We start from the raw sequence: 137,749 nt of genomic DNA, 5'->3' as shown, positions 1-137,749 counted from the left end.
TACGTCGAACTCGATAGACTTTTAAATACCATCATGTTGCAAAGACATTGCAGTCACACGGCCCCACCAGAGGTCGAGCGGTTAAAAACACTGAATATTGGTTGTTCGTCCCGGGTTCGAACCCATACGAACGAGCTGGCTGCATGGTTAATTTTTGTGGTTTTACCTATGAGTAATGTGAATGCGAGCCAATTTTCCTTAGAGAATCTTCCACGAAAATATCCCTTCCTTTAGGCAGATAGCCCTTGTATACTTTACCGTATTCGAGTAACCTTACGTAACGTTACAATCACAAATATTCGAATCTCAAACGCGATTCATACCCTGAACAAGTAAGTGCTATGGAAAGCAGTCAGCCCACTAACTTTAAAACCATTTGTGGCGGCATTGATATTATACTGTGTTAAATGAATGGTTTGACGTATTGAGTATTTTTCATGTCGAATGTATGACTGAACAAATTTTAACTATTAAACTGGAAGATACTTTTATAAAATAGTTGTCTCGCTATGCTTGGAAAAAAGCTAATCTGAATGCAGAGGGAAAGGTATAAGTGGTATCCCTGCGTTAAGTATCATGTATGTGAAGTAATTTTATCATGAAAATTTAAATTACTAACTAAAAATCTTTTAAAGAACTATCAATCAATAATAATAAAGAATAAACTGTTCGTTAAAAATTTAATTTCAAAGAATTTGTTTATTCTTAATTCTGCATCAAAATTATTGACAGTCTACCAATGAATGCCTTATATTTTAATTGGTGAATTTAAATGGTAATTCATTTGTCACGTTTTACCTTGATGCTTCACAGGTTTAAATTCTGAAAGATAAAGTTCTGAAAGATATAGATGTAAATCATAATTTAGACGTAGGATTTGCAGGAGTGCCTTAATTCTATGTTTTCATTTAGTTATTTTCCCCTTCTGCTCTAAACATATTAGCTGCTCGTAATAAATCCCTCTAAACTTCGCGATTACAAAATTAATTGCTGACATATGATTTTTTTTCATGATACTAAAGATGCAGGCATTTACATAATGCTTCAGCCAACATTAATTTCAAAAACTTAAAATTATCCAATCAAAATAAAGCTAAATCAAATAATTTTGAATAATATTTTCATTTTAGACATGTTGCACTCTCCGGCTAACTAGTAGGATGATACCCCTTTTTTGAAAGCAACGTTTTAAAAAATGTATAATTCATTCACGAATGGGCGCGTTTGGATCCAGTTTATCAGTAATGAATAAAAATGTTTTTCAACGGAAATTAAAAATATTAAATCAGCCAACCATGACTGCAAATTCTTTACGCATCTGCATAATTTCACCAAATTCTGAAAGATAGATATCTTTTTTTTTTTTTTTTTTTTTTTTTTTTGAAATAAATACATTTCAATTTTTCAAAATCTCAGTCAAAATGAAGGATACCTGTAATCTTCCTATTATCCTTTTATTTAAAAATATTGCTTTGAAATATTTACAGTGCTATATTAGCTCGCAAGTTTTTATATAAGCATAATTTATTGTTATTATTATTCTTCAAATGAAATTTTTGGTGAATTGAAATGTGTTTAACCAGGTGGAGTTTCAGGGACGAATATTTAGGAACATAATTTTTGTTATGCAGGAATGATTATTTGAAAATCATCAGTTATCTGGATCATTGTTATTTGCTATGTTTTGGAATTACATTTTTCACAGCTCAATATGCTGTCACAAAGGCCTTGACCAGCAAGAAACCCTCTCCTCAAACATACGCCGCCATAGTCATATGAAGAATAGAGAGCATTAAAAAACGTAAATAACAAAAAATCACTATCGAAAGGATGTCCTTAGCCGAACCCCTGTGTAGTCTTCTATCTCCCTCCCCAATAAAAAATAAAGGAAGCAGAAGTGTCATTTTGGAAGTTAAACCCCTCTCTTCTATTGACTAGTTCAATTCGATTTCCTATATCCGGCAGACGACAGGATGTGACGTCACACGCCAGTAAGTGATGTCACTAGAGCAACATATGGGTAATAATTGCGCTGGTCATTTACAGCTCCACTCTACAGATGACTTTGTTATCATCATAATAGGGTTAAAATGAAAATGGCGCACCGTGTTTCCTTTTCAGTTTTGTATTCTATGAGTCAGATCTCTTATCTACGTAGAAGATAATTTATAAATAAATAGCATAAATCGAAAACTCGGTAAGTAGGTAAATAAATACTACAAATTTCCGCATTGAATGATGTTATGAAAATAAAATTGCCAAATTATTTTGACATAAATATAAGATTTTGCTAAATTGCGGCTTCTGTATTCTATTAAAGAATGCAGTTATCTCCCAAAAGCTGTTTACCACATTCTAAAACATAAAAATCCGTACTTTATACTACCAAAAATGATTAATTATCTTATTTTTCCGGTATTAACCATATAGCAAAAGTTTCCAGGTTTAAAACTGAGGGGAAAAAAAGAGAGATATTTAAACATTGCTTAACAATTTTTATCATAGGATATGACATCCATCTGCATATACTAAAACTAATCAATACTTTGAGAAATGCAGCTTTTTGCAAATTGAAAGTTTTTCTGCAGTTGCAAGTAATTTTAAATTTCGGTGGAAACGAGAACTAACTTCGAATCTGCACCCAAACACTTAAATCGGATTTCATCACTAATTTTATTTTTATTTTAAAATTGGAAGGACAACTTTTTTCAATATTTCCCCTTAAAAAAAATAATAAAAATCTGAAAGGTTTCAGATTTTAAACTTCATCCAAAGGGGCGTTTTTTAAACATTTTGTCTCTTACCTTTATTTACTAAATATCAGGTTCTTAAACCATAAAATTCAGTTCAAAAGCAATATCGCGAAATAGTTTTAAATTGAGCATATCCTTTAGAATTTCCGATACAGGGTATCGCGCGCTGGAGATAAAAATGTTTTTTCTGCACATTGCTCGCTTTGAAATCCTCGAGTTTGTTAATCAAAAATTTACAAAATATAAAATCGATAATATAATAAAACAAATTTCAAATTTGGGCTTCCACATGCCCATATTCGCAGTAGGATTACGTCATTCAAAATTCGATGGCTCTATGTACCGTTGTTTTATCACAATGCGGGAAATATACATACATTTATGCAGATTTTTCATTATTTAATTTCTTTAAATATAATGCAGGGCTACTCTAACATTTGGTGGCAACAGTTTGAAAAGTGTAACAGACGTTTATAGTGATTCAACGCAAAATCGCAAAACGAAAACAATAGTCTTTCAGGGACAAAGCCCCTCTGGACTAAAAATGCGTCAATCATTTTCTTCTATCCTAGATGCAGGTTTTTATTTCTCTTCGTCTGCTTTGCAGCATTTAAATAAATATATTTTTTTTAAATCTACATTTTTTTGATAAAAGTGATCTTAAATTAAAAACGCTTTAATGTGAATGTCAACATTAAAATCTGTAGCGATCATTTCTGGTTTCTAGTTTTGGAGGTAAAATAGTATAAATAGAAAATTATTTGAATATTAAAAAAAAAAAAAGGTTTACCGTCTAAATAAAATTTGAAAATGAAATATACTTAAACGATTGCTATATTTTACTACAAAAAATATCGTTATTATTAGATTTTATTTTTAATGCAGGTGATAGATAGTATAGGTAAGAAGGAAAATTATAAATTTTGCAGTCGACATATTAGGTGATGTTGTAGGGTTTCCCTTACTTCTTTCAACCTATTATTCAAGTTTTTGTTATCTTTCCTGAACTTCTCAACCTCCCCCTTGCATTTCCTTGCCAGGATATAAATTTATAGTTATATGAAGTGAGTATTTAAAAGGGTGAGTCTTGGAGTTTATTCAGAGCGTGTTTTCGCCACACAGAGCACGTTTCATTTCTGACCTTGCTTGCTAGGCTGATACGCCTTTTGGCCATTTGAATAATTATCACGCCTGTTAGGTTGTCTAGTTAGCCAGTTAGAAACCCAAAGAAACGGGTGGGTAGAATGATATTGTCCTCCTCACTTTCTTCTGATGACATTTCTTGCACCTCAATCACAACTGCTTGTATATCAGATTTCCCCGGAACACACGGCTACATCTTCATCTGGACTAGCATCGCAATGTCTTGTAGAATATTCCATTCGTCAGGTGAAGTGATTTCGTTGTTACCTTTAACTCGTTCACAGGATTTCACCAGGCTCTTCTAAAACAGTTCCCTATAGGATGTCACCAGGCTCTTCTAAAACAGTTCCCTATATGTTGTGATAATATGTATTTCCAGCATGAGATAGATTTTAATGCATCAAGCACACATCAAGTTGACGTTTCCCTCTCTAGTTCAGCAACACGAATTGCAGCTCTCACAAACCAGTTGCGATAAGAGCAATAGTACCTTGATCCAAAGGTTGAAGGCGATTTGCGGCATTTAGGGGGAAGGGAGTTAACTTTCACACTTGTTAAGTTCAGATCTTGTATGTTAAGCGGCTGTATACCTGTCCAGTGCCAAGAGAACACGGCTATTTTCAGCCATCATTCGACTGTTAAAACGAAGAAGCCACTTCGTTGATGATGATGTCATCCATGGACGATGTTATCACTGATGTCTGCATTACATACAAAGACAACAGTTAACGTTGTTTACTGCATACTTCACCATTGCACTTGTCACCTTTTATTCCGAGTATACGACTTAGAAAAAGATTGTAAAAAAGTCTAGTTTCTTCCATATCGTAGACATCAGACGAGGCATAATTTTCTTCCACTTATGTAATTCATGCAACCAATTATTTGCTCCTTCTTCATCAACTTTATTCGCTTCACACAAATCACTAATGATGAAATTCAGTCTCTCTTTTGGAATCGTTACGCCCAAATAGCAGAGCAGCTGATCTTGAATGTCTAAATTTTTTGCAATTTCATTTGCTTTGGACTGAATTATAGGTCCACTTAAAGGTAGACTGGAAGCTCACTTGTGGTTGAGCAATTCTAGAAGTGTCGACCTCTTCATATTAACATTGAGAAGTCACTTAGATTTGTTCCCAGAACCCAATGCAGCAGCATTAAGCATTTTTTTACGATCTTTTAAGTATGATAGATAAGGTAGATTTGACAACTGTATGCTTTTTTGGCAACTGTACTTTTCTTCAATACATCACGATCTACTTCCTCTAGTATTTTTAGTTTTGTTTTCAGATCTTATGCGTGTCTATTTTCTCTTGACCATTACTCATTGCTTGCGCAACTTGACATTAGATGTCGGGCCCTGAAAGTCACCAGAGTGCCATCTGCAGAACTGTCAAACAGTGTTGCTAGAATTTTCCGAAAATAAAAACTTGTTGCAGGGGGCTGAAAATTCATATGCAGCTAAACTACAGTTCAGTAAATCTATTTGAATACTTCACTGTAAATATATTTCATTTAAATTTTCTGAACTTATTCATTTAGTATACTGAGTTTTAGAAAAAATAAAAGATCCCAACTCGTCCTGGTGACTATTGGAAGAAGAAGACAGGGACGTTGTTAATTATACCTGATTAATTTAGAATTATTCAAGCTTTAATACTAGGCTTACGAGTTAACTTTTAAGAATAAAAAAACACATTTAAAGCAGAATTGTATTTGTTGCTCACTGAAGTTCATTTTTGACACGATGATCGCGAATGTTACTCGGTCTGGCTATGTTTTAAAGAATAGTTTGTTCTGTGAAGTTTTCACGTAACAAAACATTTCTGAACGCAGCCTTAGCAGAGAAACAACATGAAAAAAATATGAAAAGCTTTGAAAGTTTGGGTTAAAAAAAATCTAACGAAGTCATGGACTAAAAAACATCACTGCCGGGACTGAAATTGTGTTCATGCTAAGCGAGTGTTTGCCTAAAACTATTCATGTTAACGGGCCTTCACTGTACAAAAACTTTACCTATGCAAAGAGATTTAAATCTATGTTTAACCGCAAAACTTCAGATTACTTGAGATGCCCCACTGTAATTTACTTTTAATGTAGGTATATACACAAAAAGTAGAAATAGAAATTTTTCAATCGGTCTGATAGAAAGTTATTCTACTTTTGACGCATGTTAAAAATTCCAGGTAAAATGACTTTTTGAATTTTTAGCTTTAAAATAGTTTTTTAAATGAGTATTGAGTAATGGATTATAATAATACTGAAGAGAGATAAAATCTGTTTAACACATCGTTCGATTAGCAGTAGCGTCTATTTATGGCTGTTACATGTTTATTGAAAAATGAAGCACCATAAATATGGTTTGGGTTCAATCCCAGACAAACGGGCTGCATGCATCGTTGGGTTTCGGGACTTTCTTCATGTCTATAGCTTGAATGCTAGCCACTTTCCCTCAGAAAATCCTCCACGAAAGCATACCTTTTCTTCAGCACATAGCCTTCTTGGTTTTGCTATATTCAAATCACTTAACCTAATTTGACAAAAATAATGAATATATCGAAGAAAGAAAAGCAATCTGTATTCACTTTAATTTATAACATGGCAGCGCCATGCATTTCAAAGACTATTAGGTTATTTCTTCTTGAACTGAACAATTCATTATTATTTGGTACGGCTAAGCAGATGAGAGTATTTTCTAAGAGAATGGATGCTTCTCATGAGACTTTTTAAGGAAAACTAATTCATATCTGTGTTATATGTGAGGAAAATCTCAAAATACCCATGCAGTTATCATCAGTGGATGAACGGAGTGGTTCTCAATCTTGCATAAATGTCACAAAACATTTATTGCTATCTTTGTATTTTATTCAAAATGCAAATATGTTTAACTAAGCTTTATTGAAATTTAGGAATTATTAAACAGATAGGTAATTATGAAAAAGGATGATGCTAGGTAAAATTATGAAATAGACGGGTAATTTCAATTAACTCTCGATACTTATTGAAAATATAAGCTAAGAAAAAGCTCTGTATAAATATAAATTTGAAATAACTATGCAATTAATTATTTAATTGAAATTTTGTGAATTTTAAGAAATAATTTTAAGTCAAAACATCCCCCCTCAAAATATCATCAATTCATATGTATGACAACAATTCATACATGTAGACATTATTGTAGATTTAAAATGTATGTACTTTATCCTTTGTTCAAAACGACAGCTATTCATTATAGACCTTTTTATAATAAATGGAAAAAATTATAAATTATTTAAATAAATATGATTGTTAATTCAGAAGTCAAACAACAAAAATCAGCGTTATATTCACAAAATTTAACGCTGATTTTTGTTGTTTGACTTCTGAATTAGTATTTATTCGGCGTGTTATTGTGTCTTAAATATGATTGTTATTCGGCCCGGTCGCGCATCGGCACCACAGGTCCGGGGTTCGATCTCCGGGATGCATATTTCACAAAAGCACATCTGTGTAGCCACCGAGGGAGTGCCTTCTAGGATGGACCAATGAGCATCCAGTAATATTTCTGTCATGTCACATGACTTTTCGTGTGCTTTAATATTTAAGCAAGGCGGCTGAAAATATTCTGCCACCCAATTTTCTGTACAAAATACTAATTAAAGCATCGTCGATTGTTTCTGAAACTTTCCATTGCAAAGTTAGATCAAATATAGGAAATTATGAAGATTTCAGTACCTGGTTGAAATAAATACGAACACATCTTCGATACTTCACAAAAATATCAATGTGAAATATTACTTAGTAAGTGGTAAATAAGATGAAGAAAGAAATATGTGATAAACATCTGAACCCAAATGCAATCTTTACATAAAACTATGCGTATGAGAAAAATATTTACACCAATTACATATGTAAATGAAAGTCAGCACTTTTAATTGCAGTCTATATGAAAAAGATGTTCTATAATAATAACCAATGCAGAATTTTATTCAAAGTGAACTTTAATAATTTGCATTCGTATACATTTAGTGTGTTAAGTTTCACATTTAATAACTGCCCACTTTTAAATGAAAGAAATACAAGAAATTCTCATCAAACAGCGTGAATTTATCTTACTCACAAAGAGTATGTTCAATTTATTCACATATAAATTTTAGCGTCACAAGAGCAATAGCAGCTGATTGGTCCTTTTTCGAAACCCCTTCCTCAGTGACTACGCTGATGTGCACTTGTGAAATATGCCTCTGGGATTGGCAAGGTTGACTCAGCCCTTCATCCTGTGAGTGAGTCGATAAAATCAGTACCGAGTTCGCTTGGGGACTAAACACCCAGGTCCCGCGGCAAGCTGACCACTATGCTCAGGGTATATGCCACTATGCACCCCAGGGCCCACGGTCAAGAAAGTACATATCAGGGCGCTGCAGGATATGGCTGACTAAGGACTCTTGTGCCGCTGAGCTTAGTTTGTTTTAATAAAATTTATTACACAATCATTTTATTTTCGTAAATTTATTTATTAATTTTAAATTACAATTTTTTCCACCGGTAATGTCTCTTAGTTCTTCTTCCACAAGATCTGCAAAAATTGAATCAGCATCATTCTTCTTTTTGTTCTGTGATATGCAATTCCTAATTTTCTTGAGGGTTTTAGTCACCGATACAATTGCATCTTCTTTCGCATTGTTTCACTTACTTGAAACTCTTGTACGAGATTCAGAACAGCTTTGAATTACATCTGCTATTTTATTCATAGATGACTGGGTTTGCAACTGAGTAGCACTCTCCAATTCATCACTTCCAAAACCTGAGCATTTTCGAAACTAGTATAAAATACCTGAAAACAAAAACTCTATTACATATTAACATAAGTTTTTAAAAATAGCATAATGAGGTGTTTCTGTTAGTGGTGCGCTAAGCCAAATATACGGAAGTACCCCAATATTTTCAATCCAAATCGTGATAAAGATATAGTAGAACTCTAATTATCCGAATCAATTGGGACCGGACCCCATTCGGATAACCAAAAATTCGGATAATTGGATTTTTCCCGAAGAAAGTGTCTACGTACACTTTAATTAATTACTGTATGTACTAAATGTTGAAAATGGAATTAAAAAAAAAAACTATTTTGAAAGAAAAAGAGATTTTTAAATAATTAAAATGAAAAGGCATGTTATGTAGCCTACTGTACAGTACATACAAGTACTTACAAGTGCAGTAAAGTACTTACAGTGTACAGTACTTACAAGTGCAGTAAAGTACTTACAGTGTACAGTACTTACAAGTGCTTAAAATCACTGCTTGCTGAACATCTCAGGCAAAGTAAGTTGTTTTACTATCTTCATCCATTCTCGGGCAGCTAAGTCGCGAGTCCGCATGACAATGAGAAGTTGCATGTGGTCACACTCGGGCTGACGCTCCATCCACTTCAGTGCAGTTTCAAGGCCGTTAACGCTTCACTAGCTGATGGTCACGTGTCTGCTTCAATTTCGACATTAAGGTCATCTTCTTCCTCGACAGTTTCATCGCTCACACTTTCAATAAGTTCATCATTTAGAATTTGAAACCCAAGGTCTGACGAATCATACACCATCCATTTGGCTGTATCCTCATCACTAAATTCTGAACATCCAGGAATTTTCAAAAGAATGTTTCTTAATTCCTCAAGCGATACATCATCCTCATCTTCTCTTGTCTCTTCCCTTTCCTTTCTTGAGCTTCTTTTTCTTTTTTTTTCTTCTTTTCCTTCTCCAGTTGATTCTGAAAAATTCCTAAATTCTGAAAGCGATTCGGATAGTCGGACTTTGGATAATTATAGTTGTATTGTAGTAGCATTACAACAGGAAACCACGCGAAACATCCGCATCACGATTTTCATTTCTATTGCTCATCAGAGCGAACTTGCATACATTTGGCTTGGCGCCTCACTAACGGGAAAGTACTTTAATTTCCTTATTAATAGCAAAAGTTTAAGAATTTCGTTTTCTTTGTAGACTCCATGCAGCTTTAAAGAATGGAAAGCAGTATCCGATGCTTTCGACAAAAAATGGAATTTTTCACATTGTTTTGGAATCCTAGATGGCAAACACATTGTCATAAAAGTTTTATTTGCTTCAAGCAGTTTGTATTACAACTGTAAAAATGCAAATAGCAAATTGTATTACTAACTGTAGTAGATGCAGATTTTAAATTTCTTTACGTGGATGTAAGTTGTAATGGGAGGATATCCTGATGGTGGATTGCTGCCATTCTACATTTTATAAAGCTATGGAAGAAAAGTCGACAAATCTGTCACAGCCGAAATCCTACCTTTTGGGAATGAGCTCATTGCATATTATTTAGTTGATGGCAATGCGTTCCCAGCAAAAACATACTCTTCAAAGCCATATCCTGGCAGGGATATTTCAAAAGAAGAGAGGATTTTTAATTGTCGTCTTTCAAGAGCAAGACAAGTGGAAGACAAAAACCTACTGGAACCGATTTTAGACGATATATACTTACCTGTTGTCTACTTTTAAACTAAAGTTGTTCGTATTTCTTATAATTATGTTCTTCTTTTCAAAGTAAGTATTGTCCTTCCATAAAAGGTTTAATAGTATGCTAATTGAAATAACTAACCTAATGACATATTTCCTTCGTTCAGTTAAAAAATTAATTACCATGTTTTCCACTTAAAGGAAAAGATATTGATTCTTCTCAATGACAATAAATATCTTCTATTTGAACGATGTATTTCATGCAGCGGTTTAAGCACAAGAATTGCGATTATTTTATTACTTAAATGCCTTCGCATAAAAAATAAAAGAAAGAAACGAAATCGTAGTTCGGATGATAATAAAATCAGTGTGCTGCAAGAAAGATGGAGTCCGCTCATATTTATGAATAATTTTATAGGATTATATAATGTATCAAATCGGTAATTTTTATAAACACTTATTACAAGAGCGCAATTAAATAAAAACATGTCTAAAGCCAATATTATGTATTTTGATTCTGTTATAATCTTTTTTTATAGATATAGTTTACGTTTTGCTCAGGAAGATAAAATGATAGTCATTTCACATTTTGGAATTTTTCTCACGCACATGTGAAAAAGTTGACTGCAGAAAAGAATTTTATCGAATAACTGCTCTTCATTTAAGAAGAAAATGTTCAAAGCATTTTCAGATTTTTTTCTCTTTTCGCTTTTTATTCGAATGGAAGTAATAATAATAAAAGGAACTTCCCTAGCTCCCCTGCCTTTCTATTCTTGTTGCTTAGGGGTGTATTAAAATAACCAAATGTGGGGTCGATCGAGAATCTCAGAACTCTACTGACGACTTACTTGATATAATGCTTATTTTAATTTATTATTGAATAACATCTTTCACGTTGTTTCAAAATAACTTTCCATTAATTACTTTAATTATTTATATAAAAAATGAGTAGGATTTCATAAATTATATCCCTTTTACAAGTAATAAAGCAGTCACTGGTTCCGCCAGTTTGTACACAAAAATACAAGGAATTCATCATTTATTGCAAACAACAAATCGTTTAATATAATCTAAATGTTGCAGAATTTATTTTTTCAACTAAAATAAGTTGAAAAAACCGTAGTTCAAGAATACAGATGCTATCCACAATTTTTAACGAATGGGTTTTGTGATGGAATAATGACTAGAAGAACGATAACTTTTTTTCAATAACTTCTACATAGCGATAGATATAAGTTCATTCCTAAAGCACGTTGTAATTTTTCTGTAAACATGATACCCCTAATTCGATCTAGCCCACCAGCGGGCGAGCGGTAAAGACGCTGAACACTGGTAGTTCGGTCCGAGGTTCGAATCCCGCGAACGGGATAGCTGCATCGGCGTTTTTGTAGTTTTCCCCATGTGTAACGTGTATACGAGCCAGTTTCCCTTAGAAAGTCCTCCACGAAGATAGGTAGATAGCCCTCGTGTGCTTTGCCATAATTGAATAATCCAATCCAAATCCCTAGTTCGATCTCGTGATGAATGAATTGTTAAAGCTACGAAAAAATATTATCACCGTAAGATAAGATAAACAGAATCGTTTATGATATGGGAAATATGACCATAAGTATAAATAACTTAACTACGAAAATTAACTTTCCTAATGCCCTGCATTTGGTGAATTCATGTTCTGGAACCACGTCTAAAAGAAGTAAATAAAACAGTATTTTAAGTATGACAATTCTTAATAAATAATGAAACAGAGAAAATTATTAAAGAAAATGCAAAATCACCAACCGAAGTGAATTATGAAGCATTTGAAAATTGAGAATACAACGATGAAAACGTTCAGGCGGTGGCAGTGGTATGCAGATCAATCGTTTGCTAAAACTGACCACAGTACATAAAACTTTCTGGAGAAGATGATGAAGAAAATGTTAAAGATTCTCCTTCTTAGAATTGAAAGGAAAGATGTGGCCATTCTTTTAGCACTACTGCATCATCAAGCAGGTAATTTCAAGATACATTAGGGATCTAAACTTTAAAAACGATTGCTATGACAACTTCAAGTAACCTATATTTGATATCTCAGCATTATCTTGAGTTCTACTATTTTTTTAATTGAATAAAAATATATGTTTGTTTATTTTTCATGGATTTCCATTAAATCAGTTAAATTGTATTAATATTTTTGACAGATATTTCTTGCACTCTTTAATGTTATGACGTCTATGCTATCATAAACTGAGTTCGATGTTAGAAGACTGTTTAGAGAATAAGCCTTAAGTTTTAAAATACAACAAAGTCAGGAAAACAGTGCAAAGAAGCCTTTATTAACTAAAATAAAATTAACAGATGTCACCAATTCTTGCTTACAAAAGCCATTATTTTTTCTTAACTCAAAAGGTAATGAATAACATCAAGTTATAAAATTACGTTTGACCTAACGGCTTCACAGATTAATTATAGCGCAAGCTGGCTCTGACTCGAAAAGTCGGCGTAAACAAACCTAATGGCAAGAATAGCTCAACGCCAGCGAAATTGTATAGCTAGAAAATCAAAGATAGTCATTTGGCCTTCAGGCAGGCAGAACACGCTCTGAATACACCTTCCAAAACCTCCACTAAATACAAACTTTTTTTCTTCCTCATTTGGATTCACGCGCGCTAGACGATTTGTATTCTGGCAAGAAAGTGTGAGTTGAACGCAAGCGATAGAAAAGTCGCTTAAATATAAAATAACTGTTCAGTAAATTAAATAAATCCCCACAATTTTATTGAAATAGACGTAGACGTGGACGTTCCACCAAGTAAGGCTTAGTTTTCAAGATCTTGGAACTGACTATCGTAGTTTTATTTCTAAAAACTATTAGGAGACAAAAATCGTTTTTGCCACGAAATTATAGAGTAATTTAATTAATTTTTTATTGAATACAAGAAGGAAGGAATTTAAAAAACTCATTTTTTTATGAATATATATTGTAAAAATGAATATTTTTGATGATTCATAAGCAATATGCATTGGGAAAACTATGTCATGATTTCAAACCAAAAGTAAAATAGCAGATTACTTGTCCATGTTTGAATACCAGACAAAGTAGGAAATTAAAAGGAACTCCAAAAGTTTTTGTTCCCTTTAATGCTGCAGAACCAACGACCCCCAACCCCACCGAAAAAACAACGACCTCTATTTTAAAAACCAACGTGACTACTGTCGCTAATTCTCATAAATTCCTAAATGTAAGATAATGTATTAAAAGTCTACTGCTTTTAGTCTTACTCCAGACTTTTCAGACAGCCAAAACTAGCGTTATCATAATGGAATATATCGCTCAGGCATATTAACGATCTTATTAGATTATGTTTTCACCTGCGTGCTGCGTGAAGCTCGCTGTTCAGCCTTCTATCTCAAGCTCAAAGAAAGTCCGTGCTTAAAGAAACTAAAGACGTTCCAAGTTATAAGGTATTTTCTCTGTCCTTTCGGTATGCCTTCATGGTACAATTGGAAGCATAGTTAACGTATATGGGAAAGGTGCAGGGCTCGAGTCCTGGAGAGAGCATTGCATATTTTTCATATCTCCTGCTAGGGGGGAAAATCCTAATGACTCTACAAAGTTAAAAACTAAATCTTCAAAATATTAAAAAAATACTACAGTTTTTGAAAAAAAAATTGCAAATTCAGTAATTCCATTCAATCATGGAAATCCATTCAATTATGCAATTCCATTTAATCATGCAAATCCATTTAATCATGGAATTAATAAAGATAGAATAAAATTTTATTTTTTGAAAAGGTTCATATTTATTTAAAATAAATATTTATAAATGATGCCTTTGTTGAACGGATAATATACACGGATAATTGATGAACGGAAACTTTACAACTTTCCAATTGGATGAATAATAAATTATACAGAAACTGCGAACGCCGGCCTTGGGATCATAATGACGAACTACCAACAACTAAGATTTTTCTGTAAACTGAAGAAATAAGTATCCCATGTCATACTGCTTTATTTCATATATTAAAATATGTTCTATGCTTCTATTTTTCAGTCTGCTTTTCAAGAATATGTAAATGAGAGGATTTTCAAATAGCAGCAAGAATCTAAGGTAGAGGTTTGGCAAATTCAACTGCCCGTGGCGAAGCACTTTGGGATTACCTAAGCGTTAGCGCTGTTGTTACCAGCTGACGAGTGTCCCTCTGCTTGTTTGGTTTATTTAACTATGACAAAGCACTTGAGGGCAATCTGCCTAAGAGAAGGGATGCCTTTGAGGAGGACTTTCTAAGGGGAACTGGCTCGAATACACGTTACACATGAGGAAAACCAATAAAATGCCTATGCCGCCAGACCGTTAGCCGGGACCTGAATCCGGAATGAACTACCAGTGTTCAGCGATTTTACCGCTCGGCTATTGGTGAGCTTCCCTCTGTTTGTAAAATTCCTTTAATGGATTGATATAGCAATGCCAGGTAGCTAGACTCAAATTTAAGCTTTTCGCTTGTAAATAATTTAAACCATTGTTGTCTGTCTTTCCCGCAAGCAACAAAAAATGATGTTAATTACGTGTTTCGAGCTGAAATGAAAATAAATCTTTAGCTGTTTTGTATTTTTATAATTACTTACTTTATCGCTTTAACAAATAAATAGACAATAAAATAAAGACAGAAGGAAAATTAATCCAGTAATAAAGAATGTAGATTAATATTCAAATGAAGTCAAACTTCATGAATTTCACTCATTCATCCAAAAATAAACTTAAAACACTTTATTATTCGGCATTTAGTTACACATCAGTTTAATCAGTTACATAAGTTTCAGATTCATATATTTCTTAAACACAGATTATGGACCAAACTGTCGGCGGAAAAGTTTATCGTGAAATAAATAGTATTTATTCCCTTTATGTTATTCATATTTTAAAGTGGGGTGATTTTTTAAATGCCTTATTTTCATTATCAGATCACTGCAATCAGCTCATGAATTCCTTACACCTCAACTAGAATATTGCAAAATGCTCAGCTGCGGTGAAATAGCTTCCCCGCAAGTATATTTCGTTAATGCTCGTCTGTATCGCCACCTAGGGAGTGGCTTCTAGAATGGACCAATGGGGTTCCAGTAATATTTCTGTTATTTCACGTGACTTTTGCCGCACTTTAAGCAAGATGGCTGAAAATGCTTTGCCACGCAGTTTCCTATATAAAATAATTAAAGCATCGTGGATTTCTAGCGAAGATTTACAGTGCGAAGTTAGATCAAATATAAGTATAATTATATATGTAAATAGTAGAAGTCTTAGCACTTTTATTGCAGTTTGCAAGAAAAAGATTTTCTATAAAAATAGCCAATGCACAGTTTTATTCATTTAATTAGCATTCTTACACATTTAGTGCGTAAAAATTCACATTAATAACTGTTCACTCTTAAATATATTGCTTGCACAAGAAATATTCTTCAAACAGAATGAATTTCTCATTCAAAATAAATATATTTAATTTATTCATAAGTAACTCTAAATGTTAACAATAGGTATATTCAGATCATTCACAATATGTGTTTTGAATCTTACGCTTTCAACATCAAAGCAATGTAAGCACCGAGGTAAGAAAATTGCTACATTCAATGTAACACTTCCAGTTATTCTCAGCTCCATTAAATATAATAGACTTGGATTCTCTTAATCCACAGCTGTTGGTAAACGCATAATATTTTAGGCTAATTGTAGCTTGAGTCATTTTCTCGATATAGAGAGCGATAATATGTCACGAACATTGATCCGAATATAAGCAAATCATAAGTTTCGCGAATGTAAAATGCTGACGAATAAATAAACTTATAAAATGAAAGCACTACGAGATTTTCTACTGAATTGACAGTAGCATTTATAAGCCATACATTTAAAACTGCGAAACAAATGCAAAATAAAACGTAAACAACATGATCTCATGTGCACAATTTAAGATTCAGCGTCACAAGAGCATTAGAAGCTCATTGATCCATTTTTGAAACTCCGCCCTCAGTGGCGATACTGATGTGAACTTGTGAATTATGCTCCCCGCAGGCGCGAAATCGCCCATTTGGCGACAAAATTGGCGATATGCCATAGATGGAGTGAAAACATTCTAGAACGTATTCTTAGCGGATTCTCGAGAATATTCTCGAAGGTAGATTAAAGCTATACATATCTTGCCTGTCCTGGGAGAGAGCAGTAGTGTAGTAGAGTGTCTTGAGTTCAGAAGATTAGCATGAGAGTGATCGATCGAGTCAGGAGTTGTACTTAAGTGAAGCTGTCTTCACCGTTATAGGCTGAAGGCTGTACTGCTGATTGTTATAACGTGTTTGTCGCACTTATTCGACAAGTGTAAACGTGTCTTTGGAACCGTCCTGTGTAATACTGACGAATAAATTGTGTTTTGATTCTTCATTAAGTGTTGCATCAATTGCTCCAAATTCACGAACCAGTAGAATGCTACAAAAGTTTTTCCCATTTTAAAATTAACCTATTTTCTTGAAAAATTTAACGACTGATATGCATAAATAAGAGTAGTAACTCAATGATGGACTTTTCAAAATGTCTTCAGGGAGTTTGAGAACACAAATTATGAAATAAAATAAGATTTTCAATTCTTTCTAAATCAAAAGGCTTCTTTGTTACGCAAGATTTAAACCCTTATATTCCTACAACACTTTTTTGTACTCACTACACTGTTTTTAGAAGTTAGGAAACTAAAGAAATCAGAGGCGTTCTCAACGGGATTCGAACTCCGGATTTCCCAAGGTTCCATAGCCGGGCATGCTTCCAATTACACCCCGAAGGCAAGGAGTAAGGACGAAGAAAATATTGTTGCGTTTTTCCTTTCTGACGCCAGTTGTTACGTTATTTTCTTCCTTCACGTTCGTAAGGGGTTCGTATGGATACACTTTATTGGCCAGTATTGTCAGGACAGCTCCAAAATACTTTTACAGTCGTCGATGAACTACCATAAACACGCTGACACGATCAGCGACACAGACTCCAGGTTATTGGGCTATCACGGTGGAGACAGGTTATCAGGCTATCACGGAGTTCCCGAAGCTCAACACGCTCTCTCGACGATGCACTAACCGCGATACACTACAGAGACTCCTTCGGTGAACTGGACGACCCACTCGGCACTCGCTGCCCGGCTGTCAATTCAATCAACTCCGCAGGGATTAACTCGCTAGACGAGACACCAGCTCGATACTGACTAACTCGCACTCTAGACGAGGCATTCACGTTCTCGCCCTCTCGACGAGGCACACTCTCGATACTAACTCCCCGCGTACCAGCAGGGTTTATATAGCTTTTGACTGGTGTTCGAGAACATTCTGGGCTAAACCGGTAAGAATTCGTTCCAGAAGGTTCTCCATCCGTCCATGGCATATCGCCAAATTTGTCTCCAAATGAACGATTTCTCGTCAAATGTGAAAACTCTGCCTTACTTGCTATTTTATGGCAACCCTAAAACTGCTTTGCGGGGAAGCCATCTTACCGCGCCTGTACATTTCGTACTTACAACCAAAACGCAGAACTTATGAATCGCTATTATACTCATTTTTCTTTCCGATTAAGGTAAACCAAAATACAGAGCATATGAAAATGCTGAAAAACGTTAAATTAATCACTATAAATTTAAAAGAATTGTTCAACCAAAATACCTATATTGGTTAATTGAAACTTTACAATTTTAATCTTCAGTAATTGATTTCAGGGAGATAAAATATCTCTTTAGAAAATTAATTCATCCTATATTTGAATCGGAAGATAAAAGGAGATATGTGACAAAAGTCAAATTTTACATGAGCAACAACAAGAACAACAACAATAACAACAACAAAAAAAAAAAAAAAAAAAAAAAACCACCATTCCTGACAAGAATGTCAGAAAGTCAACAACAAAAAATTATGAGATCAATGTAACTAGAACCCATGTAATTCTGTGTTTATCAAACATCCTTTTTTGACATTCTTGTAAGAAATGGGATAGTTTTTTGTTGAATTGGATCAAAAAAGGGGCTAAGTGAAATTTGATATCTGGGATAGTTTTCTGCTGAATGGAGTTATTATGCATCTCCCACATCAACAAGTGGATAAAACGATTATATTAAAAAAAGTTATAGTTATCATATGACTTGGAAACGGGGGAAGTACACTTAACGCACTATAAATATTACAGAAGACATTTTCATACAACCCCTCTTATTCTGAAGAATACCAACGTGGGCGGTAGAAACTCCTAGAGAGATCTCAGTTGTTAAAAACTTTTTAAAGTAGGAAGCCACATTCTTGAGTGCTTATTATAGACTACTGCCCTTCAAAATTTTATTTCAGGGAACTGTTAACTTTTATTTGGGTAATTTTCCAATTTAAAAGTCTGGTGCAGCGAAATAATTTTATCTAAATGGGAAAATGAGAAAGCACAGCTCTTCTCAAAGAGCTTCTTCCATTCACTTTAAATGCTATGGAATTCTACATTGTTAGATAACGTTTCGGCAGGAACCTTCTATTCATTGAAGATGTCCTCATTTAACAACCAATAAGTGTTTGACAATCTGACTTTTGTAAATATCTGGTGTGCTCTACTGTCAGTGAAAATATCATTATCTGTTCAGCAAGCACCGGATTCAGAATGTGACTTTCAAACAGGTTTCTGTCTATAGAGTGATTTAATCAATAAGTAAATGAAAGATTTTATGGTAAAAAAGGATGAGCAAAGAATTAACTATCAAAAATAAATAGTATCCGAATTAAAACTCTTATTTTTTCTTCAAAATTAGTAGTTTTATATCTAAATTTGATTTGATAATAATGATATTTTCCTTATTTTTTTGCAGTTTTTTAATTTTTGTTTATCAAATACAGTAATGTACCAAAACTACATGATAATTCCTAAATCAATGAAAGAAGTCAACCCAACGTTGAGAGCAATTTTTTTTACAGTATCGTATTGGAAATTAAGGAAAATCAATCGCACTGGGAAATTAATTTTCATACACACAATCATACACGCATCGACACACAAAGGGGAAAAAAAAAAGGATAAAAAAAGAGAGGAGAAACCATATTAATTCGTACTTATCCGAACCTTTTAAGGCAAATAGAATTAAAAAGTGTAATAACTGCTTGCGATAATATTCACAAATACATGTAAATTATGCCACAGATATGAAATTAGGGAATCATGTTTCGATAAGGACTTTTGAACGCTGGTAAAGAAATCACATTCCAAAGAAAACTGCATTTTTGTCCAACCTTAGAAGCTTCGCACAGTAGGCAAAAATACATTTCATTCTTTTGTAATTGTTCTATTCTCTGCCGAATTAATGTTCTCAAGGATCTTTATCCCAGCTTTGATAAAACAGAGTTAATAATTCCGTAAACTAGTTTCATTAGGAATCCATAATTAATAAACCATTAATAACGGAAGCCATTAGAAATTCATAATAGATAAATTACGCAACGAAATTGATACAATATATAGAGTTTGACTTCCTTTATTATCATACGCTAGTATCAAACCCTAACAAATTTGGAGCAAATTTTCGCCTCGATTAAAAGGATTACACAGTCTTGAAAAGGTTTAAAACAAATCCATTTTGTTAAAACAGAACTTGAACAAAAGTGCACTTCTCGTACTTACAAATCAGTCGCCACTTGTGGAGATGTAACTTATTAAAAGTTAAGCTAACCCTAGTAGTCAAAGACTACACAAGCGAAGTTTCCTCAAACCTTCTCACCAGCGTAACAATTTAAAAGTCCACAGCAATAACGCAAAGCCGAAAAATTACGAGCTTATCAGCGCTGGCGAAACCTAGTAACGTGTGGCCAACAGAGACCGAAACATGCTTTGCCTTACAATCCAAAACTCTCTATTTAAATACTCTCAAACTAATTTTGTATTCTGTTGAGAAAATGAAAAGGAGCCGTGATATTATAAATCTGAAATTATAGAAAACTGATTAATTAAAATAATAATAAGCCTACAAACATTTTATTACACTGAAATAAAGGCAAATATATTACTTTACGTATTTTATAAACCCTCAATATACGCACTTTTATTGGTAAGGAAGATATCTATGCTTCACTGGAAAGATTTACTTGAAGTTACTGGAAGGCTTGTTGTTAGTACAATTTAATGAAAGCTAATGATTAAATCGTTCAACAAGACAGCTGTCGAGCTCCTTGTTCCAAACCATAATAAAAGCCAGTTGCAAGAATATCTCAATCCTGCAGCCAAAATGCATAGATTTGGTTTATTTGATGATGACAAAGCATGCAAGGGTTATCTGCCTAAGGCAGAGGTGGCCAAATCTTTTGAGAAGAGTGCCACTACTTGGGAAAAACAAGTTATGTGTGCCGCTTCCAGCTTTTACAACATATTAAAAAATATAAAACGTGAGAAAATGCGATTTATAGGCTGATTATGGGATCGCAAATAGCACAATTTTTATGCAAGTCTGAATTAATGGACATTTAAAAAGTAATATAATAAATAAAACTTACGAACTAGGGTTCTATTGTTAACATTTTTAAAGGTTCAGTCAGTTAAGTCATGTATAAAATAAAAATGAAAAATTTGCAGCATTTAATTCTAAATAACTATTAAACAGTCAGTACTTAATTAATATGGTTTTTGAATATGTAGTTTTTATTTCTTCCTTGTACGAAGTAAAGGAAGTATTGTAATCATGAAAAATTCTGGTTATCATACTTCAAAGAAAATATCTGTTTTGATTGCTGTCGAATGCAATTTAACGATGTTTTTGCGTGAGGTTTGTACATAAGGACAGAATAAAGGATTCTATTTCCCCAAATGGATTATAAAATTGATTTAAAATGGATTCAGAAGAGATTTTTTTTATGACGTCAGTACGTACATAGGTATGTATCTCGCGTAACTCAGAAACGACTAGTCTCAGAACGTTGAAAAGGACTGCTATAACATGTAGATGTGCACCTCGCTTTTTGGTTGCAATCGGCCGCACTAAAACTAAAGAATGTTACTCTAGGGTTTCGAGAAGAGGGGGGACATAATTTCAGGTAAGAATGCACTTCCGACCCGAAAACATTCGAGGAATTTGGAATCAGATGTTTTCTCTTTCGGTAGTCACTTGAAGCAGAGATTTTGAAGTGAAGATCGAAAGAAATTGCATTTGCTTTAGTTGAAATGCAGTAGATTTAGTGTTCCTTTTAGTAGTAAATATGACCCTTTCCAAAAGAAACAAACACAGTGCTGGTTTTAAATGCAAAATCATTCAATTTGCAAAGGAAAATGGAAATCGTGCTGCAGCAAGGATGTTTGGTGTTGGTAAAAGCTCCTCCGTACGTGAGTAGGGAAAAAAACCAGACTAATTAATATGTCAAAGAATAAATGTGCTTTGTGTAAAGAAGTTATGAACTAGCTTATCCTATAAGAAAGTATTAGGAACAGTGCCGTAGAAAATCGCTAAAATGGATTAATTATAACTAGAAAAAGCGTAAGTGTAACTTAAAGTGGGCAAAAGAGAATGCATATGAAAGCGAATATTTTAAATCAGTTTTGAGTTGTTATAGTCAATTTATGAAACGGAATAATTTAGCTCTACGAGAAAAAACAAAAGTTTCGCAAAGGTTTGCGAAAGATTTGGGCAACGAATTGACAAGTTTCCAGAAATATGTTATTGATCTACCAAGACAAAGAAAAATTTATTTGCTGTCGCATATTGGAAATATGGATGAAACTTCAGTACTGTTTCATATGATAGGAAATAACACAATTGATGTGAAAGAAACAAAAACGGTTCACATAAAAATAACAGGTCACGAAAAATCTCACTTCAACTATACTGCTTTCCCGCTTAGCTTTCTTGCTTTGGTACAAAATTAAAATCTATGGTTACTTGTAAAAGAAAGATAATGCCCAAATGTAATTTCCCAAATGGTTTTTTCATTCATATTCATGAGAAAGGATGGAGGGACGAAAGAGGTGTGTTAAATTGTGGATAAAAAATGTTTGCAAAAGGGTCCTGTTGCCTTAAAGGATCCAGAAAGTCTTCGGGACATGTTTAGATCCCATCTAACGGATAATACGAAGAAATTGTCGAAAGAGTGTAATAAGACATGGCTGTTAATCCAGGCGGATAAACGCCATTAGTTCATCCTTTAGATGTGTTTTTTAATAAACCATTAAAAAAATTAAAATGATAGTGTTTATGACGTGGATGTTAGAAAGATGAAAAAAATATTTACAAAAGGAGGCCAAATACGTCGTGCCAATCTAGAAAAAGAGAGTGGGAAATTAACCCCGATATAATTTAAAAGTCTTTTAAAAAATGTAGCATATCTAACAGTCTAGATGGAATGGAAGATTGTTATTTATGTATGGATCAGAGTAAGAGTAATGGAGAAGATAAAACAGAATTCGATGATGTGCCTGAAGATATAACGGAAGACGAATATGATGATCTTTTCAAGTTATCCGATAATGGAAATTTTTAAGTTTCATAAGGTATGTAATTTATTTTAAATAAACAACATTTAGATAAATGTAGGAATCTAATTTTTGTATACTTATCTTTCTCTTATTTTTAAATCTATCATTTTTATATCCTACGAATAACGCGTTATACTCCGAAATATATGATATTATCCGTGGGTTTACGCAATCACGGTAGGTTCTAGAGCGTATTACCCACAGATAAGACGGCACTATGTCATATAACAGTTAATGTTAAGCATTTTATTACAGTAATTAGAATGACTCGTATATCGAAGTAGTTATGTACAAAATAAAAAGTTCTTATGGACTATGTAATTAATTTCAAAAAGTGCCATGAATAGTAATTAAAAGCAACTCAAGAAGATTGACAGAATGATTTAGAATAGCGAATTAGCTCGTATTAGATGAAGTGCTGTAAAAATGACGGTAGACATAATTTAGGAGGCTTGCAGTTTCTTTCTTTTTTTCTTAATACCTTATTAATAAGGGAAGAAATTTTTCTGGAAAAGTTTTACACTCAATCATTTGTGATATGAAATTCATGTAACTAAGAAACATTTGCCTCGGTTATGTATTCATACGACAATCTGAAACGTAATCAGGAATGGTAGTTCTTTTTAAGTTCACAGTCGGTGCCTTTCATTGTTCGTAAATTACTCCTTTGGTTTACAAACTGTAATTACCAACTGAGTTACTTCTTTGCAAGCAAAAAATAGTCTAATATTTTTTTAACAAAAGGATTCTGCTTTAAGAAACCGGTTTTGTTCCTTCTGAACATTGAGTGGATTTTAATTTCCGGTTACGATGAAATCAGCAAGTGTTTCCGGAAATCCTCCAGTACCAAAGCCATCATTTCATCAGTTATCTTGACATTATGTGGATTTCTCCGAACTTTAAGTAGGTTAAATTATCTATATATGTGGTGAAAGGTATCATTAAAATTAAATTTCAATCTTTGCCCGTTTATTTTCTCCTAAATTTTCTCAAAAAAAAAAAAAAAAAAAAAAAAAAAAAAAAAAATGGCTGTTACGTTTGGGTACGTAAAACTTAAACCTTTTCGTTTACGAAGTTATGTCTCCATATGACATCTTAGTATTAGTAGTTTCTGATTAGACTCTGATTTACGGAGTCATTTCATTCTAATAAATATCGAAACCGATAGTAGTTTGAATAGTTTGGTAGTAAAATCTTGTTTCTGTGCTGAAAATTATTTAATGTTAAAATAATTGATATCGCAAAGATAATAAAGATATTTTAGAGCTCTCGGATTTAAGCTGATACAATAAACATAGTTGAGGAGAAATCACATGTTGACTTTAATTTCTACCCATAAGCCATCAGCCGATAACATTGACCCTCATGTTACGGATATAGAGGATTACAGAGGCATAAATTTCGTCTCTGTAAAACTTTAATTTTGACTTTTTTTGTTTAGGAACTTGAATACTTTACTTGTTTTTGAAGGTTATGATCGTATTTGTTATGCTGTGGAAGAAATTGCTTTCATACTAATTCGAGGTGGCAGCAGGCTACGACACAGGGCTAGTTTAAATCATTTTGGAGCTTTCCGGCAAGTTGAAAATGTGGGCCCCCTAAAGGGGGTCCCCTTTAAAATTGCATTTACGCGAAATTGCTATTACATAAGTTATTTCTACTTACCATTTCGTTTTGAAATTAAAAAATACAGGTACTTACGTCATATATTTGTATATCAACAATTTTCAAACATAGTCAAATAGCGTAAAAAACAAACATTGTAAGAAAACTGTAATGCGAAACTTTCTTTCCTAAATTGCGTTCTTCCCTGCCTCAGAAGAAAACTACTTTTTAAAATTTCTGCATTTAGTGCCAGTGAATTGAATAATACCTCCTCAACATGTAACCAATTCAATTGCTTTTAAATAGCTCTTTTTCCAAATCGATTTACCTGCACTCTTTAATAACACTTAGCGTTTCGTTTTTGAGTTCATGGTAGTTAATAGTATCTAATTACACGCCTTCCTTTTAAATCACTTTATTGACATGACTAAACACATTGTATTCGGTTTATAAGACATAAAAGAAAATTTAAATGCCATCACTTCTTTTAAAACCTAGATGTCTCACTGAAACAGTGGAGATCTGTATTAAATTTGTTTGAGCTCTTTTAAGACTTATATTCTTAAATTTGGACTTAACTGATTTAATATTTTCAGCCCTTTTTGTTATCATATAATTTCACAAAATAGTTTCTGTGTCAGTTATCCATGCCTAGTCAGAATCTGTTACTGTTTTATAGATACAGAAAATAAAATAAGCAGTCTTTGCCCTCCTACCAATACAAATTACTACAATTTTTCAAGATTAAATTGTATTATTAACAACTAAATTTATGATATGATCAGAACAAGGTATGCAACAAGCTTTGGGATTTTTCTTGAAAAATACATTGCATATGTCTTATTCTTTAACCTTTCGTGATGCTTCCATAATGCTGTGACTGTCCTACAGCAATCTTCAAGATATCCCTAAGTCAGGTGTTTGTGATTTATGTCTCGCATGCAATCTAGAATAGATGAATAATATTTGTTTTTAACACTAATTTCATAATTTAATAATATTATACTATTTTTTATTCTGAATGGCCTTGCTAAAGTATTTAACCAGGCTTCCTCGTTTCGTTACTCGATATGTTTACTTATTAAGCATCGTATTTGGCCATTACTTTAACTTGTCCTAGAAAGTTCCGATCAGCTGGATTTTCAAGCTTCCCGTATGATCGCTCCTTAAAGAACGACGCGCTGAACAAAAATTTAAAGGACTACAGCCACAAATGGATCTTTTTACTTCCTTGTACGAAGTAAAGGATGTATTGTGATCACGAAAAATTTCGTGTACTATATTTCAACGAAAATATCTATTTCAACCGCTCTCGAAATTATTTGAATGATGTTTTTGCCGAAAAGGATTGTATAATGGATTTAAAATCGGTTCAGAAGAACTTTTATCTTGACGTCTGTACGTACGTACGTACATAACTCAAGAATGAGTATCCGTAGAACGTTGAAATTTTGTATACGGGACTGCTGTAACATACAGCTGAGCACCTCCCTTTTTCGTTGCAATCAGCTGCCTCGAAGCGATTTTTTTCAAAATTCGAATGAGTTTTTTTTATTTTATGTTTTTTGATGTAATTGCATCAAATCGATGGCACGCAACCATTGTTGCTGATATGTCACTGTTGCCATTGTTGCTAATATCAGCACTCTTGACACTCGGAGAAATGAGGGCGATAATTCTGTGCAGTTTTTAAATTTAATGTTTCTGTTGGATACTGTAGAATTGGACATTTGTAGAGAGGTACTTGGATACGACGTTTGTCGACAGGACGTTTGTTTTCCAGTACATTTAAAAGCCAGACGAAGGATGGCCGCATAGCGGCTAGCATATATATGTATATTCCCACTCCACTTAGTTTTTATTTTCCACTTAGTTTTTATTTTGGCTTTTTTGCTTAGTATTTATTAGTTCAAAGGGGCTTTGTCCCTGAAGGACTATTGTTTTCGTTTTGCGATTTTGCGTTGAATCACTATAAATGTCCGTTTCACTTTTCAAACTGTCGCTACCAAATGTTAGAGTTAGATTATAAACCAAAGATTATAAACAATATAAAAGAAGAGGAATTCAATCAACTTCAATACCAGTTCGTCAGGACAAAGAACACTGAACTCAATTAAAATCTCTCTTCTATAAAAAATACTTGCTTTTCTGTATGCAGATTTACCTGATGAACCATTCCAATGTATTTTCATTATAATAGTTCCCCCCGAAAATTCTGGCCCCTCCCCAAGCAAAGAAAAAACAATGTAAATTCATTTCAAAATTTTACCTTTATACAAAGAGAATTCTAGCCAAAGAATTGAAAACGTAAGTGAAATTATAAAATACTTGAGTTAAAAGACTTAATCCAAATGGAATTGAAATATAAACTTGCAAGAAATAATTAAAAACTTCGAGTACTTTCAATTAGAACACAACCGAAACTATGAAAAAGATCATTACCAGTAATGACGCTTAGGTTTGCCAGTTTGGCGTCATAGGCGAAACTGATTTTCAGTGACGAGAAAGCAATCCCTCAGAACGCGAAAAAATGCAACAAAAGACAGAAATTCGAAACCAAAAGAAAAACTATTTTAAACTATTAAAACTTCAATTTAAAATTTACATTTTGAAAAGGTATAAAAATATTTTACTAAATAAAAATGAAATTTAAATCAATTCTGACCTTTTTTTAAAACAAATAAGGAATAAATAAGGAGTGTATCGCTAGTTATTCCGTGTAAAACCTTAATTAAATTTTAAAATTAATTATACTTCAAAACTTATCGACTCAATAAGGGGCCCAAAAATGATCAGAAAAAGTATTATACATTGTTTTGTAGGAATGAGTAGAAAAATACTGTAAGTTGAATTATTTAAAATTTTTTTATTTAAAAATTACAGAAAAATGTAGAAGAAAGCTTGCAAAAGAAGTAAAGGAACTTTTGTTAGAAAAGTAAAAAATCTTCACGTCATGGGCTTATCAAGAAGACTTATGTTTCTGTTGGATACTCGAGAATATAGGAGGATATAGGAGGAATATAGGAGGCCCTTGTTTGAATAAAAGGGCAGTAAGTAAACATTAAGAGAAGAAATAAATAAATAACCAAAAAATTTTTTAGATAGAAACCTATAAAACCTACTAAAAACATCCTTCTTTATTATTCTCATTTGGAGCTTTCAGATGAAAAATTCACACCTTTAAAAAGTATTAGAGTATAGACTACTCCAGATTTTTTAAGACTATTAATGAATTTTATAGGAATTTTATTTTCTTTTAAAATTTTGGTGAAAATTAGAATTTCTTCTTTTTGTGTTTCTATTTCAATGGAAACTTTTTTAATTCTGCTAATTTGGTTAATAATTGCATTTGTAATAACTATTTTAGATATGTCAGAGTTCCAGTTTTTTAAGTTTAAGAGTAGAAAATTTTTAATCTTTTCTTTTATCAAAAAGTTTAATTTCTTTAAGATTATGAATACTTAGATCAAGATAAACTATTTCTAATTGGTTTTTTATTGAACTTATTCAGTTTTAGACAGTTTGGGTAGATACCGGTATTTTCGATGAGATTATAATTGTTGAAAGTAATAATGTCATCAATATAAACTAAACTCACTGGCGTAACAGCTCTAATGGGCCAAGGCCTGCAGTGCCCGAAATCTGCTTTCTTGACCGTGGGCCCCGAGGTGCGTAAGCATATGCCCTGAACAAGTGGTCAGCTTGTCGCAGGACTCCCAGTGTTTAGTCCCCAAGCGAACTTGGTACTCATTTTATCGAGTGATGGAAATTATTTTTCAAGTGATCGAAATCAAGGGATGAAAGGCTGAGCTGACTTTGCCCATCCCGGGAATCGAACCATGAACCTGTGGGGCTGCTGCGCGTTGCGTTAGCCACTGCGCCACCGGGCCTCAATGTCATTAATATATTGTTGCGAAATGTCCAGCTGCGGTAAAATAGCTTTCCCGCAAAGCAGGTTTAGGGTTGCCGGAAAATGGAAAGGGAAGGCAGGGTTGCCATACTTGGCGAGAAATCACCCATTTCGCGACAAAATCGGCGATATGCCATGACGTATGGAGAACCTTCTGGAACGAATTCTTACCGGTTTGGCCCAGAATGTTCTGAAACGCAAGCCAAAAGCTATATAAAACCTGCTGGTACGCGGAGAATCAGTCAGTCAGTGCCTAGTTCATCGAGATGATTGTCAGCCTAGTCTCGAGCTGGTCGTCGGTTGTATCGCGAATTGGTGTATCCGAGAGTGTGCATCGTTGAGGCTATCGAGTGATCGTCTAGTGCTTCGCGAGCTGTAGCGTGGAGAGTATGTAAAGTTCCGAAAACGACTGAACTGAGTAAAGAGGTGTACTCTGGTGCTTTGCCGTGAAGCTGTCTTCACAGTTATAGCCTGAAAGCTGTGATGCTGATTGTTTCAGCGTGTTTGCCGTTTCGACGACTGTAAACGTGTTCTTGGAGCTGTCCTGAGTAATGTTAGCTAATAAATTGTGTTTTAATATATCATCAAATGCTGTTTTCGTTATTCACTCCAAATCCACGAACCCGCACGTAAGAAAAACATAGCAATATCTATAAGTGTATTCAAATTTCCTGAAATCGTTATAAAAGGCTTTTAAGAATTTAAATTCTTTAGAAAATAGAAATAAGTTACAAAGATGAGTTGAATATGAACTTCCCATTGGAATTCCTTGCAGGTAAAAAAATTTTGAATGTTTAATATAGTTATTGTACAGTGAAAAATGTAAAATTCTTTCCATTTTTGCAAATCCAGAATACTGAGTATTTCAGGAACAAATTTTGTCATTTCTAATAGACTTTCGTAGATTTTTTTTGAGTGGTAGAAACGTGTATAGGTTGTCAAACAGTTAATATTGTAAATTTTAAGATTTCTAATTTTCTCAATGACTTTCAAGTTGTCGTAAGTAATCGAGCAGAAGATTTTGCCAGCTCTAACTTGTTCAAAAACTACATTACAAATAGTTTTAAGTAGATCGGTAAAAATATTGTCAAAATTCTTCTCGAAGATTCTAGTGCTATTGGCTATAAACCTAAATTTGACAAGATTTTAATGAAATTTTGGTAAGGCATAAAGATTGGCAAATCTATTATTTGTACTTTTCTATTATTAATTCTGTTTTCTTACTTTATGTTTTTACTGATACTTTTTCAGCAGCTTAATGCGTGAACATACTAGGCATGCTTCTATTATGTTAATTAAAAATTGTTTTGTAATTATATATATTTATATATATACCCGCTCTGTTACTCGGCTCAGTGAACTCAGTTTTTTTTTATTCTTATATGTCGATAAATTGTGCATTTTTGCTATAATGAATTATGTTGCTGTTCTGTTCCGGTTAAGAGTTTTATGCCTTTAGTTAATCTGCATGCAATAGTTGTAGAATTATCAAGAATTTAAAAGTTGTTTAAGTGCGCCTAAGCCTAATGGAGCAGCCATATTTGTTTATATTTGACACTTAGCATAATAGTGAGTTAAGTCAGTTCCTGCACCTTCAGTATCTTTTTGCCGAGTGGAGCCAAAAGTAAACTTTCAGTTTTGTGCACTATAAAATCTGCTTTCTTCCCCGCTGAATTGCTTGTTTTTGCGTAGAAACTAATTTTAATTGTAAAAATTGTTTTTTTTTAATTATTTTAACTATATTTGGTGTTTTATGTTTTTTCATATTTTTCAATTTTTAATGAAGATATTTTGAGTTTTTATGTATTTTTGTCTTGCCGCGAAGTGAGAACTAAATTAATTGAATAAGAAATATATCTACAATTAAATTCGAGGAAACAATTTTAAATGAAATGCAGCAAAAAATGTGTATAATTTAATATGCCGTAAAAGGAAGTCATGTAACGTCCACATCAGATTTTTTTTTTTTTTTTTTATTTAATGTTTAGCGACTTTTTGCACATGTCTCCGTTTAAACAAACAAACTAAAAATACTAGAATTTTCCTGCTTGCACCATAAAATAGAAGGAAAAAAATCTTTACAGTGAAATTTGTATGAAAATTGTAACTTAATTTTTGAAGATCTCTCGATTTTTTAGACTATTTATGTTTATGATTTTAAGCTTTGGATGTCTAAAAATGTATCGGTTATGAAATTTTCAGATATTTACAAAAATATGAAACAAGCTTTTCGCCGTCTTTTAAAATGAAGTTAATGGAAAAAAATATTCATTGAGCGATTTTCTACAATTTTTTTTTAATGCGTTGCAGACTGAAACAGATGGAAAAAAGGATAAAGGCGTTTCTTGTGAAAAAATTACTTCACGTATTGGTGATATTCGTTTTTATAAGCTTTTTTTTATTGATAAGGGGTAACTGAGACTAAAAAGTAGAAAATTAAGTACAATAAAAAAGTTTTTATACAAAAAGCTTTTATTTAAAACGGATGTTATAATTAATGCACTAAAAGAAGAAAAATAATTTATTGTATAGTTTAATGGGATTAATAGATTAAATAATTATATTTACTGAAATTCATCTACAATTTTATATCTCGAATAATAAAAAAAGCGTGGGGTACCCATGATAAATTAAAAAAAAATGTAATGGCTTATACATTTGCCATGCAATTAAATTAACAGACTGCGTTATTTTAGGTACCCCATTCTTTTATTATTTGCTATATAAAATCGTAGATGAATTCTGGTAATAGAATAATCTATTATTGCATTAAACTGTACGACAAATTATTTTCCTCTTTTTATTGCATTAGTTATCATATCCATTTTAAATAAAAGTTTATTATATTAGTTTATTCGCATTTTATGTTTCATATAGCTTCTAGTTTATTGAATGCCAGGCTTCTCATAAAGAAAATCAAATTCTGAGTTACCCAATATTTTCCCTGAAGTGTCAAAGGTGCTAGCATAAAAATTAGAGACGTACTAAAATTTCATCATTAACACTTCTTTAATATATAAAATGATTCAGAAAATATCTGACAAAAATATAAAATAAGGAAGAGGAACCTGAAATAAGCAGATTTTGCATTAGAATATGTGTGCCCAAATGACGCGTTGTGGTGGCAATAAAAGCATTCTCATGGCATCAGTTGTCATCCATCGTATAAATTTCGTGCGTATGCATCCTTATAAACGGAGTATTCACTAATACACGTTTTATCGATGCTGTTGCAGACGGAAACGGAGCATTGTAGCTGTATGGAACATTGCAATTGCTCCATTTTAGCTGCAGCCCCATAAATACTAGAATGCATGTCGACGAGCTCCGCGTTCACGTAGCGATGCACACCGCTCGAATGCTGCACAGGTATTTTTTTAGGGACTATGGGCAATTCTAACCACTCTCAAGAAATATTTAGTAATGCAATATTTTTATAACAGTACTATTGAACAGAAGGTTGCGCCAATACAATGCTTTTATTTCCCGCTCAACTGCGCTCTTTACCACTTCAACGGGCCATATAGGCATACACATTCCCTTACAAAAACTGCTTCGTTCCCCTCTACCATTTTGCCATATATTTTTGGTTCAATCTGAATAGACAATAAACGCAAAGCATTCACAGCCATTATCATTTCTCCTCCGCCCCTTGCATTTTTATGTTTGTTCTTCAATGAAACAGTCCACAACTTTCACAGCATTTAAAAATAATAAATCAAAAGTCAATTTAAATCGACTTTTAAGACAATTGTGTTTTAAATATCATTACGTTATTATTGTAAAACTTATTGTTAATATATGCACTTTAATAATTATCAATATCCTACTCCAAGCAAAGTCCAATTCTTAAGCAGTATTGTCATATTTTTCTCCTAGTTTTGAGCTAAGCGTATTCAACATTTTCTGGCAAACATCTAGGTTTAAAATTATGCACAAAGTCAGCCTTAAACGGGTGTAAATTTTGAATAAAATTCTAACGATTTCAAGTGCGACCACACATGGTGCTTTCTGATCAGGGAAAAAAAAAAAAAAAAAAGTGTGGAGGAAGAAGAGTGACCTTTATCTCATTTGTATCTACTTCTCCTGAAAAAGGATGATCTATGTTTTATCATCCTCGAAACTGATAAAGCTTCATTCAAAATGTATGCAAATCTATGGCTACTTTTTTTTGTTTAACTTTGAATTTTGTATTAGCGCGTTTCTTTTCCAGTTAGATTAAACCTCTAGGTGCTCATTATTTATTTGTTTCTGTGGGCTTCAAAATTCAGACTTTCTAAATGAAAATCATCAGGTAAGAAATCCGCAAAAAAGAACGCTGCGATAAAATATTATGTATTAATCTAAACAAGACATTTATTCTTAACGAAATTGTTATTTTAATTTTTCAGATGCAATAAAGAATTTATGCACAATATAGTTAGTGGAAATAGTAAAATATTTTCTAAATTAATTCATGTGAAAATCGATAGATTAAAAAAAAGGTGTGGAGGGAGAAGAGTGACCTTTATCTCATCTGTATCTACTTCTCCTGAAAAAGGATGATCTATGTTTGATCATCCTCGAAATTGATTAAGCTGATCTGCAAAATTTAGAACTGATTTTTTTTTTAGCCATTCTCAACAGATTTGCCAAACAAAAGCTAGTGGCAATGACAGTACAAATGCATCTCATCTTGCAGTTTTATAAATATATTCTGCTCCTAAGGAAAGTTTAAATATGTTATTAGTTTACACTTTACTCTACTTGGACTCCGGATTTCAACCTGTAGATAATTTTTCATTTCTTAAACAGTGAAAAAAAAAAAACAATGAAACAGTGAAAATTGCCACATGAACTTCCAATCTAAGAACCATTCAAAGGTTCCTCAAAGATGTAAGAAGAGAATAAAACAATGTTTCAGGTATCGAGTTCCACAAAGGCATCCCAAAGCTCAATAAAAGTGCCCAAAGATGTTTAGGCATTAGAAAGAATTTAACCAGAAGATTAAAATAACGTTTTTTTTTTTTTTTTCTTTCAAACTTCGATTTTTATGAAGTCATTTCTAAAATTTTATAGACGCGTTGGTCATTACTAGTATATTACTTATTCAAAATAGGTTCTATATAATCCTTATAGTTAGTTACCTTCCATTAAATAAAAGTTTTGCTTTACGTTATGTTAGAATTTTTTATTATTTTTCTTAGTTTTTAATTTCTTTTCTTTAATTAACTTTATCACCATTATTACTACTGAGCTTGAACTTTTTATCATTTACCTACTTTTTAATACTTTTCCTTTTTGAATACGAAACAGTAATAACAAATCCATATTATATTTTGAAAGAAAATGCTAAAAATTATTGTGCAGTACAGTATTTATTTTCTGAGCAAATGACCATTCAAACTCGTTAAAATGTTCGATCGGATGCTGATGATGCTCGATATTACGAGAAATTCTTGAAAAAGTGTTTATTTGCAGAGCACAAAATTCTTCGAAATCTTGCGATCACTCCCTATGTATTCCTTCACGTTGAAGATTTAAAGGGACCTGCTGCTATTTTTTTTAACAAATTCCCGTAAGCTATTTGCTGACAGATCAGCTGCTTGAGCAATGCTCACATCCATAGTAAACTTCCGACCAATGAAAAGCGACAACGCGTTCAATGCCGACTTTATGGCAATCATGACTGCAGAATTGGCTTAGTTATCGCGCTTTTGGAGATATTTCTTAATACTAACAAATACGGCATAAGTTATTTCCCCACCACCACCACCACCAATCAACTTGTAGCACAGTAAAGAAAAATTTTAACTGGTTCTCTGATTTTACGAAATAGATAATAATTTTTCTGTTTCTGACAATAAACAAATTTTTTAAATTATTAGTACGAAAGAAACCAAATTAATTCTTTTTAAGCTATGAAAAATCTGCTAGATTAAATTTATTTTAAAATAAAATAATGATTAATTTCTAATTATGTGACATGTGGCTACTGTTTTACTGCAAGTCAGGCTCAATGATCAATGAGAATACTATAGAAATTTGAAACGGACAGCAAGTTATAATAATGAAAATATTTATTAACTGCAATGATACCAATAAAAGTACAGTTTATTGATTATAAAGTAATGATTATTTTATTATTAAATTAGTTTTGAATATTAATATTCGACAGAAGCTATTTTTAAAATAATATTATGATAATAATTGAATATAAAGCAGAAATAACTACAAAAGTAATGCAGCAGTTATGAAGATTTTTCATTGCATTAAAAAAGTTTTAAGCTGAAATTATATTTCAAATTTAATAAAAATTATAAATTTTAAACAAGATGGTTTAATTGAAAATAAAAGAATGCTATTTTCTATACACGGACCATTTAGAGCAAATTCCAACCTTTAAAATAAATAAAACAAATAATATAAAAATTTAAAAAATAAATAATCATAAACTGAGAAACTGAAACAGTTTTGTTTATTTGATTACATCAAAGCATACGAGGGCTATTTGCCTAAGGGAAGGGATGCCTTCGGGGATGAATTTTTAAGCGCGACCCGCTCGTATTCACGTCACAACATAAGGAAAAACATGAAAATGCGCATCCAGCCAGCCTGTTTACCTGGAATCGAATCTAGGTCGAACTACCAACGTTTAGCGACTTTACTGCTCGGACCCGGTATAGTGGTTAGCGTCGCTGACTGCCGTGCTGAAGGACACGGGTTCGAATCCCGGAGAAGGCATGGATGTTTATAAATGTATAGTGTCGCTGTTGCATGGCGGCACTCTAAATATGCGGGAAGCCGAAAGCCCTCTCGTGTGGTTTGGTGGAAGGGAAGAGGGGTGGGAGACATTCGGACCCGTTTTCCCGGGGTGCTCTGCATCAAAATTGGAGGCGGAAGAGCAAAATTGCATTCTGTCAGACAAGTGAGCATAACACTGCTCGGCCGCTGGTGAGTTTGGAGATAAGATATGTCGGACGAATGAGGTACTATTAAAGCTCTTGTTTAAATATTGTTAAAATTTTATTCCATTCAAATTAATTCTTTATTGTTCCAATATTGTAAATCTAAACAAATGATATTTTTTCATTCCTTCCTGAAGCAATTGCATTTTATGTTATTATATTTAAAAATAAAGCTTCCCTCGTTTTAAGAACGAACAGTGTTTGTATGACACTTTCGCAATCTGGAAGAATAATATGATAAATATACAGCTAATATAAATAAAGATACTACATACAACATGTAGTTTCACTTCAAAAATTCGGAAAACAAAATGCACACCAGAAGGGTTAAAAGTGGTAACAGAGATGATGGGGCTTTAAATAAAACTTCAGAGATTCGCTGACCTGAGACATGGATATAGAAGAAAAAGAACCACTATCATATGTTAATATCTCAACATCATCCTTTGTGATGCAAGCAACTAATTGCAACTGCTTGCATCCGCTGCCAAAATTGAAGTTTATAGTCTTTGGGCTTGTGAAAGAGTATAATTACATGACTTATACATTGTTTCCATAGTCTAATTTTCCTCGGACAATCAAAATAATCCTACATTTGCGTGTTCTTCTCCAACTAAAGTTGCACTTTTCTTCAGTGATTGCATAAGGTAAAAAGGAAATACTATTTTCGCATTTTGTTTACATGTGCAAATTTAAACTATTTAATCAAATTCCTTTCTTTTAAAGGGAAAAGGACTAAAAACAAATTTTTCTTATAATGCATTAAACAAACTTTTATAAAAGGGTCCCACCAACGGCTGAGCGGTAAATTCGCTGAACACTGGTAGTTCTATCCGAGGTTCGAATCCCGTGAACGGGCTGACTGCACGGGCGCTTTCGTGGCTTTCCCCATGTGTAACGCGTATACGAGCCAGTCTCCCTCAGAAAATCTTCCACGGAGACATCCCTCCCGATATGCAGATAATTCTCAAGGCTGTGCAGTAATCAAATAAACCAAACGAAACCAAACTTAATGACTACTACCTGTGCGCTTTGTAATTTTATTTTATGATCTGAAGTTGTAATTCAGCAAACAAACAAACAAAGGTATCAGTTGAATTTATGGACGAAAAAATCTATAACTGAGTAGTTTCTCGAAATGTCGGTCGTAGCCCATAAAAGAGTGCCGAGACTATGTTTAATGGGAGATTTTTCCGAGTACAATATGAATAATTTTAATTGTTATTAATACACTGATTGACTATTTTAATAATTATATATGTATATAAGTAGTATTTTCTATATATATATTTAATAAACATTCTCTATTCTAAAAAGCAAATTTAAAGTCAATTAAAATATATATAAATTATTATCTTATTTTACACTATTGTTATATTATTTTACCAAGACTTCCTTTTTTCTTCGCTGTTTTTTTCCTTTACTCCAAAGCAACTATATGCAGGTGGGTCGCTATAATTGCAGCTGTATGTATAAGAGTCGCGAGGTAAAAGTTTGAGAAGCACTGATCTGCATAATCCGCCGAATAGTTTCCGCATACAGTCATATTTGGCGACGGACAGAGTCTTTTATCGCCAAATCTGTTGCTCCTTAATATCAACTAAACCAAATAAATCCCCCTCCCATCTCAAAGGGGGAAACTTGCGAACAGCCCTCCCTGTCCCGAACAAAACGGAAGCAACAACCTGAGTTCCACCAGTCAGTCACGACTGCAGCAACAGGGTGAAAGGTGATCCGAGGAGGAAAATTAAATTTCTCCCGGAATTTATAAAACTGTTATGGACTCTTCGCTGTTGTGGTGTGGTGAGATGGTATGCCCGGTGGCCCAAGGGGATCCTGTTCTAAACGGGGATCCACGGGTTCTTCAGCAGCTAATAAAAGTGGAAAGGATGGACGGAAAACGCTTCAGGTTCATCAACAGCCGGTGTTATTTCAAAGAAGTCCAAGATGAAGTTCAGCCACACATGAGGAGGATACTCACGAAATGGATGATGGAGGTAGGCTGTACTTCTGCTGTTATTTTATTTCTTATGATTCTTAAAACTCGTCCTGTCGATAATATTTAAGTAGGATTTTATACGTTCGAATATTTTATAATAATGCATTTTATCTATCTATATATTGATTAAGAAATTGTGGCGTTATAATTAGATAAGTTTTTTTAATAATTATTATCGTTATTATTAATAATATTTAGTAAATAATACATAAATTGTTTTTACTTAAAGTATTTGGAAAACATCCTATGCATGTGGAAATTTCGATAGTAATCTGATAAGATTTTAACAAATTTAATTGAAAGGTGATATTACTTATATTACGTTAAATTAATAAAATGCCGTTTTAAAATTTATTTTGAGTTCTTTATAGTTTTGAGTTAATAAGGGTGGAAAAAATACATAACTTTTTAGTGTGTATATATGTAAAGATTCAAATGTAAAAATTAAAATGTGATGATTTTATGAGTCGATAAAGAATTGTGCTGCGAATAAGTATGAGGAACTATGTTTCTCGCTCTTTTATGAGTTCTTTTACTCACATTCATTCGGAGTTTCATCCTCCATCGTTCCATATCTTCATCACATTTTAATTTTTATGCTTGATCTTTCAATCTGTCATTTACCTTATTCCAACTTTCAGCAGTTGCACAGAAAATGCATTTACCAATTTGACAGCTGATGAGTATTTATTTTATTAAATATGATGACAAAATAAAACATTAATTTGATGATTCAGTTAAATCTAAAGTTTACGAATTCAGATTTAATTATTTCGTACTGAACGCATTCAATCTCGCTTGTGATGAACAAAAGTGTACCAATAATGTTTTACGAATCATCTGATGAAATGGAAAACATGAGGTGCCCGTTTTTGTTACTATTTGAAGACGCTTCATATTTTCAAAAATTTAAAATATCATTACAGATTAAAATTATAATAGCCGTATACATATCGTGTATGTATGTGCTATTAAAGTCTTTCGCAATAAAATTATAAGGTATTTGTTCCTTCTTTTCCTATGCCTTCGTGGTGTATTTGGAAGCATACTCTTCGCGTATTCGAGAGTTGAAGGGTTCAAGTCCCAGCGAGGGCAGTGCACATTTATCATGTCTTCTACAAAATAATAGATAAGTATGGATTCATTAGGTAATACAATTTCGTATGGTACAAATAATAATCCTGAAAATTTTAAATATACCAGGTGTTTCTAAAGTATGGATTTCTATTTCGAGCACAGCCCATGGACTTGAATCTTTATCCTGTTTTGCTTTCGACATAATCAGAAATGATACGCATCCTACCATTTTCATACACCTGTAAAAGGTAAAATACTCAACTTCAGTCCTTTACACAAAGTTCTCTCCGAAGTTGAGACGACAGAAAAATAAGAATAGTGCACAAAAGGAAATAAAGCGTAACTGAGAAAAGGTTTAAGGGGGGCGCAATTTTAAGTTCTGTCTTCAAGTATTAAAATTCACTATCTTACCTTCGGCTAGCTGTAGGCCCAAATCAGCATTTAAATTAACAAACAAATTATATGCAAATCAAAGTTAATTTATTAGGCTAATAGGGTCACGAAACGCTATTTAACTTTTGTTCACTATAAACAACGTATCACTTTTCAAATATTCGCCACCAGATATTTTCGAGCTGTATTATTTATAATGAAATTAAATAACCAAGAATTTGCATGCAATCATGTTCCTGGTATTGTGAAAAAATGACAGTTCCTACAGCCATCAAATTTTTCATTATGTAGACCACTATCTGGGAGCCCGAATTTTTAATTTCTAATTTGTTTTATTATTTATTTAATATTTTGTAAAACTTTAATGATTTTTTTATTAATAAACTCGATGATTTGAAAGCAAGCAGTGGCAACACGGTTCGAAATAAAACATTTTTATCTCCAGTAATCGAGACTGTTGCCATTCGAAAAAATGTAAGATTTTTTTTTTGAATCTTTCACTTTTTAATAATTAAACTGGGCTCTATGAAAGCAATGTGTTGCTGCAGCTAGAAATAAAATACTTTTATCTTCTACGCACCAGCTTGTTGAAAATCAATAAAGCTAATACTTTCAAATTTAATCAGGAAAATTATTGAGTAATAAGTATTAAAATCATGAGATGTCTAATTAGAAATATTCAATATTTTTATAAAATTACACTTGCTGAACTCATTAAAAATATTGCATACTTTATTCTTTTTATGATAACTAGTTAAAGTGGCCGGACGCACGAACGGCTGGTTTCTAAAGAAATAATATAGCGAGTATACAAACATGCATGGCAACCTCTAACACTCTGTCAAGAATTCTAAAGATATATTGTTTTCAAAGATTTTGGGATTTTGCTCTTGAACTGAATTTTTTGTGGCCTAAGTGCGAAGACGGTGATATTTAATAAATAAAGTTATTACATAAATAATTAATAATAAAAAGACAAAAAAGAAATTTTTTTTGTTAGCCATCTTGCTAAAGAAAACTGAATATGCTGAGTGTGGCGTAAGTGGGAAGAAAAAGATGCTTAATAATAAAGCTTTAAAAAAAAAAAGGATAGCAAGAGTGACTGCAAGAATAGACTAGTAGACTGCGAACTCAGTGAGAGCATGAAGAAACTTAACAAACCCTTTTGGGCAACCGTTCAAATCTCAAACCTTTCAGAAATTTTTTAAACTCCCTTCATTTACAATCTGAGCAGAAAATGGAAGTATGGCACATTGTAGACACTACAAAATCCAGCGTAAGTATTCATCAAAATATGTACAATGACATGCTTTTAGCACTCTTAGTATATAAATAAATAATACTGTAGGGTCGTTATCTATTTTTCCTCATAAACTAAATTACGGTGAACTAAAAACTTACGGTGAAACTAAAAACGTATAAAATAATTCAAGTAAAAAAAATCTAAAGTAAGTAGTGCTGGATAGCACGTAATTTACGCCTAACAGGTTAACTCACAAAAACCTAACAGGCGTGATTATAATCCGAAATGGCCAAGAGATTTACTAGCGTAACAACGAAACGTGCGCTAGCTAGCGAAAACACGCTGTTAATAAACTCAGAGATTCACCTGTTTAAATGCGCACTTCACTTTAAATTTACATCCTGGCGAGAAAATGTGAGGGTAAGTTGAGAAGTTCAGTAAATATAAGGGAAACTCTACAATACAACCAGGATTATTCCCGATCTGATATAGCAACTGAATTTTCAGTTCCCATTTACAATTAACGGATCATGCGATGGCCGCCAAAGGGAGAAACGTTGATTGTCTAAGGATTTCCCTATATTTCAAATCAATTCCTCATCCTGATACTCCTCCTCTGAGCACTTATATTTAGAATCCCATTTACACATTTTTATGATCCTCTGAATGCGAGATTTCTACTTGAATGAATAACTAGGAACTTTTCTGTTGGTGGTTTTATGGTAGTTTTTTGTTTGTGACATAAATAATTAGCTCAAGTGTTTCTGTTTGTGGGGTTAAATTGATTGGCTTAAGTTTATAGTCATTATGAACGGTGTTTTGAGATAATTTTCTGATCACAAATATTTTGATTCGGGAAAATGAAAATATTTAAAGAGGGGAAAAAAAAAACAAAAAAAAAAAAAAAAAAAAAAAAAACTGAAAGCTTTCAAATTTTATATTACGCCCAAAGGGGCTTTTTAAATGTTTTGTGTGTTATCTTTATTTATTAAATATCATGTTTTTCGTGCTTAAACCATAAAATTCAATTCAATGGCAATATCACAAACTAATTAAAAAGGATCTTTAGAATTTCCGATACACAGTCTTGCGCGCTTTAGATAAAATCTCTCTCTCCCCCCTTTTTTTTTCATACAGTGTTGCCATTACTCGCTTTGAAATCGTCGAGTTCGTTAATCAAAAATTCGTTAAAGTTTTACAGAATATGAAGTAGATAATAAAACAAATTCCAAATTTAGGCTTCCAGATGCCCATGCTCGAGTGGAGAACTACGTTATTCAAAATTTGATGTCTGTAGGTACCGTTGTTCAGTTCACAGTGCGAGAAACATACATACATCCACGCAGATTCTTCATTATTTAATTTCTTTAAATATAATGCAGGGCTGTAATAGTTGGTGGCAACAATATGAAAAGCGAAACTTCGTTTATAGGGAACCAACACAAAATTCCAAAACGAAATGAATAGCCCTTCTGGGCAAATTGCCTCTTTGGGCTAATCATTTTAATAAAAACAGAGAACATTTTACTTCTTACTTTGGAGGTTCATATAGATGCTAAAAATAATTTATCATAAATAAATCATTTAACTCTTAATTAGACATCTTTATATATGTATTCGTAGTGTGAACAATTTTGTATATTATCTTTTGTTATTTTATACTAAAGATAACAAAATTCCCTGATATTTTGTTTACGTCACTTCTTAATATTTTATTTTGTCATCGTAATAGCAATAAAACTATATTGGAATCTTTGTTACTACAGATCACTGTTGCTAAAAATTGGAATCACCATTGTATATAGATATCCTTAATTACAATGAAAACTATTATTATTTCTATTCTCTTCTTGCAATAAATGCGTTGTGTAGGATACACTAATTAACTAAAAATTATATTTTAAAGCTTGGCAATTCTTCCGTCGTAAATGTTTTTTCGAAATCCTAAATTCATTCTCGTGTGGTTCTTCATTCTTCAAGAATACTTTCCATACTTTCGTGTTTTAACATTTCAGCTAAATCGCTCCAGGGAGGCCAGGGGTTGAGGAAGAAATCTGAATTACAATAAACTATCGATCACAAGCGGTATTCGAACACCTGTTGGGTTGTGATAATTGCCTCTGTATACAAACTACCCTAATTCACTAGAGCATGCGTAAAATACTTTAATCGCAATACTGTGCCAGCATATCGGTACGCTTGACTTCTTTGCTAGATCTGCTCTTTGTAAAAAAAAAAAAAAAAAAAAAAACTAATAATGATTATGGTATTGATCTAATTTATTTGTTTTTTAATAGAGTGAAAAACCACCACAGCTGTTTACTTTACTTACAGATATTTTGTTTGTCAAAAAAGAATGCCTGTTTTCCGAAGTAAAAGTTTTAAATTTTAGAATTCCATTTTAAATTCCTTTACAAATTGTTGTCATCCACAGCTTCAAAACAAAGAATAATTAAATTAAACATTTTGATATTTTCCAGTGTTTTCAAATACTAAGTTAGCTTTTTAACAGTTATTATAAGCTTTGGAAATAAAAATGCCAGAGGAGCAAAAAAAAAAAAAAAAAAAAAAAAAAAAAAAAAAAAAAAAAAAAACCAAAAATTGTGAACCCTTTTCTCAACTTCAAGCGATGGCAATTGTTACAGGTGAAGATATAGGACCAAAGCCCGGATCATCCGGATATTTTCAACAATTTACATCCCAAATATAAATGGTATAGAGAATATAAAACAGTATGGCAACGCTTAACAGTCTGTAAACGGGAACATTGATCATCTGACTGCATCCACGGTACACATCTTTTCTCTTTATCTTTTCTGATACAAGATTACCTACGGTAAATTTATGTTACGCGGATTTATTTCATGGTTTTACCATTCAGATGATGACGCAATATTTACTAAGCACTGCTTTCTAACAGCAGTCTCTCGCTTTAAAAAAATATATATAGTTCGTCATAAATAAAAATTAAAACGTGCGTTCCTTAACAAATGTAATAAATTTTTAGTTAAAAGCAAACATTTATTTAACTATCAAATCTAATTTATTACAATCAAATTTAAATTGTACTGGCATGCAAACTTTAAATCTGTTTAATTGTTAACATAAATATTTTCATGAAATCGTGTTCTAATGAGAAATCTACTACCATTTTTAACCTTGTGTATACAAAAATATAAATCGGATATGAAAGATTTACTGAAATAAGGATGTTAAAGTTTGTATTTTCTCTAGAGTTATTAAATGCTAATCAGCACCTCGTAAACAATTTTTTAAAAGTCACGTTTAAAAATCATTAATTATTTTAGATATTTAGACATTAAAAAAAAAACTTGCAAAGGTGTCTTTTCCACCAAGAATCATAATCGAGGATCTGTCTGCTGCAGTTTGTTGAAGACACTGAAAATTTCCTACTCAAATTCTGCTAATTCTTCAGGGACTGTTAAATTGAATATATTTATTAAAATGCTGTAAAAATTACTTAACAGTATTTAAAAGTTTTGTTATTCATAATCTGCTTGCAAATCAGAAATTCACCTATGGACTTTAATGGTTCTAAACTGAGGTGCGTTTGACGTACCTCAGTTTGGAATCTTTCGCTTTTAACGTGTCCAGTCTAACACAGCATCTACAATGCATAGCCCAAGAAAATCTGCATTACTATTGTGTCTTGTAAAATTGTATTTTCTTCTGAATAAAGAAAAATGTGCATTGAGGTAAAATTTTTTTGTGGACACTGTTCACATTTTTTAAATATCAAACATCTAAATATAGGTTGATAGACATGATAGCGATTGCGAATAAAATTCTTTCTTAAAAGTTTTATTCTTATCTTTCTTTTTGTACCTTCCTCATGAGAAAAATATTGCGCACAAATATACAATATACAAGTTTTTAGAAAGAGAAGACATAGAATGTATAGAAATAGAACGTATAGAGATAGAATGTATAGAAATAGAACGTATAGACATAGAAAAATGTATAGACATAGAATGAAGACATGAATAGATAGTAAGAAAATTTCTCAAAACATTTATAGAAATAAAAAAGCAAAACATTCATAGATTCCTGCCACAGCACACGCATTGATATATTTTCAAAGAATATGTTACTTGGGCATGTGTAATATCACTGCAAATGCGAATCTGTAATCATGTTTTTTAAATACTCAGGCAGAGAGTTTGTTAATTCCGATCTCTTGAAATAGAAAAATGAAACTATATGCAACTTGTCTAAAGGGTTAATTAGCATAATTTGTCAGGAATTTTCTAAAGATATGTAACTGGAATATTTTAGAATCAACTGAGTGTTCAAAAATTTTTTGTCAAAACGTTTAAGTTACTCGATTTTCGAACTATGTTCGTTTTGACATTCTATTCGTATTATTTATTTGATGTTCATGTAGCACTGGAGCTGGCGGTTTGCGACTTCTGGCTAGCTGCGAATTTCAAACAAGTTGTTAACTGCGTGGTGTTTTAAGACTGCGTTTTATTTTCTTTAATTATTTATTTTCAGGCTTCGTGATTTACCATCGGGAATCAGAATTCGAAACTGCAATTTCTATGTAACAGATCGAAATTAGATACAGTATTCGCGATAATCTTACAACAGTTATCAACCGAAGTGGGACATTCTAAATAGAGAACATTAAGAATTGAAATTAGATCTACAGAGGTGAAAATATTAAATATAAGTTCCTTAATTTCCACAGTTTGAAATGAATCATCTCAAAGCCTCCTTGTTACCTATTCGACGAGTTATGCCGACCTAGATTACCTTAGAACTCACCGGTGTGTGTTAACGCTAGTTGGGAAAATAGCTGAATGAAGTTTATTTTGCTCTTCGCTATCAATGGCTTTCCTAATGCTGAACTTGCGACATCAGTTCAGTCAAGTCTGGCTTGGGTTTATTTTTTTATAGTTCCTTCAAGCGCTCGTTTCATATTTAGGTTTTATAATTTATTATCATATAACATACATTACTTTCGGAATTCAGGTCACTTGAAATTATGACGTGGGTCATTCGGTGACCCACGGATCATAGGTTGCCGAGGCCTGGTTTAAGGTATAGCTAAAACATTAAATTTTTCTATGAATTATTTTTAATCAATGAGTTATTTTAACATGCGAAGTTAGGGCATGTAATATTTTGAAATTTTTAAAGCTATAGCATATTTAGTCACATTTCATTTGACATAGGTGTGTGAAGAGCAAGGAGCAGATGACATCGTTTTTCCCCTGGCTGCATCGTATGTGGACAGATTCCTTTCATGTGTCAGAATCAAGAAATCTCAGTTACAACTGTTGGGCGCTGTTTGCTTATTGTTGGCGTCCAAGTTACGGCAATGCAGGTCTTTAACAGTAGATGCTCTTATATATTACACAGACTATTCAGTAACAACGAGGGACATCACGGTTAGTATGCTTGTGAACTTAAAATTTATATCAATGAATTATGTATTTATGATTTCCATACATAAATTTAATGCAGTCAAATTAATAATGTCATCAGAAATGTTCGAGGTCTTAAATTTAGAGAAAAAATAGCTTTTTTGGATTTTTTTTTCTTCTATATGACTGTATGAATTTTGTGTGCAAAGAAATATAAATATTAAAATTTTCAGAAAATTTTCTCTGCAGTTATTTGGTTCTTTCAGTAGGTCCCTTCATAGCCCTACCTCAGTATATAAAAAAAAAGAAGAAGAAGAAGAGATATTTGCGTATTATCGCAACCATTTTGGCGCAATTTGGTAAATTTTAGGGGGGAAAAAAACAGTTACATTTATTGTGAAACATTATATATTATATTACATGTATATTCTACTTTTCATACATATTTATTACAAAACATTAATTAACATTAAAAACATTATTATTTAACTACATACTTATTTCAAAAGACAATCGATAATCCTAAGTTACAAACGGGTTTTTATTTTTGTTGAGGTAGAAATTTCGTAGCGATCGTTTAGAAAAAGAATTCTAAGCATCACTCTTTTAGCGATTTTGCGGTAAAATACTGTATTCCTGCAGAAATTTCACCTTGAAAAATTTTAAAATCGAGTTTAAGACGAAAATTAATCATAATTTTTCTATAAAAATCGCTAGAATTTGGAATACAACCGCAACAACTGCAACAAAAGCATACTAAAATGTCAATGTTGGAAACTGGATATTTGTCACGCGCGTGGTTGCTCGAACAATTGTTAACAGCATGGTTATCAGAGTTGTGTGTATTCTGAAGCTTTGGCAATTTTTACTAAGGTGGTTGCAATAATACGTAAGTACCAAAAACATTTATATGATTCTAACCGTCGAAAGAATGCCATATCACATAGAGTTTAACTATTTATACAAACTATAGATATAATAAAACAGCTTTCAGTAACCTGAACAGAACTGAATGTGCAGTCCATATCTGTGCTCGATTTTTCTTTGGCAGCAAAAATTTAAATAATTAATATTCGTATAAAATAATAAATGTGTTATACACTGCTTATAATTAGCATCGCTTACTCTTGACTTACATTGCTCCGTAATTCCTAAACAGCATTACGTTTAATTCATTTTAACGTACTTAATGAATTTATTTTTTAAATTCCTGACTTGTCGTGTGAGCGATTTTGGCAATTTAGAAATAATACGTACATTTAACTATACTGCTGAAGTAAAACGTTTATGTAAAGCCTTGAATGCCCCCTTTCCCCATTTTAATGCATTAGTTGATTTGTTTGTGGCAAGGAATATGAGAAATGTTTCTCATAAATTATTTTCCAAATTGGTTCATATTAATATTACTCTCTCAGAAAACTTTCGAAATTCCTATGTAGCCAGAATATCTCACCAGAAATATCGGCCATTATTACTTCATCTATATGTTATTAATTATAAACAAAGAGTTGTAAAATCATGAAACAGCAAGAACCTTACAAGTGCCCAAATTATATAGTGGAATGCAGAGCAGCTCTATGTTTCTCTTCTGTCCTCTCGGGCAGATGCTTTGCCAAGTCATGGCTTAATACTTGGTTATCTTAGTTTAATTAAACACCTACATCAATTCATACTGATGAAGTTCAACAGAAATATTCTAAAATGGCTCTGTTCAGGTAAGCTCTCTTTTGCCAAAAATTGTGGGTTTCTTTATGATAAATAACAATAAGAATTTTCACCTAGCTTTTTTTAAAATTTCTCTAATAGCTTTTTCTCTTTTTTTTTTTTTTTTTTTTTTTTGTCTTCTCCAAATTTAGACATGGGAATTATTGGTGCTGAACAGCTTGAAATGGGACATGGCTTCAGTCACTGCCAGTGATTTTGTTGATCCACTACTGTCTAGGTTAGATGTCGAGAGAGAAGATCTGGTCAGGAGGCATTCCCATACTTTCATCGCACTTTGTGCAACAGGTCAATTTCGTTTCTACTTTTATTAAAAATATTTTTGCTCTAGTGAAATACTAAATCATATACAGCCAGAGTATCGCTTTTTTTTTTTTTTTTGGTTTGTTCCATCAAGTTTTAACACAAATTAAAAAAATCATGTAAGCATGTGGAGGTATTATACATATATATTACAAAATGAGCAAATGAGCAAAATAATGGAAAAAAAAAAGGAAACCGAAAAAATTTATTTAATAAAATTAAATTTAACATGCAGTAAAATAGTTGCATAAGCAGACAAAGTAATGTTGTAAAATCCAGGTAAATTTTAAAATCCCTTATTTTTTTTTGGGGGGGGGAGATGAAATTATACAAATCTATTTTTTGATAAAGATAATTTTAAAAATCAATTAATAAAATGAATACATTCCTATATTGCAATTGAACTTCCCCACATTCTGCATGAAAATGGCATATTTGTTTCCTTCAAAGATTCTGATAAAATTAAAAGCACTGAAAAATCGCTTAAGTATTATCCATTTAATGCTGTGACTTTCATATCAAATTATTTTTTAAATTTGTCGAATTCTGATAAGCAGACAAATAAATATCCACAGATCTGAATTCCTTTTAAAATTTATAAGATAAAAATAATTTGTACTCAAAAACAATGCTTGATATTTCTATAGTTTTGCTAGGATTCGAGAGACAATAGATTTAAGTTTTCAAGAGTACTTAAAGGAATGTAATTTTATATTGGAATAACATGAACCCATCGCAGATATTTTGAATGATGCCGTAAGCAGGCTGTACTATCTCTTCACAGATGCCTTGTGTTTGAATATAGCTGGCTAGCTTTTACCTCTATAAGTATGCTAAACAACTCTTCACGACCATTAACAGCGTGTGCACCCGAAATGTTTCAAGTGGACCCACAGCTGCATGCAATGTTTAAAACTCCAATCTCAGCGTTCCCGACACCGTGTGCAGTATTGTGACTAAATGCATCTGCTTGATAAAATGTGATGTCATTTTTTTCACTGTGACTATCACCTGGTCTGTCCTTCAGGGGGGTTTTATGCACCCTGTTGTGGATTGAACAATAAGGCACGCGCGGCGCTGGGGCCACAGTGAAAGATAAACACAATACCGCCGTGCAGAGGCTTTTGGTATATCGAGTTTCGCGGGTTAAACTAATCCAGCGCGCCAAAAATGATGAATGAAAATAAGCAGTTACTTATCTTAAGCAGTGCAAAAGCTGGAGCCTTATCCGTTCTGCCAATACATTATAGTGCATAATTTGGGACAAAACAGTGCTCTTTATATATATATATATATATATATATATTCAAAGCTATTCAGCTTTTAAATGAACTTATAATGGCATTAGTGGTTAAGATTATATATAAACTACGTTTAGTTAGTATTAAACAGTTATTACCATAGCATTGTCATCTCTGTTAATTTCAAAACTGCATTGAAAATACCAGAGCAATATATCCTTTTAAGTTTTTAGAATCATTTTTATACAATGATTTTCTGATTTAGTTTGAATTTCCTTTTTAATTACGGCTCCAGTTACTACCTGTGAGTGGATATATTAAAACTCACTCATCTTGTTACTTTGAAAGGTTAATGCAGCAATTTGCATGCATTATTTAAAAATGCTGTTACAAAAATACAGCAGTTTTATTAAATTTAATATGATGTTTGTTATCTGAAATTTTTCATTATAGGCTATGGAATTTTTTTTACTCTGAATTAATAATGGCGTTCAAAACATAAATCACTGGCAATTAATGCATCAGTAGAATTGTATAATATGACCAAGGTGTAATGATAAGTTGCGTAATGATTAATTAATACACTAGTTTTAAGGGTGTTAACATATGCAGGTGAGAGTATAGAGAAAATAGAAATAGATAACAATTTTTTAAGTACTTTTAGCCTTAACAAATTTAAAATTTTGTGCGTTTTAATACAAGTCATCTGTGAAATGTCTACAAGACAATTAAATGCGGGCTAAAAAAGTTAAATGACTTTTTCCACCCGTTTTATATGAGATGTGTAATCTACAGTAAATATGCTACTCGTTGCATGATAATTAAAATGGGGGAAATCAGAGCAGAAATAAATGAACCCAAAATTGTTTAAAAGGATAAGAAGAGTAACTCATTTAATAAAAAACAATTTATTTCTTGCAAATATCTAATTTAGTAAGCAAGACTGTTCAACAGTCGCCCCGCCTCCCATTATTTTCTTTCACTATATATTTCTCTTTTTGTTGTGCAAAGCTGATCCCTCCTCCTTCTCGGCTGGATGCACCGTTATCAGCACTAAAACCGTTAAGGCGGCAGCTTAATGAAACTGAAAAGTGACCATGAACCCGACGGACGGTGCCACCAAGGGCATCTGTTTGTCAAAATTAAAAGTTCTCCCACAAGGGGTGGTAGAACGAAGAAGCCATCGCCTTCCGTTCCAATTAAATTGTTCTTTGTCCTCCACTCTCGCTGCATCTTCGTTAGGCAGAATCTACCAATTTCCCAAAGAAGATGAGACCAAGCGTGCAATCTCACCTGTTTGGGGACTCCCTCGTCTGGTGTAGCTTCTTTTAGTTTTTTTCATCACCTGCTCTCGCTTGCTGAATTTCCGCTACACGCCATAAGATTACGTGTTGAAGCCGCTAAGATGGGAAGCTGAAAGAAATCAAAAATCAAAACACGCACCTGCATTTAAATAATTAGGTTTAATTGATGCGCTTAGTGCGTCAACGGGTTGGCTGAATGGTGAATTGGTCTTGAGCTCTTTACCTAGAAACGAATCGGATGCGTCCATGACTAGTTTACTGCGTAAACGTAAGCTGTTAATCAAGTAATCTTTTAATCTCAGGAGATGTCGTCCATAAAATACGCCATTTAATCGCTAAAGCGTCATCCTTCTCGCCAATTACTACTGAGACTGCAAGGGAATTAAAAGGTCTTGCTATGATCAGGGCTGGCTCAACCATTAAGCAAAATAGGCACCTGCTTAGGGCATCAAGGAAAGGGGCACCAGAAAAGATCATATGAATTCAAAGTGTGCACTACAAAATATTTCCATTTATTTTACCACGGAATGATGCAACTAAACAAAGATCGAGAAAGAAGAAAAAAAGGTAAATGTATGTCGGGGGGGGAGGGTGCAAAAGTATTGTAAGTGCTTTAAAAGTCTTAATCCAGTCCTGGTTATGGTATACAACATATATATATATATATATATATATATATATGTATATTTCATTATTCTATGGAGCTTCTTGCGCTGAAATATTAGTGAAAGCAGCATAGCTTGTTTATCCTTGCAATGCTTGAAAATGTATGTTCCACTTATGGGCGATTTAAAAGAGTACGGACACGGGGCGAATACGAATCTAGCTTTTGTCATAACGCAAAAATTTCATTACTTTTTGAAGACCATTTTGTTTAATAACAGTTATTTCTTCCATTTAAATTATAAAGTATTTTCTCCCCCTTTTACGCATGCTTTCGTGGCGTAACAGTAGCAGACTCGGTTCGTATTCGAGAGGTCTACACCCGAAGCTGTGTCCGGGATTAAAAATTGTCCAGGAATGCTTGTCTGTCCTTCCAAATGAGAGTGATTTGCTGTCTAATTAAACAGTTTCACCACTTAATACATTAATTACGGTAGAAAGAATATTTTTCGATAGCGAACAACATTTGCAACATCGAGACATTTGTTTTCATTATCAGAAGGAGGTCATTGCAGGTGTCGAATGTAAAGGAACTTTCAAACTTGAAAGTGAATCCTAAATATTCATTTTTATCTATGAACACATAAAACCCATCAAAGAGTTTCTTTAAAAAAAATTAATGATAAAATATGAAAGACACAAGAATAACAGACATTCACATCATCTTCAGAGTAGACATGCTTTTGCAAAAAGTTTTAATAACTTGGACATTTTGCTATCTTTTCTGTATGATTCCCTTTATTCCTCCATATCAGCTTTTATCTGTCATTCAAACTTCGATAACGTATATGTAATAGGCTTTCGAATCACTAAAATTAATTTTTTATGAACTGTCCTAGACATGACATTCACAGGAAATTTTCGAGCAAAGGGAGTTAGATTGGAGACAAATAGGAATATAAGACTTTATTTTAAAGGAGTTAATTAGAGAAGAATACGTTTATATCTACAAAAATAAAAATTATTTTTTAAAGGTTTTATTTTAATTTTTAGAGAAAAAAAAATATTTTTTGTAATACGTGTAGTAAAGAAGGAGGAAATCAAATAAAATTGAATAATGTCTTCTAATGAAATAATTCAGTTAACTTTCTTATAGTAATTTTTAAGAGTAATTTAATTACAACGAGAAGTTACATTGCTATAGCTAATATGTTTTCCTTTAGTCAGAGGGAGCAGAGCTAAATTTAATGAATTCTAACCTTGTAGTAATATTTTCTGAACACTTATCTCTGATTAATTTACTTTCAAATGTAATTACGTGGCACTCAGTCTAAATATGGTATCGCTAAATAACACACTTCGATAACAAAACTATAGAGTTAACATTCTGTTTCAAGCAAGAGATATTGAAAAATCCCTTATGGCTTTGCTGCAAATCAAACCGAGAACTTCCAGCTCCTACTAGGATGTATTTACCACTACACCACAAGGACGCGTAATGGAGTTATCATATCTAACGGTGCATGATGTTAGGAAAATATTTCCGGAGAAGCGAGCTTCTCCTCCTACCATTGGAGGGTTCCTAGCCGAAATACTTTCGCTGGAACCGATGTTACATCTAGCTATGCAGAGCATATTCAGTTGAGATGAAAAGCTTTCCATTTAAATCTTTGTTCCTCTTGGGTTTTTCTCAGGGAACTGGTTTTTGTGTATTATAAAGTATTTTCTCCCCCTTTTACGCATCACATATCCCAAAAGCGAAAATTCTCGGAAATGTTTCTTTCGACACGGTGTTGATGGTAAGAGTAGCTATGATACGGGTTTTAGACCAAAGACCAAGGCGTTTTGGTTGCGGAATACCTTTGCAAATTAATTGCAATTACCTCCACACCTTCGTTAAGAAAATGAATTAAATAAGAGTGAGTATTCGCTAAAGGGAAAGGAAAGAAAATCATTAGTTCCCTTGTTAAGCCTGTTTAAGTTGAGAGGTCCCTAGGACAAGAGCAGTGACAGTCTGCGGTTTACCTCATGAAAGGGGCAATTAAACCCCCGCTGAGCCACGGGAGCAGAAGTCGAAAAGTTAAGTTTAATTTTTAACATTTCTCTCATTTAAGAAACGACAAGGGATTGGATTGGATTGGATTATTCGATTATGGCAAAGCACACGAGGGCTATCTGCCTAAAGGGAGGGATGCCATCGTGGAGGGCTTTCTAAGGGGAACTAGCTCGTATACACGTTAAACATGGGGAAAACCACGAAAACGCCCATGCAGACAGTCCGTTCGCGGGATTCGAACCTCGGACCGAACTACCAGTGTTCAGCGTCTTTACCGCTCGGCCGCTGGTGGGCGAAACGACAGGGGAAAGAAGATAAAATCACTTGACCAGATAAAGGTAACGAGAGTTATCGTGTAATATTACTATGTGTGACTATAAAATCATCAGTTTTTTTGGGGGGGGTTAAAAATCATGCAAAATCAACTGTGCCTTTGCCGGAAGTCGAAATGGGAACTTTCTGTTACCAACTGAATGTGCTGGCCCCTACATCATAACGATGCTTTGTAAGAATGTCTTTAAATTCTCTATAAAATTATTTATATATATTACATAACAAAAAAATTAGCGCTAAGCAAAAAATAATATTTGAAACTCCTAGAAGATAGTACTTAGTTTGGAATTACATTTCAGGGAAATATTGTTAAAGAATACTTTATAATTTTTGGCCTTAATAGCATTTATTCCAGAATTGGAAACAGACAATTTTTTATTTTTTTTTAGTGGAAGGATAACAGAAATCTCGAATAATTGCCTATTAATTTTCGCCTAAATAATTAGTAATTACTCAAACTTTCTTTCATGGCCGTTTCCATTAATTCAGAAAGTTTTATTATCCTGAACAGCAAAAATACGCCTATCACTATATTTTCGACCCTATAATTCTAGTTTTTAAATAGTTTTTCAATAAATTTCGGAATTATTCGAGTCAATAAATAGCTGAATTAAAAAGTAACCAAAACACGAATCTTCTTAAATTGCTTATGATTTTGTTTGTTAAAAATAGGATTAAAATGGGTATTATTTCATGGAAGTTTCCGCTAAGAAGGGAAATGATAGTAGTCCCTCTAATAAATAAAAATTCACCCCCAGTTCTACATACTCTAGATCTAGAAAGATACGCAGATAAGCTTTTCATTTTGATATCTTTATCGCCAGCAACCGGATTTAACTACCTTCTTTAAAACATAACTTGATAAAAGTTTGCCTTTTTATTGCTGACATCATTCCGATGCTTTTCCGAATGTCTCTATTGAGGATTTCTCCCCTCCCGACAGAAGGAATGGAAGGGGGCATGTTTCAGTTGCGCAAACTTTTCGCTTTCTTCCGCAGCTTGCAGGACACCAAGTCGCGTGCCGCTCTCGTGGTCCTTTGTTTCCATCATTGACCAGAATAGGCCCCCCGGCGGCAGATGTTCCCGGGGACGGAGAAATTTTCCAAGGTTCCGCACCTGGACCCCAGAATGTATATAAATGTCTCGGTTGACGAACCGCGAGTCAATGAGGTAGGGATAGAGAGAGACGTATCGTCATTTGTATTGTCCCCGGGAAACTTTGGGGTCATTATATAGATCTGTAGTCCCCCCTTCCACATGCCCCTCTCACTAACCAGGTGAGAGAGGACTGGTGTGAGAGTGGAGTCTGAAATTGCATTGATATTCGAGGCATTGACGCATCGCCATTTTTAATTGTTGTCATGGCCTTGTTGTTTCTTGGGAACTTGGACGAAAGGGTCATGGGCGGACAAGCTTGTGAAAATAAACTATCCTGGGGTAGTTCATAATAAACTAAGCGTAAAAATGAAAATTTTATACTAAATCTATTTTTATAATCCTTCTTATCTCACAATGCTTATTGGAATGATTTCGTTTTAATGTATTTTTATTTTAACAAATAACAATAAATGACTTTAATTAATAAACAGAAGTAAATACCGTATTCATTCTCATATTTCTTATCGTCGCGTACTCGTTTTAGTGTTTTCAGCATATATTTTAGAAACTTTTGATTTATAATAACACTATAAAATGTATCCGTAAGTAATAAAAGATATATTATATATAATTATAAAATATTATTAAAATTGATAATTTAATACATAATGCAGAATTTAAAATACATAATAATATTAATTTGTTTTTATATATTTAAAACAAGTATTTTTTACTACGCTAAGTTTATCATTTAAGCCGTCTTTTCAGTTATACTATAACCTCATATTTTTCTCCTCCCAGTTTTCAAGCGGTAAAAATGGTGGGAAAAGGGGAGAAATATGCGAGGAGGAAAAATACACGATACATCAATGTTTAGTACACTATAAACAGACCTATACTTAAATTAAAGTGCCCAAACTGGAATGTCATATTTTATCTCTTGGTTCAATCATGCAGTATTATTTCAAACAAATTCTCTTCCTAGCAATAATATCACATCAAGCCAATTAAAAGCGGGCGAATGTAAAAAGAATTACGGTTTATCAGGTATAATATAAAGGAGAAAAACATCAAGTGAGTGTACTGTATTTTATTGACCGTTCAAATGATATATGAAAAATAATATGATATAACGATAACACCACATGAGTTACTAAAATTAGAAAAGTTTTGTTTTCATTTGCTGATTGAAAGTCAGCACAGTAAAGTAATTTTAGCGGCCTGACACTCAAATCTGAGGATAAATAATCTTTAGATTACGTATTCAATATTAATTTAACACTTTTATTTCATAAAGAAATATGCAAGTTGAATTTTCTTAAAAAGCAAGTTAAATATTTTTGTAGAATGCAGATGGAAACTATATGTTAAGCATTTACAGTCGTTAGAGTCATTAGTTAGCAGGAACTGGGAATTCTATAAATTTTTGCTCTTAGAAACGTTGCTTTTCTTTAAAAATCTGCTTGGTTAGTTTTGAAAACTACGCTATGTATACGGTAATAACTATTACTTTTTATTTTTATTATTAAATAAAAAATATGATATGGACACCACATGACTTCCTTGTATGGCCTATTAAGCTATACGCATTTTTTGCTGCATTTCATTTAAACTTATTTCCTCGATTTTCTTTAGAGATCTATTTCTCATTCAATTAATTCAGTTCTCTCTTCGCGGCAAAGTAAAAACACATAAAAAGCACCTTCATAAAAAATTGTAAAATACAGAAAAACATAAAACAGTTAAAACAAGTTAAAAGAAACAATTTTTACTATTAAAATTAGAGTTTCTACTCAAAAACAAGCAATTCGGCCAACGGGTAAAAAGGTAGAATGTTTATCATGTAGATCAGAACTGACTGGACAAATACGGTCGAGAACTTGTAAAATCTTATTTTTTAATACAAATGGTTCTCATCACCACGTGCTGGAAGTAAGAGTGTTCTCCAGAAAACAGATCATGACGGCAGAGAAAACATACTTTTCAAATGTCAAAATTCATTAAAATCCTGCATTTTTTCGTTAAATCTGCTTAGTAGATCTGAAAACGTGTGGTAAAACTAAAAATTAAATGACACACAGATACTTCCAGAAAGATGGAACGATATCACATACATCTCGAGAGTTGAAGGTCAAGAATAGAGGACTTTTAATATAACCGTAATTGCCAAACATATGTGGTTTTCATGTCGCTTCATCCTACACTTCTTTTTACAATGCTTTCTTGAGGAAACAGTTTTCACTAAATAACCCCGGATACTGACAGTCTTATAGCAAAATATTGTGTTTGCCGGTCCGCGAAATATCCAGGTATCTGTCCAAAAATTGTGCCAATGGGTTCGAATTATTAAAATTACCGATCCGCGAGAACGTACCCGAAATATTTTACCGGTCCTTGGAGTAAATCCAGTTGAGAAACACTGTTGTAGATAATATTAAACACAATGAATAGTGTGTCGAATCATTAAAAACAAGGAGCACCGCGTCAACATGTAGCTGAAGATTATTTACAAGGTATAATGTGATGCAAATGTATTCGACATCGAGATAAGTTTTCAGATGCCTTTGCAATTTCTCTTCAATCATTCAATTTGTAACAAGAACTTCTTAAATGATGCATCCTGTATTTCATGTTAATGTATTACCATTGATGAAGAATGGGATGCATTATTCTAAACGTTGTTAATGGTAATTATTTTCTATATTTCTATAATTTTTCTTCTTTTGACTTCGAGATTTTCCGTCTTATCACTCTGCATAAAATATTCAAGCTTTATCTCATTAAGCGCTTTTCTTCTGTGTAAATGTCGATATGCTTCCGAACAGGATATCGATATTATTTTGGCAGAACCTTCGAAGGCAGGTCATGTATTGAAAGTTGGATTTCTATTCAATTTACTGTTAAGTGAATAGGAGTTCCACATCCTTTCATTCTCCCTTCCTTCCTACCCCCCCCCCTTATACTGCTCTGCTGTTCCCTGTAACTTCAATTGATCAGCGAGGACTTTTAAAAGAAGTATGGTGGGGCGGAGAGGGGGAAGAAGAAGTAACACGTGCCATTCGCGTGGGGTCATCATATTATCCAGGTGTCAGTAGTTTTTTTTTTTTTTTTTTTAAGAAAAAACGGGCCAAGTTTTTACCGCAGAATTCTACCTGGGCTCGTGTGCAGATGTGAGTTGCTGCACCCTTAGTTTTGTTAAAATTCTTCTGCTGCTCTCTTTCGAAACTAGATTTTGGCCTCTCAGCTTTTTGCAAATATGTTTTTAGCTGGCGGAGCTGAAAGCTTTGTATTAAACAAACAATTTGATTGCCTTCTTTTTTCCTTCTTTCTTTTGATGATAACATGGCATATATACAGTTACATAACGTCTGCTGGAATATTAAACCAGCAGCCATATTGACTGTTCCTATTGAACAAAAACTGTCGAATTGCATAAGGCAATATGCCGTTTGACAGCTTCTACTATGATAAATGCAATGCTATAACGGGTCAAGTTATTTACTTCTATGGACGTTTTCATTGTTAATTAAATGTGATTCTTAAAAATTTTTTAATAATATAGAACTAAATACTAACATAATAAATTGACCACCAAGCGATTATTTAGTGCATTATTGATATGCAAATGCGGAAGTAAAACACTTTAGCATCAGAAGATAAACATTAAATCAAATGCAAGCATGAATTTTCGCATTAAATGAAACACTGTACAGTCAAATTATAGCATTAATATGCTGTATTAATATACGTTCTCACATTTGTAACAAGCAAAGAAAGAATGCAATAATTATGTAAATTACGTAATTATGTCTTGAGCCACAACATCTCATATTATATATATATAATGTTACAATATATGTTATTTGATATATCTTCTGATGCTAGGTATGCAGAAACGCGAGACAATATCACCTAGTTTCTTGGTAGAATGATAGTGTCTCCGTCTCCCGTTAACTATCAACAATTAAATAACGAATACCAAATATTCTTGCCAGAAACAATTTAAATATTGTTACGGATTTTGTATTTAGCTAGCTATTTTTAGTAGAACTGTAATTAAAATTGTTTTATTTCCCCAAGTAATGCTGCACGTGACGAGTTTTAGAGAAAGCTACGCCGTAAAAGTAAAAATACTGCAGCATGCGCATTTAATAAATAGATATCTCGTAATTGTACTCTTTTGCTTTCCAGAAGCCTTTGAGAAAATAGATTTTACCAGAATGTTCTCGTGCATGATTAAAAAGCTTATAAAAGCCAGAGAAAAACATCTCAGTTCAGTTGTTTACTTAGTTCTTGTTGTTGATTGTAGCGAATTCTCTGGGTTTGAATTGTGTTCTATTTAACGTTTTAGTAGTTTAAAATATAACTACTGTGTGATATTGTGCGAATGTTTGTGAAGAAAAATTTCAGCATTTTGTTTTTTTATTTCTGGTTATAAGAATAAATTTTATTGACTTTTTATCGGACTTGCGCATTCAATTTATTACGAGCCCGTACGCACGCAACAATATGTTGTTTTGAAAAGAACCCACAGTTAAAGTTATAACTTTCATTAATATTAATGCTTAGGGACTGAGAACGTTAAAATAGGAAATAAGGTAAGATGTTATTGTGATTAATTCTTCTGATCAGAATATAAGTTTAGGTCATATTCACGGATTCATTGTGTCCAAGAGGAAAAGAGTTGCACTTGTCGCAGAGCAAGGCTTTTGGGCAAGACGTGACAGTATGATTCTGAGCAGGTCCACTCTAATTTCGATAGAGAATCTGTCGAACGGACCCGAGTGTCTACCCCTCTTGTATGTGGTCAAAATCCTGCCCATTCATTCGCTGCAATCCCTCATCCCCTTCATCAATAACCCTATTAACTGAATTTTTTCTTTTTCACCTTCTTTTAGAAAAGTCATTTATTGAGAAAGGAACATAACGTTATGGAGTTTTCCTATATCTGATATTTATTTATTTATACAGGGTGATTCAGACATAAATGTAGAGGGCAATAAGCAGATTTTCTAATGGAATGTGAGTGCCGAAATGGAGTGTTGTAATGACACAGAGCACTGTTGAACGGCAGGATGGATCAGCTACTCAAAGGAGGTACACAGAACGATTTTCGAATAAATCCTTTGAACAGTTGATACGTTTCTTTCCCCAGCTCTATAGATGAAACGCATATCGACGAATTCTGTAGTCGTGTAGAGATGCATATCGCTCGAAATTCGCAAGGAACATAGCGATTTACGCCAGCAGAACGCTTTTACCTCTCGCTCAACAGCGCTCTATACCACTTCAAAGCGGCATTTCTGTTCACATTCCATTCCAAAATCTGCATATATACGTGTACGTGAAAGCACTATATGCCTCTGTATTGCGAAAGATGGTGCATATGGCGTTATAAGATATTTCTTCCGCTTTCTTAGCATACCTTCGTGGTGTAGTGGTCTGCATGCTGGACGCGTACTCCAGAGGCCCGAGGTTCAATTCCCGGCGAAGGCGTTGCTCAGTTTTCATGATTCATGCTTCCAACAAAATCCTAATGTCTTTACAGTGGCGCCCGAACTAAAAGGGTGGTGCATGATGAATCTCCACACCAAGGAATTCACGATTGAGTCCCCTAAAAACCCAGTCGCTCTTTTAAAGGGGGAGTATAACGTATTTCTCCCGCCTTCTTAGCATGCATTCGTGGTGTGGCGGTCTGTACGCTGGGCGCGTATTCCAGAGGTCCGTGGTTCGATTCCCGGCGAAGGCATTTGCTCATTTTTCATCTTTGCTGCTAGGGGGAAAAAAAAATCCTAATGTTTCTACAGGGTAATGGTCAACCGCAATGCCTAATGGCGCTTCAGTGTATTCTTTCACCCTTAAAGCTTGTTCCATTAGTTTTGAAACACTTTATCTATAAATTAATAACATTTTACCGATATATTAAGTAAATTTAACATCAGATTTCCAGGTCTATTGCAATTCGGCAATCCTTCGGAGGAAATCGAACCAAAAATCATTTAGTTTGTATCAAATATTGGTGCTTAAAATCTCGACTTAGTATCCTTATACTGTTCTTCAGGAACCTTGCTGAACTTGTACTAATGGATTGTCACTCAGAAATAATGATTACTAACCCGCATTGTGAAGTGTTCTTTGCTTGTTTGCATAAAGAGGAATGGAATGGCCTGTACTAGGGGACTTGAAATTTTATCGACTCACGGAATCCTTAAAATTATTTTTTGAAAGTTTTTTTCAAGAACCCCATCTCGCCCTTAAAAAATACAGTATATCTTAATTTAATATATTTAAAGTAGATCAGTATGTTATAGATACTTTATGTAAAGACAATTAAAGAGTACTGGATTTTTTATTAAAAGATGTTAACAAAAAATTCATAGGATTGCGTTTGCTTTTTTTATACAAACTGTCGAATTCTAGCTCTCTCTATTGATATACGTTGTACCGAATGGCATTTAATGTTTATAGCCGTGTGAGAAATTTCAAGGTATTCTGCAAGAATCTACAACCAACATTTGGGAGCTGCTCTTGCTTAAATTTAGATTTAAACGTCAAGTCTGTTGATAAGTTGCTCCTTTTTCTTTCAGTGGCAAACATTCTGCATTATCGTAGTACTCGAACGGATTTTTTATGTAATCACGCTTCTTTTTTTTTTCCTTCTGCGAAATATTCGCTTATAGTTTCCTTCAACTGAAAATGGGGCTTCAATGAGTAATTTTTAACACCATCATCTAAATTCAATTTATTTTCCATAGGAAAACGGTTTTAGTTTTGCAAGGCATTGCACGTCCTTCTCTTTGACATAATATGACCACATGTTAAGTCAAAATGAACGAGTATGTCATTGCTAATATTTCACAAGGGACATTATTACCCCTTTTGTCTCAAATACTATATTAGAAAGGATGCAAAAATACTACTACTCATTATCTAAGTATCAAGTTAATTTCAAAGAAATAAAATATACACTCCAATTTAAAAAAAATTAAGATATTTAAGGTTAATCATTTATGAAAATACGATTTCATAAAATTAATTATTGTTTTCATTTTCGCGTATATGTAAATAATTTTAGTAAAGTCATATGTAAAGCTGTAGCATCTCTTGTATAACGTAATATGAAAGGCCTGAAGAGAGTGAAGCTTCACCGGAAAAATAAGGTTACAGGGGCAAGTCCATTTAATGTTGAGGTACAGTGGAACCTCGGGACACGAGCACCTCTATATACGAGAAATTCGAGATACGAGGGAAGTATGAGCGAAAGATTTGTCTCTAAATACGAGCACTGACTCGAGTAACAAGCAATGAGCCAGGTTGTTATTATGCTTGGCGCCATTTCCATATCCGGCTCGACTCGGGGAATGCTCTCGTCAGATCACTCGATATTCTTTGATCGACGTGTTTGTTCGCTTGTGAGTCAATTGTTTGTTACATTGAACGTGAAAATAATTATTTCACGATGCCTTCCTAGAAGATTAGCCTTAGAGAGTGCCTCTACTGTATATAGTAATACTGTACTATCTCGCCAAGCAACAAGCTGGCGATGGCTTTTGCAGTACATTTGGCTAGTAATACTGTACTTTCGCCAAGCAATAAGCTGGCGATGGCTTTTGCAGCGTATTCGCGAGAAATCGCCGACGTTTTGGTTCGACTCCTGTGTAACTATAATTGGTCTTATCACTATATAACTGTAAAGTGTTCTTTTGGGGGGAAGGGGAGATAAATTTTAAGAAGCTATCAACGGTTCTATGTAGATTCATCCATTATGAACCCGTTCGCAAGTAATATTATTGATGTTTCAGACGCGTATTAGCGTATGTTGTTACGTTTGGGCAATGTATATTACACCATTTGTTTTCCTTTATATAACGGAGCAATTTTAATAAAAGTTATATTTATAATTCTTTTAAAAGAGGAAGTTTTTTAAAAAAGAGTTGTAATTGATCAGGTAAAATTTATTCTCTTTTTCTGTGCATGTGTATATTACATTATGATTTTGATTATAAGTTATAAACAGCAAGATTAATATGATTCTACAAAATATTCTATTCTATATTGAAGTATTTTTTTTATTTGCAAATAAGATTATAATATTAGAAGATTTATCACAATCGCATAGCAATTCATACCGATATTAATGCATAATTTTAAATCATAAATAAAAGGTATTACTATGAGTACTGTATTTAATAATACAAATTATAAAAAAATATTACTTTAAAAACACATAAAAAAATTATTACTTTACTAACAATAAATATTTTAAGAGAAAAATTTAAGGCTACCTTTGAAATACTGCTCTGCGCCCTGAAATGGTACTATATGTGTATAATACCTGTACATTTTTACGCTTATATGTTAATTAAAAGAATATAAATTGTTTATTTTTTGTCATATTAAAATTAATTTATAAGATCAAAGAACATATAAATAGCATTTGAAAAAAATCAGTCTTTCCTTTTATCGTGATTATTCGCATAGTTAGCATCGGTATTGATGCACAGTGTTCTGTAATTCAATGATGCTTGAAGATACGCTTTACGGTTTTGATGTATAACAAACTGTGGGAATACAGTAAAAAACTAGCGTTCTGGAGAAGGGAAAACGCATCTTTCCCATAGAATAAATATAACGGATGCTTCAGTGACGGTCAGCACTAATCATCATTAACTGTGTCGTGACAGGAAGCGTTGCGTGATCCCAACCGGAAATAACGATGGTGATGCTCCCTGTGACATAACCCAGAGAATTTTGTAAAATTTTGCGCTTCCCTGCCATAACGGGATGAAAAGAACCCGATTGAGTTTGAAGCAGCTGGGTTCTTAATGACCATTCCAATGCAGGAAGACGACAGCGATGCTCCTGTTATTACAAACAAAATAGCAGCTGAAATTAAATCAGCAAAGTTGTTTACAGATGCACGCAACAGGAAGAAGTTGTCTTCGCAAAGAGCTTGAAAATTCAAGACGAAACAAGATTTTTTTATAGACATTTTACTTAAAGAAACAGTTTATACGTTCGGGTAGATTAAGAGCAATTTTTTAATGGCTGTATATATACATTTTTTTAACTCGATAGCATCAGTGCACATTAACTCTGAGTTAATGATAATCGTGATTCGTTTGAATATCAAACTAGCACAAGAGTTACGATATAAGTTCCTATGATGATAGATGCATTATAAATTATGCGAGTTACATGGGTTTTAAATTATATCTTTTAAAGATATTAAAAATAAAGATATTTCTTAAGAAATATTATACACTTGCGGAAGTATCCCATATCAGTTAAGTTAGATTGAGAGATTATCTAACAAAAGAGAGAACGATACCGCTGTAATCCTTCTCTAATAACGATGCAAAAAATAAGAATCATAGTCATACATTTTTCAGTCTGATGCGATATGGAATCAACACAAAAAAATTAGATAGAAAAATAAACCAATTCTCTTTCATTATATCAGCAGCAATGGCACGCAGTTTTTAATGATTTTCGTCTTTCTAATCAAATGATCCTAAGTGCTCAAGCTCCACCCAATATTTCACCTGTATTCAATTTTAGTCGATTAAATATGGCAAAAAATTATCAAATAACGTGAACAAACACACAAACAGGCATTCTTCTTTATAAATATATGGTTTTTATAAATCATCCAAATTTTTGATTAACAAACTCTACAATTTTAAAGCGAGCAGTAGCAACACTTTTCAAAATAAAGCATTTTTTATCTCCAAAGCGCGAGACTCTTGTCATTGGCAATGCTATTTTTATTCCATTGTAAAACTTAGAAATTTTTTATTAACAAACATTATGATTTGAAAGAGAGCAGCCGCAACATTTCTCGAAATAAAGTAGATTTTTAACTCCAGCGTGCGAGACTGTTGCTACTCGGAAAAATGAGGGGGTTGTGAATTTTTAATTAATATCTCTGATTTTAGCTTTAAAAAAAAAGTGGACGCTGACCTTTTTCAGAACCCAGAAAAGAATTGTGGAAAGTTTGGTACCGATAGCTATAGTACTGACTGAGTTAATCGCGAACAAACACACAGACAGACATTCTTCTTTATACATAGAGAGACTGTTTTAAAATCGCTTCTTTAAACAATGTATTGTTGAACATCGAATAACATCACATCTCAAAATTGGCTGTTTGCTAGGCCTTGTAGATAATAAATAAGACTTTGTGCCTCATAGAATGACAACTTACCAGGTCGCGCAATGTAATGGTAACGATTAAAAAATACATATAGAGAGAGAGATACAAGATTAGTATTTTATTTTTGAGCAAATATACTGATAATTTTCGAATGCAGTATTAATTTCACGTCAAAACTATACAAATTCGCAGTAGGGATATCTATGATTCTCATTTGTCTTAACTTGCAAATTTCAAAGAAATACAAAAGCATTTCGATTTAAAGCGCTTTATAAAAGTGAGTTTGATTTTCAATTGAAATGCATAAGTAAATTCTAATGCGGGCGTAAACCTGGTGTTTTTATAAAAGACTAAAAATTTTCTTTCTGTAGCTGTGAAACTGATACTTCGAATATATTGTATTATTTTCACTACACAAATTTTATGTTCTCGCGAAACAGAAATTTTTACCATTTCTTTTTTTGGGAGATATTATAAACCTAGTGGACTAGAGATGAAACATCAGTGAAAAAAATGAATTAAGTTAATTTAGAATAATTACGCCTTAATGGATGATGAAATATCCTTAAAAGTGACCTAGTAATATAAAAATTTATGTTCTGATCTACGGCATGAAAAAAAAAAAAAAAAACTTAAACGTATGCATACCGACAAATGTCTGTATGTGCAATTTTATTACACAAAAACACCAACGGTTGTATGGGGGAAAAAAATAACATTTCACCTTAAAACGGGATTTCTCTATATCAACCTATAATTTTCATGCTACTATTTAGTAACAGTTCAATGTTTAACGATTTCCCAAGTTTTTAATTAACTAATCTTTCAGGAATTTGCAAAAGCATAAGGTAGTATTTAAATCTAGATAGGAAGTTAAAAAAGAAAGAAGGGAAAAAAACAAAACTACCTGTTTACAATATTTATTTAATAAAAAATATACTTTTTGCAAAGTGTTATATTAATATTCTGTAACATAAACATTAAAAGAAAGAAATGATAAACGCGCAATCAAGAACAATAAAATAAGCAATTCTCTCATAAATGAATACAGGTTTAAATTTTTCTAGTGTGTAGTTATGTCATAAAATCAGAAACACATGCCGCAACTTGCAAGGCAACCAGCTGCTTTTGAATCTGAAAATGCAGCCATTGGATTGGAGAGTGCGTCATCGTAAAACAGGAAACTTCGCGTCCCTTTAAATCGACTTCCAGTTTTGCACGTGAGCAGACGATTTAAAGGGACGTTTCTCTGTCAGAATTTAGCTCACTTTTGGCGATTACTTCATAATGCGCAACAACTGTCAATCCAGGTTCTACGAATTAAGACTATTTCTAGACCGTATTTGGTGCAAAAATCGTGTTAAATAGTTCTTGAAAAGTAAAATAACGATAAAGTTTTGCTGGTTAAAACAGAAAATATTTAAAAAAAAAAAAAAAAAAAAAAAGCATCCTCCACAGATTTGAATAGAATATTAAACGGCTGAATTCTAGAAAAATTTAGAAAGAAAATTATCCTTCTTCTCCCAAAAAATTCTATGTGCATTCTTTTATAGTTCAGCTTTCGATTTCAAAACTACAAAATTTTAACATATTTTTACACATTTATCTTAATTTTTTGTAAAACACATTTGGCGATAAAATGATGGCGAAGTGGGCAAAAGGATATTAAAAAAAAATTCATTTCAATCTAGCAACCATGCGCGGGAGCAGGTGTTGGCGGGCTCGAAGGTCTTTGTTACTTTTGGCGGGTCCACAGGAAGTTGACGGAGGCTTTTTGAAAGTGTCTCTGCTTGGGATTGGCTGAGAGGGCCCCTCCTTCACCTAGCCCTACTCTTTTAGCTACCATATGTTTTCAAAGGAAGTACAGATGACATCAGAGCTTTTGTGAGGTCTAACACTATTGTCATTTTCGATTTTGCGATATATGCTCCTAGATGGCGCTCTTGTACAAGAATTAAATAGCGAAAGTTTAAAGGGACAGGGTTTCCTGGTTTTTTGTAAACATTTTTTTTTAACCAGTATAAATCGTGATTTTATCAATATTCTAAAGCTAAATAAAATAATAATAAAATTAACTATATTTTAGTAATTCAGTTTATTATGAAGCTGCACCAAACTTTCCGTCAGCTATATTTTCTACAAGTAATGGCACGATGCAGGAGAAAAAGAAATATCAATAACAACATAATAATTGCATAGTTCAAGATGGTCAGAATAGTAAACCAGGAATTAATTAAGCTGTTTTGACACGCAGGATTTAAAATTTTCTTTTTACTAAATTGCAAAATCAATCAGATCGGCAATTTAAAAAAATCTTCTTTCTATGTATTACATCATCACATGATTTAACAAAAACAAAGTGTCTAATAAAGTTGCTTTTTTCTTTTTCTTAATTTCGATTGTACAGATTAATAAAAGAGAACATAGTTTTTAAGTTCTGGTACATGTATTATATTTATTTGAACACGAATAAAACCTTGATAATTAGGAAAAAAAAAGTTTTTCTTTGAATAACTTACTCTATCTGAATGAAATGTAATTTGATTATATTTATTTTATAGAGTACAAATTTACATCATATTCTGCATCACTACTTGCCACAGCATGTATTGCAGTTGCTATAAATGGCATCACTTGGCTACAGAAACCTTGGGGCTCACTACTTGGATTACAAGAGCACTTAACACAACTAACAGATATAAATCTTGTAAGTATTAAAAAAAAAAAAATTATCTGTTTTGGTATTTCAAAAAAAGTAGAATGTTTCAACACACACATACAAAAAAAAAAAAAAAAAAAAAAAAAAAAAAAAAAAAATAAATAAATAAAAAAAATAAAATAAATATCACTATCAGTCTGCTTTGCTGTTTTACATTACAATTAACTGTCTTTAATTAGAAATCTAAAATGTAGCCATTTTTACAGAAAATACTATTATTGGGTATTGAAATTATTACATTTTAGTACATATAAATAGAATGGTAATTACTCTAATTTTGAAAACTAATCCATTTATTTCTTAATGATGTTTTAAAATTTACTTAAAAAGCATACAACCACTTAAACGTCCAAAATTAAAAAAAAAAAAAAAAAAAAAAAAAAAAATCTAAAATAGTTTAAATAACAGCACTCTATTTGTATAACATATATATTTTTTACTATAACAGAGAATTGCATCCAGCAATATGACTATAATTTTCTGAAATGCATTTATATATATCAATTTCATCTCAATTAATGAACATCTAATGGGCAGTCTGAGAATATATGAACTTTCAAAATAGGAGACTAGACACTCCTCCACTGACCAGAGACTCCTTAAAAATAAAGCTTCGTTCCGATCAGAATTCAATAGTATTTATGTAGATAAAGTTTATCAAAATCTTTCATACAAGAATTAAGGAAAACAAAAAGGGGGGACTTAACATTAAAAGTTTTATTTAAAGCAAAATTTGAAATCTCTATTTGATAAAAAAGCAAACAGTTAATGGGTGAAAAAACTATTTATCAAGATGATACATATAATATTTAGTTAACGAAGTACGTAATAAAAGTCTTGAAATTTGAGGTTCATTTTTTCAATAAAATTTGACAAAAACTATTTGAATAAAAGTTAAAAATTTTCCAGAAAACTTTTTAAGCAGTTCAAGTAAAATTAGATTTAAAATGATGATTAAAAACGTTGGAAAAATTCAAGAGACTCATCCCTAAAATACACAGTTACATAATCCTTAATACTGTATTGACTTTTAGAAAGAAATAGGATGAATCTGCTTTTACAAATTTCCAATTTTCACAGTCTTGTCTGTAGTATTCTTAAATATTAAGTTTTACATAACAAATTTTAAAATTTATTCTAAATTTAGTATAATTCCATGCTAAAATAATGTATGGAAAAAAAGGTGAACAACAACATGAATGAAATATAACACTATTGTTAAATTTTATAATTAAGATGTACATTACTTAAATATTATTTTTATTACAGAAATACCTTCAGATATGCATGTCTGATGTCGAAGATCTGATTGCTTTAAACATTGCGCAATTGCATCAGGTAATGACTACAGCATCAACAACAACTTCACTCAGTAATAAACTGAGTTGCTCACTTACTGTAAATGGTTGCCAAATCCAACCAGAAGCTCCACCAGATATGCAAGATGTAAAATTCTAAATTTGTCGTTTTAGAACTGTTTATTGCTTTTATATTCTAGTATCAAAGAACATGAAAATCTTAAAAAGAGATTTTATGAATACATAACCGATACTGTATGCAGTCGAACTTGATTACAAGCTTTCTTAATGCTAAAATATGAATCTGAAACAAATCAGTTTTAACAGATTAATTAGAAGAATATATATATAGTATTTATCATTTGCACCTGAAGTTTACCTAACCATGTGACATTACGCTATTAACTCCATCCCCCCCTTTTTTTTGCTTGGGTCATTTTAAAAACAAAGCTTTTAATAGTAAATTATTTTTAATATCTTATTTATATTTATAGCAAGAAATATATGTATGTAGTGAGCCTACAGCCTATGTAAAATTAAAAAAATAAATAACTACATAATTTTTTTTAGAATTTAATATTAAGGGGTTAAAATATTAGTATTTAATTACCATTATTATGAACTTCCCCCCCTCAAAGATACTATAATCAAGTTCGACTGTTGGTTGAATGCAAACTTTTATGTAAGTATCTATATTTTGCTGGAGTTCTGAAAAATAAAATATTTATTATAAAGTATATCAAAGATATACTTGTTAAATTGTTAGAATGTTATGAAATATATTTGTGCATAATAAATGAATTTTATTCTGCATTTCATACAAGTTGATCTCTAATTTTTGTTGTTGGTCAGTATTATAGAAATAAGTAATGAAAATGTTTATTTATTTGAGATTTGCAAAGTATAGTCACAGTCATTTAAATATTTGTGTTGCAAGACAATTTTATCTTTATATTTTATTACAAATGTTTCTAGTCTTTTGTTCATTTTTATCATCATTTCATTTATTTATTATATTAATGAAGAGTTTCATCCTTTGTTTTGCATTTGAAAATATCTGTTTACTCTTTTAAGTTCTGATAAACTTAAACAGCCAAATATAAAATAAATAAACAAAAAATTTCTGTACTTTAAAAAAAAATATATAAAGAGATTTTGCTCAGTACCATGTACTTATTGCCTATAAAATGCACATTTTTATACTTACAATGCTTAGAGAGGAAAAGAAAAACAATCTAGTAATTTTTAAGATAAAATTTTACAGTATATTTGGTACTATTATAATTTTTAATGTTATATTATTTTTAAAGCACTTTGTAAACTGCACATTAGTTTACAAATTCAGAAACTGTCTTTTGTTGAATAAATGATGTATTACTCACATACTATGTCTTTCTGAAATATTTATATTATCACTGTAAATATTGTACATATGCAAAATATTTTAATAAAATATTTTTTTAAAGTTTCTGTTTCTAATGTATAATTTCAGAAGTCTGTGCATACACTTTTTTTTTTTTTTTTAAATGGTTGAATGGAATAAACACACAGTACTGAAAAAGTACAAAGGAGTTAAATGTAAACACATTTATTTTCAAGATCCTTGGGGTATCTTTAAGAAACCTTTTGGTTATTACTTCTTGATTAAACAAAGCTAAATGGAATAAATAACCTACTTAAATATTAGCCAAAAATATTTCATTGAAGCAATTATTCTGTTAATTTATCATAGAATACCTTCAAAATGATTAATTTATTATATTTTCACCTTGGTGTTTTCAATAAGATATCATAAATCACTAATAACGCATTAAAGCAAATACTTTAGTATTATAAGTCAAACCACCACAATAATGCTGAAACAAGTAATAGTTTTTTTAACCATAACAAAATTTTCTTATTGAATTTTAATAATAATAAAAGATGAAAGAAAACTGATTTCTTAACTATGAATTGATATAATTACTTTAAAATCCAATGCAAATAACTATACTGGTTATCATAAATTCAGCAAAAATCACAAAAATAGGGAAGAGTAGCTGACTAAAACTGTGATATGCAAATTAGTGGCGTTGCTTTCGGAATACGTCATCTGCGAGGAGCATAAAAGTCCACGTTTGAGAACAAGCCCACATATTTCACTGTGACGGTGACATCAGAAATGAAATAGTCAATTCGTATAACAATGACCTCCAGGCATCATTTGCCTGCAGAACTGCAATGGAGAGCCATTTGGAGACTAGAGGCAGGACAAAGTCAAACAGAAGTGGCCAGATGGCTAAATGTGAGTCCTTCTGTGGTTCATAGACTTTGGAGACAATTTCAAACCACAGATTCGGCATCTAGGAGATTCAGCCAAGGATGGCCAACTGCTAGGACGAGTGCCGATGACCGATATTTGACATTATGTGCAAGCAGGAATAGCACCGCTACTCCGACTCTTCTTAGATCCTCTCTTGCTGCAGCCATCGGAAGGTTCGTGTCAACGTCAACTGTGCGTAGAAGGCTTCACGAAGGTGGTCTGTATGCGAGGCAAACAGGCATTTGTGTGCCACTCACGTCACGCCATAGGAGGGACTGTTTTCAGCAGGCACGACAACATGTCCACGGGACGGCTGATCAATGGAGGCGGTTCTCTTTATGGATGAGTCCAGGTTTAGTCTAGAAAGTGATAGTATGCGTTATTTGATATGGAGAGAACCTAGAACCCGTTATCATCTGTCAAACATCCATGATAGAAATGCATATGGCAGGGGCAGTGTCTGTGTTTGGGGTGGCATCTCTTTGGGTGGACGCACAGACCTCCATGTCTTTCCAAGGGGAACCGTGAATGCTCAGGTTTATAAAGATGACATCCTTGATGTTTATGTGCGCCCATATGCCCGGGCTATAGGTGATGCTTTCTTGTTACACGATGACAACACAAGACCACACAGGGCTCAGATCGTAGATGATTATCTTCTACAGGAAACAATTATGCACATCGAGTGGCCAGCTTGATTCCCGGACTTGAATCCTATCGAGCACGTTTGGGATGCTTTAGGAAGACGTCTAGCTGCTCTCAATCTGCTCCCTCAGACCCCTTGTCACGCTTGCAACTGCTTTGCAAGAGCAATGGCTGATTCCTATGGAACTGATAAGACCACATAATTGAAAGTATCACACATTGCTGTATTCCTTCTAGAGGCAATCATATTCCATATTGAAGGTACTTTTCTCATAGCAAACTGACACCTTCGATTTGTTCATTTTATACATGTGTTAATTTCTATACTATCATATTTGTCTGGTAATATCTTTTTATGTTATATGATACTTTACTATGTGTTGTATATTGTGGGTAAGTTTCATTAAATTCTACACGTAATTTTTTCAGTAATCGTGATTTTTCCTTAATTTATGATAACCAGCGTATTAGCATTATTCACTTGGCATCTTACATGTTTTGAATAAATTATGTGATTTAAATTTAGAAAGATTTCATGAAAACAAAAGTTTTACACTTCAACAAACTATGACACCAAGCAAATCTTGTCTTCTGTACTCTTTAACTACAAGAACTGAAATGTAAAACAACAGGCAATATATTATTTCTTAGATTTCATTTTTTATTCCTCACAGGACTGATATCATTTGTTTTCTCAAGGAATAAAACTGGCATAATTAATTTACACTTTATTAACTTCTATCCAAATTAATAAGGCAATGTTGTCATTTGGGGGGGGCAGTGAGACAAAGTGGGCAACAGTAAAATATGAAGTTAATTAACAAATTAATAATTTTACACACATAATGGTTTTAGCATAGGAATGGAACTTAGTTTTGAAAAATCAAACCTTTTAAAGGTTACATCATGCAGATATTCTTTACAATCTGGTACATAAGTAATGTGAACTATCTGAATCTTAAAAGTTTCTTTACTGATACCAACTTTCAAAAAATTTATTAAAAATAATTCTCAAATGACAATATGAAAAAACTTTTAAAATTGGCATAATTCTGCAATTCTCCCTTTTAACAATCATTAATTCTTATCTGTATTTTTATAAAATAATTCATAGCTGCCAACTCATGATTTTTCATCACATCTCCTGGTAAAATAAAGAATCTCCCAATACTTTTAAATTTTAGCCTTTACTAAAATAAATGTTTCCCAGTAAAAATGAAACATTCAGTTGTTTATTGAAATAACGAAACTTAAATTGTGCAGATTCTATTCCCAACTCCTAGCAATTTTCAGCATAATTATTTTTTTATTAAATTTTATTCAATCTGAGTTGTCTAAATCTAAGTTGGCTAATCTAAAGCTTCAACCCATGTTTAAAGAGTTAATGTTTGTATTTAATTTTGTTTTACATTAATATATGGTGCATATCTATGTTTATCTCACAATAGTATGCACACTGGTTACTAATTTCATTTTCATCATATTGAAAGATACTTTGGTAAACAAAAGCTTTACTTCTCTACTCAGGATTTCCACAATATAAAAATTTAAGAAAATTATGAAATGAAACCTAGCCCAAAACACAAAATTTAGAATATCTCTTGAATCATGCATCATAAAGTGAAATTAAGTCAGTTTAGAGTTCCTTTAAAAATGCCTTCACTACATAAACCTGAAAACCAAAAAACTCACTATTTTCATGCAAGAAACTCCAGATTTTTTATATTTCAAAGTTCACAGCTATGATAATCATTATTATTTTTAGCACCATAGATTAATCTCGTTACTGGATTTGTTTATATCACTTTTCAAATGAAAGGATGTTGCCACCAAATGTTATTGTCGTGTGTTATTTTTAGAGAAATAATATAGCAATTATAAAAAATAATGCATGGCAACACAAAATCACATTGCCACCAAATTTTATCACCGTATATTATTTTTACAGAAATATTATAACGTAAACACTTAATACTTTATCTAGAATTCTAAAGATGTGCTCATTTTAAATATTTTGTGATGTTGAATTTTATGTGGCATAAATGCAGAAAAAGTGTTTAATGCATACAGTTAAAAAAACAAAAGTTAATAAAAAGGCAAGACAACTCATTAAGAAAAATGAACATTGATATATTGAACTAAGATTAAAAAATATTAATGGCAAGGCTTAACATTAACACTATACTGAGAATTCTAAATACATGCTGCTTTTAAAAACTTTGCGATGCTGTTGATTTTTACCTGACATAAGTGTGAAGAAAGTAATGCTTAATAATAAAGTAAAAAAGCCTGAACAAGTTTGTGTAGGTAAACTTATTAAGAAAAAATAAATACTGATATCCTAAACTGAGAAAATATTAAGAAAAATGTATCGCAACACTTAACACTCCATCAGGAAAATATGTTGTTTTTAAAAATCTGTAATACTACTGTTGAATTTTACGTGGTATAATGGTATATGTGGTAAGTATATAAGAAAACAACATTTCGTAACAAAATTTAAAAAATCTGACGTGAATATCACGACTTCCTTATAAGGCCTATTAAATTATGCACATTTTTTTGCTGCATTTCATCTAAACTTATTCCCCCCAAATTTCATTAGAGAAATATACCTCATGCAATCAATTCAGTTCTCATTTCATGGCTAGGAAAAACTAAAAAACATCTTCATTAAAAATTGTAAAATACAGAAAAATCTAAAACATCAAATAGAGTTAAAAACTGTTAAAAAATTTTTTTTACAGTTAAAATCAGAGTTTAAATTACTTAAATTTAGGTAGAAAGATTTTTCAGCGCACAAAACTTTTGGCCCCACTCAGCAAAATGACACTGAAGTTTGCGCAAAAATCGACTTAATTCACTATGCTAAGCTTCAAATATAAACAAATGGTGGGGATGTTAGGCTTAGTCGAACTTAAACAACTTTTAAATTGTTGATAATTTTACAATTATTGCCCATTTTGGGAAAAAGAGTCCCTTTTCTGTCCGTACGTATAGATATAATGCAAAAACACCATTCAAAAATGTTCAAAATGGGATCAAGAGCAGTAAAAATAGTTATTTTTGTTGAAATATGATATCTGAAATTTCTTGCTTTTACAATACTTCCTTTACTTCGTACAAGGAAGTAAAAAGTTACGCTAGCAGGAGTGAATACAAGAGCAGACTGGTAAACTGGGGGCTCAGCAAGAGCATAAAAAAACCTTAACAAACTCTCTGGCGAGACATTAAAATCAGAATTTTTTCTTTTCTGCTGTGCTATTTTATATACAAATCCCTATAGCTAAAAATATGATATTTTTTTTTTTTTTGTTATTGTTTAGATTTCAAAGTAATAACTTATAGATATTAGTCAAGTTAGTAAGAACTTTCTACATGAAAATTAAATATTGCTTCAATTAATTTACATAAAAACATACTGTTCATTTCTCAAGAAAAAATACTTCCTCAAATACATGAACTACATATATTGAGAACAAATTAGCTACACAAATCAGGTAAAAAATCTAGCCTATAATTAATTATTTATTGTTTTAATAAATGTTTTACTGTATCATCTAACAACATTTAACTCTTACAACTTCAAGCTTCATAGTTCTGCATAGTATGTCTCCCTTATAACATAATAACAAAAATGAAAAATCCAGATTCCTTGTAAGAAAAAAGAAATTTTTTTAATAATTCTAAACATCAAATTTATCAAGACAAAAAGCAAGCCCATTTTCTTCAAATTGCTTTCTTGTTACAATAAGTTTTGGAAATTCAGGATCTTTTGCTAAAAGAGCACCTCCTTCCCATGCAAATGTTACTGGACTAAAAAAGAGTGAAAATGAATGTAATGCAATAACATCGGAAAAAGGGAAATAAAGAGAAAGCAGTAAAATTTGAAAACTTACTTTTCTGGTAATGTCACTTTAACATCAAAAAGATAATGAGCTTCAGATCTAATATCGTTGTAACTAAAAAATTAAAAGAAATATTAATTTATTGTTTCAACAAAATAGGATGTAGCATCAGTTTGATATATGATTTAGAGTAGTGTTTTCAGTGTCTGGTTAGTAGGTGACAAAAATTACGTTTTATCCTTTTAAAGTCTTACAATAATGCTGAAAATTTAGTTCATGTTCTTGATATATTACAGACAGCTTTTCTCTGATGCCTAATGATAAACATAATTTCAAAAATAATGAAGTGGAAAGTATAATTGTATTTTAAAGTTCTCTTGGTTAGGTATAAAAAAATGCTCTCTACATATTTGAAAATGTACCTTTCTATAAGCTTTATTCTCACTTAACATGGTGTTTATCACTGGCTAAAAACTTTTAATAGATAAAGATATTTCTTGATATGCTACCAAGAATAAATTTTGCATATACACTCTTTTTAAATGACAAACTGTAGTAAAGTAATGTTTCCAAAATTTGATTTAGAATTTTTTAAATTAATATTGAAATAATTTTTTGCACATATCTTCATTTAATGAGCAAACTAAAACTCTCATAATTTTATTTTTTGTACCATCAGATGGAGCAGGAATAAATCTTTTAAATGATGATTATCTGATATTTTAAACTAATTTCTCACTTTTGGTGAATTTTCGAAAATTAATTAATATTTTTTAAACCATTGGATACTCATTATTATAAAATTTTGATGTCTAAAAATATATCAGGTATGAAGTTTTGAAATTTTCACAGATTATAAATCAAACTCTTTCACCCTCTTCTAAAATAAGAATGATAAAAAAAAAAAAAAAAAAAAAAAATAATAATAATAATTCAGTGATTTTCTACATTTTTTAAAACTACGTTGTGTTATGGACCTTAAGCAGAAGAGAATTTATCTGCTCTTCATTATGCATCATGTGATCGACTTGAAAATACAGTTCAAAGCTATCATTATAGGGCACACATTATTTGATTTAAAAGATTACAAGCAAATTAAGGTTACTATAAAAATCTTTGGCCACTTTATGAATGCTATTACTTCTTTCTTTTTTATAGACTTTATTTTATCAATTTATAGAGTTTAAGAACTGATGAGCATTTAAAATTATTTGCAATGAAATCTGCCATGACATTTTAAAAATTCCCCATTTCATAAATTTAAATAACTTTTTTAATCATTTCTTTTTAAAACTGATTTTATTAATTTATTCTTGGTAGTTTATATCTAGTCAAGTGCACCCATATTTAGTCAAGTGCTTACGAGTGACAAAATGTGGATCCAGTATGATGCAACCAAGGCTACCAGAGATAGGTTGTCACCATGTGACCTTATGCCTCACACTTCAAGACCAAATCTGCACATAAAGAACATGTTTTTCGTCTGCTGGACTCCTCAACAAGAGGTACATTACAAGTGGTACTACAAACAAATCACTCCATCAATGAGGACATGTACTGGCAGCAACAGAATGAATTAAACACAAATTTCAGCAGATGAAGCCATCATTGGTTAACTGCAAGGGTGTTTTGCCCTCTACAACAATGTGAGACTACATGTGGCAAGGCGAACCTGGATACCATTTAGCAAGTTGACTGAGAGACATTGGCCTATCCATCCTATTTGGACCTGCTCTATACCCTGAATAGTCACTACCACAGAAAATTCTTCAACAATGAGGCTGACTTGTCGTACACATTTGTGGACTTCTTTGCATCCAAGACCTCCGAGTTCTAATGCTAGTGCATTGCACAGCTGCTGCAAGGTTAGCAAAGAGTGCACAATGCTAATGGAAATTACCTTTAAGACCTAAAGCTGAGTACTACGCATTGTCTGTTTCTGATGACCACAAACATCAAGAACTTTTTTGATAACCTTGTATATATAAAAAATTCATGCTGATGTTTCAATATTCATGCATACAGGGTATTAATCAAACATGCATATGAAGATTATGCAATTTAAAATTAAAAAAGATTATGTAATTACATATTTTAAAAATCAACAAATATCAAATCACAACTTACACTCTTTCTTTAAATCCAGGAAAACAAGCATTGCCCCCAGTAAGAAGAATGTTTTTGTAAAGATGAGGCTGAACATCTGTAAATGAAATAACCAACATATAATTTAAATATTAAGCAATTAATACCAGGCCCACCAGCAGCTGAGTGATAAAGTTCCTGAACACTGGTAGTTCAGAAAAAAAAAAATAATACCTTTGCTACCCAGCTGATTCAGCACATTCATTCACACATGTTAAGATCCCATCTGCATTTTTATGCTATTTCTTTCCCCCTTTTAATAAATATATTTTTTTTTAAATTTAAAGGTAGATATAACAGATTACTTTTAGTAGTAACTAAATTCAAACAAATATATTTGTAGTTGACATATAAAATAATATTTTTGTTCTATGAGATAACTCAGAGCTTGATAAGCAACACTCACCCTTTTTGTGCATTCCCACAAGACTCCTCAATACATCATTTTTTATTAGACTTACATAAGCCACCGAATAAGAATTTTAGCTGTCTACTTATAACATTTTCCAAATTAAAACACACACACACAAAATTTCATTCTAAACACATAGTTTTGACAAATAAATAATTCATTTCAGTATGCCAAGTGTATTATTTAGTTCCTTCCTGTATACCATACCAAACACTGCATATATTTACTATGGCGATATTCGTACTCAGTCATTCAACAGGGTTCGTAGCCACATTTTAGTTTAAAAAACAATAACCTGTCTAATTACATTATACACAACTGCATAACCTTAAAAGAAAAATTAGACTTGTAATTTAAAATATGAAATATTCAGTATTTATTAAGAGAGAATGAGCATTACTCAACCATGGAAAACAATTACATTCTTTTTTTTTTAATTTTAAATAACAGTTCAGTTTACAGAACTAGTTTACAATGACAGGGGAAAAAAAAAAAAAAAAAAAAAAAAAAACAACTATGCAGAACTAAGTTATATTACAAGATTTAATGATGAAATTTCAGTTCAAAATAGAGAAAATAAATAATAATAAGCCATATTTATTATATTCACTTGACACCTAAAATAAATACAATTTATTTTTCCACTCATATTAATATTTAAATAATATAACTTAAAATTCTGAACATTTTCTAAATTTTCATTGTATAACAGATTTCCCTTAACAAATATTGCAAGCAAAGTAATTTAAGTAAAAAAGAGGAACTTTTCTGAAATCAGAAGATGGGAAATTGCTTTATGCAGTCATCCTTTAACAGTAAAAGCTTAACTAACCGGCATACTCGGAAATTGCCGAATATCTGAAAATTCCGGATAGTCGAGTGTAACTGGTAAAAGAGAAAAGGGGTAGATTGTAACCTTTCTTTAGATTTTTCAGCTAAATAATGCTTTTGACATTTCGATATGTGCATCATATAAAAAATAGCCCAATGGAACTGAAAAATAATCTGCTTTAGCAAGCACAGTAAAACTCTTTTATCTCTGTGAAATATCGCAAATGTTATTGCACAACATGTGCACCTTAATTCTTTCGCACGTTATATTACGCAATCGTAATCAACAACTGCCAGTATTCGGAGAATAAATAACTAAATAAAGGAAAATGTCCCTTTCCTTCATATAGTTTTCACCATCATGTGCTCGTCTGGCATATTTATCACTGAGCAGGACATGTCATGCTCAGCGCGATATTTCTGCTGTACTCATATTTATTAATAAAGAGATTTACCAATCATTGACCAGTCAGTGTTTTTCATTCTAACTTTGAACAGACTGCATTACATTTCCGGAATAGAATCATTCTTCGCAGATAGACCGCAGAACTTTTAGTCCTATGTAATCCAGGTTGGAAAACGACTCCCCCCCCAAAAAAAAGTCCGTTGCTTGCTTTGCTGTGAACTGTAACGGTTTCAATATTCGAGATTTTGCAGAGAAAGAGGGGAACACCCAACCTCCATACTGTATAATGCATTAGGGGAAAAAAAAATTGACTATTTGATTACTTTCACTTTATTTAACCATTCCGAATATTATTCCTTAGAAAACTAATCTCTGTTAAAACACACTTACCCATTTTTGAAGTTTATCACTTCAGCAGTTACTGCAAATATATTATAATAAATATTCATACATATGCTCATATTATAAGCATACCGATCATAATAAATGTGAATATGAACTGACCACACGGAATGAGAATGTAAATTATTAAAAACTTGATAGAAATCCAAATGCGTGTAATATTGGGTGGGAGCAAAAGAATATGAAAGGCAGTGGAATTTTCGACCGCTTTCGTAATTCTTTGACCAACAGAACAACATGCACCTGTCTGAACTCACGTGCACCAAAGGTTATGCTAATGCAAAGAAAGGCGCAGAACGCTATTTCTGGGAGTATGATTCACCATCTGATGTTCCATATAAGGAAGAAAAGTTGTTTATTCAGTTTCAGCTTTGGTACGGGGGGGGATGTGCGTTCTTAAAAAAAAAAAAAAAATAAGTATCCATAAGGGCTTTTATATTTTATTTTCAAATATAAAGACTTATAAGCACTTGTAAGGATCGCTATGAGCACTGTTGAAGTAAGGCAATCAATAACATTTATCTTGTAGCTGGCAAGTAACTCAGATTGTCAACTACTAGCATTCTTGCAAATGGTGGTAAACATGTTAGAGCTGTCAAAAACTTGTAAAAATTAAAAGCATGAAATTAATGCAGAAATAAAATATACACCAATATTTGTTATATTGCTGTACATTATTCAGAGATTAAATTAAAGTTCATAGGATCAATCATTTTTCTTTGTTGGTTGGTTTAATGGATTATGGTAAAGCATGTGAGGGCTAATTCCTTAACGAAAGGGATATATTTGCGAAGGACTTTTAATGAAAATTAGCTTATATCCATTTACACATGGGGAAAATCACAAGAACGCTCATGCAGTTGGGAACGGAACCTAGGTTGAACTCTCACTGCCAGCAACTTAGCTCAGTCACTGGTGAGCCCTTCTTTCTTCGTTACTCAGAAATTTCATACAATACTTCCCTCCCCAAACTGAAATTTTATACAATTTTATCAAGCTCAAATACAAAATAGTAATAGCATATAATATATAAAATAGTTATGTTTAACATAATCTAGCTGGAATACATATATGAGTAACTGCAATATTAGAACTTGAAACTGTTTTCCTCTATCAAAGGGGGGAGGAAAAGCTACTGCCTAGACCTTAAATACAAATTCACAACACCAAATGATTACCCTCTTTTTTTGAAAACATAACTGCAACTAGATATGAAAGTGATGATTTTGCAAAGTTGTTCTTATGTTTTGAAAAAAAAAAAGAGGGAAAAATAAGTTCTTTAATTATAAATTTTTGGTGCCCTAATTAGAGGTGTTACATATATTCATGTTTATGTTTCCCTATTATACCTCCTCTGTTAATATAATTTAAGTGTTTAAATAAATCAATGCCTACAGTTTATACAAGTATGTAATTTTAAAGAAAATTAACAGGCCAAAGTACTCAAAGGTTACAACCCAGGCAGCAATACAAAAACAGAATTCTTCTGTGATAATGTAATAGATGTTACCAAAATTTAATTTGACAAAATAAAGTTTTTAAAACTAAAAAAATAAAACTTATCTTAACTAGCAAGCCCCAGACCATGTTACACTTAATAAGTATCTAAAATTTAATGTATATGGATTTGCATTATGAAAAAATTTTAACAAATTAAAAAGAAAATGAAAAAAATTAAAAACAAATTGTATATTTAAATAATTCAGGAATGTATTCATCAGCAATGGGATGAAGTGAATGTGCACCTTTCCACAGTAATAGTTTATTTTATTATATTATTTAATTTTCATGCACAAATTTTATCGATACACATTTTGTACAGTATTAAAAAAGTTTTTTGACTTGATTTTGTTAGATTTGGTTTTGGTAAACTCTGTTTATTGTATTATAGATGTATAAACTTTTAATTTAGATAAGAATGACATATAAGAATATGAATAAGTTGATATTGGAGACTTTAGTGCTGCTTATAGCATAGATGCATGATACACAAAAATATGCTGACAGGTAACAATAACAATAGTCCCTCAGAGACAAAGCCCCTTTGAACTAAAAATCTGAAAGGTTTCAGATTTTAAATTACCTCGAAAGGGGCTTTTTTTTAACATTTTGTGTGTGGTACCTTTATTTATTAAATGTCATGTTCTTTGCACTTAAACCATAAAATTCAGTTCAAGAGCAATATTGCAAAATAATTTTAAATTAAGCATATCTTTAGAATTTCCGATACACAGTCTCATGAGCTGCAGATAAAAATGTTTTTTCTCTACAATGTTGTCATTGCTCGTTTTGAAACCCTTGAGTTTGTTAATCAAAAATTCGTTATACAAAATATGAAATTGATAATAAAATAAATTCAAATTTCAAATTTGGGTGATATGCACATATTTGCAGTAGGATTATGTCATTTAAAATTTCATGGCTCTAGGTACCGTTGTTTTATCACAATGCGAGAAACATACATAGACTCATGTAGATTTTTCATTATTTAATTTCTTCAAATATAATACAGGGCGATAATATTTGGTGGCAACAGTTTGAAAAATGAAATTGACTTTCAAAGCGATTGAACGCAAAACAAAAACAATAGATTGGGACAAAACCTCTTTGGTCTAACAATAATAAAACGACTTTAAATATTTCTGCTTTGAGCAGTGTTTTTTCAAAATCAGATTCAAAGTACTCTATTGAAATACCACATATAAAGAGCAATGTTAATAATTGCCTTGGAATGAATAATACATATAAATCTAGTTATACAATTACAGTTGGCCAAAAAACAAGCACTAGAGGATTTATCCTCCAACAAGAATTCTTATTCAACATTTCTAATGAATTATTTTATAAAATGATGAAGGAAGCATAGTTTTCATGTAACTTTCATCTTCACTTTAATTTTTTTTATGCGACCAAGACTGATTTTAATATTTTGCACACTCTATGTCCCCAACCCAAAAAACGGGTCAACACATTTTAAAAAATTATAATAAATAATCCATTTGTTAAATAAAACGGGGTGCAGAATTGTCACATAGCATGTAGGATGTAAACCATCTCTCTGTATATCGAAGACTTAGGTGCAAGTCACGTTTGGTCAGGCTCCTGAGCATAAGCCTCATCTTGAATTTAACCGTGTAGGAACCTTGCATAGCTTTTCTTACACATGACGTATGTGAAAAACCGAGCTGAGGGTGAGATCTCATTCCAGCCGATGAATAAGTCTTCGCATATGTCTAGGAGTTACTTTGTAAACAAAGTCTGTCTTGCAAAAACAATCAGCAAGTGATTTAGTGTCAACACTATTGGCAACCACCAGTTAACATCTCTGTCTAAAGACCAGCAATGTATGAAGATACTTTGTCCACTATAGATTCACATAAATGTCAGATGTTATTCTACATAATTTGCTGCCATGTAACCATTCAGAAACTTCCTATATATTGAAAAACAGCTGTATCCCTTTACCTTAATACACTTGAATATGACTATACCTTAAACATTTCTCACTTCAGTTTGAGATGATTCAACATAAATACTGATGCTGATTATTTACTAGTTGATAGGATAGTAATATCAGTGCAATAACCTTGAATTTTATCAAACTAAACATAAACCTCAATAGCTAAAATAAAAAAGAAATAATTTTTATAAATGCACAAAATACTTCCTGTGTATTTACAGAAAACTAATCAATTATCTTAGAAATTTAAACATAACCTACCTTCTGGACAAGCTTCAATACAATGTATAACAGCTTCCGAGATTCCCATTTCTTGGATATTTACATCAGATGGATGAAACAGAACTTCTGGTACCATAAACCTCTCATTATTCATTCGAATTAACTACAAACGTAAATCACATCATGTTACACACTGACAGTATGCCAAAACACATATAGAAATAAAACAAGATAAGTAAAAACTACATTAACTTAATTACAAGAAAAACATTCTAATGAAAATTTAAAATCAGGCAAAAAAGCCACATGTAAAGCTCCTTTTTTGCCTAATTCAAAAAAAAAAAAAAAAAAAAAAAATTCCTCAGTGGTTTTCTAAAACTAAATACAGTCAAAAGTCGTTAATTCGGACACCCATAATCCGGAATGATCTATAATCCGGACCTCAAAGCTACAAACTTTCTGCGCATGCGTCGTAATTTCTAAAGCACCAGCTTCCCTTTCCCTCCCCAGTTTTTCACAGAATTTAGTGCTACTACAAACTTTTTATGGGATGAACAAAAAAGTTTTATTTACGTGGAAAATGGTAGTTCAGGAACTAAACTAAGTTTATATTTAACTAAGTTTAAGACGAAATGCGCGTAAGACTGCGAATTTGCGTGTGCGCGTGCGCAAAATACGTTTACGAATGCGCGTTTAATTTATAACGAACGGGATAAGCTAAGCTAAAATTATCTAATTATCTATTTCAGTTAATGTTGCAGATTGCGTTGTTCCTTAATCTTCGAATTGGATCCGGATTATTATTTTTTGCAGACTGTTAGAGCAATTTTATAAAAGTAAGCTTGAACTTTCGATTATGTCAAACAGAATTTCCGATATATATTTACTAATATGTAAAGGATATACAAAGCGAAAGTATCTTTCGGAGTCCATTAAACAAAAAATGGAATTGCTGCAAAAAATGGATAAAGGCATATTCTTTGTTTATCTAAACTTAAACGTTTGTTTATCTAAACTTTGTTTATCTTTAACACCAGGGCAGCGTGCAATGAATTGGAAGTTGATTTATCAGCACTATCCTTATCTTAAGGGCAGATGTTTTTATTTTATTTGGCTTATAATTGCTTACTCAATGTAGTATTTCATCTCAATGTACTCTGTCTTTGATATGATTTAAATCAAATGCCTCGTCATTATAATTCGCTTCCCATAGCGAAGAAAGTGACATAGGTTATTGAAAACGAAAAAATTTCGGTTGAGAAATTAGTCGGTATTCTCGATACAGCAATTATAGGACTTGAACAGCGGAACTTTGTAACTGAACAAGAAATTATGTCTGTTTATAGAATTAAAGAGAATGTATTATCACATAAAAAATGAAGCAACTGAAACAACTTACATTGAAAGAAATGTTTAATAAAGTAAACCACTAAATATTAAGCTTTTCTTTTGTCAATTTTGATACCCTTTAGATCATAACTGTTCTTTATTTCGTAAATTACGGTTTCATATTTTTACTTTTATAATTTCTGCATGCCATTTTACCAGATTTAAACTGATAATCTATAATCCGGAAAAATCGATAATCCGGAATCGCCGAAGTCCCGACGAGTCCGGATTAACGACTTTTGACTGTATATATATAATAATCATGGATGTTTCTTGCTCTTTTAATTTCACTGATTCGTTGTCCTTTGATGAAAGATTTAGTGACCACCATTTTCGAAATCGCTATTGCCTTTAACGTATTAGCTCAGTGAAAAATTGTCAGCAACAAATTGGGACTTTTTGAGTGGTGGGTCTGGATAATCAGAAAGTACCTTCAAAAACTACTGAGAACAATTTTTGAAATTAATGTCCAAAACATATCCAAAAATAGATTTAATTTCTAAAGCACCAGCTTCCCTTTCCCTCCCCAGTTTTTCACAGAATTTAGTGCTACTACAAACTTTTTATGGGATGAACAAAAAAGTTTTATTTACATGGAAAATGGTAGTTCAGGAACTAAACTAAGTTTATATTTAACTGAAAAGAAAAAAAGGATTAATGAATAAGTGTTTTTAACAGAAGCAATATTATGGCACGGAAAGTTGTTGCTGTTCATAAATGCCTCTCTTTTTTAGCTGCTGACAGAAAAAATTTATAAAGCATTTTATTTTATGTTCATTTCTTCATTTAACTGAACAATACAAAATTAACAAAGAGAGAAATATTATTATTTTAAACAAAATGGCATGCATTCTAAAATTCCATACTAGTTCAGAGGAAATTCAGTAGCAACAACAGATGTTTGCAGATGAAATGCAAGAATGTTTCCAGATTTTTTTTTTTTTTTTAAATTCCATGAAAACAATTAGAAGAAAGATTTACTAATGCTTAATCATTCAAAAAATAAATAAAATGCTCTTATTTTCATGCAATTAAATTTATGCTAACAAAATTGGTAATTTAATATCACAATCAATTCTTTCTCCTCTCATACACATTTTAATTATAATTTACCTGTTCATTATCCTTTGGTTTGCCAGTTGTCTCCTCTAAAGGTCGAACATAGCCTCTTCTAATAACTGTATAATCAGGAAGCACATAGTCCCTTACAATTGTATTTTCTTTGCTTCTTAACCTTTCAAGGAAAATAAGCAATTAATGCAAGGTGTATAAATACAGGTATTTTATTTGGCAAGTCATAAATGAATTTCCACAGTTCCTCTATCATGATTATATCATTAGAGAAAAGGAAGGGAAAAAAGTCTTAATTAACTATCTTTTTAAATGCTAGGTTTTCTAACAAAGCTCTTTCTTTTTCTTTTTTTTTTTTTTTTACTTCCATGCTGTTAATGTGTGAATTATGTGTTAGTCTTACTTCCTTAAGTGCAAATCAACACCAACTTTAACACATATGCCATTAGAAATTTCCAGATGGCCAATATCATTGGTTAAAAAACACAGCTCCATGTGTATATGATTTGTTGAATATAAAATTTACATTTCATCATTTTAACAGAATACAGAACTGATCAAATATTCAATAAAATGGAGCTTTTTTTAGGCTTCACTGCTAAAATTAATTGATTTATTCATAAAAGTTGAGTTCTTTGCAATTTGTTTTAGCGGTTGAAAGCAAAATCAGAGCAAAAAGTCTAACAAATAGCCAGCCAGCTGAAGACAGTTTTAAGACCTTACACAGTGAAAAACTGTATTTATAAAATATATTACATGAGCTAATTTAAGACCAAGGGGAGGGGGAACTTTTTTAAAATATGGAAATGTTTTATACTGTATTGATACATTTAATTAAATGTATTTAGTGTTGAGAATCAAGGCACACTATAATTTGTAGAGTCATTAGGATTTTTTCGGAAGCAGGCAAGATGAAAAATTAGCAAACACCTTGGCTGGAAATCGGACCAGGGACCTCTGAAATACCGGCCCAGTGTGCTGACCACTACACCCTGAAGGCATGCCAAGAAGGTGGGAGAAATACCTTATATACTCCCCTTTTAAAAGGTGACTGGGGTTTGTTTAGGGGACCCAATCGTCAAATCCTGGGTGCGGAGAATCATTATACAACATCCTTTTAGTTCGGGCGACACTGTAGAGACATTAGGTTAATTGGAAAAGCTGGAGAGATGAAAAATCAGCAAACCCTTTTTCCGGGAATCAAACCACGGACCTCTGGAATACTGGCCCAGCTTGCAGAACCACTACACTATGAAGGCATGCTAAGAAGGCGGGAGAAATACCTTATGAATTAATTCATTATTGATAAGATTTTCTTCAAAATTCATTACATGTTAGCTAGGACATATTTAACACAATAAACTTTTTTTTTTTAATTTTAAATAAATCTGAATTATACTTTTGACATTACTGCTAAAACAACCTTTAAACTAATTATGATTTAACATTTCAAGATGGAGTGTTACCTTTTAAATAAATATATCTGCTACTTATAAAAAAATACATGTGACAATTCAATAATTGTTTACAATAATATACATTTCAGTATATCTATAAAAATTACTTTGCTTTTTTCATATCAGCCCAGAAGTCGGTAGACACATAACAAACATCTTCTTTCACTTGATTCATAACATATGTTTCATCCATCACATTTAATTGACGATAAGACGTAATTTCCTTTAAATGATTAGTTAATATCTTTCCACCAATATCAATTCTGGAAGAACAAATTAAAAAAAAATAAGGATTAAGTATTTTATTAAGCATTACAAAAAGCATTGGAAAACTCTTTTAAAGACAGCACAATTCTGTTATTCTTTATACAAAATACATGATACATATTTATGCTCAAATTAAAAATATTTCAAATGTTTATGGTAAATAGGTAAAATTGCAATTATTCCATCATATAAAATTTAATATTTTAAATTCTAACAAGGACAACATTCTTGCATGCTTTGTTGTAATAAATCCCATGCAAATAGTAGATATTTATTTATACAGGGTCCAAAATATTTCACAAATTCCAGAAAATTATAATTAACTCCAAATGAACAAAATGCATGAAGAGATGACATTAATTTCCTTTCAGCTTTTCCTAATGAAAGGATAGATTTTTTACTGTAACTATAGTCTAAATTCTGCTAAGAATTTGAACTAGATCTAGGGGTTTTCTTGAGCATAAAATATACTAAGCTGAGCCAGAAAGTAAGCATCGTTTGCACAAATTTCCTGCGCATCTGACAGCATGAATGTCAGTCGCACATGTGCAGTTACATTGTTCAACATGAGAATAAATTAGCCTAGCCATTTTGTTTACTTATGTTAATGTCTAAAGTCACCGTTTATCAGTAATCATATTTAAAATAATCAGTGGGTCTGGTAGCTGTGAAATAAGACTCATTATCAAGTTGTTGAATGCAAAAAAAGTTCAACCATGTGAAATTTATCCCCAGATAAGGGTAACTTATGGAGAGAATGTGATGAGTGAAGGTATGGTAGGAAAGTGGGTTAGGATGTTTAACGAAGGAAAGAAAAATGTCCACGATGAGGAGCACAGTGGATGTCCACTGTTGATCACCAAAGAATTAGTGCATTGCACCAACAAAAAAGTTCATTCCTATAAATGATTCATGATTTTTGATTTTTCAATCCATTTCGCAATCCTTATTATATATAATTATGATTGAACATTTTCATTACAAAAAAATGTGCTCGCAGTGAGTAACGAAAATGCTAATGGATGTTCAAAAACAGAAACACATGGGAGCAGGCTTGGCATTTTTGCAAAGGAAATGATTTTTTGAAAAAGACTGTTACAAGCACTGAAACATGGATTTATTACAAGATATCCAAAATGAAACGACAGTCAATGAAATGGTAGCATACTGGTTGCCTGAAACCAAAGAAAGCAAAGTAATTTGTTCCTTCAACAAAAACCATGTGCACTGTGACTATCAAGGAATTTTGTTAGTGGATGGATTGAATCAGGCACAACAATCAACATTACTGCTTAGTATGTTGATTTAATGAACATTACTGCTTAGTAAGATACTGAAGTTAGGCTCAATACAGAATAAAAGGCATGGACTACTGACTTCTTGTATTGTGTTCGTGCATGACAAAGTGCAATCGCATACTGCATGTGTAATGATGACACTGCTTGATTCATTTTACTAGGAACAGTTCTGTTACCCTCCTTTTAGTCTGAACCTAGCTCCATCTGACTTCCATTTGTACTCTAGTGTGCTGTGAAGCTGTCTTGTAGCGTGGAGAGTCTCTAGAGTAAAACGAGTTCTGAGAACGACTGAACCGAGTCGGGAGCTTTGAAGTGAAGCTGTCTTCACCGTTACAGCATGATGGCTGTGTTACTGATTGTTTCAGTGTGTTTGTTTTAGTTTATCGATGACGGTAAACATGTTTTTGGAGTTGTCCTTAGTTATACTGGCAAATAAATTGTGTTTTTATTCTTTGTCAAGTGTTGTCATCAATCAGTCCATCTACGAACCCGTTAAGAACACAACAATATTTTATATTAAGTACACTCACTATGCTAATATTTCTAAAAAGTACAATTTCATTACCCTATTTTTCTACAAACAAAAGAATTTTTTAAAATCTAGAACTAGAATTCAGTTATTTAATTATAGCAAGCCACATGACAGCTATAAACCATCTCAATTCCAAACGTATTTAAGAACATTTGAGGGAATAAAATCCAGCAATCTTCTTACCTTACCATTATTCTAAGAAGACTTGAAAAATCTGATTTAAAATGCCCTCATTCACACTACAATCGCAGGCATCCATGCTTTATCTGAGATTCAAAACTGAATGACATGGTACCAGTTTCTGCTAACATTATATCAAGCAAAGTAACTAATTTATAACCAGAGTATTCTTTATCTTAAGATATAAAAGACAGCTGACAATAAAGCTAATATATTAACCATTACAGACCTTCACACAATGAAAATTATCAATTGTCCTTGATGTTTTAAAACTTAAAATAATTTCATGTTTAGAAGCAACTGCTTAGAAAAGATCACATTTCTGCAATCACTTAACAGGGATTCCAAATGGGGTTGGTATTGATCTCCTGAGGGAGGGATCAATGATGATCAAAGGTCAATAGCTGAATTGACAGCACAAATACCATCGATTGAAAAAAATCAATACTGTAAAATAGATAATTTAATTATTTACTAATATGAAGTTATAGCATGTAATAAGGAAGGAATTATATTCGGTCTACTGGAAAGTTCTGCCCATTTTTGGAAGAAAACAAAATGCACATTTTTGTTACTGTCAATAAACTTTATTAAATAATATAATTGCCATTATTATTAATGACTTGCCAGAGCGAGGGCAATTCGTGTATCCCATTTTTGAAAAATGTAACTTTTGATGCGAAATAGCCAGTGCTTGTGTCATATCTTCTTCATTTTTGAATTTTTTGGCGTTTAAAAAATTTTGTAAGGACAAAAGCAAGTGATAGTCGGAGGTTGCTAAGTCCAGGGAATATGGTGGATGTGACAGAATTTCCCAGCCTAGTTCTGCAATTTTTTGGTAACTGCCCAAAACAGCATGTGGACGGCATTATCATGATGCAGTATGATGTCCTTCCTACTGAACATCGCCAGCCTCTTTTCTTGGACTGCTGTCTTTACATTTAGTGAGCTGAATTAAGCCTTTCTGCGATCTCTGATGTTGTCAGAAAAAAGATCTTGCCCTAACATGACTATAATAACATTTTTGTCAATCAAAGATGGCCGTCCAGAGCGTGGCTTATCAGAAAAGTCGAAATCACCTGTTTAAAATTTTTCGAACCATCTTCTCTATGTTCTATCAGAAACTGTACCTTCACTAAATACTTTCAATAAATTTCTACATGCTTCTGCAACATTTCTTCCTTGTTGAAATTTGTATAAAATACAGTGGCGTAAATGAACTTTATCAGCAGCCATGGGTATACTATCACTCCACACTTAAGACTAACGTGAAAGCTTTAGTTAATTTGCTACGTCAAGAGTCGAACATGCGCCAAATAAACATGTGCTTATATGTCGAAAATTGTTGTCATAAAACAGACAGAACTTTCCAGTAGACCGAATATAAAATAAATGTGAGGGAAGAAATATACACAATTGATTTAATATATTTTAAAAATCAACAGCACTTTTTTGAAATATTATATAAATTTAAACGTCATCCGACAGAAATATCCTAAAATATAAATTGCTACCAAATAATATTATTGACTTTTCTCTTTTCTTACCTAGTAGAAAGAGGCTTTAGTCAAGTAAATAATTTATTGCAGAAAACAAAAACAGGTTGAATATTTTTAAATGAGATGATTTAAAAATTAAGGCAAACAATTTGATGTCAAATTAAAAAAAAATATAACACAAAGAACTCAAGTGCAGCCAATATATTAATTAAAATCAAACATTTGCACAATTAGAATTGCTACTTTATTTCTGTAAACTTGTCTATATTTGTAAAAAAAAAAAAAAAAAAAAAAAAAAAAAGGAAGAAAGAGAGAGAGAGAGAATAAATGTAAATCTAATAAACCATTTTCTTTTCAAAATTTTTGCTTATGTTCTTAGATTAATTACTATCTTTTAATTATTTATGTGCAATTATTGTTGTATGCTGTATATTGTAGAAAAAAATGTAAGTCAATGAAGAAAATCATTCTTTTAAACAGGTCAATGGAAGAAAAGGTTGGGAATTCCTAAAATTAATATAATACATATATCAAAGGCATGTGTATATCAAGGATGTATGTTTAAGAATTTGTAGAAACTATAACAAAAGTGAAACTTTAATTATGCTTTTTTTGCTCCAACCTTTAAAATTCATAATAAATTATGTCACATCACATGGCCGTTATTTCTTACTGTGAGACTCACCTACGAGTAGTATTCCTAAGCTTCTTACCCTTGATGTAAGGAATGATGTGAGTAAAAGAAAATCCAGAATCGACAACCAAACAACACATTTCTGATGGAGCAGCTTTGTGGCATTTGTGAGCTGAAAGAGTTCCAGCTGAAAAAAGATAACAAATCTGGTCTTGCATTTCATTTAAAAATTTTAAAAAGCTTTACAATAAAAATTAAGTAAACCATGATTAATAAAAATGTAGTTTTGACTGTAAGTGGCTAAACATTTTGCCAATGTTGTTGGAAAAAATCTACTCATCATTATTATAATGATGTCATCATATGTATTTTATTCTCTTTTATTTTTCATTTTTCAATCACAATAACATTAGATGTATATGCTATAAATAGAATTTTCTATCCATTACTGGAATTAATGAAACAAGATGAGTAGGAAATGAGTTTCTAAAATTCAAAAGCAAGACTGTTTTGATACATACAAATAATTTCATTTTTAGATAAAGATTTATACCCAATAGCAGTAAAATTAAATGTGGGACTGGAATACTTTAAAAGAAAGATGGAAGGGCAAAGGAAAAATGAATCTTTAAAAAGGAATGGGTATCAATTTTGAATAATTCAGAGAATATTCAGAGGTTTTTAAACTAAACAATCTGTAAACATTATTTAAGAGTGCAGAAACATTTTAAAATTTTACTTGAATAATTAAGCAATCAAAATTTTAATGAAGGCAATTATTATCTATTTCCTGTGGTGCTAAGCTAAGGTACAGTACATTTTTTAAGGCAATCATTACATTTCGTTCAATATAGGTTTTTCATTATGCACATATAATTTATTTTTTAAGAAACCCTCTATATCTTTTTTAACAAAAATATGTCCAGTCTCAAATGAAGGTTTCATGAAGATTTTCCTCTGATCAAAAAGAGTCATGAATGAAAGTAATTCTGGAATATATGGAGAGGAAACATATCTCAACTATTAAAATTTACTTAAAATTAGTTTAAGCTATTACAGCTATCACAAAACCTTTTTGATGCATTCATATATACTTAAAAACATTTTACATAAAGCTTCTTTTGATATGAAAAGTATTATAATCTTTTTTTTCCAGCTAATAAAACTATTATTTTAGGAATATTTCACACTTTAAAATCTTATCTCTAGAATTATTATTTTGTTATTAATGTTATTATTAAATAATTATTAAAAAAACTTATTTCCATAATATGAAGAGTAACTGCTATGCAATCACTTCTGAAACTTAATTAGAAAAAAGTTACATGGATCCATAATTCAGCAGATGATTGAAAATAAATTAGCTATTAAGCAGTATTTCGATTTTATCCTAATAATCAAAATACTGTAGAATTCTATAATCTGCACCTGATGGGATCAAAGACTGTGCGGATTATAGGTAATGCACACAAATAACTAACAAAATTATACTTTACAGATTAGTTAATCATAATGTATTAAACACAAACTTATTACATATTAAATATATTTATAAACAAGAAAATGTCAGAACAAGCGAAAAGCAGGAAAGAAAAGAAATAAATGAGAAATACAGAATATTTTTGAAGAAGAAAACTTGTAAAAGATTTTTAAACAAAAGAAAAACTGTACATCCACCTGTGAAATTACTTTTACACTCTTTAAAAAAAACAAGGGGGCCTAATAAGTAAATAAATAACTAAATTCACTCTTTACAAAATCCTTGGCAGCATAATTTTCCCTAAACTGAATCTATTAGATTCTGCACAAATAAATAAATTCACTATTTACAAAAGCTTTGGCAGCCTAATTTTCCCTAAATTGAATCTATTACATTCCGAACTGTTGGATCAATAACAACACATGCAGCTTATAAGTGACAAAATTTAAATTTTGTTTTATTAAAGGAAAAATTTTCCTATTTGTTTACCACTCTATCAAGCTTTTGATTTTTAGTGTAATATAAATCTCTGCAAGGGAAATATTTAAGGCTTTATTTTGTTAGGCAATGCAATTAAATTTGCATTTATTACGTGGAATGCAAACCAATTATGAAGTGGAAATAATAAAAATGAAAATTATGAAGTCCAGTAAATAAATGTTTTACACATGTTAGCTACAAAACCTCAATACTAAAACAATAGATTATCCACTCAAAAGAAAAAGGAGGGATATTTATGTGCTGCAAAAAGAGAGGGTTAAGTGTAGATTTAAAGGTGCCCCTTGGATTATTGCTAAGTTGTTTGTTTCATTTATGGTAACCTGAATAGTTGAATGCTATGGAAACCCTACCATGACGTAATTGGTTGCATGATTGCAGCAGATTTGAATGACGGGGAAAATATTTGTAAGGGCTTGTGTGTGTGTTGGTTAGTAAGTAAGATGGTTATTTTGTGTTTTACACGGAAAATGGCTGAACATGGTAACATTAATTTGAATTTCTGTATGATTTGAAACGAAAGGGAAAAAACATTAATTGACTGGTGTGCAAACGAAAGGTTTACTTAGCAGCCATTATAAGTGTCTTGTTTCTAGGAAGGAAATGTGTATGGTCGAACATTGGAGGATATTTTTTACTCTACTTTTGTGAATTTGTGTAGCGACGCCAGTATACAGATTCTAGTTCAGATAATTTTAGGAAGTTTTGAATTATGGAAATTTCCTGTTATGTTTTTACCACCAATCCTCAAATTCCATATCACAGATTATGTTCTTACTGCATTAATATAAATATTAACAAGACATAGTGCACAATAAAAATTAAACTTTATTTAGGAACTTCGCGCACACTGCCCGACAGCCTGCCTGTTTCGCTCTGCTCGCTACTCGTAAGAAACTTCTCCTCTAGGGTTGCCACACTTATCGGAGGGCGCAAGGCGCGCTCCTTATCGCCATCACCACAGAGTTTCCCCCCAGTTCCTTTAATGGCTATTCAAAGGAACGACATAGGTTATGAAATTATCTCAGCGGATCCGTACTGTCGGGTATTTTTTTACATGATTACAAAATTAGAAAAGATCAAAATGAAATTCAATATATAACAAGGTATTGACACATATAATAAACATGAAATAACAAGAAATATGTTAAGATATGAATTTTAAAAGAAATGTTTTAAATTGTTACGTAAGAAGCAAGTTTCTTAGGGAAGTGAACATGTCTTCCCGATCTGGTGACAGTTTGTGTCTTAGAGAGTTCGTTTGCAGATTTATTCTGCTGAACTGTCTTTAAGTCTTTATTTGTTTTCAGTTCAGGCAAATTAGAGTCCGAAAGCAAATAGGCTGGTTTCACACGGTCTATAGACACAGTAGATTTCAGACCGTTAACATCAATTGTGAAAGTTTTGTCTGTTCTAGAAAGGACTTTATGCGGACCTGTATATGGTTGGCACAGAGGTGGCTTTACTCGATCGACACGTAAGTATACATGCGTACACGACTTTAAGGTAGCACTTACGTAACATTTTTCTTGGCAATGTGCAGATGTTGCTATTGGATTCAATTGTTGCATTCTATGCCTAAGATTCGTGATAAATTGTGTGTCATACGGAGATATCTTAGATGACGTTATCATATCACTAGGCAGCTTGAGAGTTGTGCCGTACACCAGTTCAGCACAAGATGACTGTAGATCCTCCTTTACGGCTGTCCGAATACCAAGCATAACAACTGGTAGTGTTTCAGTCCAGTTATTGGTCTCGTGAGCCTTGAGAGAAGATTTTAAATGTCGATGAAATCGTTCAACAATGCCGTTGGACATTGGATGATAGGCTGTTGTTGTGATTCTGTTCGTACCTAAAATGCGCGTAAATTCTGCAAAAAGTGCGGATCTCATTTGAGAACCTTGGTCTGTTGTTATGATCGATGGGCAGCCAAAACGAGATATCCAACAGTTGAAGATGGCTCTGCAAATGGTTTCCGTTTTCATATCCGGGATGGGAATGGCTTCAGGCCATCTTGAGAATCTATCTATTAGAGTCAAAAGGTACACGTTGCCTTCTGATGGAGGTAACGGTCCGACGATATCCATATGGATTTCTGAAAAACGTGCATCAGGAAGAGAGAATGTGCCCAGTGGTGCTTTAGTATGCCTAGTAATTTTCGATTTTTGGCAAGATTCACAGGATTTCACCCAATTTTTGATATGACGTTTCATATCGGGCCATACATAACGAGAACAAATAAGCTTCGTAGTAGCTGCAATTCCTGGATGTGACAGATTATGCAGATGATTAAAGATGAGTCTGCAAAAGGAATTCGGAACAAATGGACGAGGAATGTCTGTTGATATGTCACACAGAATATTACCATCAGAATATTGGCACAGTTTAAATTCCAGTTTCAAAGATGATGTGTTGTTTTTGAGAAGGTCTTGTACCTCCGGATCATGCCGTTGAGCTTCCGAAAATTTTTTAAAATCCAAAAATGGAGATTTTGTTATGGAATCAATTTCGATTCTTGAAAGAGCGTCAGCAACGACGTTTTTTGAACCTTGCACATGCCTAATATCAGTAGAGTACTGAGAAATAAAATCTAAATGGCGCAATTGTCGAGGTGAACATTTATGAGGGTTCTGTTTAAAAGCGTATATTAACGGTTTTTGATCCGTATAAATTATAAAATTTCTGCCCTCTAACATGTGTCGGAATTTCTTAATTGCAGAATAAATAGAAAATAATTCCCTATCATATGCGGACCATTTCTGTTGACTTTTACTGAGTTTCATAGAGAAAAATGCTATAGGTTCCCATGTTTGTTGAGACAACTGCATAAGTGTGCCGCCGATTGCGACGTCTGAGGCATCTACCCAGATGCTTAGCTGGGCTCCGGGAATAGGGTGTCTCAAAAGGGTAGCCTGAGCAATGGCATTTTTGGCAGCAATAAAGGCTTGTTCAGCATTCTCGTTCCAATTTAATTGTGGGGATGAATCCTGAACACGAGAACGAGATTTCTTTTTATTAATATAGCCTTCTAACAATTTTATTAAAGGAGAAAGAATATGTGCTGCTTTAGGTATGAAACATCTATAAAAGTTAAACATGCCTAAAAATCGGCGAAGCTGAGTGAGAGTGGTAGGTTGAGGAAAATCTAAAATACATTTGACTTTGTCAGGAAGAGGTTCAATTCCGTTTTCACTAAGGTGAAAACCTAAGAAATCAATAGATGTTTGACCAAAGGTGCATTTTGAAACATTTATGCAAAGTCCATATTCCTGAAGTTTGGAAAATAAAGCTTTCAAATGCCTGCAATGTTCCTCAGAATCTTTAGAGGCTATGAGCAAGTCATCGACAAAAGCGTAAACGCCTTCTAAATCCCGCGTGACTTCATCTATAAAACGTTGAAAAGTCGCAGATGCATTGCATAAGCCGAATTGCATACGGATACTTTCGAATAAACCGAATGGTGTGCATATGGCGGTTTTGTGGATGTCGGCTGGGTTAATTGGTATTTGATGGTATGCCTTAATCAGGTCGACATGACTAAAAATTTTAGTACCGTGCAATGCAGCAGTAAAATCGGCTAAACATGGAATAGGGTATTTGTCTTTTATTGTTTGAGCGTTCAATGCTCGATAATCTCCTACAGGTCTCCATTCCAGACTTCCCTTTTTTGGAACCATGTGAAGTGGGGATGCATAATTGCCGCTCGAAGGTCTCAAATGCCCCAATTGCATCATAGTTTGAAATTCTTGTTTTGCTATTTTTAAGCGATCTGGAGCTAACCGACGAGGTTTTGCAACCACAGGTGGACCTTTAGTTATGATATAATGAACGGTGTTATGTTTAACAGGTTGGTTAGGATCTGGTAATCTAGTAACTGAAGGAAATTCTTTTAAAATTTTGTGATATGGTGTATCACTAAATACAGTTTTTACTGAATAAATGCTTGCATTTTTCACGCAACCGACGGTTTTAAAATGCGTTTTTAAATCTTTGAGACATTTGTTTCTGAGATCAGGCACCAATTCAAAGAAATGGAGAAAATCTGCTCCAAGAATGGGTGTACTAACATTTGCTATAAGAAAAGTCCATGTAAACTGTCGTCTTAATTTGAAATCCAAAGAAAGTGTTTTTTGCCCATAAACATGAATAGTAGAAGAATTAGCAGCGAAAAGTGTTTGTTGGGACGAATTCCGTTTTTGAGAATTATTTGCTGGAAGTAAGGACACGTCAGAGCCGGTATCGACCAAGAATGAAAGGTTTGTTGTACGGTCACGAACGAACAGGCGACGTGAAACTTGAGGCAAAGAATAAGTCGCCTCTATTCTTTGCTGGTTTCGTTTCCCTGCCATGAACAAGGTTTTGTACATTTGTCATCTCTACACTTTTTCCCAAAACGTCTATGATACCAGCAAACAGAATAATCTCTCCTTTTGGAATTGCTTCTTTCCTTATTGCGATCTCCGCGATTTGGCGAGCGACCACGAGAAAGAGAAATGCGATCAATACGTTTGTTTAATTTTTCTATTTGTTTAAATAATTTATCCTCAAGAGACTGATCGACTGTGCGAGAAACGGCACAAGTCCCTGGGGTTGGATTTACTTCTAAAATTCTGTCGGCAATTTCTGCAGCTTTATCTACAGTTAAATTGGAAACCGCTGCCAAAATAGACTGAACAGTCGAAGGCAAACGTTGAAGGAATAATTCTAACATTAAGTTATCAGGAACATTTAAAGATTCTGCTCGACGTTTCATATTTCTAAGCAAATCGGAAGGTTTTCGAGAACCTAATTCTTCTCCAGATAATAATTGGCGAATTTCTTGCTGAGAAGATTCTCCTGAACGATTTATTAACTCAGTTTTGAGCTTTGTATATGGATCAATAGGGTCTGGTTTCATAAGTAAATCCCGTACTATTGATGCGATATCTGGAGGAAGATGAGCAACTACATAATTATATTTAGTAATGGATTCTGTGATAGGTTTGGGGGTGGCAAGAGCAAAAGTACTTTCACACATAATAAACCATAAAGATGGGTCTGATCGGTTATAAACCGGAATTTGGACGGCATGAACATCAGACATTGTGCAAGGTTTTTAAGCCAAAATAAAAGCAAAAATTTAACTAAAGAAAATTAAATTAAATGATAAGTAGAAAACAGAATTATAAAATGATCTATAATTAGTACTCATCTGTGATTCGGAGGATGAAAACCGATGTAATCCATTACTTCTGGTTTGGAGATCTTGAGTGATAGCTTGTAGTCAAAACCGAAAGTGCTTGAGAACTGTTCATACGATTTAACACAGTCCGGGTTACCATTATAGTGATTTCCTGTTATGTTTTTACCACCAATCCTCAAATTCCATATCACAGATTATGTTCTTACTGCATTAATATAAATATTAACAAGACATAGTGCACAATAAAAATTAAACTTTATTTAGGAACTTCGCGCACACTGCCCGACAGCCTGCCTGTTTCGCTCTGCTTGCTACTCGTAAGAAACTTCTCCTCTAGGGTTGCCACACTTATCGGAGGGCGCAAGGCGCGCTCCTTATCGCCATCACCACAGAATACTGTTAAGGAATTTTGTTTGACTGTAGAAATGTAAATTCATATATAAGTAAGTGGATATTTCCTTTGTGCAATGCTTAGTTTGTGCTATTCTCTGATTTTTTTAAAAGTGAAAATAGGTCGATGTGTACGTGGATATCGAGTTTGTGCAATTCTTTGACTTGTTATTTTGGATTTGTGTTGTCAAAATAACAAGTCAAAGAATTGCACAAACTCAGTGTCCATGCACCACCCAAAATCGCCAAGGGGCACCTGTAAATATATTTTTTACCAAAGAGAAATTAATTTTTTAGAAATTGTTACATAATTTTAACAATGAATAAAATTAATTTCTTAAATTAATATATGCTATAAATACAGTGCACTTCTGTTAAGAAGTTTATTTGTATATTAGAACAAATTATTGTTAAATTTAACATGTTGAATTTTCAAATAAATCAAAATTCTATTTGCTTATATCCAAAAATGATAGCTGATTATGGGTGTTCATGGATTATTGTAATTTTCCTACATTTTTATGCAAACTGTGCAGAGGCCATTATGGATGCTTTTAAAGATCAGATATTTTACAAATGGAATATATATTTAATGCAACAGATATATGAAATACAACCATAAATACTATGGGAAGGTAAGACATAGATTGATTAAAAAATAGTTACTTATGTATTATCGCAACCACCCTGGTACAAATTGCCAAAATTTCAGACGTCGTCAAACTTTGGCAATCATGTGCATAACAACTCTTCAGGTAAGCATATCCATAACTGTAAGTTTGAATAAGCAACATTGACATTTTTGTACAAGCTGTGCTGGCTATATTAAAAGTTGTAAAGACAAACTGAAATACTTTTGATTTTCAGCTTAATTTTGAAATATGCAGTTGCGGGATTTGCCTGAAAATTAAGTGAAAAGTTCTGTGAAATTTTCTCAAGAATACAGCACTTTACCACAAAGGTGCTAATGTTCAGATTGGCATTTGATGATGTATTTTGGAAATACAATGTGAAAAGTGTAACGAAAATGTTGGGATTTGTACCAGTAACTGGTTCAAGAATAGTCATCTGGTATTTATTATAGCACTCAGATTGGTATACTGCTGGAGTAAAGAATTAGCAAGTATTAAATTTTGCTTGGACGAACTAGAAACGGCTGAAAAGATTGTGATAGAATGGAATACATACATAAGGGAGATCTGCACGCTTGATAGCAAGTCTGAAGAACAAAAAATGATTGGTGTAAAAAATCAAGTTGTTGAAACAGATGAAAGTCTATTTATGAAGAGAAAACAGAGTACTGTATGTGTTTTACCACTGCAATGTATTCTAGGAGGAATCTGCCGGGACATGAAAGAAACCTTTTTGGTTACAGTTCCTAATAGAAGTACAACTATATTAATGCAGAGAATAAATGAAAATGTTAAGTTAAGGGAGGAGGTATTAATCCAGATATACAATTTAAGAACTAGAAGAAGCTGGATTATGCACAAAATGGTTAATCATACATAACATATAACTTTGTTGATCCCATTACTATGTACATATACAAAACTTAGAAGGATGCACAAAATAGCATAGCAAGAAATACTGGGGTACAGCCCGTACCCACCTGGAATTTTATTTATCGAAATTTATAGGTGTCAAAACCAGGCTACTAAAGGAAACAACTACTTCGAATCTATTCAAGTTGTGTTCTCAAAACGATCATTACGAAATTTCTACCACAACAAAAACAAAAAACAGTTTTTAGCAAGGTTTACTGTCTGTTTTTAGGAATAAATATTTATCTGTAATGTAGAATATGTATGTAATATATGATTTTTTTTACAACAAAAGTAATTGTTCTTTTTCTTCAGTAAAATTCACCAAACTACACTAAGGTGGTCAGGATAATACAAAAGTACGAAAAAATACAGATAGGAAGTACTTTAAAAAAAAAAAGGGAAATATTTCATAAAATCTGATGACAGACATAAAAGACCTATATCGAAAAATTACTTACGATTAATCCTTAAAATCGAATGAAATTTATAATCTTCAAATAAAATTTCTGTCATACTTTCTTGCATGGATAGAAAGTTGAAATATGGCTCAGTTACAATTAAACATGTTTCCTTAAAATCAACCTGGAAACACAAATAAAAACAGTCAAAATTAACAAGAAGAGGGAGTTAATTAACAAATTAGAAGAAAGCAGAAAGATTCTGAAAATTTAGCATAAAATATTCATAAATTTATGTACTCATTAAGAAAATATTAAAAAACATTAATGATTCTGTACCAAAACACATAATATATGGCAACTTGAACACTGATTAACGTGCTGATTTACTGAAGGGGAAAAAATTGTGACTTTCAGTCTTGTGGGCTGTTCTAGATTCTTCGACAAAGCTGAGATTTTTATTCCCCCCCCCATTAATGTTTTCGCTTTACAGAAGAATGAGAAAGGTTTCCTTCGTTTTCTTTAAATTTCATTATTACCTTTGATACTAAAATTGACATTCATACTTAAACATGGTAGTTATATGGCAACCTGCAAATTGAAGGAATAAACAGCAGTACATTAAAGCCTATCAATAACTGGCTTCTTGCTTATCAAAGTTCATTTGAAGGCAAAGACTGGTTGCAGTGATTAGCAAGCTGTTTGATGCCATTTTAAATGTAATTGCTGGAAAAAAAAAAAAAAAGTTGAAAGCTACCAATAAATTATTTGCAGTATATCCGAAGGCACTGGTTAACCAAGTGCCTATATTTCATCAACTTAAATAAATGCTGCAAAAATTCATTACGATTTAGATATATTTAAATGAATTCAGAACTACATTAGATACATTATTAAAAAAATAAGATTCAATTTTACATTATTAAGAAACACATTTATTGCTTTTAAATCATTCAGTTTGTTGAGCACACAGACATAACCTGAAAAATAAACTAAAGATCACGAAAAAAGTTAAGTGGGTTGAATCAAAACTGGCCATTTGCCAACTCACACGGAAAATAAATTTTACTCTTTATGCAATGTCAATACCTGTGGATGATATATGGCATGTACAGTGGGAAATCCAGGGGGAGATACCATAAGGCTGCAGTCTAAGCTAAATCAGAAATCCCTCCCTTTTTTTTTTCAAATCACTATGTCTTTCTTTCTTAACCTCCTAAAAAAAGTTGGCAATATTGCTTTTTGTTGTAATTACCTCTAGACAATATTTAATAACTATGTATGGCAACCAGGTTGATCAGAGGTAATGCTCCTTCACAAGCAGAACAACAGAGAATTCTACACCATGTCTCTGGGAGAGAGACTAGAAGCTTTGTCAGTGAGCTAAAGTGCAGAAAGAGATTGGAAACTCTGCCAGTAAGCTAAAGTGAGGAGACCATATTAGAACAGCATTAAAACAAGGTGACCCATCAAGTAAAACACAGTATCAGATGGCTTTTTTTTAAATCTGTAACATTTATTACTTTGTTTTACAGACATATTTACACTTGTCCTATTATGAGGTGGACCAACCTTCATAGAAATTACATTATATAATGAATCAATATGTAGTTCCCTTCTCATTCCTACATTACATAACATTTGTCTGCCAATACATTCTCATTTTTGTCTATAGTTTTTTTGTAATAGTTCCAAAATTCCATGAATTTTTTTAGGATCATCTGAATATTTTTCTAACACTAGTTTTGTAAGTTTAAATGTACTTTATTTGCAGTCTAACGATGTTTTGTTCAGGATCTTTAATAGCTATTTTATCCTAACACTTGATTATTTCCTGTTATAGGTTGAAAACATTTTCCCCGATATTCCTCAGAACTTAACTACACTGACTTCAAAATAATCTATCTAATTTACAGAATGAATTTCCTCATCTAATTCTTTCAAACTACTTTTCCTTTCTAATAACAATTCACGCAATTTGCGTTATTCATCCATACGTTTCTTTGCTAAACTATCCTTGATTCTATTCAACAGTTTAGAAAGCATTTTTCTCAATGCATTTCTTTTCTCTAGTTCTGCCATTATTTCATGTTAATATGTAAATGTACTCAAGACTGCAAATTATCAAAATTCAAACCAAATACTTTTAAGATTTAATATTAATCATGATTTTACCTAATTCCTAGGGCATACTCTGGACACATCTATCCATGTAAAGTTCATAATTCTTCACTTTTTATAAATCAAAACAATTCCTGTGAGATGTACCATATGAAAGGAAGATCGCAATAGTGATTCATCAATCTTTTATTACATCACTATCAAAATACAAAAACACACAGTCGCAAATTTTGATTTGCACACATTTAGAAATGAATTAAATTTCCATGTTGGTGAAACATTCACAGATGACAAAAAAAAAAAAAAAAAAAAAAAAAAAAAGGCCATGATAGCATTTGTCATACCCGACTTTGGCAGAAACTCTCTCTACAGTTTAGCTTGCTGGCAGAGTCTCCAATCTCTCTCCCAGAGACATGCGTAGAACATTTCTGCTGTTCTGCTCATGTAGAAGCAGTACCTTGGATCAGCCTGGTTGTCATCTAGAGTTGCTGACTATTCTCTAAAGTTCATTACACTGGCTTAAAAACAGGGTCGGAAATTTCTTCTTTTGCAGTCTTTCCACTCATACTTGTAGCGTTGGCGTGCTGAAAAACACTTTTTTGCTAGACATTTTATTGTGCTTTTATTAAGTAATCAAAAGTAATGTGGCATCCTTCGGGATTCTTACTGTCATGTGAGTAAGGGGTCTTGATTTACATAAGCCTTGATATTTGATAATTTTGACTCTTTGGCATTAATGATTAATGCTTTGCTAAATTTCTTTTTTTCCATATTAAAATATAACTGAAAATTACATTTAATGAAATTCAGGATGATTTTATGAGAATCTGAGTAGGTTATTACATTATTAAATTATTAAGGTGGCTAGTGCCCTCAATCATTAATTTTTCATTTTATGATAATATAAATTCCTACATACTAGCATATTATTATTATTCCAGATTAAAAGGAAAAAAGAAAGCAAGCTTCTCTGCTGGTTTTTTCCCCCAAGCCAAAAAAAAAAAAAAAAAAAAAAAAAAAAAGGTGGAAGCTGAAGTAGTCGAGAATAATGAGGTGGTAATCACACTATTTTCTTTTTGGTAGTAGATAGCTGTGTTTCAGTGACATATAATGGCATACCTAGTTCAAACTCCTGCATTAGTCTAGTACAAATACTAATGAGAATAACGAGGAGAGTTTGTTGTGCACCCATAATTTAAGTATCGATGACAATGACATCATGTTACTGATAAAATAATCTTGCTACATGCTGAAATTATTTAGACTTGTTGAAACTTACACAGAAGCCATCCAAAAATTATCAGTTCCCATCAAGTACAGCTTCAAGTGAAAGGTTCCCCAGAATACTTTAGCATACATGATTCAGAAAGTATCTCTGGCTGGCATACTCTAAAGTAGAAGATGCAGCATACCACAAATATTATGGATCTTTTGTTCTACATTATGTTGGATGCACATTTTCAGAGCCTGTGGGCTATTTGGTGCAAGAAGAATATAAAAATTGAAATGCACCTGATAGTATTTGAATAACCTTAATGCCTTGGCGTATCACACAAATTTGTTTTTGCGTTACATCAACTTAACTATATGACAACAAACAAAAATCTGAGGATGTTTTATTGGATCAAAAATAAAACAAGGCTAAAAAGAACTGGGAGAGACTAAAGCCCATAATAAAAACCATAATAATGTATGGAAAAAAAAAAAAGTTTGGCATAATGCAAGCAGAGGAAACAGGAGCCAATTGATTTAGATAACTTACCCTATAAAAATGAAGGAAGTTTCAGAGCTATCTTAAGATTTGCCATTTAATCTGGAGACAAATCCCTGGAAGATCCTCTATGAACTGCAAAGAAAAATGCTCTATATACAAGTTTTGTGATGAAAAACGAAATATTTGAAATCTGAAATTCTCTGATAGAAACACAAATTAGAGAACAAAAAAAAAAAAAAAAAAAAAAAAAAAGATTTTTTGACTGATGTTGCAACTATTATTCCTTAGTCTTGACTGATGTTGCAACTATTGAGCAAATGTCCCTCTGCCTTTTACTGAACATCAAAGTAAAGCCTTTATGTGCAGTATAGGTCCCACTACTTGAATCTTGGATTCTTGCCCAGTCCAAGACATCAGAAACTGTTTTGAGATAACTGAAAAGACATATCATCCCTTCATACTGCAAAAGAGATAAGAAGTTTTATTAAAGATCGACCACTTCTCCCCCAAATAAATAAATAAAAAAAATAAAAAAAATAATAAAAAAAAAAAAAAACTGCCTTTAAAGAAACTATGTTTCACAAGACGGGTGAAGAGGCATGATTCTAAAATAATTTTCGTTAACTTCTGGATGCAGAAGATTTGAATGAAAGTAGTCACTAGACTAACCGTGATGCATCAAATGATGCCAGAGGATTGATCAACTTCATTTGCACTGTAAAATTTATGGTTCTCCTTTTTGTAAGCAAATTCATATTTAGCAACAACACTTTATTAAATAGATATCTATAAAAAGAAGTTCTGGATTTGTCCTATGGTAAAACATGCCCAGGTGCTTCAAAATCAATTATTTAACACCAGAAAAAATGCCGATGATTGTTTTAAGACACTGTAAAGCAAGAGCGATGTGCGAGAAGTACGAGATACCACTCACTATTCTGAGAACAAACATCAAGTTGATTAGTCCAAATTCTTTCTCTCATATTTGGGTACCATCATAATAGAAATTCAGAGTAGGTTTTTAATTTATAAAAATATTCTATTTTTCTTTTCCTGTTTGGCTTAAAAAACATCAATGATTTTGATTATATTGGTCGAATTTCAAGAGAATGACTTTCTTGAAAATGACGCCTTCATTACCACTGAATACTGACTATGGAATACAAGTGAATGAATTTCCACATACAAAATCATCGAAATGTTATTGAAGTATTAAACAGATGTGAAAAAGACGATGTTTCCAAACATACACAAGCTTTTTAGAATAATTGCAGTAATTCCAGTGACAACAATTTCAGTAAGGAGCTACAGTACCTTAAGAAGACTGAAGATGAATTTGAGGAATGCAACAGGGCAAAACAGACTTACGGCACTTATGAATATATATACATACATAAAATGTTAATGAAGTGCTCATTAAGTTAGGCCAAAAAAGCTGCCATGTGAAAATTATCTTATGATCTACTGTCATTAACTTGTTCAGTTTAATGGTAACAGTCAATGTATTTTCCTACACATTTAATAATAAAAATTTGATACTATTTTCTATATCTCTATCATCATTGTCAAGTCTTTAAAATATCACTTTGATTTTTTTTTCAGTTTGCTTAAGAATCTGATATATGAATTTATGATTACAGAATAAGAAAAGACCTTTGTTCACTCCAGTAAAATTTGGATATATCATGACGATACAAAACTTTTATGATCTCAGCCCCTCCCTGACCAAAATATTGGATTTGCCACTGGAAATCTATGAAAAGCTAAAAAAAGCATAATGTAGCAGGCCAACTATTTAAAAAAGCACAGCTATAGATGTTTCGGTACTTACGTATTATCACAACCAGATTGGCGCTATTTGTAACTTTGAGTAAAAAAGTATGAATAGAAAGAAAATGTACATTTATTAATTACAGATAATTTTTAATACAGTTTTTTATATAATTTTGTTTTAAAACATAAAATAGCAATTAAACCCTCCCGGTTTCAAATTTGAATAAGTTGAACCCTACTTACGGCAACCCTATGTGTTATACGTAGTTTTGTAAAAAGAGCATGTGGAGATTCACAAAATTTTCCTGCATTTTCGTGCAAATTTTTGTAATTTATGAGAAAATAGCAGTGTACATGGATAAAGTCAAGAGTGTGCGCAATTCCATTTTTGTGCAATTTTTGGATTTTTTTTAAGTAAAAATTAGTCGACGTGTACATGGTTATGGTGAATACAGTTTTCAATCAGTGCTAAAAGCAATAGCCAAAAGATTTCCGTCGAAAAAATAATTCTGCAACTTATTGAAATTCGAAACTGGAAGGGTTTAATCCCAGAATTGCACAAAAATGGTATTGCGCACATTCTTATCTTTATCCGTGTACACTGTTATTTTCTCATAAATTAAAAAAATTTGCACGAAAATGCAGGAAACTTTTGTGAATCTCCACATGCTCTTTTTACAAAACTACATATAACACGTAGGGTTGCCGTAAGTAGGGTCGCCCAATTTGGCAATTTATGCGAATTTTGGCCTGGTTGCGTTAATACGTAAGTAACGATGTTTCTAACAACAGTAATAATGAAAATAGTAAAAATAAACTAAAGCATATAACAGTGGTCTGAAACTGACAGCCCACGGGCCGTATGCATTTGCGGACCTGCAACTAACAAGGCTCCTTTAATTGGAATGATCACCATAAAAAATGTCAACACAAACACATCATTAAGATGATTTGGAAAGCAAAAAATTTTAGGTCTAAAGAAAAAAAAAAAGACTTACATCTGGCACACAAACAGGTATTTAAAAAAAATCAATCTGCCATTAACTTTTCTGTCAATGAAAAAAAGCTAAAACTGGTTTTTACGAGTTTCTGAGAAATTTGTTTACAGCTTCATCAAAATAAAATGTTTTTAGCTACTGCATTTTCAATGGAAAGGGTAATCAAACCATTAAGTCTTATTGCATGATCAAAGATAGCTTTTAATCAACTTTCAGCTCTGAAAAGCTTCTTTCGTAAGAAGAATGAAACACACTTTATTAAAAAAATTTTTGGTGTCAAATATAATACTTGGACGTCTATTTCTACGATAAATCTACATTTTCAATGTAGATCACTTTTTAGGTTCATCCCTTTTTTTATATTCCTACATACTTAAAAATTTAAGGAGGACCTCCTTGATCAGAGGCTTGGAAAGCCTCTGGCTGCACGTGGTCCCCAAAGGCATTTTAACCCGTAACAGGGGACGTGCGGTCTGACGGACCGCACCACATGTTCCTTCCATCACCCCTATTGCATGCTTTGTCCAATTGAATGGATTCTTCCCCTAGCCTCACGTTTTGTGACCTTCTTTCTGACCCCTTCTTATCAGAATGCTTTGGTAAGTGCATCTGTTGAAATTCTTCTAGAGCGGTCTGTGAGACCTCACCTCCCTCTCCAGTGTTACAATTTTCGGCAGTAGTGAACATATGGCTCTGAAGTTAGGTCCGTGGAGATTCATTTATCCTTCTGATCCACGTTATGCAGAAGAACTGAAAAAAATTCTAGATGAAGTTGGAAGTGATTTTAGTGAAGAAGATGACTGTGAAGAAAATTTCTGCGAAAGGTGCCCACTCAACAGACTCTGAATTTTCTGCAGACAGCAATGATTTCTCTGATCTAGAAACAACTAAACCAATTTTTAATACGAACAGGAATGTAACAGCAGACAATTAGTTTTCTTCCATAGAACTTACCACAGAATTGTTGAAAAATGGACTAACATACGTTGGAACTGTTAAAAAAATAAAAAAGAAATTCCGAAAGATTTTCTTCCATGTAAGTCAAGAAAAGAGAATTCAACGTTGTATGGATTTACTAAGGACATAAACTTGATTTGATTTGTTCCAAAGAAAAGGTGAGCAGTGGTTTTGATGTCATCATTGCATCATTCGCTAGAAACAGACTCGGAAACACAGAAACCTGAAATAATTGCTTTTTATAACAGAACCATTAAAGTGGTGTTGATGCTTTAGATGAAAAATATTCTGTCCATTCGTGTAGTAGAACAACGCGTTGGCCTATGGCTCTTTTCTACCGGTTAGTAGATATGAGTACAGTAAATGCATACATTTTGCACCAAGGTTATAACCAAAACCCTGTTATGACCAGAATGGTGTTTTTGAATGAATTAGCGAGATAATTAGTCCAACCACTACTACACACGAGAGCGAAAAATCCAAGAATAAATTAAGAATTGCGCCCGATGCTGTAGCGGATTTTAGGAAAAAAAGCTGAGTCTAAGGATGTGGAGTAGTGCACAAAAGAAGCAAAATTAAAATCAAGGAAAACATGTCGTCTGTGCCCCCCAAGCAAGAAAAGAAAGACAGCATATTTATGTTTATCTTGCCAAGACCCTGTTTGTTTGGAATGCACGCAAAAGTTATGCAATGAATGTGCTAAAAAAGACGAAAACTAAATTGTTTACTATCAGAAAATCAGTGAGATACTGATATTTCAGGTACTGTCAAATTTTTTCTGTATTGTGCTATATACAATTTTCTCTGGTTAAAATTTGCTTTAAATATTAAATAATATAGGTAAAATAGTTAATTCAAAATAGATGCATTCTTATTCTTTGTTTTATAGAATTTAGTGCAGGATATGATTTTCATCGAAAAATTTAAGGCTATGGGGAAATTTTTTGGGAAAAATTTAATTTCACTTTAAAGTGTAAAAACATTTTCTTTTCAGAGTACAATGTTCAAAGAACATATAAGTGAAATATCATCATGATATTTTAATTAGAAAATTTTTAAAAAGTTATTATAATGCGCGGACTCCGAGACCGCACGTCCCCTGCTATGAACTTTTTCACCTCCCCTGTTACGGGTTAATTATGCATTTACTGTAAATACAGTGTTGCAAAGACTTCAAAATTTCAGTTATTTGAAGTCTAAATTTACATTATTTTCATTTCCCTTAAAATTGAACATCAATAACACATCAGAAATTTATACATGGAGCTAATTAATGCCCAGTGTGATATAAATCTTATTCAAATATTTAAAGATAGGATTTTATTAACTTTATTCGTACTTGTCAAAAAATAAATAAGCTCAGTTACAAATTTTTGCACTAAGAATAAACACTTTGTTTAGGAATATATATACTTATAAACAGCTTTTCTTCATAGATGAAAATTAATTTATTGGTAAAGAAGCTGCCCCTTTTTCAACTGCTAAATTTAAGAGGTGACAGGTGCACCTCATAATCTGAATTTTCCTTTCTTAAGATGTCTGCAACACAAGTCTTCCAAGCCTACCAATACTGGTGCATTATCGGCACCATGTGCTAAGCAATTATCCAGAGGGCCTGCATTTTCTTTTAAAGTTTTAATAATTAGCTGTGCTATATTAAAGCCTGTCAAATGTCCTTCTAAAGTGGGAACATAAAGTAAACTTCACTCAATTTCTTAAGACTCTGGATCAAAAAAAGAAACAACAATTGGATACAGTTTTGAATTGGTATTATTGCTTCCATCCGTAGAGAGGCAGAAAGGAGCTGTTTTAATGCAATCAATAACTGAAGATTTATTTTTCAAACCCATTTCTTTAACAATTGCACCTGTTTTGATTCTTGCACCTTGAGTATTTCTTAGCAATTTCACTATTGGGAAACATTTTTCTAAATAAAGCTGCAGCGTGATCCGATGCATTCAGTGGCAGGTTGTGCTCCAGTAAAAAGGCAGAGAACAGACATTCTGCGTTAATAACTTTTTGGTCCTTTGTTTCCGAAGAAAAATTATATTTTTCGTTATTTTAAAAACTACTCATGTTATCCTTGTGTTTTAGTGTACGCACATGTTTGAGAACATCCGCCCTTCCACAATGCGAAATCGAAAAATCGCAACGAAAGGCGGTACACATGGCAAATTTATTACATTTCCTTGAGGAAATAATGGAAGTCAACTGTGTACGATTTTTGAAACGTATAGGAGTATTTCACCTTTCTCGCAGACGTAACAAAAGATGATAATTTCTAAAACTATTTCTCTAAGGCACGTATACTCGCACAACTCAGGACAAAATGAACGAAATAACTAAAGAATGTCCAAATAACAACATGCTTTGTCCTCATTGGCTAATATATGCCAGCTGACACGCAGTGGAGCTCGAAGCCCATTGGAAAACTGGAGAAGGACGTTTCTGGATACGTATAATGCTCTCACTCACAAAGCAGAAGCTATCTGATTCGCAAGGTTTTGTTTTAGATATAATGCAGAGAAAATTCAATTGCTTTCAGACATCTAAAAGCACTCTTTTTTTTATTCATATAACAAAATATTAAGCCAAGTTGCATAAAAATCGTGAGAAATTTTAAGAATAAGAAAAAGTCGGGAGAAATATATTGTAAATCGGGTTGGTGGGAGAGCGGTCGAAAATTGGGAGAGTTGGCAACACTGAAAATGCTTTATCAAAGGTCAGAAATTCCTTAAAGTGCATGACAAAAGCAAAACCGGTGCAAGGTGAACACGCACACCATTTTCTTTGACCTGCGCCTTCGAATTTCGAAGAAACGAACAATAGAGTATCCGGCTCCACATGAACAATAGAGTGGCGCCTGTCAATCATGATTAAAGTTTACATGAGAAAGGTATCATTTCATCACCTTTTTGGGATGATTTTAGTGCCAAAGCTTTGAATGATGAGTATTTTACCTCCCTCTTGATCTCAACACCTTGAACCCGAAACACCAAGGTTTCTTCAGACCACTTTAATCAGTGAATTGTGCGTAAGTCTTGCCTCCCCTGCCAAAATGCCATGACGGGACTTGACGTTAGCTGAAAAAATTGGTTTCCTTGATAAGATTAAGCAACAACCATGAAACACTAGTCAGCATCAGTTGGTGGAAATAACCAGATTGGCAAAGACTACAATTTCGTGCTTGATAAAACAAGGGAATAAGCTGTGAGAAGAATAGGCACAATGTGAAGGACGAAGAGGAACTTCCAAAAAACGGAAGCGTGAAGGCAAAGACCCAGATGTTGATGAGGCCCTTAATGAATGGTTTGCCATTGTTACTGGGCGATCTGTGCGAGTAAGCGGCCCAATGTTAAAATGCAAAGCAGAAGAACTCGTTAAAAAGCTGGGCAATGTTGACTTTAAAGCTATGGATGGTTGGTTGTCTCGATGGAAATCTAGACATGACATAAAATTCAAGAAAGCACATGGCGAGAAAGAAAGTGCTGATAGTGCAAATGCTGAAGAATGGAAATCAACAAAACTGCCCGAGCTTCTTGAAAATTTTTTAGCAGATGACATCTACAATGCTGATGAGACTGGGCTGTATTATCGTGCTACACCGGACGGCTCGTTAAGTTACAAACATGTTGCACTCTCTGCCTCCAAAAAAGCGATGGATCGCGTAACTGTCTCATGCTGCTCAAACATGTCAGGAACGGAGAAGAGGAAGCTGTTGGTTATAGGAAAAAGCACCAAGCCTCGCTGCTTTAAAGGATTTAGGATGGACAGCTTACCAGTTGTGTATCGTGCGTGGATGACCTCTGAGCCTTTTAAAGAATGGCTGAAGGATTGAGACAGAGAGCTACAACACCAGTCGAGAAAAGTGCTGCTTCTTCTTGACAATCAAGCAGCAGGTCCTCATTTATATTGTTTGATGAACGTCTAACTGGAATTTCTACCTCCCAGGACCACAACTTTGGTCCAGCCAATGGATGGGCATCATAAAAATTTAAAAACCCTTTATCTTGCAAGGTTGGTTAATTACATCCTTGTAGCAACTGAAGAAAGTTTGCTGACCTCATCGTCAAAAGCCAGCGAAATCAGTGCAAAGGTCAACATCTTACAAGCAGTTACATTTGTGGCCGACAAGCACTTGATTTTGGAGATGAATGTGGGCATGTTCATTGAAAGTGAAAATGATGATTTACATGTGGAACTTCAACAGGTAAAAAATTACGAAGAATTTTTATCCATTGACGACGAGCTTCAATTCTATGATGAAAATGAAGATTACGACGCTGCAATCGTTGCTTGAGTTACAGCAAAACACACGACAGCATTGGAAGAAAGTGATGATGATGCCACTAATAAGTTGGTGCAAGTGACAACACAGGATACGAGGAAATGCACTGAAACTTTGCGTCTGTATTTCATGCAGGAGGGAAATGAAGGCAGTCCCATTGCTGTGTTAGACGTTTGTGGCGATTTCGTTCATGTGCAGTCCATCAAGAGAATGCGTCAGATCACATTGGATAAGTTCTTCAAATGTCGACTGGAATTTGGTAAGAAATTGTTTTTATTGTGCTTCGCATGTTGAGTATCGTGAAGTTTCTCGGAATTTGTTTCTAAATTAACTTTCTCAATGAAAAAAAGTTTGACTGTATTTCTTGTTTGTACATGTATGTTTGCCAATGTGTGTACCTCATAATTACAAGTTCATAATTACATTTTAGTACATGATTTACATGTGCATTTATTGTTTGCTACATATAGCATATTTTGTTTCACAACATAGGACATGTTCATGTAATCGGAAGCACCGGTTATTAGGACTAAAACGATCGCTTCCCGATGTGGTCCTGAAGTGTCAAGCTGTAGTAAGAAATAAAGATGTTTCTAATTATTTGCATACAAATATTTGTATTTTTATTAATGAGTCAAAAAATTTAATAAATAAGAGAAATAAGACACAATATTGTTATGATTTATTCTCAAATTTTATTCCACTTGGTAAATTTTCTCTAAAAATGTAGAAAGTTTGTTTAAGTGTAGTTTAAATTAAAGTAAGTTATTCAATGATTAATTAAACATGTTAGAAAAGTATTTGAAAGGAATATCAATCTGAGAATTTCATATTTGAATTACAAAGTGTACCCAACAAAAATGTACTGAACTTTAGAATTCAGATAGAAAATAATTATAATTTTGAATTTTCTCAGATTGCAGTATTATTATTGTTTATGTATGGTTTGATAAATATTCAGTAAGCAAAAATTTATTTAAAATATTTTTTATTTCATTAAAATAAATAAATAAAAAAATCTTCTGGCCCATCAACTGTTTTTAAAATTGCACATTCAGCCTGCAAGAAATAGGAGTTTGAGACCACTGGCATATAACAAGAATAACACCAACTGCCATATATACGAGTCTCTTAAAACTGTCATTTACAAGAAATGCAATATATAGTTCTTAAATTATAATCTTTTTCGTTCATTCTACTCCACTGGAATATAACAAGAATGACACCAACTGCCATATATACGAGTCTCTTAAAACTGTCATTTACAAGAAATGCAATACATAGTTCTTAAATTATAATCTTTTTCGTTCATTCTACTCCATAAATAGCAGTCATAAAGCAGACAGCCCTATAAAATGCATACTTTTGCAAATAAAACTGCTTAAATAAATAAATAAAGAATTTCAATTTTTACAACCTATTGATAAAATTGAAAATATTTTAATAGTTCCAAACAACTAACAATAAACTGGCAGAATCCCACTGCTATTACAAGGGTTACAAAACACACTTAAAAAAAAAATCTAACACATGCACGGAGTACAGCAAGGAAAAATGAATTATTAATATAAGCCATACTTTATACTTACATTATAAACATCATTTCCAAAGATATAATCCCATACTTGCTTCTCTACTTCCCAATTAACAATATAGCCCTATAAATTGAATAAAATAAACAATATATTTTAAAACTCATTTATAAATTTAAAAAAAAAAAAAAAAAAAAAAAAACATTACCATATTGGTCTGAATATAAGAATGGGAATTTATGGCATTTAGAGGGGGAGGGGAAACTTAGATGTGATTCTTGCCTAGGATACAGGGTTCAAATGTTCATATACACCTTTCTTTGTTTCAAAGTTCACGCCTATCTCTAATAAAATAATATTACTCTCTAGATCATTAGGTCATTAACGACCCTCTGGGGGTATAACAAATTTTAACGGGGATCAATGATGATCAAAGGCTGATAAGCTAATACGCACTGGCAGTTAATCAGCATAATCAAAATCATGCTGATTATGGTGGTGGTGTGGTGTATTTAATTATGGCAAAGCACACTAGGGCTATCTGCCTAAAGGGAGGGATGCCTTTCGTGGAGGACTTTCTAAGGGAAACTGGCTCGTATACACGTTACACATGGGGAAAACCACGAAAACACCCATGCAGCCAGCCCGTTCGCGGGATTCGAACCTCGGACCAAACGACCAGCGTTCAGCGACATTACCGCTCAGCCGCTGGTGGGCCTCATGCTGATTATAATATAATTAATAAAACTGATATCAATAATAAATCAATATTGTTTATTGATATAAATCAACATCACATAGTACAGAAGAAAACATACAAAATAAATATAAGTGAAAAAGGCATTAAAATTATTTAATATAGATTAGAAATCAATATTTTTTTTAAATTATATAACTTTTTATGTAAGAAGTGCAATATTTAAATGTGATGCAAGAACACAAGAAAACAAAATTTAAAAAATTAAGAATGCAAAACAAGGAACATGTTCACCATTTTTTAACAAGATGGTTTAATAATTAAATTAAGCAATTTTATAACAAAAGTTTAAAATATTTTATCAATACATCAAGTGCAACCAGCAAGTTCAAAAACAAAATATGCACAATTAGAATCTGGGATTTTGTTCCTAAAAATTGATTACAGTTGTAAAATTAAAAATAATAATAATACAGAAAATAATGAAACATAAATCTAATCAACCATTTTTTTCAAAACTTTTGTTCACGTTTTAATCGAGTTATTATCTTTAGATTTTTTATGTGCAATTATTTGCATTATTATAAGTTGTACACTGCATATTACAGAGAAAAATATAATGGGTCACTGAAGAAAACCATCTCTATAAAATGGGTCAATGCTAGAAAAAGTTTGGGAATCCCTGATCTAGATGAAATTTAGAATATTACTAAATCTGATTCTGCAGCAAAGTGAAAGAAAAAATAGTTGAAATTCATCCTATTTACCATATTTCCTTATACATTCCCCCCTAGTTTTTTAGCATATGATTTAGAAATTTCTGATTTATGGTAACTATGTGATAAGTATGCAGAAACAGGAAATTATTTTGTGCAAGTAAAAAAAATACTACTGAAATTGTTAAGTCCTTAGAATTACACGATATAATATCAGTTTGCTCTTATGTGTGCTTTTTAATATGCTATGTGTATCATTTAAGCCATCTCTTTAGAAATAGTATCTTCTATGTATTTTTCCTCTCCTGGTTTTCAAATTGTAAAATTAATAGGTACAGGGAAATAAAATATGTAAGTAAATACAGAACTACAAATAAACAGTAAAATATATGCTAATGTGCAGTAACACTCATCAGCAAGTGTTTCCCAAAAAAAAGTTTTAATGATCTGATAGATTTTTGCAAAATAATAAAATATTTTTAATGAATCTCAAAAATCTACCTGCTTTAATTAACAATACCGATTTTAATATGGTCTTTTCAAAGATTTTAAAATTCTAATCTCTTTAGATTTTTACTTTTGTCTAATAAATGGCACCAAGTTTGGCCAGTTCATTGTAACTAAATCAACTCCTGATTACCTCAGAGCAGATTAACTTGCCCTTGTCTAAAAGAATAACTTTTATTATTGATTATTACTGAATTATGATAAAAATATTATCACAAACTGTCAGTGTAATAAAAATTACTCAGAAAACATAAGGAAAAGAAAATGTGGACTAACAGAAGTGACAGTAGAATGATATATGAGAGCATTTAAGAGTTACTCGTAACTGTATGTAATTCAATCGCACATATCTGAAATACATATACATCATTTATTTATTATATGTACACTGCATAATCCAAAATATCAATACAGCCACAAATCTTATGTTTCCCATTGATTCTTATTGAAATATAGGAATAATGTAAAGAAAAATAAATAACAGGTGCACTGTGAAACCAGGAAGAAACATAAATAGTGCCAGCGAAAAAACCAATAAAGAAAAAACTCTGAATATTGATTTACTTTACATATGTAAGGTATATTTTAATGTTACAACAGTTATTTGAAGTTTTTGCCACTTTCCTATCTCTTGTAGCTTCAGCTTACAAATCCTTACCAAAATGAGTTCTTAGAATCACGTTAAACACAAATGAGAAGTAGAGCAGTATTTAAGTCAAGTTAAACTGACTTTGCCAGAGTTAAGACTCCTGAATAGCGTGCGTTTGCCTTTTGGTTTGCTCGATCATATTGCGTGCCTTTTGATAGCTTCGCTAGCTAATTTAATATTACGAGCCAACTAGTTCAAAATTCTAGTTAGAAACTTCAGCTAAATCTCTTTAGTTAGTCATTAGTTCTTATTTCTTACATTCTGAGTTAGAGCCCAAATGGAGACTTTAATGTACGCTCTGAGAAAGGGGCCAATTGTATATCTTTGTTCAGAGCAAATAAAAGGTAATTAACCCTTCTTGAGTTCACGTTTCTATTCTTGTACTAAAGCAATTATTCACTTAGCAGTTCACTAGGTTCCTCGACATTACATTTTAACAACATAAAAGTGAAAAACTGTACAAACAAATGAATTATTCTGAAGATTAAATTGCTTTAAAATATAGGTATATTTTCAATGGTATTTTTCCATCAAATATAGGTTATAATTTCTTGTCCGACTTCAGATATTAAACTGTCATCTGTATTACCCCAATTAATCAGGAATTAATTAATTAATTATTAAATTCTTAGCCTCCAATATAATGCATAATAATATGGCTTCTGAAGAACAGTGACATTAGTGCCCGACTCCCTTGAAATTGATAATAATTTTCAAAATCTACATTAACTCATTATCCATACAAAATTTCTGACACATAGCCTAAATGTCATTAAAATATCAATTCTACTTATCAAAAGAACAGGAAGATAATATATTTTCATGTACACTGTGAAAAAAAAAAAAAAAAAAAAATTATATATCTTGTTCTACTGTGCCGATTAACAAAATCCAAGTTGTGTTTTTTCATGTCTCAAAAGCACATCTTAGGATATATATTAGATTTATATATAGCATTGTTCTAATATAGGGATTTTGACACACAATCGGACATTTTCTGCAAATGACGTCAATTTTTTTCATATTTCGATTCTATGACTCAAATTATGCCTAAATATTAAATTTTGTAAAATTTGGTGTGAAATTTACAAAGAAATTCAAAAATTTATCTTGCCATATTTTTTTCAGTTTGCACCAAGAATAGTTTACAACGCGGACTTCTTAATATATGGCAACCTATTTTCCTTTCCCTTCTTACATTGTGCACCAGAGAGAAAAGTCACATCGTTCCTAATTTTAACAAAGTGCCTAAACCACATTTAATGTTTTATCGCTTTCAACAAATATGCCAAATTTCAAAACGTGCCAATACATAAATTCACGTATACCTTCGGACATTTTGAATAAAAAAACTTACATTTTTTGCAGGTATGCTTAGAAATACATCTACTTGAAAATGATAAAAATTTTATAGGTTATAATTCAAAAGTTTTTCAAAAAATTTATAAAAATCATTTAAAAATACAAATTTTAAAAATAAATCATAAAATATGGGCAAATTTGATTTGAAATGAACCTAAATTTCAAAATGTGAAAGGAAGAATCAAATAAGTTTAATAAATATATACGAAATTCAATTAACATTGAGGAACTAAAATTTTGAGAGCTAATTCTTTAAAAACTACTCATGCGATTTTTACGAAACTTGGCTGTTTGGCATCATTCGAGTCGTAGAATCGATATATGGAAAAAAATAAACTGGCATAACATTTCAGAAAATGTCCGATTTTGTGTCAAAATATCTGTATTAGAACAATGCTATATATAAATCAAATACATATTCTAAGTTGAACTTTTGAGACATAAAAAACGGAAGTTGAATTACGTCAATCAGCCCAGTAGAATGGGAGTATAGAACTGTCCCATTTTTCTTTTGTACAGCATACAAGCCAAGAATTTTTGGAAATTTTTCTAAATCTAAATTATTGGGTTGGCTTTATGGATCCACTCCTGCAAAAGATGTAGGTACTTTTCTAGTAGCCAAGTGCAAATGATAAACTGCCAACAATTGCACATTTTGATTTCCTCAGTTTATATTTCTTAACCTTAAAAATAAATAAATAAATAGAATGAGTTATTCATTTTACAAAAATCAGTTATTTTTCTTTCCAAAATTGTTTACACTGCTGCTTTGTTACATCATCAACAAACCGAAAAATCTGATGCAAAATTTGAGTCAGGCTAAAGGAAAACGACTACACGCTAGCTTTTTGGAATCTCTGCTAATTCAAGACTTTTTCCCCCTTTACTCTCAAACCTGTTTTTTTAGTTAGGAAAAACACTGCGCAGCATTGTTAGAATTTAATCAACAAATGTAATTATTTATAGATTGATATTTGCCTTCAGACAAAAAATATAATGACACAGAAAAAAAGACTGGTACAAATACCACATATCATCTACAAGACAGCAAATGAATGGGGACAATATACTAGCTTCAGACAGGGTTACCAGTGTTAAAACTATTGTCATAGGTGTTTTACTTTACAGCTTTTTGATTGGATAATATGCTATCCCTTTTGACTTTTATCGCAAAGTTGTTGTTTCATTTATTGCCAAGTTGTATCATTTATGGTAACCTGAGTAGTTGACTCTTATGGAAATCCTATTATGACATAATCATTTGCATTATTCAGGGAAATTTTGAATCATGGGATGTTTTGCAAAGGCTTTTGTGGTGTGTGTTGCTTAGAAAGTACATTGCTTGCTCCATTGTTTAGACGGTACAATGGCTGAATGTAGTAGGATTAATTTGAAGTTTCTGTACAATTTGGAATGAAAGGGAAAAAGTACATTAATTGTGTAAATGAAGGTTTACTTAGTAGCCATGCTCCGGAACTACGTAGTATATTTTTGACTCTTATTTTTGTGAATTTCTGTGGCGACGCCGATATACGGATTGTAGTTCAGATAATTTTTAGAAAGTATGCTCTTAAGGAATTTTGTGTGCCACAGACTGAAGACGAACGATTTCTAAATAAGGTAAGGGGATTTTTGCTTTGTGTAGTGCTAAAATACATAACAGGTTTTTTCTTTTTTGCGTTATTTTATTGTTTGGTTTAAAATGTAGCTTATTGAGATTATGTATTTTTTGTTTGCCTCTACTGTAGAATTGGGTGCTCCTTTGACTTTTTAAGTGAAAATACAAGAACAAACTCAAGGAAGTGCGTAAAGCATTGTTTGTGCAATTCGGAGATTTTTTTTAAAAGTGAAAATAGGTTGATGTGTACATGGATAAAGTCAAGGGAGTGCACAATGCCATTTTTGTGCAATTCGGGGATTTTTTTAAAGTGGAAATAGGTCGATGTGTACATGGATACCGAGTTTGTGCAATTCTTTGTCTTGTTACTTTGGCTTTATATAGCGGCAATTTCTGGCTCGAAAATTGCCATTATGAAAGCCAAAATAATAAGTCAAAGAATTGCACAAATTTGGTATCAATGTACCGCCAAAAATCGCCAAGGGGTACCCTAAAATATGCTTTTACCGAACATTTAAAAAAAATTTTTATTTTGGCTTATGCACGGATTTTGAATTTTAGGCAAATTTTTTAAGAAAAAAAAAACTGCATCCTTAGCTTATATTCAGAAATATACACTACTACAATTGCACAAAATTTGATTTTGAAGGACCCACAACAAAAGTAAAAGAACATTTAGAGGATTCTTTTAAAAAGGTTCATAATGGTAACCGGTGTTATAAAATGACTGGCTTTTGCTGTCTCATTTCAATTTTAATATCAATGCTAGATAAAATGCTGCTGAAATTTAACTATTACAATGCAAAATTTTATTCTTTAAACTATTGCACTTGCATATTATAAATACTGTATCACAAAAATAAGACAAGTTTATGTAATTTTTAGTTAGAGTACATTTAAGGGTGTCCATTGGATTATCGCTAAGTTGTTTCATTTATGGTAACCTGAGTAAGTGAATGTTATGAAAACCCTATTATGATGTAATTGGTTGCATTTGCAGTGAATTTGAATGATGGGAAAATGTTTGCAAAAGCTTGTTTGTGTGTTGTATGTTGGTTAGGAAGTACATTGTTACTTTGTGGTTTACATGGTAAAATGGCTGAATGTGGTAAGATTAATTTGAAGTTTTTGTACGATTTGGAACGAAAGGGGAAAAATCATTAATTGTAAATGAAGATTTATTTAGTAGCCATTATAAGTGTCCTGTTTGTATGAAGGAAATGCGTAGGGTCGAATATTGGAGGATATTTTTTACTCTTATTTTTGTGAATTAATGCGGCAACACAAGTATAAAGATTCTAGTTCATATAACTTTAGGAAGTTTTTGGATGCTGTTAAGGAATTTTGTTTGACTGAACACACGGAAATTTCTAAATAAAGTAGGTGGATATTTCCTTTGTGTAGTGCTAAATTAAATTTCCTTTTTCATGTTATTTCATTGTTTGATCTAAAATGTAGTTTATTGAGATTATATATTATTTGTTGGCTGCTCCTTTGACTTTTTAAGTGAAAGAAGATCGATGTGTACATGGACAAAGGGAGTTCACAATGCCAAGTTTGTGCAGTTCTCTAATGTCTTTTAACCTATTTTTCTGTGCCTTCATACTGAAAATTTTCTGAGATATGGAAAGTTTTTTAATAAGAAATTCTTTTACTAAAGTATAAAAAATGAGTGAATGTTTATTTTTCTTTTCTTTTACATAGGGCATTCAGAAAAGAATGGTGCAGTTTCAAACATAACCAAAAAATTTAATTTACACCTAACAGTGACATAAATAAATGGAATAATGAATATTTAAATTAAAAAGCATACCATAAAATTTAAAACAAATAGAAGAGGAGTATGTTAATGACAGTGAAGTATATGGGAGACTAAAGAGATTACATTCTGAGCTGAATTCTTCATAGTTATATACAATTTTCACTTTTAACACTTTAACGACCGTTAGCGGTTCAACAGCATACGCACATCCGATCAGCCACAGATTCTCCCTGTCCTGAATAACTGTCAGGACAAGCTGATTAAACATCTAAATAAAACTCTTCAGTACCATTTTTTTTTGCTCATCGTAAATGGTAAATTTTTTTAAACGGTGTGAAAATGTGGGAGTTTACGAAGCAATGCATTTGACATAAGTGAGCAATGTACCTCAATACTAATAATAAAATGCAGATGATATAGGAAATGGCAATTGTTTATTGCCATGGCTACTGATTGATAGGCTATTTTTGGTGGCCCCGAGAAAAAAGCCATTGATAGGCGTTGGCGATAAAAAGCCGATTAATAGGCTATCGGTCGGTAGGCATTGGCGATAAAAAGTCAATTAATAGGCGATCTGTCGGTAAAGTGTTAATACATAGATTAATCATAATCCACTGTAGCTTACTAATCGTAAGCAATACATAATTGAAATTTTGTAGACAGCACTTTTTCTTTGCAACCTAACATACACCTAATTTTTATTTCTTATTGTTGTAAACAGGCCACTGAATTACAACTTTGGGCATCAATAACTAAACATTGACATTAAAAAAGGCAAAAAGAAGATGCATTAAAATAACAGAACTACTTTTAGTCGTTCCAAAAGAATGATTGGCATGTCAAAAAGAATGATCAGCATCAGCTCAAACTACGCCAACATGCAATGATCCAATTCGGTTGATCTTTACAATATGGTAACTGGTAGTTTGGCGACATTTTGGAGGCGATAAAGGTTACTACCTGGCACTTTGGTAATAATGTGAGCAGTACTCAGTTCCGATTACGCATTATTTTGTGTGAGGGAAATGAGAGATCATGGGATATGTCATGTGATATTAATGGACGAATTACGGTTCTTTAATCGGAAAAGGGGGGAAATCGGGAAAAAATCTGGAAATTTTCTATTTGGCTTTATTCTGTGTTGTGTGAAACAGTGTTCGTGAATTTTTGGATCCCATGGCCGTAACTAAAGTGAATTCAAAATGGATATTTATGTATGTGCTCATTTATATTTTAAGTAGTGTTTTTGAATTTAATTATATTTTAATTAAATGATAGTTATTTTGTGAATTTTATGTTTGTAGGAATTTGGTATACGTTTTAGTTGAAGTAAATGTGCATGGAAATAATTTAAATATCTGACAAAAGTATTTGTAATGGTTGCGGTATGAATTCGTTGGTGACGTGTATAATGTAATAGATGATTTATAGGTAAAAGTTTTTGGATATTTTATTTATTTTATATGTGGAAATGTTCATTACTTTTTCGCGATCAGGTAATTTCATATATGTTCTTTTTACCGGGTTTAAAGATAGAGAAAATTGTCATGTATTTTCGTGAAATTTTTCTAATTTATGAGAAAAAAGCAGTGTACATGGATATAGTGAAGGGTGTGCGCAATGCCATTTTTGTGCAATTCTGGGATGTTTTTTAAGTAAAAATAAGTCGACGTGTACATGGTTTAGTGATATTTTAATTAAATGACAGTTATTTTGTGAATTTTATGTTTGTAGGAATTTGGTATACGTTTAAGTTGAAGTAAACGTGCATGGAAATAATTTAAATATTTGATACTAAGTATTTGTAATGCTTGCGGTATGAATTCGTTGGTGACGTGTATAATGTAATAGATGATTTAGAGGTAAAAGTTTTTGGATATTTTATTTATTTTATATGTGGAAATGTTCATATTTGGAAAGGGTAAATACTTTTTCGCGATCAGGTAATTTCATATATGTTCTTTTTACCGGGTTTAAAGATTGAGAAAATTGTCATGTATTTTCGTGAAATTTTAATTTATGAGAAAAAAGCAGTGTACATGGATATAGTGAAGAGTGTGCGCAATGCCATTTTTGTGCAATTCTGGGATGTTTTTTAAGTAAAAATAAGTCGACGTGTACATGGTTTAGTGATATTTTAATTAAATGGTAGTTATTTTGTGAATTTTATGTTTGTAGGAATTTGGTACACGTTTAAGTTGAAGTAAACGTGCATGGAAATAATTTAAATATTTGATACTAAGTATTTGTAATGCTTGCGGTATGAATTCATTGGTGATGTGTATAATGTAATAGATGATTTAGAGGTAAACGTTTTTGGATATTTTATTTATTTTATATGTGGAAATGTTCATATTTGGAAAGGGTAAATCCTTTTTGCGATCATGTAATTTCATATATGTTCTTTTTACCGGGTTTAAAGATTGAGAAAATTGTCATGTATTTTCGTGAAATTTTTCTAATTTATGAGAAAAAAGCAGTGTACATGGATATAGTGAAGAGTGTGCGCAATGCCATTTTTGTGCAATTCTGGGATATTTTTTTAAAGTAAAAATAAGTCGGCATGTACATGGTTTATGTGTATGTGTTATTTTGAAAAATGCGTAAGGAGTATGGTATTGTGCACTTTTTCCCAATTTTGCAGTGAATATTTGTCATGATTAAGCAGTTTTGTTAGATAAAATTTCTAGCATAAGTGTAATTCGGCTAGTAGATTGTTGGAAGAAGTGTTCAGTAGATAAAAAGAAAAGAAACATGTCTTTACTTCGTGAAGACAAAATGGCGGTGGGAAAAAAAATAGAGGGTTGCTGTAGGAGAGTTGGTCGCCAAATTTTCGCCAAAAAAACGACAAGTTACCATAATGTAAAGATCAACCTCCAATTCCTCTACAAGTCCAGGAAAACTTAGAAAGATCAATTCACATTAAGCTGTCGGAGACAATGCAGTGAAATAAAAATAATGTGTATTGATGGTTTCAGAGGTTTATTAACTCTTTCGCACCATGAGAGGACCAAATCTGTTTTCCTCAAACATCGAAAGGGCCCGTATGTACGAATTTCTCTAGGAATGGTTTTCCTTCCCCCATGACAAGTAAAATGCTACAGCCCTAACAATAACCTAATTAAAGTAAAGCAAGAACTTCTTTCTTGGATGCTTTTACCACTGTGGGCAGATTCCCCTTGGGACTGGATTGCAACTTCGGGCATCAATAACTAAACATTGACGTGAAAAAAGGGAAAAAGAAGATGTATTAAAATAACAGAACTACTTTTAGTCACTCCAAAAGAATGATTGGCATGTCACTTAACAACTCCGGAAAGCAATGCGCAATGTACCAATGTGATGGGGGAAAGCACTAAAGTCAAAAGTCTTTAATCCAGACCTCAAAGCTACAAACTTTCTGCGCATGCGTAAGTGCATGATGCGTTTACGCATGCGCGTTTAATGTATAATGGACGGTATAAGCTAAGCTTAGAGCAATTTTATCAAAGTAAGCTTGAACTTTGTATTATGTCAAAAAGAGTTTCCGATTCTAGAGCTGCCAAAGGATCTACAAAGTGAAAGCATGTTTTGATGTCCATCAAACAAAAAGTGGAATTGCTGCAAAAAATGGATAAAGGCAAGAAAGTGACAGAGAGGTGATTAGTTTCTCTAACCATTCCGAAATCTGTTTATCAATTTCACACTGCTCTGCGGGGGGAGGCGTCGCGACACGCAATGAGCTGGAAGTTGATCTGTCAGCACTATCCTTATCTTCAGGGCAGATGTTTTTATTTTATTCGGCTTATAATTCCTTACTAAATGTAGTATTTCATCTCGATGTACTTCGTCTTTGATATGATTTAAATCAAATTCCTCGTCATTATATATATCACGAATACGCATCAAATAGTTTTCTGGTTGCAATTTTCTAATTTTGTCTATGCGTAATGTATGCTTTACGCATGCGCGCATTGAAAGAACTGTTTAATAAGTAAACAAATAAATATTAAGCTTTTTTTTGTGTAAATTTTGATACCCCTTAGATCATAATTGTTCTTTATTTCATAAATTACAGTTTCATATTTTTAATTTTATAATTTCTGCATGCCATCTTACCAGATTTAAATTGCTGATCTATAGCACCGAGCATATATATCCGGAATCACCGAGGTCCCGACGAGTCCGGATTAAAGACTTTTGACTGTATATAAAAAATGATTCAGGCATTCGGGTGACCTGCTAATGTCTGAATGATCGGGTGCTTTGAGCGATTTCGGTGGGAAAGAGTTAATGGCAGCTGCAATATGTAGGACCAGACACATCTAGTAGATGATCAACTGTCAGAAAAGGTAAAAAACATCACCAAATAAACTGGAAATAAATGAATCTGTTGTGTCAGAATTTGGTTCTAAAAAAGACTAAAATTCATTATATTGCTCAGGATAATAATTCAGAATTACAAGAAATTTGCTAAGTTTATGGAAAAAAGACAAATCAAAATTAAATTTTTTCTAAAAATAATATAAGAATAGTAAAAAATGATATACTGAAATTGTCTCAACGATCCATTTTAAGAAAGACCTCTTCAGCTGCATGTTCACTCTCTTTTTCTGTAACATTTAACCAATACGCATAACATTAAAAAAATTCAGACTTTTGTTCAAATCTGAATATTAAATACAACATTTACAAGGTACATAATTTAAACAAAATACGTTTCTGAATTCGGTACCCATAACAGAACAGTACTAACTTTGGGCTGTTTAACATCATACTATGTACTAAACATCATGGGTTAGACTAGATTTAAGGGTGCCCCTTGTATTATCCCAAAGTTGTTTCATTTATGGTAACCTGAGTAGTTAAAAGTTATGGAAACTCTATTATCACGTAATTGGTTGTGTGATATCGGTGAATATGAATGATGGGAAAAGATGTGTAAGGGCTTATGGCATGTGTTGAAGAGGAAGTACTTTGCTTTTTTGAGGTTCAGAAAGTAAAATGGCTGAATGTGGTACGATTAATTTGAAGTTTTGGCTAATCTTTGGAATATGGTAACAGGTAGTTTGGCGACATTTTGGTAGGCGATAAAGGTTACTACCTAGGACTTAGGGAATAATGTGAGAAGCACTCAGTTCTGATTACGCATTATTTTGTGTGAGGGAAATGAGAGATCATGAGATATGTCATGTGACATTTATGGACGAATCACAGTTCTTTAATCGGAAAAGGGGGTAAATTTGTAAAAATATCTGCTGCACTTTATAGCATTAGCTTCATTCTATGTTCTGTGAAACAGTGTTGCTTAATATTTGGATCCCATGGCCCTATCTAAAGTAAATCCAAAATTTTTATTGTGTTTATGTGTAATCCAAAAGAATTGCTTGAATGGTGTATGAGTGTAGGATTAATTGCGGATAAGTATGAATGTCCAACATAAGGGAATGAAATGAGATTGTGTGAAAGGAAGGATATTACAGATAAGTTTGAATGGCGGTGCAAGAAATCTGGTGAAAATGGACATTTTGTGAAATGGAGTGTAAGGAAGTGTACGTGGTTTTCTGAAAGTCGTTTGAGTATGGGTGAAATTTTATTAATTTCTTATTAGTGGGTGAATAGATTGCCAGTTGACTACTGGATTATTGATAATCTATAACAAAAGTTTATCCGCCATGCAATCAAGATTGTGAAGAAGATTAGGTAAGTTAGTATTTTTAATCATTTGAGGATATTATTTTTATGCATGTAAGGAATAAATAAATTAATATGGTATTATTGGGAAATTGTTATTAGCAATGAATTAGTTTAAAGTAATTAGGATTGTAAGCTAATTTTTATTAATTTAATGTATGTGCTTATTTATATTTTAAGTAGTGTTTTTTAATTTAATGATCGTGATTTAGTGAGTTATATGTTTGTAGTATTTTGGAATACGTTTGAGTAGAAGTAAATGTGCATGGAAAGAATTTAAATATTTGACACTAAGTATTTGGAACCATTTTTAATGTTTGCGTTATAAATTTGCAGGTGATGTTTATAATAGCTAATTTAGAGAGAAAAGTTTTTTGATATTTTATTTATTTTATACGTGAAAATGTTCATCCTTGGAAAGGGTATATACTTTTTTGTGATCAGGTAATTTCATATATGTCCTTTTTACCGAATTTAGATTCACAAAATTTTCCTTCATTTTCGTGAAGTTTTTCTAATTTATGAGAAAAAAGCAGTGTACATGGATATAATGAAGAGTGTGCGCAATGCCATTTTTGTGCAATTCTGTGATGTTTTTTTAAGTAAAAATAAGTCGACGTGTATATGGTTTAATTATGTTTTAATTAAATGATAGTTACTTTGTGAATTATATGTTTGTAGCAATTTGAAATACGTTTCAGTAGAAGTAAACGTGCATGGAAATAATTTAAATATTTGACACTACGTATTTGTAACCATTTTTAAAGTCTGCGTTATAAATTCGTTGGTGACGTTTTATAATAGATAATTTAGAGGGAAAAGTTTTTGGATATTTTATTTATTTTATACGTGGGAATGTTCATCCTTGGAAAGGGTATTACTTTTTCGCGACCAGGTAATTTCATATATGTGCTTTTTACCGAGTTTAAAGATTCACAAAATTTTCCTGCATTTTCGTGCAAATTTTTCTAATTTATGAGAAAAAAGCAGTGTACATGGATAAAGTCAAGAGTGCGTGCAATGCCATTTTTGTGCAATTCTGGGATGTTTTTTTAAGTAAAAATAAGTCGACGTGTACATGATTACTGTGTATGTGCGATTCTGAAAAACGCAGCAAGAAGTTTGTGATTCTGCACTTTTTCCCAATTTTGCAGTTAATATTTGTCATGATTAAGCAGTTTTGTTCCATAAAATTTCTAGCGTAAGTGTAATTCGGCTAGCAGATTGTTGGAAAATGTGTTCAGTAAATAAAAAGAAAAGAATCATGTCTTTGACGCCGAAACAAAAAGTAGAAGGTTGCTGTAGCAGAGTTGGTCGCCTAATTTTCGCCAAGTTACCATAATCCAAAGATCAACCGAAGTTTCTGTATGATTTGGAACAAAAGGGGAAAAGAGTATTAATTGACTGGTGTGTAAATGAAGGTTTACTTAGTAGCCATTATATGTGTCCTGTTTGTATAAAGGAAATGCGTATGGTCGAATGTCGGAAGATATTTTAGACTCATTGTGAATTCATGTGACAATGTCAATATACAGATTCTAATTCAGATAATTTTAGGAAGTTTTTAGATGCTGTTAAGGAATTTTGGGCTAATCTTTGGAATATGGCAACAGGTAGTATGGCGACATTTTGATAAGGCAATAAAGGTTACTAGCTAGGACTTTAGCAGTGTACATGGATAAAGTCAAGAGTGTGCGCAATGCCATTTTTGTGCAATTCTGGGATTTTTTTTAAGTGAAAATAGGTCGATGTGTACATGGATATTGTGTATGTGCAATTCTTAAAAACGCGGCAAGCAGTTTGCAATTCTGCACTTTCTCCCAATTTCGTACCTAATCTTCGTCATGATTAAGCACTTTTGTTCCATTAAAGTTCTAGCATAAGCATAATTCGGCTAGCAGATTGTTGGAAAAAAAAATTGAGTAAAAAAAAAAATGCCTTTACTTTGTAAAAACAAAATAGTGTCAAAAAAAAAAAAAAAAAAAAAAAACTAGCAGGTTGCTGTAGCAGGGTCGGTCGCCAAAAAATCGCAAAGTTACCATAATCCAAAAATTAACCGAATTTTGTTTGACTGAAGACACAGAAATTTGTAAATAAGGTAAGTGGATATTTCCTTTGTGTGGTGCTATAATGAATTTCCTTTTTTATGTTATGTTATGTCCTTTTTTATGTTATTTGATTGTTTAATTTAAAATGTAGTTTACTGAGATTATATATATTTGTTGGCAGCTCCTTTCACTTTTTCAGTGAAAATAGATCAAGATGTACATGGACAAAGTCATGGGAGTGCACAATACCAACTTGGTGCAATTCTCTGATGTTTTTTTGAGTGAAAAAAGGTTGATGTGCACATGGACACTGAGTTTGTGCAATTTTTCAACTTGTTATTTTGGCTTTGTGTAGCACCGATTTTTGCGCCAAAAAGTCGTCGCTGTACAAAGCCAAAAGAAAAAGTAAAAGAATTACACAAACTCAGTATCCATGTGCTGCCAAAAATTGCTAAGGGACACCCGTAATTTTACGGTATATTAATATAATATTTTTATTATATTAATATAAAATATATAATATTTTTATTATATTTATATATAAATTTTATATAATATTTATAATTAATATAATATTTTTACCATATCATATTTTATTTCAAAACTTGAGCTTATATCACTAAAACTATTGCTGTTGGCAGTTTTTTTTTTTATTTGTGTTCCAGGGATGCTCCCAACTACACCCTCAGTACAACACATGTGAACAATTCATTAATAATTAACCATTCATGAAGCTCAGAAAATTCTTTAAAGTCTGAAAAAATCATCAAAAGAAAAACAAATGCTCTTAATATGAATTGATTTTTTAGTTCATGGTAAAATGTGCACCCATTTTTTCCATAATATATCATACAGTAAATATTGACAAAATTCCAGACTTTATTTACAGTGCTTTCAGTTATTTAAAATTAATAGCTGTTAGATAAATTTCGCTGGATCCTTTTATTTAAACAACATGTGCAATTTTTTAGCATAAATACAATTTCTAGAACTATTAAAAAAACTCCATTTTTATACTAAAGTTTCCTCATAGTGCTTCATGAAATTTTATAATTATAATGAATTTTTTAAATTTAAAGTAGTATTAAGAGAAGTAATTAATATTTTCACGATTTTACTATCATCTATGTTTTATCACCTTTTACATAATTCTGAAATTAAATAAATAAGTTCATGTATAGGCATTTCTGCTGTATTAAATCTGATTTAAAATACCTTAAAAAATTACGTACAAGAAATTGCAAAAGTGCGTTCAGTAATAAATTTATGTCGCTGTGAATGTAATAAGAGTTCATATTAGGAACAGATTTCCCAACACTTTTATCATAAATTTAGAAAGACAAATGTATTATCGTTTCAAAACTTCAGAATTAAATAAAAAATAACTAACTCTTTGGAAAGGATAAGTGTAATATAATGCTGAAAAATCCTTGCATTCATCCAGCTGATTACCAATGAACTGCCGCCTTCGTTCACTTTTGGCTTTCATAATACAATTAGGTATAACTCTATTAAATAAAAATGAACATTATATTAAAAAAGTTCGAATTATATTAAAACAATAAGTATATAAATACAGTATTTCGCTTTCAAAGTTTGGAGGGAAAGGAAACCTCGGCTGAGAATCGGATGAAAATCCTGCTTTTGCGGTATATCCACCGTTATCTAGCACAAAAACATTTGAAGCCATTTCAGAAACGGACGGCATTATACAAGTTTTGAATGTGACAAAACAAATCAAGATAAAAATTCTATAGCATCTTCCAACTATTAATTAACATGCGCATTCACTATATAAGCGAGAACTTTAGATACTTTAGATGTACACTAAAGTCATGTTGCCAAATACCAAGTAACAAATTGCAATTCGAAAGTGCATTTTTAGTCTCTTGCGAAACAGCCTTCACCTCTCAATCCTTTTTGTCTTCATTCGCGTCCAAGGATAGAACTAGACCGTCAATGTCTATGTCTATGTCTTATCACTTAGTAAGAGGCAATCGACCATTAACGGCCTTTACCAGTACATGATACTTGACTTTTAAATGCTTGAAGAATCGAGTAAGTTGTATCCAATAATATGGAAGTACTTGTTCACATGCTGTGCTGGAACTCAGAGATTACTAGCGACGGAGGCTCCTGTGCCGCCGTCCGTAGAATAAGTAAACTTTGAACAAAAGAGGTGCTCGTGTGGCGCCATCTATTAGTAGTGATCAAAAGCATTTTAGTTAATTGGAGCCCTGGTTGTGCCATCTCTTGCAGGATATATTGTAAGGCATTTTTAAAATTTCATAAAAATTATTCTTTTGATAAGCAATAATTGGCAAGTAAAATGATGAAAAACACAATTTGCAGTACATTGAAACGTTTCACAAGAGTAAAAACTATTTACACACAAAGACTACCTGCTTTGGCAGAAACAAAGTCCATATTGCTTTGTAATTTGATAAGTAAATCTATAAGTAAATAAAATGAAGTAAAATCTTGGCTAACAAAGAAGAAAACAAAAATATATACATTACCACCGACTATTATGGTGAATAGTGCGGGGCCTCTTGTGGCGTTGTTCAATTGTGAAATCATAGTTTCCTAGTTTTTTGATGATATTCTTAGGATGACTGTCACATTTCATAAAAAAGTTATGAGAAGCTTTTAGAATTTCAGAATCCGTGGGTTTAATTTTTAAATCATTGTGAAGAGTGCTGTTTCGTATGAATCAAGGCGCATTTGTAATTATCCGGATGGCCTTGTTTTGAATTCTTTAAATTTTTTCGCGATGAGTTCTTGCAGTTGCAGCCCACGCTGGAGAAGCATACAGTAAAATCAGGCGGATAGCTTGTAGATAGATAATTCTTTTTGTAGCGAGACTAAGTTTAGAATTTCTCCCTATGAGTGCATAGATGCTGCCTATTGCTTGGTTAGCTTTTATACAGATATTTTCGATATGGTTTTTGAAGGTTAGTTTTTGATCGAGGTAAACGCCTAAATATTTAACACATTTTTCATTTGGGATGGAGATATTATTAATTGTGATATTGTTGAGATGTCTTCTGGAAGGGTAAGGCTACTTCCATAGTAGCTCTATGGAAGGGTTCTTTTGGAAATAAATTGTAGTGGATTTTTTTTCATTGATTTTAATTTTCCAAACGTTAAACCATAGGAAGATCGCTGACTTATTCCCAAACCGTGGAAAAAGTTTCACTCCTTATTTTTATGCTTCATGTTTTATTGAACATTTTGTTTAATAACAGATTAATTTTTATCAGTTTATGAAACAAAAAAAAAAAAAAAAAAAAAAAAAATTTCGTAGAGAAATACGTGTTTGCAATGTAAAATTGTATGCTTATTTAAAATCTGCTTAAAGCCATAACGTTTTGGAGAAATTACATAATTTTGTTTATTCCAACGAAATTTAATATTTATTAGAACTCTTATTACGGTAAAGTAACAAAATATTACATGAAGTTACAATAGGTAACTATAAAGTTTTTATTTACTTAAGGTATTGTAGAAAATTGTAACTGTAAAAAAAAGGGCAGACAATCAATACGAATAATAAATAATACACTTACTAACGAAATGCTAGCTACCCTCGCAAAGTGGGAGCCCGTTCATAGTAGGAGCTCAATCCCAGAAGTGTATTTCCAAACCCTACCCCACTTTTCGAATATTTGACGTCACGGAAATATCCACTAGTTTCACCTGGCAAGACGGCGTACTCCACTTTTGAATACTACGGCGCGCTTTCGAAAGAATTGTGGTTCTGAATAGTGTGTTTATGTGCTAATTGTGAGATTTTCGCAATTTAAATTTACGCAATATTTTTAGTGAATGGTTATTGTTTATCGCCGTAGGGTATTTGAGGAAAGAGGAGAATAATTCACTGCTGATGTATACATTAACAGTATGAAAAATTTGGAAGGTGATACTCGGCAATAAATGTGATGCATTCATCGCAAAATTCAGCGACGCCAGTAAAACAAACAATAGTGTTCGAGAAAATTATCCACATCTGAAGTCACTATACATAAATTGTATGTGTGCCAACACAGATATTTTAATTAAAAAAAAAAAAAAAAAAAAAAAAAAAAAAAAAAAAAACACTTGCAGAAATCTTCAGATCAAGGAATAAGAAACAATTGCAGTGCCTCTGTGTGCTTAAAAACTACGAAGCATTCTTCAGACTTTTATGCCAAAATCAAGGTTGACAAATAAATTAATAAATGTTTCTTACAGTGTATATATTTCAAAAGTATTAAAATAACTTGGACAGTTGTTTAATTGCTTAAAACAGCAATAAAGTTCATTTATAAAGATATATAAGGAACTTCATAATTATCACAATGTTTCATCGCTTTGGTGAAAAACTGAAATTTACTAAATTACCTAACTTCTATAACATTAAATATCTTTGTAACTGTAGTATTATGCTCTGTTTTATAAAATCTTAACTACTTTATTCATTTGTTATACATTATTTTCTGATTTATTTACTAAATGTGTTAAGAATTTCCATACATGCTTGTGCAATGTGATTGCATGTTTGTGTAATGAACTTTGATTTTCATGAACGAAAAAGAAGTACAATCTCTGAATAAGTACTTTTTCGTTTTCCAGTTCCTGTGATTAGCTGTAAAAGTAAATTCACTTCAAGTATGTGTCTGTGCAATTTTGATGATGTAAATACTGAAATGATTGTATAGTAAAAACTCAACTAAAAAAATATCTGGAAAGCTCTTGAAATTTTGGATAGTCGAGCACATAAAAAATGAAATACTGTAATAAGTGAATGGAAGAATAAACTACTAGTCTAAAATCATAAATACAGTTCATCTTATTTGCATCAACTTGACAATCAAAAGCCAATATTTAATATTATACACGATTTTGAAAAAAAATGTATGCTGCTGATCTTTGGATTATGATAACAGGTGATTTTTACAATGGTTGTTATGTGGATTAAGACTGCAAGTTAAGACTTTAAATATGAACAACAGTAATCTGAAAATTTTAAGTAGTAATTTATATTCAACAATCTCTGCCAAATAACTTCCATGTTTTAAGTAATTAAAATATATATTTTAACCACTTTTTATTAATTTTATAAAGTACATTCTATAATTTAAATTTTACTTTCATCTATTTTAATGTTTGCCATTATAAATTTTATACTACTTTTTTAAGATTTCATAATTGCTAATTAAACTTCCTTTACAATTTATTTAGTTATTTTATGTAAGAAAGGGATTTATGTGCAATAGATATACAGTGAGAATCATTTAACACAAAACTGAGGGGACTGAAATATTTTTTTGTGTTAAAGAATATTAATATATATATTTAGCAAAATTAAGCTTACTAGAGTATATTTTATTTACATAGATATGTATATATGCATGCATTTAATAAAAATCGATGAAACAAAAACATCCATAACAACTTAATGAAATTTAATAAAAAAATTTCAAGTTTTTTGAAAAACATTTATTTAGTTTTGGGAAAATAATCTGATATTTTTCTTTGCATTGTCTTTTTTAGCATCAAATTGTTCAATGTCGAACATTTGGTTATTCATTTCACCACTGGAATGTGCGTCTAAATAACTGTCCATACTTTTTATGATGTTCCTCATTTCGGATGATGTGGGAACAGGAATTGCATTATTCATTTTATTTTCGTCATCAGAATCTGCACCAATGATATTTTTTTAGCTTTGAACAAATTCCAAAATAACTTTGTCCGCCATAATTGGGGCTGTACACACATTATCATAAACTACTGCAACGAATTCTTCCGATAGTACAGTAGGACAGTTCATTAATACAGAAACTTTCTCAAACATTTTATTAAGTGTCAGCTCAGTTTCAATATCCTACTTCTCTATTTCTTTTGGCGCCAAAAAATCTGATACTTTTGAGAATTGTGTGTAATGAAAATAATTTTCATTCATCCTTTGAGTCGCTGAATTCCATGCAGTGCAACATATGAGTCAAACTCACTAATTTTTACTCGCACTGCCATGAACTCGTCCCCGAATTCCAAAGCTAACTGATGAGAGATGAAATGTTTGTAGAGGTGAAAAGCGAAAGTAGCGTAGATAAACAAAACTGGCTCGTGTCACAATGTATTTCAAAGCCACATTAGCCTCTTTTCTACGAAATATGTGAAACCACCTCTCTTTCATTTCACATCCCGCTTAAATCTCGTCTGCAATGCCAGTGTTTTCTATATTTTGTTCATTTCCAGAAAGGATATCTTTTCATGTTAAGTGATTTATATTTCGTGTTAAAAGAAACAAAATGCATGAAAATACATAGTAGTTTGTGCGGACTGTTGCTTTATTTCGTGTTAACCGATATTTCGTCTTAAGCGTTTTCGCGTTAAACATATTCCACTGTATACAGATGCGTTTGAACTATGTATATACAAATAATTTTTTTAAAGGAAAATTTATAAACCTTCCAAAAATTTTTGTGCATCATGCTGCTAAAAATTGATCAGTAAATATATAAAGAAAGAAATTTAGAACCAATTTTTCAGAAAGAATAAGAATTCAAATTCAAATTAACTTGATAAAATTCTGTAAATGTAGAATATCAAATATTCTTTTTAGACTAGTAAAATCTTTTTAAATTGGAGGATATTTTTAATGATTTTACTCCCCCCCCCCATTTTCCTTTGCTACTGCTGTTTGATAAGAGGTTCTAGTAAAGATTAGACAATACAGACAAAGATGTATTGTCTTATCTTTACTAGAACTTTTTTTACTTTACTTTTTTGTGTTAAGATTATTTTGAACTTTCAAAGATTTTCCACTGCAGGATTTTAATTTTTTCTACATTTTTAATGGCGTTTTCATTTTTTTTTTTTGTCAAATTTGTTGTCAAGTAAGCACATAACATTTAATAAGTATTGGAAAATTCAGTAGTGTTTCGAAGGATAATAAAAACAATTTTGTTTTAGTTGCAGTTTTGTTCATGATGGTTAAATGGCCCAAAATAGATACTCAATGTTCACAAGAGAAACGGGATGGATGGATCAATATCAAATAAACTTGGAGAAAAACTAATGAAAATGCAAACAATAATGAATCCATTGGCTCTCTTTCTACTTCTAAAAAAAATTGAGTATATATCAAGAAGAGTTTATTTTATACTGTTTTACATGTTGTATTATTAATGGAAAATAAATATCCATTGTGTGTTAAATGCAGTGAAAACTTGGCACATGGAAAGCATGAAAACTGAAATTAAAAACATTTAGAAATGGTACTTTTCCGTTTTACCGGCGCAAACGATAAAGTCGCCAACAATGGTACAACTGATGCCAAACGGAATATCTTCGCTGGCAACCTTTTACGCCTCATTTACAAAACAAGTCGCAGCCATTTCTTATCAGATTTATTGTAATTATATAGAATAATAATTAAATTACATAGAATTTTACAAGATAGTTAAATTTTATGCTCTAAGACCATTCACGGTAATTCAGTCAATTAGAATGCAATCACACCACTCACCCGAAAATATAGAAAAGGCAAAAATCAAGGGTTAAATTCATCAATTCTAATGAGAATGCAATAGCGTAGTAAAGCACTGCGGTTTTACATAATTTCTGAGTAAATTATTCATAAAATTGAAATAATTCTTGCATTTAAACTTGTATTCCAAATTAAGATTTAAATTGTCTTATTGTAGATAATTACCGAGAGAATTAGATTTTTGTAACGTTGTTTACATGAGATGGGATCAGGTGGGGTCACGTGATACGAACCAACAAATCAGGATGTTGAACCATGAAAACAGTAAATTCTTAATGTCTTTTTACAAATTTACTGCCTTTATTTATTGGCTTTTTACAAAATTTTAAAAGATATTAAAATGTTTATGCCTTCAAAATAAAAAATTCTTAGAAATAATGTTTGTTAACATTTTTTATGTTTATATTGTTATGTTGTTGGCAACAAAGTCTGCTTGGCGAGATTTGCGCCAGTGAAACGGAAAAGTACCTCAGAAACTAACCATAAAGATTTAAGTAAATAAATCTGAAGAATTTTTTTAAGGAATGAGCTAAAAGCATGAAAAATTAAAATGTATTTTTGAAAAAATATACAACAGTTCCTGAGAAGGATTTACAGGCATCTTAAAAGCTTCATATTTAATAGCAAAAAATTTAAGAACCTCATACAATTGGAGAAATATTGAAGCTTTTAAAACTAAGATACTTTGGCAAGGAGAATTGAACAAAAACAACAGAAACATGTTTTTCAGAATTTACTACAGAAAATAATACAGATTTCTTGTTTAAAACAACATATGATAAAACTGACTGAAAATTTTTTGAAAAATTTCCAAATAAGGAATTAGGTTGGATCTGTGACCCATTTTGCCTTTGTTATTTTCAATTCCAATGTATCTCTAAATGAAAAAGCACAATTAATTGATATTTTAAGTGACAGAATACTGTGTGTTCAAGTTAAGTCTCTAACTTGCCAAAAATTTTAGTTATCTATTGGAAAGGAATATGCCAATTTAAAATGAATTAAAGTAAATTATTACGTTTCTTACATAAAATTGTACAGTAAACTTTTAGCTTATATTTAAAACTTCTAA

The 137,749-nt window shown here is 32.1% G+C and overlaps 2 protein-coding genes across 2 annotated transcripts; one reads left to right on the top strand and one right to left on the bottom strand.

The window, feature by feature from the left end:
* Positions 1 to 36,917: 36,917 nt before the first annotated feature.
* LOC118199978 (G1/S-specific cyclin-D3-like) lies at positions 36,918 to 69,652 on the top strand. The gene is made up of 5 exons (XM_035371882.2): positions 36,918 to 37,289; positions 45,203 to 45,418; positions 47,251 to 47,404; positions 66,772 to 66,917; positions 68,199 to 69,652. The coding sequence occupies exons 1-5, from the start codon at positions 37,071 to 37,073 to the stop codon at positions 68,385 to 68,387; spliced, it is 924 nt and encodes a 307-aa protein (XP_035227773.1). The 5' UTR covers positions 36,918 to 37,070; the 3' UTR covers positions 68,388 to 69,652.
* A 5,173-nt stretch (positions 69,653 to 74,825) lies between these two features.
* Arp6 (Actin-related protein 6) lies at positions 74,826 to 130,980 on the bottom strand. The gene is made up of 11 exons (XM_035371881.2): positions 130,754 to 130,980; positions 130,531 to 130,648; positions 114,166 to 114,234; positions 100,786 to 100,909; positions 91,279 to 91,414; positions 86,925 to 87,080; positions 85,403 to 85,523; positions 82,940 to 83,063; positions 77,150 to 77,225; positions 75,074 to 75,136; positions 74,826 to 74,990 (listed from the first exon to the last, which is right to left on the bottom strand). The coding sequence occupies exons 1-11, from the start codon at positions 130,846 to 130,848 to the stop codon at positions 74,861 to 74,863; spliced, it is 1,212 nt and encodes a 403-aa protein (XP_035227772.2). The 5' UTR covers positions 130,849 to 130,980; the 3' UTR covers positions 74,826 to 74,860.
* Between the last annotated feature and the right edge of the window lie 6,769 nt (positions 130,981 to 137,749).

Source organism: Stegodyphus dumicola, chromosome 12 (assembly GCF_044657685.1).
Source record: "Stegodyphus dumicola isolate Sdum_Otavi_A_Nest chromosome 12, ASM4465768v1".
Lineage (NCBI taxonomy): Eukaryota > Metazoa > Arthropoda > Arachnida > Araneae > Eresidae > Stegodyphus > Stegodyphus dumicola.
Note: the sequence above shows the minus strand (reverse complement) of the source record. Positions and strands in the feature narration are given on the sequence as shown.

Coding starts and splice junctions, on each gene's coding strand:
- Arp6 (XM_035371881.2), bottom strand. CDS start 130,848: ATGCCGTCCGTTTCTGAAATGGCTTCAAATGTTTTTGTGCTAGATAAC. Junction 83,064..85,402: donor AACCAAAGGATAATGAACAG/GTAAATTATAAT, acceptor TTACGTTTGTAG/TTAATTCGAATGAATAATGA. Junction 77,226..82,939: donor TATTGAAGCTTGTCCAGAAG/GTAGGTTATGTT, acceptor TTTCATTTACAG/ATGTTCAGCCTCATCTTTAC.
- LOC118199978 (XM_035371882.2), top strand. CDS start 37,071: ATGGACTCTTCGCTGTTGTGGTGTGGTGAGATGGTATGCCCGGTGGCC. Junction 37,290..45,202: donor TCACGAAATGGATGATGGAG/GTAGGCTGTACT, acceptor CATTTGACATAG/GTGTGTGAAGAGCAAGGAGC. Junction 47,405..66,771: donor CATCGCACTTTGTGCAACAG/GTCAATTTCGTT, acceptor TTTATTTTATAG/AGTACAAATTTACATCATAT.